Genomic DNA, 144,179 nt, shown 5'->3' with positions numbered 1-144,179 from the left:
CAACGAGTATGCGAAAAATGCGAAAGTATGAGCCGGATGATTGCAAATACCAGACCTAACCCTGACCTAACCGGTGTTACCCTGTTATATGTAGATCGAATCCAGGATTATTCCACTGCTTCAGTGTGGTACCACATTACTACGTGATCCAAACCAGAAAATGCCCAGGATCTGGCCAACAAGTATGCGAAAAATGCGAAAGCATGAGCCAGATGATGGCAAATACCAGAGCAAACCCTGACCTAACCGGTGTTATCCTCTAAAATATAGACTGTATCCAGGTTTGGCACACTGTTGCAGTGTAGCACCACATTACTACGTGATCCAAACCAGAAAACGCCCAGGATCTGGCCAACAAGTATGCGAAAAATGCGAAAGTATGAGCCGGATGATTGCAAATACCAGACCTAATCCATACCTAACCGGTGTTACCCTCTAATATATAGATTGAATCCAGGTTTAACCCACTGTTTCAGTGTGGTACCACATTACTACGTCATCCAACCCAGAAAACGCCCAGGATCTGGCCAACAAGTAGGTGAAAAGGCGAAAGAATTAGCCAGATGATGGCAAATACCAGAGCAAACCCTGACCTAACCGGTGTTATCCTCTAAAATATAGATCGAATCCAGGATTAACTCACTGTTTCCGTGCGGTACCACATAACTACGTGATCCAGACCAGAAGACGCCCAGTATGTGGCCAACAAGTATGCGAAAAATGCGAAAGTATCAGCCTGATGATGGCAAATACCAGAGCTAACCCTGACCTAACCCGTGTTATCCTCTAAACTAAAGATTGTATCCAGGTTTGGCACACTGTTGCAGAGTGGCACCACATTACTACGTGATCCAAATCAGAAAACGCCCAGGATCTGGCCAACAAGTATGCGAAAAATGCGAAAGTATGAGCCAGATGATGGCAAATACCAGACCTAACCCAAACCTAACCGGTGTTACCCTCTAATATATAGATCGAATTCAGGATTACTTCACTGTTTCAGTGCGGTACCACACTACTACCTGATCCAACCCAGAAAACGCCCAGGATCTGGCCAACAAGTATGCGAAAAATGCGAAAGTATGAGCCAGATGATGGCAGATACCAGACCTAACCCTGATCTAACCGGTGTTATTCTCTAAAATATAGATTGAATCCAGGTTTAACTCATGTGGCTGTGTGGTACCACATTACTACGTGATCCAAAACTGAAAATGCGCCGTATCTGGCCAACAAGTATGCGAAAAATGCGAAAGTATGAGCCAGATGATGGCAAATACCAGACCTAACCCAAACGTAACCGGTGTTACCGTCTAATATATAGGTCGAATCCAGGATTAGCTCACTGTTTCAGTGTGGTACCACATTACTACGTGATCCAAACCAGAACACGCCCAGGATCTGGCCAAAAAGTATGCGAAAAATACGAAAGTATGAGCCAGATGATGGCAAATACTAGACCTAACCCTGACCTAGACGGTGTTATCCTCTAAAATATAGATTGTACTCATGTTTAACTCACTGATGCAGTGTGGAACCACATTACTACGTGATCCAAACCAGAAAACGCCCAGGATCTGGCCAACAAGTATGCGAAAAATGCGAAAGTATGAGCCGGATGATTGCAAATACCAGACCTAACCCTGACCTAACCGGTGTTATCCTCTAAAATATAGATCGAATCCAGGATTAACTCACTGTTTCCGTGCGGTACCACATAACTACGTGATCCAGACCAGAAAACGCCCAGTATGTGGCCAACAAGTATGCGAAAAATGCGAAAGTATCAGCCTGATCCGGGAGATGGGCGCGAAAGCGCGGGCACGGGGAGGATACCGGAAGAATGCTTCGAGCGATTCCCGGTATCCTCCCAAAGCGTGCCGAAGGGTCACCGTGGGGTTTTTAGTGGGTAGGTCCCGCGCCTGTCGTTGTACGGGCGCGGGGAACCCCACACAACCCTCCCACCTCTCCCCAAGGAGGTAGGAGGGAGTCTTTCGAAGATTTTCCCCACGACAAAAAAAAAAAAAAAAAAAAAAGTATCAGCCTGATGATGGCAAATACCAGAGCTAACCCTGACCTAACCCGTGTTATCCTCTAAACTATAGATTGTATCCAGGTTTGGCACACTGTTGCAAAGTGGCACCACATTACTACGTGATCCAAATCAGAAAACGCCCAGGATCTGGCCAACAAGTATGCGAAAAATGCGAAAGTATGTGCCAGATGATGGCAAATACCAGACCTAACCCAAACCTAACCGGTGTTACCCTCTAATATATAGATCGAATTCAGGATTACTTCACGGTTTCAGTGCGGTACCACACTACTACCTGATCCAACCCAGAAAACGCCCAGGATCTGGGCAACAAGTATGCGAAAAATGCGAAAGTATGAGCCAGATGATGGCAAATACCAGACCTAACCCAAACGTAACCGGTGTTACCGTCTAATATATAGGTTGAATCCAGGATTAGCTCACTGTTTCAGTGTGGTACCACATTACTACGTGATCCAAACCAGGAAACGCCCAGGATCTGGCCAAAAAGTATGCGAAAAATACGAAAGTATGAGCCAGATGATGGCAAATAGTAGACCTAACCCTGACCTAGACGGTGTTATCCTCTAAAATATAGATTGTACTCATGTTTAACTCACTGATGCAGTGTGGAACCACATTACTACGTGATCCAAACAAGAAAGCGCCCAGGATCTGGCCAACAAGTATGCGAAAAATGCGAAAGTATGAGCCAGATGATGGCAAATACCAGACCTAACCCTAACCTAACCGGTGTTACCCTGTAATATATAGATCGAATCCAGGATTATTCCACTGCTTCAGTGTGGTACCACATTACTACGTGATCCAACCCAGAAAACGCCCAGGATCTGGCCAACAAGTATGCGAAAAATGCGAAAGTATGATCCAGATGATGGCAAATACCAGAGCAAACCCTGACCTAACCGGTGTTATCCTCTAAAATATAGACTGTATCCAGGTTTGGCACACTGTTGCAGTGTAGCACCACATTACTACGTGATCCAAACCAGAAAACGCCCAGGATCTGGCCGAGAAGTATGCGAAAAATGCGAAAGTATGAGCCAGATGATGGCAAATACCAGACCTAACCCTAACCTAACCGGTGTTACCCTGTAATATATAGGTCGAATCCAGGATTAGCTCACTGTTTCAGTGTGGTACCACATTACTACGTGATCCAAACCAGAACACGCCCAGGATCTGGCCAAAAAGTATGCGAAAAATACGAAAGTATGAGCCAGATGATGGCAAATACTAGACCTAACCCTGACCTAGACGGTGTTATCCTCTAAAATATAGATTGTACTCATGTTTAACTCACTGATGCAGTGTGGAACCACATTACTACGTGATCCAAACCAGAAAACGCCCAGGATCTGGCCAACAAGTATGCGAAAAATGCGAAAGTATGAGCCGGATGATTGCAAATACCAGACCTAACCCTGACCTAACCGGTGTTATCCTCTAAAATATAGATCGAATCCAGGATTAACTCACTGTTTCCGTGCGGTACCACATAACTACGTGATCCAGACCAGAAAACGCCCAGTATGTGGCCAACAAGTATGCGAATAATGCGAAAGTATCAGCCTGATCCGGGAGATGGGCGCGAAAGCGCGGGCACGGGGAGGATACCGGAAGAATGCTTCGAGCGATTCCCGGTATCCTCCCAAAGCGTGCCGAAGGGTCACCGTGGGGTTTTTAGTGGGTAGGTCCCGCGCCTGTCGTTGTACGGGCGCGGGGAACCCCACACAACCCTCCCACCTCTCCCCAAGGAGGTAGGAGGGAGTCTTTCGAAGATTTTCCCCACGACAAAAAAAAAAAAAAAAAAAAAAGTATCAGCCTGATGATGGCAAATACCAGAGCTAACCCTGACCTAACCCGTGTTATCCTCTAAACTATAGATTGTATCCAGGTTTGGCACACTGTTGCAAAGTGGCACCACATTACTACGTGATCCAAATCAGAAAACGCCCAGGATCTGGCCAACAAGTATGCGAAAAATGCGAAAGTATGTGCCAGATGATGGCAAATACCAGACCTAACCCAAACCTAACCGGTGTTACCCTCTAATATATAGATCGAATTCAGGATTACTTCACGGTTTCAGTGCGGTACCACACTACTACCTGATCCAACCCAGAAAACGCCCAGGATCTGGGCAACAAGTATGCGAAAAATGCGAAAGTATGAGCCAGATGATGGCAAATACCAGACCTAACCCAAACGTAACCGGTGTTACCGTCTAATATATAGGTCGAATCCAGGATTAGCTCACTGTTTCAGTGTGGTACCACATTACTACGTGATCCAAACCAGGAAACGCCCAGGATCTGGCCAAAAAGTATGCGAAAAATACGAAAGTATGAGCCAGATGATGGCAAATAGTAGACCTAACCCTGACCTAGACGGTGTTATCCTCTAAAATATAGATTGTACTCATGTTTAACTCACTGATGCAGTGTGGAACCACATTACTACGTGATCCAAACAAGAAAGCGCCCAGGATCTGGCCAACAAGTATGCGAAAAATGCGAAAGTATGAGCCAGATGATGGCAGATACCAGACCTAACCCTGATCTAACCGGTGTTACCCTCTAATATATAGATTGAATCCAGGTTTAACCCACTGTTTCAGTGTGGTACCACATTACTACGTCATCCAACCCAGAAAACGCCCAGGATCTGGCCAACAAGTAGGTGAAAAGGCGAAAGAATTAGCCAGATGATGGCAAATACCAGAGCAAACCCTGACCTAACCGGTGTTATCCTCTAAAATATAGATCGAATCCAGGATTAACTCACTGTTTCCGTGCGGTACCACATAACTACGTGATCCAGACCAGAAGACGCCCAGTATGTGGCCAACAAGTATGCGAAAAATGCGAAAGTATCAGCCTGATGATGGCAAATACCAGAGCTAACCCTGACCTAACCCGTGTTATCCTCTAAACTAAAGATTGTATCCAGGTTTGGCACACTGTTGCAGAGTGGCACCACATTACTACGTGATCCAAATCAGAAAACGCCCAGGATCTGGCCAACAAGTATGCGAAAAATGCGAAAGTATGAGCCAGATGATGGCAAATACCAGACCTAACCCAAACCTAACCGGTGTTACCCTCTAATATATAGATCGAATTCAGGATTACTTCACTGTTTCAGTGCGGTACCACACTACTACCTGATCCAACCCAGAAAACGCCCAGGATCTGGCCAACAAGTATGCGAAAAATGCGAAAGTATGAGCCAGATGATGGCAAATACCAGACCTAACCCAAACGTAACCGGTGTTACCGTCTAATATATAGGTCGAATCCAGGATTAGCTCACTGTTTCAGTGTGGTACCACATTACTACGTGATCCAAACCAGAACACGCCCAGGATCTGGCCAAAAAGTATGCGAAAAATACGAAAGTATGAGCCAGATGATGGCAAATACTAGACCTAACCCTGACCTAGACGGTGTTATCCTCTAAAATATAGATTGTACTCATGTTTAACTCACTGATGCAGTGTGGAACCACATTACTACGTGATCCAAACCAGAAAACGCCCAGGATCTGGCCAACAAGTATGCGAAAAATGCGAAAGTATGAGCCGGATGATTGCAAATACCAGACCTAACCCTGACCTAACCGGTGTTATCCTCTAAAATATAGATCGAATCCAGGATTAACTCACTGTTTCCGTGCGGTACCACATAACTACGTGATCCAGACCAGAAAACGCCCAGTATGTGGCCAACAAGTAAGCGAAAAATGCGAAAGTATCAGCCTGATCCGGGAGATGGGCGCGAAAGCGCGGGCACGGGGAGGATACCGGAAGAATGCTTCGAGCGATTCCCGGTATCCTCCCAAAGCGTGCCGAAGGGTCACCGTGGGGTTTTTAGTGGGTAGGTCCCGCGCCTGTCGTTGTACGGGCGCGGGGAACCCCACACAACCCTCCCACCTCTCCCCAAGGAGGTAGGAGGGAGTCTTTCGAAGATTTTCCCCACGACAAAAAAAAAAAAAAAAAAAAAAGTATCAGCCTGATGATGGCAAATACCAGAGCTAACCCTGACCTAACCCGTGTTATCCTCTAAACTATAGATTGTATCCAGGTTTGGCACACTGTTGCAAAGTGGCACCACATTACTACGTGATCCAAATCAGAAAACGCCCAGGATCTGGCCAACAAGTATGCGAAAAATGCGAAAGTATGTGCCAGATGATGGCAAATACCAGACCTAACCCAAACCTAACCGGTGTTACCCTCTAATATATAGATCGAATTCAGGATTACTTCACGGTTTCAGTGCGGTACCACACTACTACCTGATCCAACCCAGAAAACGCCCAGGATCTGGGCAACAAGTATGCGAAAAATGCGAAAGTATGAGCCAGATGATGGCAAATACCAGACCTAACCCAAACGTAACCGGTGTTACCGTCTAATATATAGGTCGAATCCAGGATTAGCTCACTGTTTCAGTGTGGTACCACATTACTACGTGATCCAAACCAGGAAACGCCCAGGATCTGGCCAAAAAGTATGCGAAAAATACGAAAGTATGAGCCAGATGATGGCAAATAGTAGACCTAACCCTGACCTAGACGGTGTTATCCTCTAAAATATAGATTGTACTCATGTTTAACTCACTGATGCAGTGTGGAACCACATTACTACGTGATCCAAACAAGAAAGCGCCCAGGATCTGGCCAACAAGTATGCGAAAAATGCGAAAGTATGAGCCAGATGATGGCAAATACCAGACCTAACCCTAACCTAACCGGTGTTACCCTGTAATATATAGATCGAATCCAGGATTATTCCACTGCTTCAGTGTGGTACCACATTACTACGTGATCCAACCCAGAAAACGCCCAGGATCTGGCCAACAAGTATGCGAAAAATGCGAAAGTATGATCCAGATGATGGCAAATACCAGAGCAAACCCTGACCTAACCGGTGTTATCCTCTAAAATATAGACTGTATCCAGGTTTGGCACACTGTTGCAGTGTAGCACCACATTACTACGTGATCCAAACCAGAAAACGCCCAGGATCTGGCCAAGAAGTATGCGAAAAATGCGAAAGTATGAGCCAGATGATGGCAAATACCAGACCTAACCCTAACCTAACCGGTGTTACCCTGTAATATATAGATCGAATTCAGGATTACTTCACTGTTTCAGTGCGGTACCACACTACTACCTGATCCAACCCAGAAAACGCCCAGGATCTGGCCAACAAGTATGCGAAAAATGCGAAAGTATGAGCCAGATGATGGCAGATACCAGACCTAACCCTGATCTAACCGGTGTTATTCTCTAAAATATAGATTGAATCCAGGTTTAACTCATGTGGCTGTGTGGTACCACATTACTACGTGATCCAAAACTGAAAATGCGCCGTATCTGGCCAACAAGTATGCGAAAAATGCGAAAGTATGAGCCAGATGATGGCAAATACCAGACCTAACCCAAACGTAACCGGTGTTACCGTCTAATATATAGGTCGAATCCAGGATTAGCTCACTGTTTCAGTGTGGTACCACATTACTACGTGATCCAAACCAGAACACGCCCAGGATCTGGCCAAAAAGTATGCGAAAAATACGAAAGTATGAGCCAGATGATGGCAAATACTAGACCTAACCCTGACCTAGACGGTGTTATCCTCTAAAATATAGATTGTAGTCATGTTTAACTCACTGATGCAGTGTGGAACCACATTACTACGTGATCCAAACCAGAAAACGCCCAGGATCTGGCCAACAAGTATGCGAAAAATGCGAAAGTATGAGCCGGATGATTGCAAATACCAGACCTAACCCTGACCTAACCGGTGTTATCCTCTAAAATATAGATCGAATCCAGGATTAACTCACTGTTTCCGTGCGGTACCACATAACTACGTGATCCAGACCAGAAAACGCCCAGTATGTGGCCAACAAGTATGCGAAAAATGCGAAAGTATCAGCCTGATCCGGGAGATGGGCGCGAAAGCGCGGGCACGGGGAGGATACCGGAAGAATGCTTCGAGCGATTCCCGGTATCCTCCCAAAGCGTGCCGAAGGGTCACCGTGGGGTTTTTAGTGGGTAGGTCCCGCGCCTGTCGTTGTACGGGCGCGGGGAACCCCACACAACCCTCCCACCTCTCCCCAAGGAGGTAGGAGGGAGTCTTTCGAAGATTTTCCCCACGACAAAAAAAAAAAAAAAAAAAAAAGTATCAGCCTGATGATGGCAAATACCAGAGCTAACCCTGACCTAACCCGTGTTATCCTCTAAACTATAGATTGTATCCAGGTTTGGCACACTGTTGCAAAGTGGCACCACATTACTACGTGATCCAAATCAGAAAACGCCCAGGATCTGGCCAACAAGTATGCGAAAAATGCGAAAGTATGTGCCAGATGATGGCAAATACCAGACCTAACCCAAACCTAACCGGTGTTACCCTCTAATATATAGATCGAATTCAGGATTACTTCACGGTTTCAGTGCGGTACCACACTACTACCTGATCCAACCCAGAAAACGCCCAGGATCTGGGCAACAAGTATGCGAAAAATGCGAAAGTATGAGCCAGATGATGGCAAATACCAGACCTAACCCAAACGTAACCGGTGTTACCGTCTAATATATAGGTCGAATCCAGGATTAGCTCACTGTTTCAGTGTGGTACCACATTACTACGTGATCCAAACCAGGAAACGCCCAGGATCTGGCCAAAAAGTATGCGAAAAATACGAAAGTATGAGCCAGATGATGGCAAATAGTAGACCTAACCCTGACCTAGACGGTGTTATCCTCTAAAATATAGATTGTACTCATGTTTAACTCACTGATGCAGTGTGGAACCACATTACTACGTGATCCAAACAAGAAAGCGCCCAGGATCTGGCCAACAAGTATGCGAAAAATGCGAAAGTATGAGCCAGATGATGGCAGATACCAGACCTAACCCTGATCTAACCGGTGTTATTCTCTAAAATATAGATTGAATCCAGGTTTAACTCATGTGGCTGTGTGGTACCACATTACTACGTGATCCAAAACTGAAAATGCGCCGTATCTGGCCAACAAGTATGCGAAAAATGCGAAAGTATGAGCCAGATGATGGCAAATACCAGACCTAACCCAAACGTAACCGGTGTTACCGTCTAATATATAGGTCGAATCCAGGATTAGCTCACTGTTTCAGTGTGGTACCACATTACTACGTGATCCAAACCAGAACACGCCCAGGATCTGGCCAAAAAGTATGCGAAAAATACGAAAGTATGAGCCAGATGATGGCAAATACTAGACCTAACCCTGACCTAGACGGTGTTATCCTCTAAAATATAGATTGTACTCATGTTTAACTCACTGATGCAGTGTGGAACCACATTACTACGTGATCCAAACCAGAAAACGCCCAGGATCTGGCCAACAAGTATGCGAAAAATGCGAAAGTATGAGCCGGATGATTGCAAATACCAGACCTAACCCTGACCTAACCGGTGTTATCCTCTAAAATATAGATCGAATCCAGGATTAACTCACTGTTTCCGTGCGGTACCACATAACTACGTGATCCAGACCAGAAAACGCCCAGTATGTGGCCAACAAGTATGCGAAAAATGCGAAAGTATCAGCCTGATCCGGGAGATGGGCGCGAAAGCGCGGGCACGGGGAGGATACCGGAAGAATGCTTCGAGCGATTCCCGGTATCCTCCCAAAGCGTGCCGAAGGGTCACCGTGGGGTTTTTAGTGGGTAGGTCCCGCGCCTGTCGTTGTACGGGCGCGGGGAACCCCACACAACCCTCCCACCTCTCCCCAAGGAGGTAGGAGGGAGTCTTTCGAAGATTTTCCCCACGACAAAAAAAAAAAAAAAAAAAAAAGTATCAGCCTGATGATGGCAAATACCAGAGCTAACCCTGACCTAACCCGTGTTATCCTCTAAACTATAGATTGTATCCAGGTTTGGCACACTGTTGCAAAGTGGCACCACATTACTACGTGATCCAAATCAGAAAACGCCCAGGATCTGGCCAACAAGTATGCGAAAAATGCGAAAGTATGTGCCAGATGATGGCAAATACCAGACCTAACCCAAACCTAACCGGTGTTACCCTCTAATATATAGATCGAATTCAGGATTACTTCACGGTTTCAGTGCGGTACCACACTACTACCTGATCCAACCCAGAAAACGCCCAGGATCTGGGCAACAAGTATGCGAAAAATGCGAAAGTATGAGCCAGATGATGGCAAATACCAGACCTAACCCAAACGTAACCGGTGTTACCGTCTAATATATAGGTCGAATCCAGGATTAGCTCACTGTTTCAGTGTGGTACCACATTACTACGTGATCCAAACCAGGAAACGCCCAGGATCTGGCCAAAAAGTATGCGAAAAATACGAAAGTATGAGCCAGATGATGGCAAATAGTAGACCTAACCCTGACCTAGACGGTGTTATCCTCTAAAATATAGATTGTACTCATGTTTAACTCACTGATGCAGTGTGGAACCACATTACTACGTGATCCAAACAAGAAAGCGCCCAGGATCTGGCCAACAAGTATGCGAAAAATGCGAAAGTATGAGCCAGATGATGGCAAATACCAGACCTAACCCTAACCTAACCGGTGTTACCCTGTAATATATAGATCGAATCCAGGATTATTCCACTGCTTCAGTGTGGTACCACATTACTACGTGATCCAACCCAGAAAACGCCCAGGATCTGGCCAACAAGTATGCGAAAAATGCGAAAGTATGATCCAGATGATGGCAAATACCAGAGCAAACCCTGACCTAACCGGTGTTATCCTCTAAAATATAGACTGTATCCAGGTTTGGCACACTGTTGCAGTGTAGCACCACATTACTACGTGATCCAAACCAGAAAACGCCCAGGATCTGGCCAAGAAGTATGCGAAAAATGCGAAAGTATGAGCCGGATGATTGCAAATACCAGACCTAACCCTGACCTAACCGGTGTTATCCTATAAAAAATAGATTGAATCTAAGATAAGCTCACAGTTTCAGTGTGGTACCACATTACTGCGTGTTCCAAACCACAAAACGCCTAGGATCTGGCCAATAAGTATGCGAATAATGCGAAACTATGAGCCAGATGATGCCAAATGCCAGACCTAACCCTGACCTAACCTGTGTTACCCTCTATTATATAGATCGAATCCAGGATTACTTCTCTGTTTCAGTGCGGTACCACACTACTACCTGATACAACCCAGAAAACGCCCAGGATCTGGCCAACACGTATGCGAAAAACGCGAAAGTATGTGCCAGATGGTGGAAAATACCTGATCTAACCCTGACCTAACCGGTGTTATCCACTAAAATATAGATGGAATCCAGGTTTGACTCACAGTTTCTGTGCGGTACCACACTACTCCGTGATCCAAACCAGAATACGCCCAGGATCTGGCCAACAAGTATGCGAAAAACGCGAATGTATGAACCAGATGGTGGCAAATACCAGACCTAACCCCGACCTAACCGGTGTTATCCTCTAATATATAGATCGAATCCAGTATTGCTTCACTCTTTCAGTGCGGTACCACACTACTGCCTGATCCAACCCAGAAAACGCCCAGGATCTGGGCAACAAGTATGCGAAAAATGCGAAAGTATGAGCCAGATGATGGCAAATACCAGACCTAACCCTGACCTAACCGGTGTTAACCCCTAAAATATAGATTGTATCTAGGCTTAACTCACTGTTGCAGTGTGGATCCACATTACTACGTGATGCAAACCAGAAAACGCCTAGGATCTGGCCAATAAGTATGCGAATAATGCGAAACTATGAGCCAGATGATGCCAAATACCAGACCTAACCCTGACCTAACCGGTGTTATCCTCTACAATATAGGTTGTATCCAGGCTTAACTCACTGCTGCAGTGTGGAACCACATTACTACGTGATCCAAACCAGAAAACGCCTAGGATCTGGCCAATAAGTATGCGAATAATGCGAAACTATGAGGCAGATGATGGCAAATACCAGACCTAACCCTGACCTAACCTGTGTTACCCTCTAATATATAGATCGAATCCAGGATTACTTCTCTGTTTCAGTGCGGTACCACACTACTACCTGATCCAACCCAGAAAACGCCCAGGATCTGGCCAACACGTATGCGAAAAACGCGAAAGTATGTGCCAGATGGTGGAAAATACCTGATCTAACCCTGACCTAACCGGTGTTATCCTCTAAAATATAGATTGAATCCAGGTTCAACTCACTGTTGCAGTGCGGTACCACACTACTACCTGATCCAACCCAGAAAACGCCCAGGATCTGGCAAATAAGTATGCGAATAATGCGAAACTATGAGCCAGATGATGGCAAATACCAGACCTAACCCTGACCTAGCCGGTGTTATCCTCCAAAATACAGATTGAATCCAGGTTTAACTCACTGTTTGGGTGTGGTGCGCATTACTACGTGATCCAACCCAGAAACGCCCAGTATCTGGCCAACAAGTAGGTGAAAAATGCGAAAGAATAAGCCAGATGATGGCAAATACCAGACCTAACCCTGACCTAACCTGTGTTATCCTCTAAAATATAGATTGAATCCAGGTTTAACTCACTGTTGCAGTGTGGTACCACACTACTACCTGATCCAACCCAGAAAACGCCCAGGTTCTGGCCAAGAAGTATGCGAAAAATGCGAAAGTATGAGCCAGATGATGGCAAATACCAGACCTAACCCAAACCTAACCGGTGTTACTCCCTAATATATAGATCGAGTCCAGGATTGCTTCACTGTTTCAGTGCGGTACCACACTACTACCAGATCCAACTCAGAAAACGCCCAGGATCTGGCCAACAAGTATGCGAAAAATGCGAAAGTATAAGCCAGATGATGGCAAATACCAGACCTAACCCTGACCTAACCAGTGTTATCCTCTAAAATATAGATCGAATCTAAGATAAACTCACTGTTTCAGTGTGGTACCACATTACTGCGTGTTCCAAACCACAAAACGCCCAGGTTCTGGCCAACAAGTATGCGAAAAATGCGAAAGCATGAGCCAGATGATGGCAAATGCCAGACCTAACCCAAACCTAACCGGTGTTACCCTCTAATATATTGATCGAATCCAGGATTGCTTCACTGTTTCAGTGCGGTACCACGCTACTACCTGATCCAACCCTGATAACGCCCAGGATCTGGCCAACAAGTATGCGAAAAATGCGAAACTATGAGCCAGATGATGCCAAATACCAGACCTATCCCTGACCTAACCGGTGTTATCCCCTAAAATATAGATTGTATCCAGGCTTAACTCACTGTTGCAGTGTGGATCCACATTACTACGTGATCCAAACCAGTAAACGCCTAGGATCTGGCCAATAAGTATGCGAATAATGCGAAACTATGAGCCAGATGATGCCAAATACCAGACCTAACCCTGACCTAACCGGTGTTATCCTCTAAAATTTAGATTGTATCCAGGCTTAACTCACTGCTGCAGTGTGGAACCACATTACTACGTGATCCAAACCAGAAAATGCCCAGGATCTGGCCAACAAGTATGCGAAAAATGCGAAAGTATGAGCCAGATGATGGCAAATACCAGAGCAAACCCTGACCTAACCGGTGTTATCCTCTAAAATATAGATTGTGTCCAGGTTTGGCACACTGTTGCAGTGTGGCACCACATTACTACGTGATCCAAACCAGAAAACGCCCAGGATCTGGCCAACGAGTATGCGAAAAATGCGAAAGTATGAGCCGGATTATTGCAAATACCAGACCTAACCCTGACCTAACCGGTGTTGTCCTCTAATATATAGATCGAATACAGGATTACTTCACTGTTTCAGTGCGGTACCACACTACTACCTGATCCAACCCAGAAAACGCCCAGGATCTGGCCAACAAGTATGCGAAAAATGCGAAAGTATGATCCAGATGATGGCAAATACCAGAGCAAACCCTGACCTAACCGGTGTTATCCTCTAAAATATAGACTGTATCCAGGATTGGCACACTGTTGCAGTGTAGCACCACATTACTACGTGATCCAAACCAGAAAACGCCCAGGATCTGGCCAACAAGTATGCGAAAAATGCGAAAGTATGAGCCGGATGATTGCAAATACCAGACCTAACCCTGACCTAACCGGTGTTACCCTGTTATATGAAGATCGAATCCAGGATTATTCCACTGCTTCAGTGTGGTACCACATTACTACGTGATCCAAACCAGAAAATGCCCAGGATCTGGCCAACAAGTATGCGAAAAATGCGAAAGCATGAGCCAGATGATGGCAAATACCAGAGCAAACCCTGACCTAACCGGTGTTATCCTCTAAAATATAGACTGTATCCAGGTTTGGCACACTGTTGCAGTGTAGCACCACATTACTACGTGATCCAAACCAGAAAACGCCCAGGATCTGGCCAACAAGTATGCGAAAAATGCGAAAGTATGAGCCGGATGATTGCAAATACCAGACCTAATCCATACCTAACCGGTGTTACCCTCTAATATATAGATTGAATCCAGGTTTAACCCACTGTTTCAGTGTGGTACCACATTACTACGTCATCCAACCCAGAAAACGCCCAGGATCTGGCCAACAAGTAGGTGAAAAGGCGAAAGTATTAGCCAGATGATGGCAAATACCAGAGCAAACTCTGACCTAACCGGTGTTATCATCTAAAATATAGATCGAATCCAGGATTAACTCACTGTTTCCGTGCGGTACCACATAACTACGTGATCCAGACCAGAAGACGCCCAGTATGTGGCCAACAAGTATGCGAAAAATGCGAAAGTATCAGCCTGATGATGGCAAATACCAGAGCTAACCCTGACCTAACCCGTGTTATCCTCTAAACTAAAGATTGTATCCAGGTTTGGCACACTGTTGCAGAGTGGCACCACATTACTACGTGATCCAAATCAGAAAACGCCCAGGATCTGGCCAACAAGTATGCGAAAAGGCGAAAGTATGAGCCAGATGATGGCAAAAACCAGAGCAAACCCTGACCTAACCCGTGTTATCCTCTAAAGTATAGATTGAATCCAGGATTAACTCACTGTTTCCGTGCGGTACCACATAACTACGTGGTCCAGACCAGAAAACGCCCAGGATGTGGCCAACAAGTATGCGAAAAATGCGAAAGTATGAGCCTGATGTTGGCAAATACCAGAGCTAACCCTGACCTAACCGGTGTTATCCTCTAAACTATAGATTGTATCCAGGTTTGGCACACTGTTGCAGAGTGGCACCAAATTACTACGTGATCCAAACCAGAAAACGCCCAGGATCTGGCCAACAAGTATGCGAAAAATGCGAAAGTATGAGCCAGATGATGGCAAATACCAGACCTAACCCAAACCTAACCGGTGTCATCCTCTAACATATAGATCGAATACAGGATTACTTCACTGTTTCAGTGCGGTACCACACTACTACCTGATCCAACCCAGAAAACGCCCAGGATCTGGCCAACAAGTATACGAAAAATGCGAAAGTATGAGCCGGATGATTGCAAATACCAGACCTAACCCTGACCAAACCGGTGTTATCCTCTAAAATATAGATTGAATCCAGGATTAACTCACTGTTTCCGTGCGGTACCACATAACTACGTGATCCAGACCAGAAAACGCCCAGTATGTGGCCAACAAGTATGCGAAAAATGCGAAAGTATCAGCCTGATCCGGGGGATGGGCGCGAAAGCGCGGGCACGGGGAGGATACCGGAAGAATGCTTCGAGCGATTCCCGGTATCCTCCCAAAGCGTGCCGAAGGGTCACCGTGGTGTTTTTAGTGGGTAGGTCCCGCGCCTGTCGTTGTACGGGCGCGGGGAACCCCACACAACCCTCCCACCTCTCCCCAAGGAGGTAGGGGGGAGTCTTTCGAAGATTTTCCCCACGACAAAAAAAAAAAAAAAAAAAAAAGTATCAGCCTGATGATGGCAAATACCAGAGCTAACCCTGACCTAACCCGTGTTATCCTCTAAACTATAGATTGTATCCAGGTTTGGCACACTGTTGCAGAGTGGCACCACATTACTACGTGATCCAAATCAGAAAACGCCCAGGATCTGGCCAACAAGTATGCGAAAAATGCGAAAGTATGAGCCAGATGATGGCAAATACCAGACCTAACCCAAACCTAACCGGTGTTACCCTCTAATATATAGATCGAATTCAGGATTACTTCACTGTTTCAGTGCGGTACCACACTACTACCTGATCCAACCCAGAAAACGCCCAGGATCTGGCCAACAAGTATGCGAAAAATGCGAAAGTATGAGCCAGATGATGGCAGATACCAGACCTAACCCTGATCTAACCGGTGTTATCCTCTAAAATATAGATTGAATCCAGGTTTAACTCATGTGGCTGTGTGGTACCACATTACTACGTGATCCAAAACTGAAAATGCCCCGTATCTGGCCAACAAGTATGCGAAAAATGCGAAAGTATGAGCCAGACGATGGCAAATACCAGAGCTAACACTGACCTAACCGGTGTTATCCTCTAAACTATAGATTGTATCCAGGTTTAACTCACAGTTTCAGTGTGGTACCACATTACTACGTGATCCAAACCAGGAAACGCCCAGGATCTGGCCAACGAGTATGCGAAAATTGCGAAAGTATGAGGCAGATGATGGCAAATACCAGAGCTAACCCTGACCTAACCGGTGTTATCCTCTAAAATATAGATTGTACTCATGTTTAACTCACTGATGCAGTGTGGAACCACATTACTACGTGATCCAAACAAGAAAGCGCCCAGGATCTGGCCAACAAGTATGCGAAAAATGCGAAAGTATGAGCCAGATGATGGCAAATACCAGACCTAACCCTAACCTAACCGGTGTTACCCTGTAATATATAGATCGAATCCAGGATTATTCCACTGCTTCAGTGTGGTACCACATTACTACGTGATCCAACCCAGAAAACGCCCAGGATCTGGCCAACAAGTATGCGAAAAATGCGAAAGTATGATCCAGATGATGGCAAATACCAGAGCAAACCCTGACCTAACCGGTGTTATCCTCTAAACTATAGATTGTATCCAGGTTTGGCACACTGTTGCAGAGTGGCACCACATTACTACGTGATCCAAACCAGAAAACGCCCAAGATCTGGCCAACAAATATGCGAAAAATGCGAAAGTATGAGCCAGAGGATGGCAAATACCAGACCTAACCCAAACCTAACCGGTGTTATCCTCTAATATATAGATCGAATACAGGATTACTTCACTGTTTCAGTGCGGTACCACACTACTACCTGATCCAACCCAGAAAACGCCCAGGATCTGGCCAACAAGTATGCGAAAAATGCGAAAGTATGATCCAGATGATGGCAAATACCAGAGCAAACCCAGACCTAACCGGTGTTATCCTCTAAAATATAGACTGTATCCAGGTTTGGCACACTGTTGCAGTGTAGCACCACATTACTACGTGATCCAAACCAGAAAACGCCCAGGATCTGGCCAAGAAGTATGCGAAAAATGCGAAAGTATGAGCCGGATGATTGCAAATACCAGACCTAACCCTGACCTAACCGGTGTTATCCTATAAAAAATAGATTGAATCTAAGATAAGCTCACTGTTTCAGTGTGGTACCACATTACTGCGTGATCCAAACCACAAAACGCCCAGGTTCTGGCCAACAAGTATGCGAAAAATGCGAAAGTATGTGCCAGAAGGTGGAAAATACCTGATCTAACCCTGACCTAACCGGTGTTATCCACTAAAATATAGATGGAATCCAGGTTTGACTCACAGTTTCTGTGCGGTACCACACTACTCCGTGATCCAAACCAGAATACGCCCAGGATCTGGCCAACAAGTATGCGAAAAACGCGAATGTATGAGCCAGATGATGGCAAATACTAGACCTAACCCAGACCTAACCGGTGTTAACCCCTAAAATATAGATTGTATCCAGGCTTAACTCACTGTTGCAGTGTGGAACCACATTACTACTTGATCCAAACAAGAAAGCGCCCAGGATCTGGCCAACAAGTATGCGAATAATGCGAAACTATGAGCCAGATGATGCCAAATGCCAGACCTAACCCTGACCTAACCTGTGTTACCCTCTATTATATAGATCGAATCCAGGATTACTTCTCTGTTTCAGTGCGGTACCACACTACTACCTGATACAACCCAGAAAACGCCCAGGATCTGGCCAACACGTATGCGAGAAACGCGAAAGTATGTGCCAGATGGTGGAAAATACCTGATCTAACCCTGACCTAACCGGTGTTATCCTATAAAAAATAGATTGAATCTAAGATAAGCTCACTGTTTCAGTGTGGTACCACATTACTGCGTGATCCAAACCACAAAACGCCCAGGTTCTGGCCAACAAGTATGCGAAAAATGCGAAAGTATGATCCAGATGATGGCAAATACCAGAGCAAACCCTGACCTAACCGGTGTTATCCTCTAAGCTATAGATTGTATCCAGGTTTGGCACACTGTTGCAGAGTGGCACCACATTACTACGTGATCCAAACCAGAAAACGCCCAGGATCTGGCCAAAAAGTATGCGAAAAATACGAAAGTATGAGCCAGATGATGGCAAATACTAGACCTAACCCTGACCTAGACGGTGTTATCCTCTAAAATATAGATTGTACTCATGTTTAACTCACTGATGCAGTGTGGAACCACATTACTACTTGATCCAAACAAGAAAGCGCCCAGGATCTGGCCAACAAGTATGCGAATAATGCGAAACTATGAGCCAGATGATGCCAAATGCCAGACCTAACCCTGACCTAACCTGTGTTACCCTCTATTATATAGATCGAATCCAGGATTACTTCTCTGTTTCAGTGCGGTACCACACTACTTCCTGATCCAACCCAGAAAACGCCCAGGATCTGGCCAACACGTATGCGAAAAACGCGAAAGTATGTGCCAGAAGGTGGAAAATACCTGATCTAACCCTGACCTAACCGGTGTTATCCACTAAAATATAGATGGAATCCAGGTTTGACTCACAGTTTCTGTGCGGTACCACACTACTCCGTGATCCAAACCAGAATACGCCCAGGATCTGGCCAACAAGTATGCGAAAAACGCGAATGTATGAGCCAGATGGTGGCAAATACCAGACCTAACCCCGACCTAACCGGTGATATCCACTAATATATAGATCGAATCCAGTATTGCTTCACACTTTCAGTGCGGTACCACACTACTGCCTGATCCAACCCAGAAAACGCGCAGGATCTGGGCAACAAGTATGCGAAAAATGCGAAAGTATGAGCCAGATGATGGCAAATACCAGACCTAACCCTGACCTAACCGGTGTTAACCCCTAAAATATAGATTGTATCCAGGCTTAACTCACTGTTGCAGTGTGGATCCACATTACTACGTGATCCAAACCAGAAAACGCCTAGGATCTGGCCAATAAGTATGCGAATAATGCGAAACTATGAGCCAGATGATGCCAAATACCAGACCTAACACTGACCTAACCGGTGTTATCCTCTATAATATAGATTGTATCCAGGCTTAACTCACTGCTGCAGTGTGGAACCACATTACTACGTGATCCAAACCAGAAAACGCCTAGGATCTGGCCAATAAGTATGCGAATAATGCGAAACTATGAGGCAGATGATGGCAAATACCAGACCTAACCCTGACCTAACCTGTGTTACCCTCTATTATATAGATCGAATCCAGGATTACTTCTCTGTTTCAGTGCGGTACCACACTACTACCTGATCCAACCCAGAAAACGCCCAGGATCTGGCCAACACGTATGCGAAAAACGCGAAAGTATGTGCCAGATGGTGGAAAATACCTGATCTAACCCTGACCTAACCGGTGTTATCCTCTAAAATATAGATTGAATCCAGGTTCAACTCACTGTTGCAGTGCGGTACCACACTACTACCTGATCCAACCCAGAAAACGCCCAGGATCTGGCAAATAAGTATGCGAATAATGCGAAGCTATGAGCCAGATGATGGCAAATACCAGACCTAACCCTGACCTAGCCGGTGTTATCCTCCAAAATACAGATTGAATCCAGGTTTAACTCACTGTTTGGGTGTGGTGCGCATTACTACGTGATCCAACCCAGAAACGCCCAGTATCTGGCCAACAAGTAGGTGAAAAATGCGAAAGTATGAGCCAGATGCTGGCAAATACCAGACCTAACCCTGACCTAGCCGGTGTTATCCTCTAAAATATAGATCGAATCCAGGATTACTTCACTGTTTCAGTGCGATACCACACTACTACCTGATCCAACCCAGAATACGCCCAGGATCTGCCCAACAAGTATGCGAGAAATGCGAAAGAATAAGCCAGATGATGGCAAATACCAGACCTAACCCTGACCTAACCGGTGTTATCCTCTAAAATATAGATTGAATCCAGGTTGAACTCACTGTTGCAGTGTGGTACCACACTACTACCTGATCCAACCCAGAAAACGTCCAGGTTCTGGCCAAGAAGTATGCGAAAAATGCGAAAGTATGAGCCAGATGATGGCAAATACCAGACCTAACCCAAACCTAACCGGTGTTACTCTCTAATATATAGATCGAGTCCAGGATTGCTTCACTGTTTCAGTGCGGTACCACACTACTACCAGATCCAACTCAGAAAACGCCCAGGATCTGGCCAACAAGTATGCGAAAAATGCGAAAGTATAAGCCAGATGATGGCAAATACCAGACCTAACCCTGACCTAACCAGTGTTATCCTCTAAAATATAGTTCGAATCTAAGATGAACTCACTGTTTCAGTGTGGTACCACATTACTGCGTGTTCCAAACCACAAAACGCCCAGGTTCTGGCCAACAAGTATGCGAAAAATGCGAAAGCATGAGCCAGATGATGGGAAATGCCAGACCTAACCCAAACCTAACCGGTGTTACCCTCTAATATATTGATCGAATCCAGGATTGCTTCACTGTTTCAGTGCGGTACCACACTACTACCTGATCCAACCCTGATAACGGCCCGGATCTGGCCAACAAGTATGCGCAAAATGCGAAACTATGAGCCAGATGATGCCAAATACCAGAGCTAACCCTGACCTAACCGGTGTTATCCCCTAAAATATAGATTGTATCCAGGCTTAACTCACTGTTGCAGTGTGGATCCACATTACTACGTGATCCAAACCAGTAAACGCCTAGGATGTGGCCAATAAGTATGCGAATAATGCGAAACTATGAGCCAGATGATGCCAAATACCAGACCTAACCCTGACCTAACCGGTGTTATCCTCTAAAATATAGATTGTATCCAGGCTTAACTCACTGCTGCAGTGTGGAACCACATTACTACGTGATCCAAACCAGAAAACGCCTAGGATCTGGCCAATAAGTATGCGAATAATGCGAAACTATGAGGCAGATGATGGCAAATACCAGACCTAACCCTGACCTAACGTGTGTTACCCTCTATTATATAGATCGAATCCAGGATTACTTCTCTGTTTCAGTGCGGTACCACACTACTACCTGATCCAACCCAGAAAACGCCCAGGATCTGGCCATCAAGTATGCGAAAAACGCGAAAGTATGTGCCAGATGGTGGAAAATACCTGATCTAACCCTGACCTAACCGGTGTTATCCTCTAAAATATAGATGGAATCCAGGTTTGACTCACAGTTTCAGTGCGGTACCACACTACTCCGTGATCCAAACCAGAATACGCCCAGGATCTGGCCAACAAGTATGCGAAAAACGCGAAAGTATGAGCCAGATGGTGGCATATACCAGACCTAACCCCGACCTAACCGGCGTTATCCTCTAATATATAGATGGAATCCAGGTTTGACTCACAGTTTCAGTGCGGTACCACACTACTCCGTGATCCAAACCAGAATACACCCAGGATCTGGCCAACAAGTATGCGAAAAACGCGAAAGTATGAGCCAGATGGTGGCATATACCAGACCTAACCCCGACCTAACCGGCGTTATCCTCTAATATATAGATCGAATCCAGTATTGCTTCACTCTTTCTGTGCGGTACCACACTACTGCCTGATCCAACCCAGAAAACGCCCAGGATCTGGCCATCAAGTATGCGAAAAATGCGAAGGTATGAGCCAGATGATGGCAAATACCAGACCTAACCCTGACCTAACCGGTGTTATCCTCTAAAATATAGATTGAATCCAGGTTCAACTCACTGTTGCAGTGCGGTACCACACTACTACCTGATCCAACCCAGAAAGCGCCCAGGAACTGGCCAACAAGTATGCGGAAAATGCGAAAGTATGAGCCAGATGATGGCAAATACTAGACCTAACCCTGACCTAACCGGTGTTATCCTCTAAAATATAGATTGAATCCAGGTTTAACTCACCGTTGCAGTGTGGTACCACATTACTACGTGACCCCAACCCAGAAAACGCCCAGGATCTGGGCAACAAGTATGCGAAAAATGCGAATGTATGAGCCAGATGATGGCAAATACCAGACCTAACCCTGACCTAACCGGTGTTATCCTCTAAAATATACATCGAATCCAGGATTACTTCACTGTTTCAGTGCGGTACCACACTACTACCTGATCCAACCCAGAATACGCCCAGGATCTGCCCAACAAGTATGCGAGAAATGCGAAGGTATAAGCCAGATGATGGCAAATACCAGACCTAACCCTGACCTAACCGGTGTTACCCTCTGAAATATAGATTGAATCCAGGTTTAACTCACTGTTGCAGTGCGGTACCACACTACTACCTCATCCAACCCAGAAAACGCCCAGGTTCTGGCCAACAAGTATGCGAAAAATGCGAAAGTATGAGCCAGATGATGGCAAATACCAAACCTAACCCAAACCTAACCGGTGTTACCCCCTAATATATAGATCGAGTCCAGGATTGCTTCACTGTTTCAGTGCGGTACCACACTACTACCAGATCCAATTCAGAAAACGCCCAGTATCTGGCCAACAAGTATGCGAAAAATGCGAAAGTATAAGCCAGATGATGGCAAATACCAGACCTAAATCTGACCTAACCAGTGTTACCCTCTAAAATATAGATTGAATCCAGGTTTAACTCACTGTTGCAGTGCGGTACCACACTACTACCAGATCCAATTCAGAAAACGCCCAGGATCTGGCCAGCAAGTGTGCGAAAAATGCGAAAGTATGAGCCAGATGATGGCAAATACCAGACCTAACCCCGACCTAACCGTTGTTATCCTCTAAAATATAGATGGAATCCAGGTTTAACTCACAGTTTCTGTGCGGAACCACACTACTCCGTGATCCAAACCAGAAAACGCCCAGGTTCTGGCCAAAAAGTATGCGAAAAATGAGAAAGCATGAGCCAGATGATGGCAAATACCAGACCTAACCCTGACCTAACCGGTGTTATCCTCTAAAATATAGATTGAATCCAGGTTTAACTCACTGTTGCAGTGCGGTACCACACTACTACCTGATCCAACCCAGAAAACGCCCAGGATCTGTCCAATAAGTATGCGAATAATGCGAAACTATGAGCCAGATGATGGCAAATACCAGACCTAACCCTGACCTAGCCGGTGTTATCCGCTAAAATATAGTTTGAATCCGGGTTTAACTCACTGTTGCAGTGCGGTACCACACTACTACCTGATCCAACCCAGGAGACGCCCAGGATCTGGCCAACAAGTACGCGAAAAATGCGAAAGTATGAGCCAGATGATGGCAAACACCAGACCTAACCCTGACCTAACCTGTGTTATCCTCTAAAATATAGATTGAATCCAGGTTTAACTCACAGTTTCAGTGCGGTACCACACTACTCCGTGATCCAAACTAGAAAACGCCCAGGATCTGGCCAACAAGTATGCGAAAAATGCGAAAGTATAAGCCAGATGATGGCAAATACCAGACCTAACCCTGACCTAGCCAGTGTTATCCTCTAAAATATAGATCGAATCTAAGATAAACTCACTGTTTCAGTGTGGTACCACATTACTGCGTGATCCAAACGAGAAAACGCCCAGGTTCTGGCCAACGAGTATGCGAAAAATGCGAAAGCAAGAGCCAGATGATGGCAAATACCAGACCTAACCCAAACCTAACCGGTGTTACCCCCTAATATATAGATCGAGTCCAGGATTGCTTCACTGTTTCAGTGCGGTACCACACTACTACCAGATCCAATTCAGAAAACGCCCAGGATCTGGCCAGCAAGTATGCGAAAAATGCGAAAGTATGAGCCAGATGATGGCAAATACCAGACCTAACCCTGACCTAAACGTTGTTATCCTCTAAAATATAGATGGAATCCAGGTTTAACTCACAGTTTCTGTGCGGTACCACACTACTCCGTGATCCAAACCAGAAAACGCCCAGGATCTGCCCAACAAGTATGCGAAAAATGCGAAAGTATAAGCCAGATGATGGCAAATACCAGACCTAACCCTGACCTAACCGGTGTTATCCTCTAATATATAGATTGAATCTAAGATAAACTCACTGTTTCAGTGTGGTACCACATTACTGCGTGATCCAAACCAGAAAACGCCCAGGTCCTGGCCAACAAGTATGCGAAAAATGCGAAAGCATGAGCCAGATGATGGCAAATACCAGACCTAACCCAAACCTAACCGGTGTTACCCCCTAATATATAGATCGAGTCCAGGATTACTTCACTGTTTCAGTGCGGTACCACACTACTACCAGATCCAACTCAGAAAACGCCCAGGATCTGGCCAGCAAGTATGCGAAAAATGCGAGAGTATGAGCCAGATGATGGCAAATACCAGACCTAACCATGATCTAACCGGTGTTCTCCTCTAAAATATAGATGGAATCCAAGTTTCACTCACAGTTTCTGTGCGGTACCACACTACTCCGTGATCCAAACCAGAAAACGCCCAGGATCTGGCCAACAAGTATGCGAAAAATGCGAAAGTATAAGCCAGATGATGGCAAATACCAGACCTAACCCTGACCTAACCGGTGTTATCCTCTAAAATATAGATCGAATCCAGGATTACTTCACTGTTTCAGTGCGGTACCACACTACTACCTGATCCAACCCAGAAGACGCACAGGATCTGGCCAACAGGTATGCCAAAAATGCGGAAGTATGAGACAGATGATGGCAAATACCAGACCAAACCCAAATCTAACAGGTGTTACCCTCTAATATATAGATCGAATCCAGGATTCACTCTCTGTTTCAGTGTGGTACCACATTACTACATGATCCAAACCAGAGAACGTCCAGGATCTGGCCAACAAGTATGTGAAAAATGCGAAAGTATGTGCCAGATGATGGCAAATACCAGACCTAACCCAAACCTTACCGGTGTTACCCCCTAATATATAGATCGAATCCAGGATTGCTTCACTGTTTCAGTGCGGTACCACACTACTACCTGATCCAACCCAGAAGACGTCCAGGATCTGGCCAACAAGTATGCGAAAAATGCGAAAGTATGAGCCAGATGATGGCAAATACCAGACCTAACCCTGACCTAGCCGGTGTTATCCTCTAAAATATAGATCGAATCCAGGATTACTTCACTTTTCAGTGCGGTACCACACTACTACCTGATCCAACCCAGAAAACGCCCAGGATCTGGCCAACAAGCTTGCGAAAAATGCGAAAGTATGAGCCAGATGATGGCAAATACCAGACCTAACCCTGACCTACCCGGTGTTATCCTCTATAATATAGATTGAATCCGGGTTTAACTCACTGTTGCAGTGCGGTACCACACTACTACCTGATCCAACCCAGAAGACGCCCAGGATCTGGCCAGCAAGTATGCGAAAAATGCGGATGTATGAGCCAGATGATGGCAAATACGAGACCTAACCCTGACCTAACCGGTGTTATCCTCTAAAATATACATCGAATCCAGGATTACTTCACTGTTTCAGTGCGGTACCACACTACTACCTGATCCAACCCAGAATTCGCCCAGGATCTGCCCAACAAGTATGCGAGAAATGCGAAGGTATAAGCCAGATGATGGCAAATACCAGACCTAACCCTGACCTAACCGGTGTTACCCTCTGAAATATAGATTGAATCCAGGTTTAACTCACTGTTGCAGTGCGGTACCACACTACTACCTGATCCAACCCAGAAAACGCCCAGGTTCTGGCCAACAAGTATGCGAAAAATGCGAAAGTATGAGCCAGATGATGGCAAATACCAGACCTAACCCAAACCTAACCGGTGTTACCCCCTAATATATAGAACGAGTCCAGGATTGCTTCACTGTTTCAGTGCGGTACCACAATACTACCAGATCCAACTCAGAAAACGCCCAGGATCTGGCCAGCAAGTATGCGAAAAATGCGAGAGTATGAGCCAGATGATGGCAAATACCAGACCTAACCATGATCTAACCGGTGTTCTCCTCTAAAATATAGATGGAATCCAAGTTTCACTCACAGTTTCTGTGCGGTACCACACTACTCCGTGATCCAAACCAGAAAACGCCCAGGATCTGGCCAACAAGTATGCGAAAAATGCGAAAGTATAAGCCAGATGATGGCAAATACCAGACCTAACCCTGACCTAACCGGTGTTATCCTCTAAAATATAGATCGAATCCAGGATTACTTCACTGTTTCAGTGCGGTACCACACTACTACCTGATCCAACCCAGAAGACGCACAGGATCTGGCCAACAGGTATGCCAAAAATGCGGAAGTATGAGACAGATGATGGCAAATACCAGACCAAACCCAAACCTAACAGGTGTTACCCTCTAATATATAGATCGAATCCAGGATTCACTCTCTGTTTCAGTGTGGTACCACATTACTACATGATCCAAACCAGAGAACGTCCAGGATCTGGCCAACAAGTATGTGAAAAATGCGAAAGTATGAGCCAGATGACGGCAAATACCAGACCTAACCCAAACCTTACCGGTGTTACCCCCTAATATATAGATCGAATCCAGGATTGCTTCACTGTTTCAGTGCGGTACCACACTACTACCTGATCCAACCCAGAAGACGTCCAGGATCTGGCCAACAAGTATGCGAAAAATGCGAAAGTATGAGCCAGATGATGGCAAATACCAGACCTAACCCTGACCTAGCCGGTGTTATCCTCTAAAATATAGATCGAATCCAGTATTACTTCACTTTTCAGTGCGGTACCACACTACTACCTGATCCAACCCAGAAAACGCCCAGGATCTGGCCAACAAGCTTGCGAAAAATGCGAATGTATGAGCCAGATGATGGCAAATACCAGACCTAACCCTGACCTACCCGGTGTTATCCTCTATAATATAGATTGAATCCGGGTTTAACTCACTGTTGCAGTGCGGTACCACACTACTACCTGATCCAACCCAGAAGACGCCCAGGATCTGGCCAGCAAGTATGCGAAAAATGCGAATGTATGAGCCAGATGATGGCAAATACGAGACCTAACCCTGACCTAACCGGTGTTATCCTCTAAAATATACATCGAATCCAGGATTACTTCACTGTTTCAGTGCGGTACCACACTACTACCACATCCAATTCAGAAAACGCCCAGGATCTGGCCAACAAGTATGCGAAAAATGCGAAAGTATAAGCCAGATGATGGCAAATACCAGACCTAAACCTGACCTAACCAGTGTTACCCTCTAAAATATAGATTGAATCCAGGTTTAACTCACTGTTGCAGTGCGGTACCACACTACAACCAGATCCAATTCAGAAAACGCCCAGAATCTGGCCAGCAAGTATGCGAAAAATGCGAAAGTATGAGCCAGATGATGGCAAATACCAGACCTAACCCTGACCTAACCGTTGTTATCCTCTAAAATATAGAGGGAATCCAGGTTTAACTCACAGTTTCTGTGCGGAACCACACTACTCCGTGATCCAAACCAGAAAACGCCCAGGTTCTGGCCAAAAAGTATGCGAAAAATGAGAAAGCATGAGCCAGATGATGGCAAATACCAGACCTAAGCCAAACCTAACCGGTGTTACCCTCTAAAATATAGATTGTATCCAGGTTTAACTCTCTGTTTCAGTGTGGTACCACATTGCTACGTGTTCCAAACCAGAAAACGCTCAGGATCTGGCCATCAACTATGCGAAAAATTCCAAAGCATGAGCCAGATGATGGCAAATACCAGACCTACCCTGACCTAACCGTTGTTATCCTCTAAAATATAGATGGAATCCAGGTTTAACTCACAGTTTCTGTGCGGAACCACACAACTCCGTGATCCAAACCAGAAAACGCCCAGGTTCTGGCCAAAAAGTATGCGAAAAATGAGAAAGCATGAGCCAGATGATGGCAAATACCAGACCTAAGCCAAACCTAACCGGTGTTACCCTCTAAAATATAGATTGAATCCAGGTTTAACTCACTGTTGCAGTGCGGTACCACACTACTACCTGATCCAACCCAGAAAACGCCCAGGATCTGTCCAATAAGTATGCGAATAATGCGAAACTATGAGCCAGATGATGGCAAATACCAGACCTAACCCTGACCTAGCCGGTGTTATCCGCTAAAATATAGTTTGAATCCGGGTTTAACTCACTGTTGCAGTGCGGTACCACACTACTACCTGATCCAACCCAGGAGACGCCCAGGATCTGGCCAACAAGTACGCGAAAAATGCGAAAGTATGAGCCAGATGATGGCAAACACCAGACCTAACCCTGACCTAACCTGTGTTATCCTCTAAAATATAGATTGAATCCAGGTTTAACTCACAGTTTCAGTGCGGTACCACACTACTCCGTGATCCAAACCAGAAAACGCCCAGGATCTGGCCAACAAGTATGCGAAAAATGCGAAAGTATAAGCCAGATGATGGCAAATACCAGACCTAACCCTGACCTAACCAGTGTTATCCTCTAAAATATAGATCGAATCTAAGATAAACTCATTGTTTCAGTGTGGTACCACATTACTGCGTGATCCAAACGAGAAAACGCCCAGGTTCTGGCCAACGAGTATGCGAAAAATGCGAAAGCAAGAGCCAGGTGATGGCAAATACCAGACCTAACCCAAACCTAACCGGTGTTACCCCCTAATATATAGATCGAGTCCAGGATTGCTTCACTGTTTCAGTGCGGTACCACACTACTACCAGATCCAATTCAGAAAACGCCCAGGATCTGGCCATCAAGTATGCGAAAAATGCGAAAGTATGAGCCAGATGATGGCAAATACCAGACCTAACCCTGACCTAAACGTTGTTATCCTCTAAAATATAGATGGAATCCAGGTTTAACTCACAGTTTCTGTGCGGTACCACACTACTCCGTGATCCAAACCAGAAAACGCCCAGTATCTGCCCAACAAGTATGCGAAAAATGCGAAAGTATAAGCCAGATGATGGCAAATACCAGACCTAACCCTGACCTAACCGGTGTTATCCTCTAAAATATAGATTGAATCTAAGATAAACTCACTGTTTCAGTGTGGTACCACATTACTGCGTGATCCAAACCAGAAAACGCCCAGGTTCTGGCCACCAAGTATGCGAAAAATGCGAAAGCATGAGCCAGATGATGGCAAATACCAGACCTAACCCAAACCTAACCGGTGTTACCCCCTAATATATAGATCGAGTCCAGGATTACTTCACTGTTTCAGTGCGGTACCACACTACTACCAGATCCAACTCAGAAAACGCCCAGGATCTGGCCAGCAAGTATGCGAAAAATGCGAGAGTATGAGCCAGATGATGGCAAATACCAGACCTAACCATGATCTAACCTGTGTTCTCCTCTAAAATATAGATGGAATCCAAGTTTCACTCACAGTTTCTGTGCGGTACCACACTACTCCGTGATCCAAACCAGAAAACGCCCAGGATCTGGCCAACAAGTATGCGAAAAATGCGAAATTATAAGCCAGATGATGGCAAATACCAGACCTAACCCTGACCTAACCGGTGTTATCCTCTAAAATATAGATCGAATCCAAGATTACTTCACTGTTTCAGTGCGGTACCACACTACTACCTGATCCAACCCAGAAGACGCACAGGATCTGGCCAACAGGTATGCCAAAAATGCGGAAGTATGAGACAGATGATGGCAAATACCAGACCAAACCCAAACCTAACAGGTGTTACCCTCTAATATATAGATCGAATCCAGGATTCACTCTCTGTTTCAGTGTGGTACCACATTACTACATGATCCAAACCAGAGAACGTCCAGGATCTGGCCAACAAGTATGTGAAAAATGCGAAAGTATGAGCCAGATGATGGCAAATACCAGACCTAACCCAAACCTTACCGGTGTTACCCCCTAATATATAGATCGAATCCAGGATTGCTTCACTTTTTCAGTGCGGTACCACACTACTACCTGATCCAACCCAGAAAACGCCCAGGATCTGGCCAACAAGCTTGCGAAAAATGCGAAAGTATGAGCCAGATGATGGCAAATACCAGACCTAACCCTGACCTACCCGGTGTTATCCTCTATAATATAGATTGAATCCGGGTTTAACTCACTGTTGCAGTGCGGTACCACACTACTACCTGATCCAACCCAGAAGACGCCCAGGATCTGGCCAGCAAGTATGCGAAAAATGCGAAAGCATGAGCCAGATGATGGCAAATACCAGACCTAAGCCAAACCTAACCGGTGTTACCCTCAAAAATATAGATTGTACCCAGGATTAACTCACTGATGCAGTGTGGAACCACATTACTACGTGATCCAAACCAGAAAACGCCCAGGATCTGGCCAACAAGTATGCGAAATATGCGAAACTATGAGCCAGATGATGGCAAATACCAGACCTAACCCGGACCTAACCGGTGTTATTCTCTAAAATATAGATTGTATCCAGGTTTAACTCACTGTTGCAGCGTGCAACCACATTACTACGTGATCCAAACCAGAAAACGCCCAGGATCTGGCCAATTAGTATGCGAATAATGCGAAACTATGAGCCACATGATGGCAAATACTAGACCTAACCCTGACCTAGCCGGTGTTATCCTCTAATATATAGATTGAATTCGTGTTTAACTCACTGTCGCAGTGTGGTGCCACATTACTACGTGTTCCAAACCAGAAAACGCCCAGGATCTGGCCATGAAGTATGCGAGAATTGCGAAAGAATGGGCCAGATGATGGCAAATACCAGACCTAACCCTGACCTAACCGGTGTTATCCTCTAAAATATAGATTGAATCTAAGATAAACTCACTGTTTCAGTGTGGTACAACATTACTGCGTGATGCAAACCAGAAAACGCCCAGGTTCTGGCCAAAAAGTGTGCGAAAAATGCGAAAGCATGAGCCAGATGATGGCAAATACCAGACCTAAGCCAAACCTAACCGGTGTTACCCTCTAAAATATAGATTGTATCCAGGTTTAACTCTCTGTTGCAGTGTTGAACCACATTACTACGTGATCGAAACCAGAAAACGCCCAGGATCTGGCAAATAAGTATGCGAATAATGCGAAAGTATGAGCCGGATGATGGCAAATACCAGACCTAACCCTGACCTAACCGGTGTTATCCTCTATAGTATAGATTGAATACGGGTTTAACTCACTGTTGCAGTGTGGAACCCCATTACCACGTGATCCAAACCAGAAAACGCCGAGTGTCTGGCCAACAAGTATGCGAAAAATGCGAATGTATGAGCCAGATGATGGCAAATACCAGACCTAACCCTGACCTAACCGGTGTAATCCTCTAATATATAGATCGTATCCAGGATTACTTCACTTTTTCAGTGCTGTACCACACTACTACCTGATCCAACCCAGAAAACGCCCAGGATCTGGCCAACAAGTATGCGAAAAATGCGAAAGTATGAGCCGGATGATGGCAAATACCAGACCTAACCCTGACCTAACCGGTGTTATCCTCTAAAATACAGATTGAATCCAGGTTTGACTCACTGTTGCAGTGTGGAACCACATTACTACGTGATCCAAACCAGAAAACGCCCAGGATCTGGGTAACAAGTATGCGAAAAATGCGTATGTATGAGCCAGATGATGGCAAATACCAGACCTAATCCTGACCTAACCGGTGTTATCCTCTATAATATAGATTGAATCCGGGTTTAACTCACTGTTGCAGTGCGGTACCACACTACTACCTGATCCAACCCAGAAGACGCCCAGGATCTGGCCAGCAAGTATGCGAAAAATGCGAAAGCATGAGCCAGATGATGGCAAATACCAGACCTAAGCCAAACCTAACCGGTGTTACCCTCAAAAATATAGATTGTACCCAGGATTAACTCACTGATGCAGTGTGGAACCACATTACTACGTGATCCAAACCAGAAAACGCCCAGGATCTGGCCAACAAGTATGCGAAATATGCGAAACTATGAGCCAGATGATGGCAAATACCAGACCTAACCCGGACCTAACCGGTGTTATTCTCTAAAATATAGATTGTATCCAGGTTTAACTCACTGTTGCAGCGTGCAACCACATTACTACGTGATCCAAACCAGAAAACGCCCAGGATCTGGCCAATTAGTATGCGAATAATGCGAAACTATGAGCCACATGATGGCAAATACTAGACCTAACCCTGACCTAGCCGGTGTTATCCTCTAATATATAGATTGAATTCGTGTTTAACTCACTGTCGCAGTGTGGTGCCACATTACTACGTGTTCCAAACCAGAAAACGCCCAGGATCTGGCCATGAAGTATGCGAGAATTGCGAAAGAATGGGCCAGATGATGGCAAATACCAGACCTAACCCTGACCTAACCGGTGTTATCCTCTAAAATATAGATTGAATCTAAGATAAACTCACTGTTTCAGTGTGGTACAACATTACTGCGTGATGCAAACCAGAAAACGCCCAGGTTCTGGCCAAAAAGTGTGCGAAAAATGCGAAAGCATGAGCCAGATGATGGCAAATACCAGACCTAAGCCAAACCTAACCGGTGTTACCCTCTAAAATATAGATTGTATCCAGGTTTAACTCTCTGTTGCAGTGTTGAACCACATTACTACGTGATCGAAACCAGAAAACGCCCAGGATCTGGCAAATAAGTATGCGAATAATGCGAAAGTATGAGCCGGATGATGGCAAATACCAGACCTAACCCTGACCTAACCGGTGTTATCCTCTATAATATAGATTGAATACGGGTTTAACTCACTGTTGCAGTGTGGAACCCCATTACCACGTGATCCAAACCAGAAAACGCCGAGTGTCTGGCCAACAAGTATGCGAAAAATGCGAATGTATGAGCCAGATGATGGCAAATACCAGACCTAACCCTGACCTAACCGGTGTAATCCTCTAATATATAGATCGTATCCAGGATTACTTCACTTTTTCAGTGCTGTACCACACTACTACCTGATCCAACCCAGAAAACGCCCAGGATCTGGCCAACAAGTATGCGAAAAATGCGAAAGTATGAGCCGGATGATGGCAAATACCAGACCTAACCCTGACCTAACCGGTGTTATCCTCTAAAATACAGATTGAATCCAGGTTTGACTCACTGTTGCAGTGTGGAACCACATTACTACGTGATCCAAACCAGAAAACGCCCAGGATCTGGGTAACAAGTATGCGAAAAATGCGTATGTATGAGCCAGATGATGGCAAATACCAGACCTAACCCTGACCTAACCGGTGTTATCCTCTATAATATAGATTGAATCCGGGTTTAACTCACTGTTGCAGTGCGGTACCACACTACTACCTGATCCAACCCAGAAGACGCCCAGGATCTGGCCAGCAAGTATGCGAAAAATGCGAAAGCATGAGCCAGATGATGGCAAATACCAGACCTAAGCCAAACCTAACCGGTGTTACCCTCAAAAATATAGATTGTACCCAGGATTAACTCACTGATGCAGTGTGGAACCACATTACTACGTGATCCAAACCAGAAAACGCCCAGGATCTGGCCAACAAGTATGCGAAATATGCGAAACTATGAGCCAGATGATGGCAAATACCAGACCTAACCCGGACCTAACCGGTGTTATTCTCTAAAATATAGATTGTATCCAGGTTTAACTCACTGTTGCAGCGTGCAACCACATTACTACGTGATCCAAACCAGAAAACGCCCAGGATCTGGCCAATTAGTATGCGAATAATGCGAAACTATGAGCCACATGATGGCAAATACTAGACCTAACCCTGACCTAGCCGGTGTTATCCTCTAATATATAGATTGAATTCGTGTTTAACTCACTGTCGCAGTGTGGTGCCACATTACTACGTGTTCCAAACCAGAAAACGCCCAGGATCTGGCCATGAAGTATGCGAGAATTGCGAAAGAATGGGCCAGATGATGGCAAATACCAGACCTAACCCTGACCTAACCGGTGTTATCCTCTAAAATATAGATTGAATCTAAGATAAACTCACTGTTTCAGTGTGGTACAACATTACTGCGTGATGCAAACCAGAAAACGCCCAGGTTCTGGCCAAAAAGTGTGCGAAAAATGCGAAAGCATGAGCCAGATGATGGCAAATACCAGACCTAAGCCAAACCTAACCGGTGTTACCCTCTAAAATATAGATTGTATCCAGGTTTAACTCTCTGTTGCAGTGTTGAACCACATTACTACGTGATCGAAACCAGAAAACGCCCAGGATCTGGCAAATAAGTATGCGAATAATGCGAAAGTATGAGCCGGATGATGGCAAATACCAGACCTAACCCTGACCTAACCGGTGTTATCCTCTATAATATAGATTGAATACGGGTTTAACTCACTGTTGCAGTGTGGAACCCCATTACCACGTGATCCAAACCAGAAAACGCCGAGTGTCTGGCCAACAAGTATGCGAAAAATGCGAATGTATGAGCCAGATGATGGCAAATACCAGACCTAACCCTGACCTAACCGGTGTAATCCTCTAATATATAGATCGTATCCAGGATTACTTCACTTTTTCAGTGCTGTACCACACTACTACCTGATCCAACCCAGAAAACGCCCAGGATCTGGCCAACAAGTATGCGAAAAATGCAAAAGTATGGGCCAGATGATGGCAAATACCAGACCTAACCCTGACCTAACCGGTGTTATCCTCTATAATATAGATTGAATCCGGGATTAACTCACTGTTGCAGTGTGGAACCCCATTAACACGTGATCCAAACCAGAAAACGCCGAGTGTCTGGCCAACAAGTATGCGAAAAATGCGAATGTATGAGCCAGATGATGGCAAATACCAGACCTAACCCTGACCTAACCGGTGTAATCCTCTAATATATAGATCGTATCCAGGATTACTTCACTTTTTCAGTGCTGTACCACACTACTACCTGATCCAACCCAGAAAACGCCCAGGATCTGGCCAACAAGTATGCGAAAAATGCGAATGTATGAGCCAGATGATGGCAAATACCAGACCTAACCCTGACCTAACCGGTGTTATCCTCTAAAATATAGATTGAATCTAAGATAAACTCACTGTTTCAGTGTGGTACAACATTACTGCGTGATGCAAACCAGAAAACGCCCAGGTTCTGGCCAAAAAGTGTGCGAAAAATGCGAAAGCATGAGCCAGATGATGGCAAATACCAGACCTAAGCCAAACCTAACCGGTGTTACCCTCTAAAATATAGATTGTATCCAGGTTTAACTCTCTGTTGCAGTGTTGAACCACATTACTACGTGATCGAAACCAGAAAACGCCCAGGATCTGGCAAATAAGTATGCGAATAATGCGAAAGTATGAGCCAGATGATGGCAAATACCAGACCTAACCCTGACCTAACCGGTGTTATCCTCTAAAATATAGATTGAATCTAAGATAAACTCACTGTTTCAGTGTGGTACAACATTACTGCGTGATGCAAACCAGAAAACGCCCAGGTTCTGGCCAAAGTGTGCGAAAAATGCGAAAGCATGAGCCAGATGATGGCAAATACCAGACCTAAGCCAAACCTAACCGGTGTTACCCTCTAAAATATAGATTGTATCCAGGTTTAACTCTCTGTTGCAGTGTTGAACCACATTACTACGTGATCGAAACCAGAAAACGCCCAGGATCTGGCAAATAAGTTTGCGAATAATGCGAAAGTATGAGCCGGATGATGGCAAATACCAGACCTAACCCTGACCTAACCGGTGTTATCCTCTAAAATACAGATTGAATGCAGGTTTGACTCACTGTTGCAGTGTGGAACCACATTACTACGTGATCCAAACCAGAAAACGCCCAGGATCTGGGTAACAAGTATGCGAAAAATGCGAATGTATGAGCCAGATGATGGCAAATACCAGACCTAACCCTGACCTAACCGGTGTTATCCTCTATAATATAGATTGAATCCGGGTTTAACTCACTGTTGCAGTGCGGTACCACACTACTACCTGATCCAACCCAGAAGACGCCCAGGATCTGGCCAGCAAGTATGCGAAAAATGCGAAAGCATGAGCCAGATGATGGCAAATACCAGACCTAAGCCAAACCTAACCGGTGTTACCCTCAAAAATATAGATTGTACCCAGGATTAACTCACTGATGCAGTGTGGAACCACATTACTACGTGATCCAAACCAGAAAACGCCCAGGATCTGGCCAACAAGTATGCGAAATATGCGAAACTATGAGCCAGATGATGGCAAATACCAGACCTAACCCGGGCCTAACCGGTGTTATTCTCTAAAATATAGATTGTATCCAGGTTTAACTCACTGTTGCAGCGTGCAACCACATTACTACGTGATCCAAACCAGAAAACGCCCAGGATCTGGCCAATTAGTATGCGAATAATGCGAAACTATGAGCCAGATGATGGCAAATACTAGACCTAACCCTGACCTAGCCGGTGTTATCCTCTAATATATAGATTGAATTCGGGTTTAACTCACTGTCGCAGTGTGGTGCCACATTACTACGTGTTCCAAACCAGAAAACGCCCAGGATCTGGCCAATTAGTATGCGAATAATGCGAAACTATGAGCCAGATGATGGCAAATACCAGACCTAACCCTGACCTAGCCGGTGTTATCCTCTAAAATATAGATCGAATCCAGGATTACTTCACTTTTCAGTGCGGTACCACACTACTACCTGATCCAACCCAGAAAACGCCCAGGATCTGGCCAACAAGCTTGCGAAAAATGCGAAAGTATGAGCCAGATGATGGCAAATACCAGACCTAACCCTGACCTACCCGGTGTTATCCTCTATAATATAGATTGAATCCGGGTTTAACTCACTGTTGCAGTGCGGTACCACACTACTACCTGATCCAACCCAGAAGACGCCCAGGATCTGGCCAGCAAGTATGCGAAAAATGCGAATGTATGAGCCAGATGATGGCAAATACGAGACCTAACCCTGACCTAACCGGTGTTATCCTCTAAAATATACATCGAATCCAGGATTACTTCACTGTTTCAGTGCGGTACCACACTACTACCTGATCCAACCCAGAATTCGCCCAGGATCTGCCCAACAAGTATGCGAGAAATGCGAAGGTATAAGCCAGATGATGGCAAATACCAGACCTAACCCTGACCTAACCGGTGTTACCCTCTGAAATATAGATTGAATCCAGGTTTAACTCACTGTTGCAGTGCGGTACCACACTACTACCTGATCCAACCCAGAAAACGCCCAGGTTCTGGCCAACAAGTATGCGAAAAATGCGAAAGTATGAGCCAGATGATGGCAAATACCAGACCTAACCCAAACCTAACCGGTGTTACCCCCTAATATATAGATCGAGTCCAGGATTGCTTCACTGTTTCAGTGCGGTACCACAATACTACCAGATCCAACTCAGAAAACGCCCAGGATCTGGCCAGCAAGTATGCGAAAAATGCGAGAGTATGAGCCAGATGATGGCAAATACCAGACCTAACCATGATCTAACCGGTGTTCTCCTCTAAAATATAGATGGAATCCAAGTTTCACTCACAGTTTCTGTGCGGTACCACACTACTCCGTGATCCAAACCAGAAAACGCCCAGGATCTGGCCAACAAGTATGCGAAAAATGCGAAAGTATAAGCCAGATGATGGCAAATACCAGACCTAACCCTGACCTAACCGGTGTTATCCTCTAAAATATAGATCGAATCCAGGATTACTTCACTGTTTCAGTGCGGTACCACACTACTACCTGATCCAACCCAGAAGACGCACAGGATCTGGCCAACAGGTATGCCAAAAATGCGGAAGTATGAGACAGATGATGGCAAATACCAGACCAAACCCAAACCTAACAGGTGTTACCCTCTAATATATAGATCGAATCCAGGATTCACTCTCTGTTTCAGTGTGGTACCACATTACTACATGATCCAAACCAGAGAACGTCCAGGATCTGGCCAACAAGTATGTGAAAAATGCGAAAGTATGAGCCAGATGACGGCAAATACCAGACCTAACCCAAACCTTACCGGTGTTACCCCCTAATATATAGATCGAATCCAGGATTGCTTCACTGTTTCAGTGCGGTACCACACTACTACCTGATCCAACCCAGAAGACGTCCAGGATCTGGCCAACAAGTATGCGAAAAATGCGAAAGTATGAGCCAGATGATGGCAAATACCAGACCTAACCCTGACCTAGCCGGTGTTATCCTCTAAAATATAGATCGAATCCAGTATTACTTCACTTTTCAGTGCGGTACCACACTACTACCTGATCCAACCCAGAAAACGCCCAGGATCTGGCCAACAAGCTTGCGAAAAATGCGAATGTATGAGCCAGATGATGGCAAATACCAGACCTAACCCTGACCTACCCGGTGTTATCCTCTATAATATAGATTGAATCCGGGTTTAACTCACTGTTGCAGTGCGGTACCACACTACTACCTGATCCAACCCAGAAGACGCCCAGGATCTGGCCAGCAAGTATGCGAAAAATGCGAATGTATGAGCCAGATGATGGCAAATACGAGACCTAACCCTGACCTAACCGGTGTTATCCTCTAAAATATACATCGAATCCAGGATTACTTCACTGTTTCAGTGCGGTACCACACTACTACCACATCCAATTCAGAAAACGCCCAGGATCTGGCCAACAAGTATGCGAAAAATGCGAAAGTATAAGCCAGATGATGGCAAATACCAGACCTAAACCTGACCTAACCAGTGTTACCCTCTAAAATATAGATTGAATCCAGGTTTAACTCACTGTTGCAGTGCGGTACCACACTACAACCAGATCCAATTCAGAAAACGCCCAGAATCTGGCCAGCAAGTATGCGAAAAATGCGAAAGTATGAGCCAGATGATGGCAAATACCAGACCTAACCCTGACCTAACCGTTGTTATCCTCTAAAATATAGAGGGAATCCAGGTTTAACTCACAGTTTCTGTGCGGAACCACACTACTCCGTGATCCAAACCAGAAAACGCCCAGGTTCTGGCCAAAAAGTATGCGAAAAATGAGAAAGCATGAGCCAGATGATGGCAAATACCAGACCTAAGCCAAACCTAACCGGTGTTACCCTCTAAAATATAGATTGTATCCAGGTTTAACTCTCTGTTTCAGTGTGGTACCACATTGCTACGTGTTCCAAACCAGAAAACGCTCAGGATCTGGCCATCAACTATGCGAAAAATTCCAAAGCATGAGCCAGATGATGGCAAATACCAGACCTACCCTGACCTAACCGTTGTTATCCTCTAAAATATAGATGGAATCCAGGTTTAACTCACAGTTTCTGTGCGGAACCACACAACTCCGTGATCCAAACCAGAAAACGCCCAGGTTCTGGCCAAAAAGTATGCGAAAAATGAGAAAGCATGAGCCAGATGATGGCAAATACCAGACCTAAGCCAAACCTAACCGGTGTTACCCTCTAAAATATAGATTGAATCCAGGTTTAACTCACTGTTGCAGTGCGGTACCACACTACTACCTGATCCAACCCAGAAAACGCCCAGGATCTGTCCAATAAGTATGCGAATAATGCGAAACTATGAGCCAGATGATGGCAAATACCAGACCTAACCCTGACCTAGCCGGTGTTATCCGCTAAAATATAGTTTGAATCCGGGTTTAACTCACTGTTGCAGTGCGGTACCACACTACTACCTGATCCAACCCAGGAGACGCCCAGGATCTGGCCAACAAGTACGCGAAAAATGCGAAAGTATGAGCCAGATGATGGCAAACACCAGACCTAACCCTGACCTAACCTGTGTTATCCTCTAAAATATAGATTGAATCCAGGTTTAACTCACAGTTTCAGTGCGGTACCACACTACTCCGTGATCCAAACCAGAAAACGCCCAGGATCTGGCCAACAAGTATGCGAAAAATGCGAAAGTATAAGCCAGATGATGGCAAATACCAGACCTAACCCTGACCTAACCAGTGTTATCCTCTAAAATATAGATCGAATCTAAGATAAACTCATTGTTTCAGTGTGGTACCACATTACTGCGTGATCCAAACGAGAAAACGCCCAGGTTCTGGCCAACGAGTATGCGAAAAATGCGAAAGCAAGAGCCAGGTGATGGCAAATACCAGACCTAACCCAAACCTAACCGGTGTTACCCCCTAATATATAGATCGAGTCCAGGATTGCTTCACTGTTTCAGTGCGGTACCACACTACTACCAGATCCAATTCAGAAAACGCCCAGGATCTGCCCAACAAGTATGCGAAAAATGCGAAAGTATAAGCCAGATGATGGCAAATACCAGACCTAACCCTGACCTAACCGGTGTTATCCTCTAAAATATAGATTGAATCTAAGATAAACTCACTGTTTCAGTGTGGTACCACATTACTGCGTGATCCAAACCAGAAAACGCCCAGGTTCTGGCCACCAAGTATGCGAAAAATGCGAAAGCATGAGCCAGATGATGGCAAATACCAGACCTAACCCAAACCTAACCGGTGTTACCCCCTAATATATAGATCGAGTCCAGGATTACTTCACTGTTTCAGTGCGGTACCACACTACTACCAGATCCAACTCAGAAAACGCCCAGGATCTGGCCAGCAAGTATGCGAAAAATGCGAGAGTATGAGCCAGATGATGGCAAATACCAGACCTAACCATGATCTAACCTGTGTTCTCCTCTAAAATATAGATGGAATCCAAGTTTCACTCACAGTTTCTGTGCGGTACCACACTACTCCGTGATCCAAACCAGAAAACGCCCAGGATCTGGCCAACAAGTATGCGAAAAATGCGAAATTATAAGCCAGATGATGGCAAATACCAGACCTAACCCTGACCTAACCGGTGTTATCCTCTAAAATATAGATCGAATCCAAGATTACTTCACTGTTTCAGTGCGGTACCACACTACTACCTGATCCAACCCAGAAGACGCACAGGATCTGGCCAACAGGTATGCCAAAAATGCGAAAGTATGAGCCAGATGATGGCAAATACCAGACCTAACCCAAACCTTACCGGTGTTACCCCCTAATATATAGATCGAATCCAGGATTGCTTCACTTTTTCAGTGCGGTACCACACTACTACCTGATCCAACCCAGAAAACGCCCAGGATCTGGCCAACAAGCTTGCGAAAAATGCGAAAGTATGAGCCAGATGATGGCAAATACCAGACCTAACCCTGACCTACCCGGTGTTATCCTCTATAATATAGATTGAATCCGGGTTTAACTCACTGTTGCAGTGCGGTACCACACTACTACCTGATCCAACCCAGAAGACGCCCAGGATCTGGCCAGCAAGTATGCGAAAAATGCGAATGTATGAGCCAGATGATGACAAATACGAGACCTGACCCTGACATAACCGGTGTTATCCTCTAAAATATAGATTGAATCCAGGTTTAACTCACTGTTGCAGTGTGGAACCACATTACTACGTGATCCAAACCAGAAAACGTCCAGGATCTGGCCAACAAGTATGCGAAAAATGCGAAAGTATGAGCCGGATGATGGCAAATACCAGACCTAACCCTGACCTAACCGGTGTTATCCTCTAAAATACAGATTGAATCCAGGTTTGACTCACTGTTGCAGTGTGGAACCACATTACTACGTGATCCAAACCAGAAAACGCCCAGGATCTGGGTAACAAGTATGCGAAAAATGCGTATGTATGAGCCAGATGATGGCAAATACCAGACCTAACCCTGACCTAACCGGTGTTATCCTCTATAATATAGATTGAATCCGGGTTTAACTCACTGTTGCAGTGCGGTACCACACTACTACCTGATCCAACCCAGAAGACGCCCAGGATCTGGCCAGCAAGTATGCGAAAAATGCGAAAGCATGAGCCAGATGATGGCAAATACCAGACCTAAGCCAAACCTAACCGGTGTTACCCTCAAAAATATAGATTGTACCCAGGATTAACTCACTGATGCAGTGTGGAACCACATTACTACGTGATCCAAACCAGAAAACGCCCAGGATCTGGCCAACAAGTATGCGAAATATGCGAAACTATGAGCCAGATGATGGCAAATACCAGACCTAACCCGGACCTAACCGGTGTTATTCTCTAAAATATAGATTGTATCCAGGTTTAACTCACTGTTGCAGCGTGCAACCACATTACTACGTGATCCAAACCAGAAAACGCCCAGGATCTGGCCAATTAGTATGCGAATAATGCGAAACTATGAGCCACATGATGGCAAATACTAGACCTAACCCTGACCTAGCCGGTGTTATCCTCTAATATATAGATTGAATTCGTGTTTAACTCACTGTCGCAGTGTGGTGCCACATTACTACGTGTTCCAAACCAGAAAACGCCCAGGATCTGGCCATGAAGTATGCGAGAATTGCGAAAGAATGGGCCAGATGATGGCAAATACCAGACCTAACCCTGACCTAACCGGTGTTATCCTCTAAAATATAGATTGAATCTAAGATAAACTCACTGTTTCAGTGTGGTACAACATTACTGCGTGATGCAAACCAGAAAACGCCCAGGTTCTGGCCAAAAAGTGTGCGAAAAATGCGAAAGCATGAGCCAGATGATGGCAAATACCAGACCTAAGCCAAACCTAACCGGTGTTACCCTCTAAAATATAGATTGTATCCAGGTTTAACTCTCTGTTGCAGTGTTGAACCACATTACTACGTGATCGAAACCAGAAAACGCCCAGGATCTGGCAAATAAGTATGCGAATAATGCGAAAGTATGAGCCGGATGATGGCAAATACCAGACCTAACCCTGACCTAACCGGTGTTATCCTCTATAATATAGATTGAATACGGGTTTAACTCACTGTTGCAGTGTGGAACCCCATTACCACGTGATCCAAACCAGAAAACGCCGAGTGTCTGGCCAACAAGTATGCGAAAAATGCGAATGTATGAGCCAGATGATGGCAAATACCAGACCTAACCCTGACCTAACCGGTGTAATCCTCTAATATATAGATCGTATCCAGGATTACTTCACTTTTTCAGTGCTGTACCACACTACTACCTGATCCAACCCAGAAAACGCCCAGGATCTGGCCAACAAGTATGCGAAAAATGCAAAAGTATGGGCCAGATGATGGCAAATACCAGACCTAACCCTGACCTAACCGGTGTTATCCTCTATAATATAGATTGAATCCGGGATTAACTCACTGTTGCAGTGTGGAACCCCATTACCACGTGATCCAAACCAGAAAACGCCGAGTGTCTGGCCAACAAGTATGCGAAAAATGCGAATGTATGAGCCAGATGATGGCAAATACCAGACCTAACCCTGACCTAACCGGTGTAATCCTCTAATATATAGATCGTATCCAGGATTACTTCACTTTTTCAGTGCTGTACCACACTACTACCTGATCCAACCCAGAAAACGCCCAGGATCTGGCCAACAAGTATGCGAAAAATGCGAATGTATGAGCCAGATGATGGCAAATACCAGACCTAACCCTGACCTAACCGGTGTTATCCTCTAAAATATAGATTGAATCTAAGATAAACTCACTGTTTCAGTGTGGTACAACATTACTGCGTGATGCAAACCAGAAAACGCCCAGGTTCTGGCCAAAAAGTGTGCGAAAAATGCGAAAGCATGAGCCAGATGATGGCAAATACCAGACCTAAGCCAAACCTAACCGGTGTTACCCTCTAAAATATAGATTGTATCCAGGTTTAACTCTCTGTTGCAGTGTTGAACCACATTACTACGTGATCGAAACCAGAAAACGCCCAGGATCTGGCAAATAAGTATGCGAATAATGCGAAAGTATGAGCCAGATGATGGCAAATACCAGACCTAACCCTGACCTAACCGGTGTTATCCTCTAAAATATAGATTGAATCTAAGATAAACTCACTGTTTCAGTGTGGTACAACATTACTGCGTGATGCAAACCAGAAAACGCCCAGGTTCTGGCCAAAGTGTGCGAAAAATGCGAAAGCATGAGCCAGATGATGGCAAATACCAGACCTAAGCCAAACCTAACCGGTGTTACCCTCTAAAATATAGATTGTATCCAGGTTTAACTCTCTGTTGCAGTGTTGAACCACATTACTACGTGATCGAAACCAGAAAACGCCCAGGATCTGGCAAATAAGTTTGCGAATAATGCGAAAGTATGAGCCGGATGATGGCAAATACCAGACCTAACCCTGACCTAACCGGTGTTATCCTCTAAAATACAGATTGAATGCAGGTTTGACTCACTGTTGCAGTGTGGAACCACATTACTACGTGATCCAAACCAGAAAACGCCCAGGATCTGGGTAACAAGTATGCGAAAAATGCGAATGTATGAGCCAGATGATGGCAAATACCAGACCTAACCCTGACCTAACCGGTGTTATCCTCTATAATATAGATTGAATCCGGGTTTAACTCACTGTTGCAGTGCGGTACCACACTACTACCTGATCCAACCCAGAAGACGCCCAGGATCTGGCCAGCAAGTATGCGAAAAATGCGAAAGCATGAGCCAGATGATGGCAAATACCAGACCTAAGCCAAACCTAACCGGTGTTACCCTCAAAAATATAGATTGTACCCAGGATTAACTCACTGATGCAGTGTGGAACCACATTACTACGTGATCCAAACCAGAAAACGCCCAGGATCTGGCCAACAAGTATGCGAAATATGCGAAACTATGAGCCAGATGATGGCAAATACCAGACCTAACCCGGACCTAACCGGTGTTATTCTCTAAAATATAGATTGTATCCAGGTTTAACTCACTGTTGCAGCGTGCAACCACATTACTACGTGATCCAAACCAGAAAACGCCCAGGATCTGGCCAATTAGTATGCGAATAATGCGAAACTATGAGCCAGATGATGGCAAATACTAGACCTAACCCTGACCTAGCCGGTGTTATCCTCTAATATATAGATTGAATTCGGGTTTAACTCACTGTCGCAGTGTGGTGCCACATTACTACGTGTTCCAAACCAGAAAATGCCCAGGATCTGGCCATCAAGTATGCGAGAATTGCGAAAGTATGGGCCAGATGATGGCAAATACCAGACCTAACCCTGACCTAACCGGTGTAATCCTCTAATATATAGATCGTATCCAGGATTACTTCACTTTTTCAGTGCTGTACCACACTACTACCTGATCCAACCCAGAAAACGCCCAGGATCTGGCCATCTAGTATGTGAAAAATGCGAAAGTATGAGCCAGATGATGGCAAATACCAGACCTAACCCGAACCTAACTGGTGTTACCCTCTAATATATAGATCGAATCCAGGATTACTTCACTTTTTCAGTGCGGTACCACACTACTACCTGATCCAACCCAGAAAACGCCCAGGATCTGGCCAACAAGCTTGCGAAAAATGCGAAAGTATGAGCCAGATGATGGCAAATACCAGACCTAACCCTGACCTACCCGGTGTTATCCTCTATAATATAGATTGAATCCGGGTTTAACTCACTGTTGCAGTGCGGTACCACACTACTACCTGATCCAACCCAGAAGACGCACAGGATCTGGCCAGCAAGTATGCGAAAAATGCGAATGTATGAGCCAGATGATGGCAAATACGAGACCTGACCCTGACATAACCGGTGTTATCCTCTAAAATATAGATTGAATCCAGGTTTAACTCACTGTTGCAGTGTGGAACCTCATTACTACGTGATCCAAACCAGAAAACGCCCAGGATCTGGGTAACAAGTATGCGAAAAATGCGAATGTATGAGCCAGATGATGGCAAATACCAGACCTAACCCTGACCTAACCGGTGTTATCCTCTATAATATAGATTGAATCCGGGTTTAACTCACTGTTGCAGTGCGGTACCACACTACTACCTGATCCAACCCAGAAGACGCCCAGGATCTGGCCAGCAAGTATGCGAAAAATGCGAAAGCATGAGCCAGATGATGGCAAATACCAGACCTAACCCAAACCTAACCGCTGTTACCCTCAAAAATATAGATTGTACCCAGGATTAACTCACTGATGCAGTGTGGAACCACATTACTACGAGATCCAAACCAGAAAACGCCCAGGATCTGGCCAACAAGTATGCGAAATATGCGAAACTATGAGCCAGATGATGGCAAATACCAGACCTAACCCGGACCTAACCGGTGTTATTCTATAAAATATAGATTGTATCCAGGTTTAACTCACTGTTGCAGCGTGCAACCACATTACTACGTGATCCCAACCAGAAAACGCCCAGGATCTGGCCAATTAGTATGCGAATAATGCGAAACTATGAGCCAGATGATGGCAAATACTAGACCTAACCCTGACCTAGCCGGTGTTATCCTCTAATATATAGATTGAATTCGGGTTTAACTCACTGTCGCAGTGTGGTGCCACATTACTACGTGTTCCAAACCAGAAAACGCCCAGGATCTGGGTAACAAGTATGCGAAAAATGCGAATGTATGAGCCAGATGATGGCAAATACCAGACCTAACCCTGACCTAACCGGTGTTATCCTCTATAATATAGATTGAATCCGGGTTTAACTCACTGTTGCAGTGCGGTACCACACTACTACCTGATCCAACCCAGAAAACGCCCAGGACCTGGCCAACAAGTATGCGAAAAATGCGAATGTATGAGCCAGATGATGGCAAATACCAGACCTAACCCTGACCTAACCGGTGTATTCCTCTAATATATAGATCGTATCCAGGATAACTTCACTTTTTCAGTGCTGTACCACACTACTACCTGATCCAACCCAGAAAACGCCCAGGATCTGGCCAACAAGTATGCGAAAAATGCGAATGTATGAGCCAGATGATGGCAATTACCAGACCTAACCTTGACCTAACCGCTGTTATCCTCTAAAATATAGATTGAATCTAAGATAAACTCACTGTTTCAGTGTGGTACAACATTACTGCGTGATGCAAACCAGAAAACGCCCAGGTTCTGGCCAAAAAGTATGCGAAAAATGCGAAAGCATGAGCCAGATGATGGCAAATACCAGACCTAAGCCAAACCTAACCGGTGTTACCCTCTAAAATATAGATTGTATCCAGGTTTAACTCTCTGTTGCAGTGTTGAACCACATTACTACGTGATCGAAACCAGAAAACGCCCAGGATCTGGCAAATAAGTATGCGAATAATGCGAAAGTATGAGCCAGCTGATGGCAAATACCAGACCTAACCCAAACCGAACCGGTGTTACCCCCTAATATATAGATCGAATCCAGGATTGCTTCACTGTTTCAGTGCGGTACCACACTACTACATGATCCAACCCAGAAAACGCGCAGAATCTGGCGAACAAGAATGCGAAAAACGCGAAAGTATGAGCCAGATGGTCGCAAATACCAGACCTAACCCTGACCTAACCGGTGTTATCCTCTAAAATATAGATGGAATCCAGGTTTAACTCACAGTTTCTGTGCGGTACCACACTACTCCGTGATCCAAACCAGAGAACGCCCAGGATCTGCCCAACAAGTATGCGAGAAATGCGAAAGTATAAGCCAGATGATGGCAAATACCAGACCTAACCCTGACCTAACCGGTGTTATCCTCTAAAATATAGATTGAATCCAGGATTAATTCACTGTTTCAGTGTGGTACCACATTACTACATGTTCCAAACCAGAGAACGCCCAGGATATGGCCATCAACTATGCGAAAAATGCCAAAGCATGAGCCAGATGATGGCAAGTACCAGACCTAACCCTGACCTAACCGGTGTTATCCTCTAAAATATACATTGAATCCAGGTTTAACTCACTGTTGCAGTGCGGTACCACACAACTACCTGATCCAACCCAGAAAACGCCCAGGTTCTGGCCAAAAAGTATGCGAAAAATGCGAAAGTATAAGCCAGATGATGGCAAATACCAGACCTAATCCTGACCAAACCTGTGTTATCCTCTAAAATATAGATTGAATCCAGGTTTAACTCACAGTTTCTGTGCGGTACCACACCACTCCGTGATCCTAACCAGAAAACGCCCAGGATCTGGCCAACAAGTATGCGAAAAATGTGAAAGTATAAGCCAGATGATGGCAAATACCAGACGTACCCCTGACCTAACCGGTGTTATCCTCTAAAATATAGATTGAATCTAAGATAAACTCACTGTTTCAGTGTGGTACCACATTACTGCGTGATCCAAACCGGAAAACGCCCAGGTTCCGGCCAACAAGTATGCGAAAAATGCGGAAGCATGAGCCAGATGATGGCAAATACCAGACCTAAGCCAAACCTAACCGGTGTTACCGTCTAAAATATAGATTGTATCCAGGTTTAACTCTCTGTTGCAGTGTGGAACCACATTACTACGTGATCCAAACCAGAAAACGCGCAGGATCTGGGCAACAAGTATGCGAAAAATGCGAAAGTATGAGCCAGATGATGGCAAATACCAGACCTAACCCTGACCTAACCGGTGTTATCCTCTAAAATATAGATGGAATCCAGGTTTAACTCACAGTTTCTGTGCGGTACCACACTACTCCTTGATCCAAAACAGAAAACGCCCAGGATCTGGCCAACAAGTATGCGAAAAATGCGAAAGTATAAGTCAGATGATGTCAAATACCAGACGTAACCCTGAACTAACCGGTGTTATCCTCTAAAATATAGATCGAATCCAGGATTACTTCACTGTTACAGTGCGGTACCACACTACTACCTGATTCAACCCAGAAAACGCCCAGGATCTGGTCATCAACTATGCGAAAAATGCGAAAGTATGAGCCAGATGATGGCAAATACCAGACCTAACCCTGACCTAGCCGGTGTTATCCTCTAAAATATAGATTGAATCCAGGTTTAACTCTCTGTTGCAGTGTGGAACCACATTACTACGTGATCCAAACCAGAAAACGCGCAGGATCTGGGCAACAAGTATGCGAAAAATGCGGAAGCATGAGCCAGATGATGGCAAATACCAGACCTAAGCCAAACCTAACCGGTGTTACCGTCTAAAATATAGATTGTATCCAGGTTTAACTCTCTGTTGCAGTGTGGAACCACATTACTACGTGATCCAAACCAGAAAACGCCCACGATCTGGCCAACAAGTATGCGAAAAATGCGAAAGTATAAGTCAGATGAAGGCAAATACCAGACCTAACCCTGACCTAACCGGTGTTATCCTCTAAAATATAGATCGAATCCAGGATTGCTTCACTGTTTCAGTGCGGTACCACACTACTACCTGATCCAACCCAGAAGACGTCTAGGATCTGGCCAACAAGTATGCGAAAAATGCGAAAGTATGAGCCAGATGATGGCAAATACCAGACCTAACCCTGACCTAGCCGGTGTTATCCTCTAAAATATAGATTGAATCCAGGTTTAACCCACTGTCGCAGTGTGGTGCCACATTACTATGTGTTCCAAACCAGAAAACGCCCAGGATCTGGCCATCAAGTATGCGGAATTTGCGAAAGAAGGGGCCATATGATGGCAAATACCAGACCTAACCCGAACCTAACCGGTGTTACCCTCTAATATATAGATCGAATCCAGGATTACTTCACTTTTTCAGTGCGGTACCACACTACTACCTGATCCAACCCAGAAGACGTCCAGGATCTGGCCAACAAGTATGCGAAAAATGCGAAAGTATGAGCCAGATGATGGCAAATACCAGACCTAACCCTGACCTACCCGGTGTTATCCTCTATAATATAGATTGAATCCAGGTTTAACTCAGTGTTGCAGTGTGGAACCACATTACTACGTGATCCAAACCAGAAAACGTCCAGGATCTGGCCAACAAGTATGCGAAAAATGCGAAAGCATGAGCCAGATGATGGCAAATACCAGACCTAACCCTGACCTAACCGGAGTTATCCTCTAAAATATAGATGGAATCCAGGTTTAACTCACTGTTTCAGAGTGGTTCTACATTACTACGTGATCCAAACCAGAAAACGCCCAGGATCTGGCCAATAAATATGCGAAAAATGCGAAAGTATGAGCCGGATGATGGCAAACACCAGACCTAACCCTGACCTAACCGGTGTTATCCTCTAATATATAGATTGAATCTAAGATAAACTCACTGTTTCAGTGTGGTACAACATTACTGCGTGATGCAAACCAGAAAATGCCCAGGTTCTGTCCAAAAAGTATGCGAAAAATGCGAAAGCATGAGCCAGATGATGGCAAATACCAGACCTAAGCCAAACCTAACCGGTGTTACCCTCAAAAATATAGATTGTACCCAGGATTAACTCACTGATGCAGTGTGGAACCACATTACTACGTGATCCAAACCAGAAAACGCCCAGGATCTGGCCAACAAGTATGCGAGAATTGCGAAAGAATGGGCCAGATGATGGCAAATACCAGACCTAACCAAAACCGAACCGGTGCTACCCTCTAATATATAGATCGAATCAAGGATTACTTCACTTTTTCAGTGCTGTACCACACTACTACCTGATCCAACCCAGAGAACGCCCAGGATCTGGCCAACAAGTATGCGAAGCATGCGAAAGTATGGGGCAGATGATGGCAAATACCAGACCTAACCCTGACCTAACCGGTGTTATCCTCTAAAATACAGATTGAATCCAGGTTTAACTCAATGTTGCAGTGTGGAACCACATTACTACGTGATCCAAACCAGAAAACGCCCAGGATCTGGGTAACAAGTAAGCGAAAAATGCGAATGTATGAGCCAGATGATGGCAAATACCAGACCTGACCCTGACCAAACCGGTGTTATCCTCTAATATATAGATTGAATCCAGGTTAGACCTACTGTTTCAGAGTGGTTCTTCATTACTACGAGATCCAAACCAGAAAACGCCCAGGATCTGGCCAACAAGTATGCGAATAATGCGAAACTATGAGCCAGATGATGGCAAATACCAGACCTAACCCTGACCTAGCCGGTGTTATCCTCTAAAATATAGATTGAATCCAGGTTTAACTCACTGTTTGGGTGTGGTGCGCATTACTACGTGATCCAAACCAGAAAGCGCCCAGGATCTGGGTAACAAGTATGCGAAAAATGCGAAAGCATGAGCCAGATGATGGCAAATACCAGACCTGAGCCAAACCTAACCGGTGTTACCCTCAAAAATATAGATTCTATCCAGGTTTAACTCTCTGTTGCAGTGTGGAACCACATTACTACGTGATCGAAACCAGAAAACGCCCAGGATCTGGGTTACAAGTAAGCGAAAAATGCGAATGTATGAGCCAGATGATGGCAAATACCAGACCTGACCCTGACCAAACCGGTGTTATCCTCTAATATATAGATTGAATCCAGGTTAGACCTACTGTTTCAGAGTGGTTCTTCATTACTACGAGATCCAAACCAGAAAACGCCCAGGATCTGGCCAACAAGTATGCGAATAATGCGAAACTATGAGCCAGATGATGGCAAATACCAGACCTAACCCTGACCTAACCGGTGTTATCCTCTAAAATATAGATTGAATCTAAGATAAACTCACTGTTTCAGTGTGGTACAACATTACTGCGTGATGCAAACCAGAAAACGCCCAGGTTCTGGCCAAAAAGTATGCGAAAAATGCGAAAGCATGAGCCACATGATGGCAAATACCAGACCTGAGCCAAACCTAACCGGTGTTACCCTCAAAAATATAGATTCTATCCAGGTTTAACTCTCTGTTGCAGTGTGGAACCACATTACTACGTGATCGAAACCAGAAAACGCCCAGGATCTGGCAAATAAGTATGCGAATAATGCGAAAGTATGAGCCAGATGATGGCAAATACCAGACCTAACCCAAACCGAACCGGTGTTACCCCCTAATATATAGATCGAATCCAGGATTGCTTCACTGTTTCAGTGGGGTACCACACTACTACCTGATCCAACCCAGAAAACGCCCAAGATCTGGTCAACAAGTATGCGAAAAATGCGAAAATGTGAGCCAGATTATGGCAAATACCAGACCTAACCCCGTCCTAACCGGCGTTATCCTCTAAAATACAGATTGAATACAGGTTTAACTCACTGTTGCAGTGTGGAACCACACTACTACCTGATGCAACCCAGAAAACGCCCAGGATCTGGCCATCAAGTATGCGAAAAGTGCGAAAGCATGATCCAGATGATGGCAAATACCAGACCTAACCCTGACCTAACCGGTGTTATCCTCTAAAATATAGATTGAACCCAGGTTTCACTCACTGTTGCAGTGCGGTACCACACTACTACCTGATCCAACCCAGAAAACGCCCAGGATCTGGCCATCAAGTATGCGAAAAATGCGAAAGTATGAGCCAGATGATGGCAAATACCAGACCTAACCCTGACCTAACCGGTGTTATCATCTAAAATATAGATTGAATCCAGGTTTAACTCACTGTTGCAGTGTGGTACCACACTACTACGAGACCCAAACCAGAAAACGCCCAGGATCTGGCCAACAAGTATGCGAAAAATGCGAAAGTATGAGCCAGATGATGGCAAATACCAAACCTAACCCTGACCTAACCGGTGTTATCCTCTAAAATATAGATTGAATCTAACATAAACTCACTGTTTCAGTGTGGTACCACATTACTGCGTGATCCAAACCAGAAAACGCCCAGGTTCTGGCCAACAAGTATGCGAAAAATGCGAAAGCATGAGCCAGATGATGGCAAATACCAGAAGTAACCCAAACCTAACTGGTGTTACCCGCTAATATATAGATCGAATCCGGGATTGCTTCTCTGTTTCAGTGCGGTACCACACTACTACCTGATCCAACCCAGAAAACGCCCAGGGTATGGCCAACAAGTATGCGAAAAATGCGAAATTATGGGCCAGTTGGTGGCAAATACCAGGCCTAACCCTGACCTAGCCGGTGTTATCCTCTAAAATATAGATTGAATCCAGGTTTAACCCACTGCTTGAGTGTGGTGCCACATTACTACGTGATCCAATCCAGAAAACGCCCAGTATCTGGCCAACAAGTAGGTGAAAAATGCGAAAGTATGTGCCAGATGATGGCAAATACGAGACCTACCCCAAACCGAACCGGTGTTACCCTGTATTGTATAGATCGAATCCAGGATTGCTTCTCTGTTTCAGTGCGGTACCACACTACTACCTGATCCAACCCAGAAAACGCCCAAGATCTGGTCAACAAGTATGCGAAAAATGCGAATGTATGAGCCAGATTATGGCAAATACCAGACCTAACCCTGACCTAACCGGCGTTATCCTCTAAAATACAGATTGAATCCAGGTCTAACTCACTGTTGCAGTGTGGAACCACACTAATACCTGATCCAACCCAGAATACGCCCAGGATCTGGCCAACAAGTATGCGAAAAATGCGAAAGTATGAGCCAGGATATGGCAAGTACGAGACCTGACCCTGATCTAACCGGTGTTATCCTCTACAATATAGATTGAATCCAGGTTTGACTCACTGTTTCAGAGTGGTTCTACATTACTACGAGATCCAAAACTGAAAACGCCCAAGATCTGGTCAACAAGTATGCGAAAAATGCGAATGTATGAGCCAGATTATGGCAAATACCAGACCTAACCCTGACCTAACCGGCGTTATCCTCTAAAATACAGATTGAATCCAGGTCTAACTCACTGTTGCAGTGTGTAACCACACTAATACCTGATCCAACCCAGAATACGCCCAGGATCTGGCCAACAAGTATGCGAAAAATGCGAAAGTATGAGCCAGGAGATGGCAAGTACGAGACCTGTCCCTGACCTAACCGGTGTTATCCTCTAAAATATAGATTGAATCCAGGTTTGACTCACTGTTGCAGTGTGGAACCACACTAATACCTGATCCAACCCAGAAAACGCCCAAGATCTGGCCAACAAGTATGCGAAAAATGCGAAAGCATGAGCCAGATGATTGCATATACCAGGCCTAAACCAAACCTTACCGGTGTTACCCTCTAGTATATAGATCGAATCCAGGATTACTTCATTGTTTCAGTGCGGTACTACACTACTACCTGATCCAACCCAGAAAACGCCACGGAACTGGCCAACAAGTATGCGAAAAATGCGAAAGTATGAGCCAGATGATGACAAATACCAGACCTACCCCTGACCTAACTGGTGTTATCCTCTAAAATATAGATTGAATCCAGGTTTAACTCACTGTTTGAGTGTGGTGCCACATTACAACGTGCTCCAACCCAGAAAACGCCCAGTATCTGGCCAACAAGTATGCGAAAAATGCGAAAGTATGAGCCAGATTATGGCAAATACCAGACCTAACCCTGACCTAACCGGCGTTATCCTCTAAAATACAGATTGAATCCAGGTTTAACTCACTGTTGCAGTGTGGAACCACACTACTACCTGATGCAACCCAGAAAACGCCCAGGATCTGGCCATCAAGTATGCGAAAAGTGCGAAAGCATGATCCAGATGATGGCAAATACCAGACCTAACCCTGACCTAACCGGTGTTATCCTCTAAAATATAGATTGAACCCAGGTTTAACTCACTGTTGCAGTGCGGTACCACACTACTACCTGATCCAACCCAGAAAACGCCCAGGATCTGGCCATCAAGTATGCGAAAAATGCGAAAGTATGAGCCAGATGATGGCAAATACCAGACCTAACCCTGACCTAACCGGTGTTATCATCTGAAATATAGATTGAATCCAGGTTTAACTCACTGTTGCAGTGCGGTACCACACTACTACATGATCCAACTCAGAAAACGCCCAGGATCTGGCTAACAAGTATGCGAAAAATGTGAAAATATGAGCCGGATTATGGCAAATACCAGACCTGGCCCTGACCTAACCGGAGTTATCCTCTAAAATATAGGTTGAATCCAGGTTTTACTCACTGTTTCAGAGTGGTTCTACATTTCTACGAGATCGAAACCAGAAAACGCCCAGGATCTGGCCAACAAGTATGCGAAAAATGCGAAAGCATAAGCCAGATGATGACAAATACCAGACCTAACCCAAACCTAACCGGTGTTACCCTCTAATATATAGATCGAATCCAGGATTACTTCACTGTTTCAATGCGGTACCACACTACTACCTCATCCAACCCAGAAAACGCTGATGATCTGGCCAACAAGTATGCGAAAAATGCGAAAATGTGAGCCGGATTATGGCAAATACCAGACCTGACCCTGTCATAACCGGTGTAACCCTCTAAAATATAGATTTTATCCAGGTTTAACTCACTGTTGCAGTGTGGAACCACAATACTACGTGATCCAAACCAGAAAACGCTCAGGATCTGGCTAACAAGTATGCGAAAAATGTGAAAATATGAGCCGGATTATGGCAAATACCAGACCTGACCCTGACATAACCGGTGTTATCCTCTAAAATATAGTTTGAATCCAGGTTTAACTCACTGTTGCAGTGTGGAACTACATTACTACGTGATCCAAACCAGAAAACGCCCAAAATCTGGCCAACAAGTATGCGAAAAATGCGAAAGCATGAGCCGGATGATGGCAAATACCAGACCTAACCCTGACCTAACCGGTGTTATCCTCTAAAATATAGATCGAATCCAGGATCAGCTCACTGTTTCAGTGTGGTACCACATTACTACGTTTTCCAAACCAGAAAACGCCCAGGATCTGCCCATCAAGTATGCGAAAAATGCCAAAGCATGAGCCAGATGATGGCAAATACCAGACCTAACCCTGACCTAACCGGCGTTATCCTCTAAAGTATAGATTGAATCCTGGCCTAACTCGCTGTTGCAGTGCGGTACCACACTACTACCTGATCCAACCCAGAAAACGCCCACGATCTGGCCATCAAGTATGCGAAAAAAGCGAAAGCATTGGCCAGGTGAAGGCAAATACCAGACCTAACCCTAACCTAACCGGTGTTATCCTCTAAAATATGGACTGAATCCAGGTTTAACTCGCAGTTTCAGTGCGGTACCACACTACTCCGTGTTCCAAACCGGAAAACGCCCAGGATCTGGCCAACAAGTATGCGAAAAATGCGAAAGTATGAGCCAGATGATGGCAAATACCAGACATAACCCTGACCTAACCGGTGTTATCATCTAAAATATAGATTGAATCCAGGTTTAACTCACTGTTGCAGTGTGGTACCACACTACTACGCGACCCAAACCAGAAAACGCCCAGGATCTGGCCAACAAGTATGCGAAAAATGCGAAAGTATGAGCCAGATGATGGCAAATACCAGACCTAACCCAGACCTAACCGATGTTATCCTCTAAAATATAGATTGAATCTAACATAAACTCACTGCTTCAGTGTGGTACCACATAACTGCGTGATCCAAACCAGAAAACGCCCAGGTTCTGGCCAACAAGTATGCGAAAAGTGCGAAAGAATGAGCCAGATGATGGCAAATACCAGACCTGACCCTGTCATAACCGGTGTAACCCTCTAAAATATAGATTTTATCCAGGTTTAACTCACTGTTGCAGTGTAGAACCACAATACTACGTGATCCAAACCAGAAAACGCTCAGGATCTGGCTAACAAGTATGCGAAAAATGTGAAAATATGAGCCGGATTATGGCAAATACCAGACCTGACCCTGACATAACCGGTGTTATCCTCTAAAATATAGTTTGAATCCAGGTTTAACTCACTGTTGCAGTGCGGTACCACACTACTACCTGATCCAACCGAGAAAACGCCCACGATCTGGCCAACAAGTATGCGAAAAACGCGAAAGTATGAGCCAGATGGTGGCAAATACCAGACCTAACCGGTGTTATCCTCTAAAGTATAGATTGAATCCAGGTTTAACTCACTGTTGCAGTGCGGTACCACACTACTACCTGATCCAACCCAGAAAACGCCCAGGATCTGGCCAACAAGTATGCGAAAAATGCGAAAGTATGGGCCAGATTATGGCAAATGCCAGACCTAACCCTGACCTAACCAGTGTTATCCTCTAAAATATAGATCGAATCCAGGATTAGCTCACTGTTTCAGTGTGGTACCACATTACTACGTGATCCAAACCAGAAAACGCCCAGGATCTGGCCAACAAGTATGCGAAAAATGCGAAAGTATGAGCCAGATGTTGGCAAATACCAGACATAACCCTGACCTAACCGGTGTTATCCTCTAAAGTATAGATTGAATCCTGGCTTAACTCACTGTTGCAGTGCGGTACCACACTACTACCTGATCCAACCCAGAAAACGCCCACGATCTGGCCATCAAGTATGCGAAAATTGCGAAAGCATTGGCCAGGTGAAGGCAAATACCAGACCTAACCCTGACCTAACCGGTGTTATCCTCTAAAGTATAGATTGAATCCAGGATTAACTCACTGTTTCAGTATGGTACCACATTTCTACGTGTTCCAACCCAGAAAACGCCCAGGATCTGGCCAACAAGTATGCGAAAAATGCGAAAGCATGAGCCAGATGATGGCAAATACCAGACCTAACCCTGACCTAACCGGTGTTATCCTCTAAAGTATAGATTGAATCCAGGTTTAACTCACTATTGCAGTGTGAAACGACACTACTACCTGATCCAACCGAGAAAACGCCTACGATCTGACCAACAAGTATGCGAAAAACGCGAAAGTATGAGCCAGATGGTGGCAAATACCAGACCTAACCCTGACCTAACCGTTGTTATCCTGTAAAATATAGATGGAATCCAGGTTTAACTCACAGTTTCTGTGCGGTACCACACTACTCCGTGATCCAAACCAGAAGACTCCCAGGATCTGGCCAACAAGTATGCGAAAAATGCGAAAGTATAAGTCAGATGATGGCAAATATCAGACCAAACCCAAACCTAACAGGTGTTACCCTCTAAAATATAGATCGAATCCAGGATGAGCTCACTGTTGCAGTGTGGTACCACATTACTACGTGACCCCAACCCAGAAAACGTCCAGGATCTGGCCAACAAGTATGTGAAAATTACGAAAGTATGAGCCAGATGATGGCAAATACCAGACCTAAGCCAAACCTAACCGGTATTATCCTCTAAAATATAGATCGAATCCAGGATTAACTCACTGTTTCAGTGTGGTACCACATTACTACGTGATCCAAACCAGAAAACGCCCAGGATCTGGCCAACAAGTATGCGAAAAATGCGAAAATGTGAGCCGGATGATGGCAAATACCAGACCTAACCCTGACCTGACCGGTGTTATCATCAAAACTATAGATTGTATCCAGGTTTAACTCACTGTTGCAGTGTGGAACCATATTACTACGTGATCCAAACCAGAAAACGGCCAGGATCTGGCCAATAAGTATGCGAATAATGCGAAACTATGAGCCATATGATGGCAAATACCTGACCTAACCCTGACCTAGCCGGTGTTATCCTCCAAAATATAGATTGAATCCAGGTTTAACTCACTGTTTGGGTGTGGTGCGCATTACTACATGTTCCAACCCAGAAAACGCCCAGTATCTGGCCAAGAAGTAGGTGAAAAATGCGGAAGTATGAGCCAGATGGTGGCAAATACCAGACCTAACCATGACCTAACCGGTGTTATCCTCTAAAATATAGATTGAATCCAGGTTTAACTCACTGTTTGGGTGTGGTGCGCATTACTACGTGTCCCAACACAGAAAACGCCCAGTATCTGGCCAACAAGTAGGTGAAAAATGCGAAAGTATGAGCCAGATGATGGCCAATACCAGACCTAACCCTGACCTAACCGGTGTTATCCTCTAAAATATAGATTGAATCTAAGATAAACTCACTGTTTCAGTGTGGTACAACATTACTGCGTGATGGATACCAGAAAACGCCCAGGTTCTGGCCGAAAAGTATGCGAAAAATGCGAAAGCATGAGCCAGATGATGGCAAATACCAGACCTAAGCCAAACCTAACCGGTGTTACCCTCTAAAATATAGATTGTATCCAGGTTTACCTCTCTGTTGCAGTGTGGAACCACATTACTACGTGATCCAAACCAGAAAACGCCCAGGATCTGGCAAATAAGTATGCGAATAATGCGAAAGTATGAGCCAGATGATGGCAAATACCAGACCTAGCCCAAACCTAACCGGTGTTACCCCCTAATATATAGATCGAATCCAGGATTGCTTCACTGTTTCTGTGCGGTACCACACTACTACCTGATCCAACCCAGAAAACGCCCAGGATCTGGCCAACAAGTACGCGAAAAATGCGAAAGTATGAGCCAGATGATGGCAAATACCAGACCTAACCCTGACCTAACCGGTGTTATCCTGTAAAATATAGATGGAATCCAGGTTTAACTCACTGTTGCAGTGTGGTACCACACTACTACGCGACACAAACCAGAGAACGACCAGGATCTGGCCAACAAGTATGCGAAAAATGCGAAAGTATGAGCCAGATGATGGCAAATACCAGACCTAACCCAGACCTAACCGATGTTATCCTCTAAAATATAGATTGAATCTAACATAAACTCACTGTTTCAGTGTGGTACCACATTACTGCGTGATCCAAACCAGAAAACGCCCACGATCTGGCCAACAAGTATGCTAAAAACGCGAAAGTATGAGCCAGATGGTGGCAAATACCAGACCTAACCCTGACCTAACCGGTGTTATCCTCTAAAATATAGATTGAATCCAGGTTTAACTCACTGTTTGGGTGTGGTGCGCATTACTACGTTTTCCAACCCAGAAAACGCCCAGGATCTGCCCATCAAGTATGCGAAAAATGCCAAAGCATGAGCCAGATGATGGCCAATACCAGACCTAACCTTGACCAAACCTGTGTTATCCTCTAAAATATAGATTGAATCTAAGATAAACTCACTGTTTCAGTGTGGTACAACATTACAGCGTGATGCAAACCAGAAAACGCCCAGGTTCTGGCCAAAAAGTATGCGAATAATGCGAAAGAGTGAGCCAGATGATGGCAAATACCAGACCTAAGCCAAACCTAACCGGTGTTACCCTCTAAAATATAGATTGTACCCAGGTTTACCACTCTGTTGCAGTGTGGAACCACATTACTACGTGATCCAAACCAGAAAACGCCCACGATCTGGCAAATAAGTATGCGAATAATGCGAAAGTATGAGCCGGATGATGGCAAATACCAGACCTAACCCAAACCTAACCGGTGTTACCCCCTAATATATAGATCGAATCCAGGATTGCTTCACTGTTTCAGTGCGGTACCACACTACCACCTGATCCAACCCAGAAAACGCCCAGGATCTGGGCAACAAGTATGCGAAAAATGCGAAAGTATGAGCCAGATGATGGCAAATACCAGACCTAACCCTGACCTAACCGGTGTTATCCTCTAAAATATAGATTGAATCCAGGTTTAACTCACTGTTTGGGTGTGGTGCGCATTACTACGTGTTCCAACCCAGAAAACGCCCAGGATCTGGCCAACAAGTATGCGAAAAATGCGAAAGTATGAGCCAGATGATGGCAAATACCAGACCTAACCCTGACCTAACCGGTGTTATCCTCTAAAATATAGATTGAAACCAGGTTTAACTCACTGTTGCAGTGTGGTACCACATTGCTACGTGACCCCAACCCAGAAAACGCCCAGGATCTGGCCAACAGGTATGCGAAAAATGCGAAAGTATGAGCCAGATGATGGCAAATACCAGACCTAACCCTGACCTAACCGGTGTTATCCTCTAAAATATAGATTGAATCCAGGTTTACCTCTCTGTTGCAGTGTGGAACCACATTACTACGTGATCCAAACCAGAAAACGCCCAGGATCTGGCAAATAAGTATGCGAATAATGCGAAAGTATGAGCCAGATGATGGCTAATACCAGACCTAACCCAAACGTAACCGGTGTTGCCCTCTAATATATAGATCGAATCCAGGATTAGCTCACTGTTTCAGTGTGGTACCACATTACTACGTGATCCTACCCAGAAAACGCCCAGTATCTGGCCAAGAAGTAGGTGAAAAATGCGGAAGTATGAGCCAGATGGTGGCAAATACCAGACCTAACCATGACCTAACCGGTGTTATCCTCTAAAATATAGATTGAATCCAGGTTTAACTCACTGTTTGGGTGTGGTGCGCATTACTACGTGTCCCAACACAGAAAACGCCCAGTATCTGGCCAACAAGTAGGTGAAAAATGCGAAAGTATGAGCCAGATGATGGCCAATACCAGACCTAACCCTGACCTAACCGGTGTTATCCTCTAAAATATAGATTGAATCTAAGATAAACTCACTGTTTCAGTGTGGTACAACATTACTGCGTGATGCATACCAGAAAACGCCCAGGTTCAGGCCAAAAAGTATGCGAAAAATGCGAAAGCATGAGCCAGATGATGGCAAATACCAGACCTAAGCCAAACCTAACCGGTGTTACCCTCTAAAATATAGATTGTATCCAGGTTTACCTCTCTGTTGCAGTGTGGAACCACATTACTACGTGATCCAAACCAGAAAACGCCCAGGATCTGGCAAATAAGTATGCGAATAATGCGAAAGTATGAGCCAGATGATGGCAAATACCAGACCTAGCCCAAACCTAACCGGTGTTACCCCCTAATATATAGATCGAATCCAGGATTGCTTCACTGTTTCTGTGCGGTACCACACTACTACCTGATCCAACCCAGAAAACGCCCAGGATCTGGCCAACAAGTACGCGAAAAATGCGAAAGTATGAGCCAGATGATGGCAAATACCAGACCTAACCCTGACCTAACCGGTGTTATCCTGTAAAATATAGATGGAATCCAGGTTTAACTCACTGTTGCAGTGTGGTACCACACTACTACGCGACACAAACCAGAGAACGACCAGGATCTGGCCAACAAGTATGCGAAAAATGCGAAAGTATGAGCCAGATGATGGCAAATACCAGACCTAACCCAGACCTAACCGATGTTATCCTCTAAAATATAGATTGAATCTAACATAAACTCACTGTTTCAGTGTGGTACCACATTACTGCGTGATCCAAACCAGAAAACGCCCACGATCTGGCCAACAAGTATGCTAAAAACGCGAAAGTATGAGCCAGATGGTGGCAAATACCAGACCTAACCCTGACCTAACCGGTGTTATCCTCTATAATATAGATTGAATCCAGGTTTAACTCACTGTTTGGGTGTGGTGCGCATTACTACGTTTTCCAACTCAGAAAACGCCCAGGATCTGCCCATCAAGTATGCGAAAAATGCCAAAGCATGAGCCAGATGATGGCCAATACCAGACCTAACCCTGACCAAACCTGTGTTATCCTCTAAAATATAGATTGAATCTAAGATAAACTCACTGTTTCAGTGTGGTACAACATTACAGCGTGATGCAAACCAGAAAACGCCCAGGTTCTGGCCAAAAAGTATGCGAATAATGCGAAAGAGTGAGCCAGATGATGGCAAATACCAGACCTAAGCCAAACCTAACCGGTGTTACCCTCTAAAATATAGATTGTACCCAGGTTTACCACTCTGTTGCAGTGTGGAACCACATTACTACGTGATCCAAACCAGAAAACGCCCACGATCTGGCAAATAAGTATGCGAATAATGCGAAAGTATGAGCCGGATGATGGCAAATACCAGACCTAACCCAAACCTAACCGGTGTTACCCCCTAATATATAGATCGAATCCAGGATTGCTTCACTGTTTCAGTGCGGTACCACACTACCACCTGATCCAACCCAGAAAACGCCCAGGATCTGGGCAACAAGTATGCGAAAAATGCGAAAGTATGAGCCAGATGATGGCAAATACCAGACCTAACCCTGACCTAACCGGTGTTATCCTCTAAAATATAGATTGAATCCAGGTTTAACTCACTGTTTGGGTGTGGTGCGCATTACTACGTGTTCCAACCCAGAAAACGCCCAGGATCTGGCCAACAAGTATGCGAAAAATGCGAAAGTATGAGCCAGATGATGGCAAATACCAGACCTAACCCTGACCTAACCGGTGTTATCCTCTAAAATATAGATTGAAACCAGGTTTAACTCACTGTTGCAGTGTGGTACCACATTGCTACGTGACCCCAACCCAGAAAACGCCCAGGATCTGGCCAACAGGTATGCGAAAAATGCGAAAGTATGAGCCAGATGATGGCAAATACCAGACCTAACCCTGACCTAACCGGTGTTATCCTCTAAAATATAGATTGAATCCAGGTTTACCTCTCTGTTGCAGTGTGGAACCACATTACTACGTGATCCAAACCAGAAAACGCCCAGGATCTGGCAAATAAGTATGCGAATAATGCGAAAGTATGAGCCAGATGATGGCAAGTACCAGACCTAACCCAAACCTAACCGGTGTTATTTTCTAAAATATAGATTGAATCCAGATTTAACTCACTCTTGCACTGCGGTACCACACTACTACCTGATTCAACCCAGAAATCGCCCAGGACCTGGCCAAAAAGTATGCGAAAGATGCGAAAGTATGAGCCAGATGATGGCAAATACCAGACCTAACCCTGACCTAGCCGGTGTTATCCTCTAAAATATAGATCGAATCCAGGACCAACTCACTGTTTTAGTGTGGTACCACATTACTACGTTTTCCAAACCAGAAAACGTCCAGGATCCGCCCATCAAGTATGCGAAAAATGCCAAAGCATGAGCCAGATGATTGCAAATACCAGACCTAACCCTGACCTAACCGGTGTTAGCCTCTAAAATATAGATTGAATCCAGGTTTAACTCACTGTTGCAGTGCGGTACCACACTAGTACCTGATCCAACCCAGAAAACGCCCAGGATCTGGCCAACAAGTATGCGAAAAATGCGAAAGTATGAGCCAGATGATGGCAAATACCAGACCTAACCCTGACCTAACCGGTGTTATCATCTAAAATATAGATTGAATCCAGGTTTAACTCACTCTTGCAGTGCGGTACCACACTACTACCTGATTCAACCCAGAAATCGCCCAGGATCTGGCCAACAAGTATTTGAAAAATGCGAAAGTATGAGCCTGATGATGGCAAATACCAGATCTGACCCTGACCTAACCGGTGTTATCCTCTAAAATATAGATTTTATCCAGGTTTAACTCACTGTTGCAGTGTGGAACCACAATACTGCGTGATCCAAACCAGAAAACGCTCAGGATCTGGCTAACAAGTATGCGAAAAATGCGAATGTGTGAGCCAGATGATGGCAAATACCAGACCTAACCCTGACCTAACCGGTGTTATCATCTAAAATATAGATCGAATCCAGGATCAGCTCACTGTTTCAGTGTGGTACCACATTACTACGTTTTCCAAACCAGAAAACGCCCAGGATCTGCCCATCAAGTATGCGAAAAATGCCAAAGCATGAGCCAGATGATGGCAAATACCAGACCTAACCCTAACCTAACCGGTGTTATCCTCTAAAATATGGATTGAATCCAGGTTTAACTCACTGATTGGGTGTGGTGCGCATTACTACGTGTTCCAACACAGAAAACGCCCAGGATCTGGCCAACAAGTAGGTGAAAAATGCGAAAGTATAAGCCAGATGATGGCCAATACCAGACCTAACCCTGACCTAACCGGTGTTATCCTGTAAAATATAGATTGAATCTAAGATAAACTCACTGTTTCAGTGTGGTACAACATTACTGCGTGATGCAAACCAGAAAACGCCCAGGATCTGGCCAACAAGTATGCGAAAAATGCGAAAGTATGAGCCAGATGATGGCAAATACCAGACCTAACCCTGACCTAACCGGTGTTATCATCTAAAATATAGATTGAATCCAGGTTTAACTCACTCTTGCAGTGCGGTACCACACTACTACCTGATCCAACCCAGAAAACGCCCAGGATCTGGCCAACAAGTATGCGAAAAATGCGAAAGTATGAGCCAGATGATGGCAAATACCAGACCTAACCCTGACCTAACCGGTGTTATCATCTAAAATATAGATTGAATCCAGGTTTAACTCACTCTTGCAGTGCGGTACCACACTACTACCTGATTCAACCCAGAAATCGCCCAGGATCTGGCCAACAAGTATGCGAAAAATGCGAAAGTATGAGCCAGTTGATGGCAAATACCAGACCTGACCCTGGCCTAACCGGTGTTATCCTCTAAAATATAGATTGAATCCAGGTTTAACTCACTGTTTGGGTGTGGTGCGCATTTCTACGTGTTCCAACACGGAAAACGCCCAGTATCTGGCTAACAAGTAGGTGAAAAATGCGAAAGTATGAGCCAGATGATGGCCAATACCAGACCTAACCCTGACCTAGCCGGTGTTATCCTCTAAAATATAGATTGAATCCAGGTTTAACTCACTGTTTGGGTGTGGTGCGCATTACTACGTGTTCCAACCCAGAAAACGCCCAGTATCTGGCCAACAAGTAGGTGAAAAATGCGAAAGTATGAGCCAGATGATGGCCAATACCAGACCTAACCCTGACCTAACCGGTGTTATCCTCTAAAATATAGATTGAATCCAGGTTTACCTCTCTGTTGCAGTGTGGAACCACATTACTACGTGATCCAAACCAGAAAACGCCCAGGATCTGGCAAATAAGTATGCGAATAATGCGAAAGTATGAGCCAGATGATGGCTAATACCAGACCTAACCCAAACGTAACCGGTCTTGCCCTCTAATATATAGATCGAATCCAGGATTAGGTCACTGTTTCAGTGTGGTACCACATTACTACGTGATCCAAACCAGAAAACGCCCAGGATCTGGCCAACAAGTATGCGAAAAATGCGAAAGCATGAGCCAGATGATGGCAAATACCAGACATAACCCTGACCTAGACGGTGTTATCCTCTAAAATATAGATTGAATCCAGGTTTACCTCTCTGTTGCAGTGTGGAACCACATTACTACGTGATCCAAACCAGAAAACGCCCAGGATCTGGCAAATAAGTATGCGAATAATGCGAAAGTATGAGCCAGATGATGGCAAGTACCAGACCTAACCCAAACCTAACCGGTGTTATCATCTAAAATATAGATTGAATCCAGATTTAACTCACTCTTGCACTGCGGTACCACACTACTACCTGATTCAACCCAGAAATCGCCCAGGATCTGGCCAAAAAGTATGCGAAAGATGCGAAAGTATGAGCCAGATGATGGCAAATACCAGACCTAACCCTGACCTAACCGGTGTTATCCTCTAAAATATAGATCGAATCCAGGACCAACTCACTGTTTTAGTGTGGTACCACATTACTACGTTTTCCAAACCAGAAAACGCCCAGGATCTGCCCATCAAGTATGCGAAAAATGCCAAAGCAAGAGCCAGATGATTGCAAATACCAGACCTAACCCTGACCTAACCGGTGTTAGCCTCTAAAATATAGATTGAATCCAGGTTTAACTCACTGTTGCAGTGCGGTACCACACTACTACCTGATCCAACCCAGAAAACGCCCAGGATCTGGCTAACAAGTATGCGAAAAATGCGAAAGTATGAGCCAGATGATGGCAAATACCAGACCTAACCCTGACCTAACCGGTGTTATCATCTAAAATATAGATTGAATCCAGGTTTAACTCACTCTTGCAGTGCGGCACCACACTACTACCTGATTCAACCCAGAAATCGCCCAGGATCTGGCCAACAAGTATGCGAAAAATGCGAAAGTATGAGCCAGATGATGCCAAATACCAGACCTGACCCTGACCTAACCGGTGTTATCCTCTAAAATATAGATTGAATCCAGGTTTAACTCACTGTTTGGGTGTGGTGCGCATTACTACGTGTTCCAACACAGAAAACGCCCAGTATCTGGCCAACAAGTAGGTGAAAAATGCGAAAGTATGAGCCAGATGATGGCCAATACCGGACCTAACCCTGACCTAACCGGTGTTATCCTCTAAAATATAGATTGAATCCAGGTTTAACTCACTGTTTGGGTGTGGTGCGCATTACTACGTGTTCCAACACGGAAAACGCCCGGTATCTGGCCAACAAGTAGGGGAAAAATGCGAAAGTATGAGCCAGATGATGGCCAATACCAGACCTAACCCTGACCTAACCAGTGTTATCATCTAAAATAAAGATTGAATCTAAGATAAACTCACTGTTTCAGTGTGGTACAACATTAGTGCGTGATGCAAACCAGAAAACGCCCAGGTTCTGGCCAACAAGTATGCGAATAATGCGAAACTATGAGCCATATGATGGCAAATACCAGACCTAACGCTGACCTAGCCGGTGTTATCCTCCAAAATATAGATTGAATCCAGGTTTAACTCACTGTTTGGGTGTGGTGCGCACTACTACGTGTTCCAACCCAGAAAACGCCCAGTATCTGGCCAAGAAGTAGGTGAAAAATGCGAAAGTATGAGCCAGATGATGGCAAATACCAGACCTGACCCTGTCCTAACCGGTGTTATCCTCTAAAATATGGATTGAATCCGGGTTTAACTCACAGTTTCAGTGCGGTAACACAATACTCCATGATCCAAACCAGAAAACGCCCAGGATCTGGCCAACAAGTATGCGAAAAATGCGAAAGTATGAGCCAGATGATGGCAAATACCAGACCTGACCCTGACCTAACCGGTGTTATCCTCTAAAATATAGATTGAATCCAGGATTAACTCACTGTTGCAGTGTGGTACCACATTACTGTGTGATCCAAACCAGAAAACGCCCAGGGTCTGGCCAACAAGTATGCGAAAAATGCGAATGTGTGTGCCAGATGATGGCAAATACCAGACCTGACCCTGACATAACCGGTGTTATCCTCTAAAATATAGTTTGAATCCAGGTTTAACTCACTGTTGCAGTGTGGAACCACATTACTACGTGATCCAATCCAGAAAACGCCTAGGATCTGGCCAACAAGTATGCGAAAAATGCGAAAGTATGAGCCAGATGATGGCAAATACCAGACCTAACCCTGACCTAACCGGTGTTATCATCTAAAATATAGATTGAATCCAGGATTAACTCACTGTTGCAGTGTGGTACCACATTACTGTGTGATCCAAACCAGAAAACGCCCAGGGTCTGGCCAACAAGTATGCGAAAAAAGCGAATGTGTGAGCCAGATGATGGCAAATACCAGACCTAACCCTGACCTAACCGGTGTTATCCTCTAAAATATAGATTGAATCCAGGATCAGCTCACTGTTTCAGTGTGGTACCACATTACTACGTTTTCCAAACCAGAAAACGCCCAGGATCTGCCCATCAAGTATGCGAAAAATGCCAAAGCATGAGCCAGATGATGGCAAATACCAGACCTAATCCTGACCTAACCGGTGTTATCCTCTAAGGTATAGATTGAATCCTGGTTTAACTCACTGTTGCAGTGCGGCACCACACTACTACCTGATCCAACCCATAAAACGCCCATGATCTGGCCATCAAGTATGCGAAAAATGCGAAAGCATTGGCCAGGTGAAGGCAAATACCAGACCTAAGCCAAACCTAACCGGTGTTACCCTCTAAAATATAGTTTGTATCCAGGTTTACCTCTCTGTTCCAGTGTGGAACCACATTACTACGTGATCCAAACCAGAAAACGCCCAGGATCTGGCAAATAAGTATGCGAATAATGCGAAAGTATGAGCCAGATGATGGCAAATACCAGACCTAACCCAAACCTAACCGGTGTTACCCCCTAATATATAGATCGAATCCATGATTGCTTCACTGTTTCAGTGCGGTACCACACTACTACCTGATCCAACCCAGAAAACGCCCAGGATATGGGCAACAAGTATGCGAAAAATGCGAAAGTATGAGCCAGATGATGCCAAATACCAGGCCTAACCCTGACCTAACCGGTGTTATCCTCTGAAATATAGATTGAATCCAGGTTTAACTCACTGTTTGGGTGTGGTGCGCATTACTACGTGATCCAAACCAGAAAACGCCTAGGATCTGGCCAACAAGTATGCGAAAAATGCGAAAGTATGAGCCAGATGATGGCCAATACCAGACCTAACCCTGACCTAACCGGTGTTATCCTCTAAAATATAGATTGAATCTAAGATAAACTCACTGTTTCAGTGTGGTACAACATTACTGCGTGATGCAAACCAGAAAACGCCCAGGTTCTGGCCAAAAAGTATGCGAAAAATGCGAAAGCATGAGCCAGATGATGGCAAATACCAGACCTAAGCCAAACCAAACCGGTGTTACCCTCTAAAATATAGATTGTATCCAGGTTTACCTCTCTGTTCCAGTGTGGAACCACATTACTACGTGATCCAAACCAGAAAACGCCCAGGATCTGGCAAATAAGTATGCGAATAATGCGAAAGTATGAGCCAGATGATGGCAAATACCAGACCTAACCCAAACCTAACCGGTGTTACCCCCTAATATATAGATCGAATCCAGGATTGCTTCACTGTTTCAGTGCGGTACCACACTACTACCTGATCCAACCCAGAAAACGCCCAGAATCTGGGCAACAAGTATGCGAAAAATGCGAAAGTATGAGCCAGCTGATGCCAATTACCAGACCTAACCCTGACCTAACCGGTGTTATCCTCTGAAATATAGATTGAATCCAGGTTTAACTCACTGTTTGGGTGTGGTGCGCATTACTACGTGTTCCAACCCAGAAAACGCCCAGTATCTGGCCAAGAAGTAGGTGAAAAATGCGTAAGTATGAGCCAGATGATGGCAAATACCAGACGTGACCTTGACCTAACCGGTGTTACCCACTAATATATAGATCGAATCCGGTATCCACTCACTGTTTCAGTGTGGTACCACATTACTGCGTGATCCAAACCAGAAAACGCCCAGGATCAGGCCAACAAGTATGCGAAAAATGCGAAAGCATGAGCCAGATGATGGCAAATACCAGACCTGACCCTGACATAACCAGTGTTACCCTCTAAAATATAGATTATATCCAGGTTTAACTCACTGTTGCAGTGTGGAACCACAATACTACGTGATCCAAACCAGAAAACGCTCAGGATCTGGCCAACAAGTATGCGAAAAATGCGAAAGCATGAGCCAGATGATGGCAAATACCAGACCTAACCCTGACCTAACCGGTGTTATCATCTAAAATATAGATTCAATCCGGGTTTAACTCACTGTTGCAGTGTGGTACCACACTACTACGCGACCCAAACCAGAAAACGCCCAGGATCTGGCCAACAAGTATGCAAAAAATGCGAAAGTATGAGCCAGATGATGGCAAATGCCAGACCTAACCCTGACCTAACCGGTGTTATCCTCTAGAATATGGATTGAATCCAGGTTTAACTCACAGTTTCAGTGCGGTACCATACTACTCCGTGATCCAAACCAGAAAACGCCCAGGATCTGGCCAACAAGTATGCGAAAAATGCGAAAGTATGAGCCAGATGATGGCAAATACCAGACATAACCCTGACCTAACCGGTGTTATCATCTAAAATATAGATTGAATCCAGGTTTAACTCACAGTTTCAGTGCGGTACCACACTACTCCGTGATCCAAACCAGAAAACGCCCAGGATCTGGCCAACAAGTATGCGAAAAGTGCGAAAGTATGAGCCAGATGATGGCAAATACCAGACCTGACCCTGACCTAACCGGTGTTACCCACTAATATATAGATCGAATCCGGTATCCACTCACTGTTTCAGTGTGGTACCACATTACTGCGTGATCCAAACCAGAAAACGCCCAGGATCAGGCCAACAAGTTTGCGAAAAATGCGAAAGCATGAGCCAGATGATGGCAAATACCAGACCTGACCCTGACATAACCGGTGTTACCCTCTAAAATATAGATTTTATCCAGGTTTAACTCACTGTTGCAGTGTGGAACCACAATACTACGTGATCCAAACCAGAAAACGCTCAGGATCTGACCAACAAGTATGCGAAAAATGCGAAAATATGAGCCGGATTATGGCAAATACCAGACCTGACCCTGACATAATCGGTGTTATCCTCTAAAATATAGATTGAATCCTGGTTTAACTCACTGTTGCAGTGTGGGACCACATTACTACGTGATCCAAACCAGGAAACGCCCAGGATCTGCCCGTCAAGTATGCGAAAAATGCCAAAGCATGAGCCAGATGATGGCAAATACCAGACCTAACCCTGACCTAACCGGTGTTATCCTCTAAAGTATAGATTGAATCCAGCTTTAACTCACTATTGCCGTGCGGTACCACACTACTACCTGATGCAACCCAGAAAACGCCCAGGATCTGGCTAACAAGTATGCGAAAAATACGAAAGTATGAGCCAGATGATGGCAAATACCAGACATAACCCTGACCTAACCGGTGTTATCATCTAAAATATAAATTGAATCCGGGTTTAACTCACTGTTGCAGTGTGGTACCACACTACTACGCGACCCAAACCAGAAAACGCCCAGGATCTGGCCAACAAGTATGCAAAAAATGCGAAAGTATGAGCCAGATGATGGCAAATACCAGACCTAACCCTGACCTAACCGGTGTTATCCTCTAGAATATGGATTGGATCCAGGTTTAACTCACAGTTTCAGTGCGGTACCACACTACTCCGTGATCCAAACCAGAAAACGCCCAGGATCTGGCCAACAAGTATGCGAAAAATGCGAAAGTATGAGCCAGATGATGGCAAATACCAGACATAACCCTGACAAAACCGGTGTTATCATCTAAAATATAGATTGAATCCAGGTTTAACTCACTGTTGCAGTGTGGCACCACACTACTACGCGACCCAAACCAGAAAACGCCCAGGATCTGGCCAACAAGTATGCGAAAAATGCGAAAGTATGAGCCAGATGATGGCAAATAACAGACATAACCCTGACCAAACCGGTGTTATCATCTAAAATATAGATTGAATCCAGGTTTAACTCACTGTTGCAGTGTGGTACCACACTACTACGCGACCCGAACCAAAACGCCCAGGATCTGGCCAACAAGTATGCGAAAAATGCGAAAGTATGAGCCAGATGATGGCAAATACCAGACCTAACCCTGACCTAACGGGTGTTATCCTCTAAAATATAGATTGAATACAGGTTTAGCTCACTCTTGCACTGCGGTACCACACTACTACCTGATTCAACCCAGAAAACGCCCAGGATCTGGCCAACATGTACGCGAAAAATGCGAAAGTATGAGCCAGATGATGGCAAATACCAGACCTAACCCTGACCTAACCGGTGTTATCATCTAAAATATAGATTGAATCCAGGTTTAACTCACTGTTGCAGTGTGGTACCACATTACTGCGTGATCCAAACCAGAAAACGCCCAGGGCCTGGCCAACAAGTATGCGAAAAATGCGAAAGTATGAGCCAGATGATGGCAAATACCAGACCTAACCCTGACCTAACCGGTGTTATCCTCTAAAATATAGATCGAATCCAGGATCAGCTCACTGTTTCAGTGTGGTACCACATTACTACGTTTTCCAAACCAGAAAACGCCCAGGATCTGCCCATCAAGTATGCGAAAGATGCCAAAGCATGAGCCAGATGATGGCAAATACCAGACCTAACCCTGACCTAACCGGTGTTATCCTCTAAAGTATAGATTGAATCCTGGTTTAACTCACTGTTGCAGTGCGGTAGCACACTACTACGCGACCCAAACCAGAAAACGCCCAGGATCTGGCCAACATGTACGCGAAAAATGCGAAAGTATGAGCCAGATGATGGCAAATACCAGACCTAACCCAGGCCTAACCGATGTTATCCTCTAAAATATAGATTGAATCCAGGATTAACTCACTGTTTCAGTGCGGTACCACATTACTGCGTGATCCAAACCAGAAAACGCCCACGATCTGGCCAATAAGTATGCGAATAATGCGAAACTATGAGCCATATGATGGCAAATACCAGATCTAACCCTGACCTAACCGGTGTTATCCTCTAAAATATAGATTGAATCTAAGATAAACTCACTGTTTCAGTGTGGTACAACATTACTGCGTGATGGAATCCAGAAAACGCCCAGGTTCTGGCCAAAAAGTATGCGAATAATGCGAAAGCATGAGCCAGATGATGGCAAACACCAGACCTAACCCTGACCTGACCGGTGTTATCATCTAAACTATAGATTGTATCCAGGTTTAACTCACTGTTGCAGTGTCGAACCACATTACTACGTGATCCAAACCAGAAAACGCCCAGGATCTGGCCAATAAGTATGCGAATAATGCGAAACTATGAGCCATATGATGGCAAATACCAGACCTAACCCTGACCTAGCCGGTGTTATCCTCCAAAATATAGATTGAATCCAGGTTTAACTCACTGTTTGGGTGTGGTGCGCATTTCTACGTGTTCCAACCCAGAAAACGCCCAGTATCTGGCCAAGAAGTAGGTGAAAAATGCGAAAGTATGAGCCAGATGGTGGCAAATACCAGACCTAACCCTGACCTAACCGGTGTTATCCTCTAAAATATAGATTGAATCCAGGTTTAACTCACTGTTTCGGTGTGGTGCGCATTACTACGTGTTCCAACCCAGAAAACGCCCAGTATCTGGCCAAGAAGTAGGTGAAAAATGCGAAAGTATGAGCCAGATGGTGGCAAATACCAGACCTAACCCTGACCTAACCGGTGTTATCCTCTAAAATATAGATTGAATCTAAGATAAACTCACTGTTTCAGTGTGGTACAACATTACTGCGTGATGGAATCCAGAAAACGCCCAGGTTCTGGCCAAAAAGTATGCGAATAATGCGAAAGCATGAGCCAGATGATGGCAAATACCAGACCTAAGCCAAACCTAACCGGTGTTACCCTCTAAAATATAGATTGTACCCAGGTTTAACTCACTCTTGCAGTGCGGTACCACACTACTACATGATTCAACCCAGAAAACGCCCAGTATCTGGCCAAGAAGTAGGTGAAAAATGCGAAAGTATGAGCCAGATGGTGGGAAATACCAGACCTAACCCTGACCTAACCGGTGTTATCCTCTAAAGTATAGACTGAACCCAGGATTAACTCACTGTTGCAGTGCGGTACCACACTACTACCTGATCCAACCCAGAAAACGCCCAGGATCTGGCCTACAAGTATGCGAAAAATGCGAACGTATGAGCCAGATGATGGCAAATACCAGATCTAACCCTGACCTAACCGGTGTTATCCTCTAAAATATAGATTGAATCCAGGTTTAACTCACTGTAGCAGTGTGGTTCCACATTACTACGTGACCCCAACCCAGAAAACGCCCAGGATCTGGCCAATAAGTATGCGAATAATGCGAAACTATGAGCCAGATGATGGCAAATACCAGACCTAACCCTGACCTAGCCGGTGTTATCCTCCAAAATATAGATTGAATCCAGGTTTAACTGACTGTTTGGGTGTGGTGCGCATTACTACGTGTTCCAACCCTGAAAACGCCCAGTATCTGGCCAAGAAGTAGGTGAAAAATGCGAAAGTATGAGCCAGATGGTGGCAAATACCAGACCTAACCCTGACCTAACCGGTGTTATACTCTAAAATATAGATTGATTCCAGGTTTAACTCACTGTTTGGGTGTGGTGCGCATTACTACGTGTTCCAACCCAGAAAACGCCCAGTATCTGGCCAACAAGTAGGTGAAAAATGCGAAAGTATGAGCCAGATGATGGCCAATACCAGACCTAACCCTGACCAAGCCGGTGTTATCCTCTAAAATATAGATTGAATCTAATATAAACTCACTGTTTCAGTGTGGTACAACATTACTGCGTGATGCAAACCAGAAAACGCCCAGGATCTGGCAAATAAGTATGCGAATAATGCGAAAGTATGAGCCGGATGATGGCAAATACCAGACCTAACCCAAACCTAACCGGTGTTACCCCCTAATATATAGATCGAATCCAGGATTGCTTCACTGTTTCAGTGCGGTACCACACTACCACCTGATCCAACCCAGAAAACGCCCAGGATCTCGGCAACAAGTATGCGAAAAATGCGAAAGTATGAGCCAGATGATGGCAAATACCAGACCTAACCCAGGCCTAACCGGTGTTATCCTCTAAAATATAGATTGAATCCAGGTTTAACTCACTCTTGCAGTGCGGTACCACACTACTACATGATTCAACCCAGAAAACGCCCAGGATCTGGCCAACAGGTATGCGAAAAATGCGAAAGTATAAGCCAGATGATGGCAAATGCCAGACCTAACCCTAACCTAACCGGTGTTATCCTCCAAAATATGGATTGACTCCAGGTTTAACTCACAGTTTCAGTGCGGTACCACACTACTCCGTGATCCAAACCAGAAAACGCCCAGGATCTGGCCATCAAGTATGCGAAAAATGCGAAAGCATTGGCCAGGTGAAGGCAAATACCAGACCTAACCCTAACCTAACCGGTGTTACCCCCTAATATATAAATCGAATCCAGGTTTACCTCTCTGTTGCAGTGTGGCACCACATTACTACGTGATCCAAGCCAGAAAACGCCCAGGATCTGGCAAATAAGTATGCGAATAATGCGAAAGTATGAGCCAGATGATGGCAAATACCAGACCTAACCCAAACCTAACCGGTGTTACCCCCTAATATATAAATCGAATCCAGGATTGCTTCACCGTTTCAGTGCGGTACCACACTACTACCTGATCCAACCCAGAAAACGCCCAGGATCTGGGCAACAAGTATGCGAAAAATGCGAAAGTATGAGCCAGATGATAGCTAATACCAGACCTAACCCAAACGTAACCGGTGTTGCCCTCTAATATATAGATCGAATCCAGGATTAGCTCACTGTTTCAGTGTGGTACCACATTACTACGTGATCCAAACCAGAAAACGCCCAGGATCTGGCCAACAAGTATGCGAAAAATGCGAAAGCATGAGCCAGATGATGGCAAATACCAGACATAACCCTGACCTAGACGGTGTTATCCTCTAAAATATAGATTGAATCCAGGTTTACCTCTCTGTTGCAGTGTGGAACCACATTACTACGTGATTCAACCCAGAAAACGCCCAGGATCTGGCCAACAAGTATGCGAAAAATGCGAAAGTATGAGCCAGATGATGGCAAATACCAGACCTAACCCTGACCTAACCGGTGTTATCCTCTAAAATATAGATCGAATCCAGGACCAACTCACTGTTTTAGTGTGGTACCACATTACTACGTTTTCCAAACCAGAAAACGCCCAGGATCTGCCCATCAAGTATGCGAAAAATGCCAAAGCATGAGCCAGATGATGGCAAATACCAGACCTAACCCTGACCTAACCCGTGTTATCCTCTAAAGTATAGATTGAATCCAGGTTTAACTCACTATTGCAGTGCGGTACCACACTACTACCTGATGCAACCCAGAAAACGCCCAGGATCTGGCCATCAAGTATGCGAAAAATGCGAAAGTATGAGCCAGATGATGGCAAATACCAGACCTAACCCAGGCCTAACCGGTGTTAGCCTCTAAAATATAGATTGAATCCAGGTTTAACTCACTCTTGCAGTGCGGTACCACACTACTACCTGATTCAACCCAGAAATCGCCCAGGAACTGGCCAACAAGTATGCGAAAAATGCGTAAGTATGAGCCAGATGATGGCAAATACCAGACATAACCCAAACGTAACCGGTGTTGCCCTCTAATATATAGATCGAATCCAGGATTAGCTCACTGTTTCAGTGTGGTACCACATTACTACGTGATCCAAACCAGAAAACGCCCAGGATCTGGCCAACAAGTATGCGAAAAATGCGAAAGTGAGAGCCGGATGATGGCAAATACCAGACCTAACCCTGACCTAACCGGTGTTATCCTCTGAAATATAGATTGAATCCAGGTTTGACTCACTGTTTCAGAGTGGTTCTACATTACTACGTGATCCAAACCAGAAAACGCCCAGGATCTGGCCATCAAGTATGCGAAAAATGCGAAAGCATAAGCCAGATGAAGGCAAATACCACACCTAACCCTGACCTAACCGGTGTTAGCCTCTAAAATATAGATTGAATCCAGGTTTAACTCACTGTTGCAGTGCGGTACCACACTACTACCTGATCCAACCCAGAAAACGCCCAGGATCTGGCCAACAAGTATGCGAAAAATGCGAAAGTATGAGCCAGATGATGGCAAATACCAGACCTAACCCTGACCTAACCGGTGTTATCCTCTAAAATATAGATTGAATCCAGGTTTATCTCACTGTTTGGGTGTGGTGCGCATTACTACGTGTTCCAACCCAGAAAACGGTAAGTATCTGGCCAACAAGTAGGTGAAAAATGCGAAAGTATGAGCCAGATGATGGCAAACACCAGACCTAACCCTGACCTAACCGGTGTTATCCTCTAAAATATAGATTGAATCCAGGTTTAACTCACTCTTGCACTCAGGTACCACACTACTACCTGATCCAACCCAGAAAACGCTCACGATCTGGCCAACAGGTATGCGAAAAATGCGAAAGTATAAGCCAGATGATGGCAAATGCCAGACCTAACCCTAACCTAACCGGTGTTATCCTCCAAAATATGGATTGACTCCAGGTTTAACTCACAGTTTCAGTGCGGTACCACACTACTCCGTGATCCAAACCAGAAAACGCCCAGGATCTGGCCATCAAGTATGCGAAAAATGCGAAAGCATTGGTCAGGTGAAGGCAAATACCAGACCTAACCCTAACCTAACCGGTGTTACCCCCTAATATATAAATCGAATCCAGGTTTACCTCTCTGTTGCAGTGTGGCACCACATTACTACGTGATCCAAGCCAGAAAACGCCCAGGATCTGGCAAATAAGTATGCGAATAATGCGAAAGTATGAGCCAGATGATGGCAAATACCAGACCTAACCCAAACCTAACCGGTGTTACCCCCTAATATATAAATCGAATCCAGGATTGCTTCACCGTTTCAGTGCGGTACCACACTACTACCTGATCCAACCCAGAAAACGCCCAGGATCTGGGCAACAAGTATGCGAAAAATGCGAAAGTATGAGCCAGATGATAGCTAATACCAGACCTAACCCAAACGTAACCGGTGTTGCCCTCTAATATATAGATCGAATCCAGGATTAGCTCACTGTTTCAGTGTGGTACCACATTAATACGTGATCCAAACCAGAAAACGCCCAGGATCTGGCCAACAAGTATGCGAAAAATGCGAAAGCATGAGCCAGATGATGGCAAATACCAGACATAACCCTGACCTAGACGGTGTTATCCTCTAAAATATAGATTGAATCCAGGTTTACCTCTCTGTTGCAGTGTGGAACCACATTACTACGTGATCCAAACCAGAAAACGCCCAGGATCTGGCAAATAAGAATGCGAATAATGCGAAAGTATGAGCCAGATGATGGCAAATACCAGACCTAACCCAAACCTAACCGGTGTTATCATCTAAAATATAGATTGAATCCAGATTTAACTCACTCTTGCACTCAGGTACCACACTACTACCTGATTCAACCCAGAAATCGCCCAGGATCTGGCCAACAAGTATGCGAAAAATGCGAAAGTATGAGCCAGATGATGGCAAATACCAGACCTAACCCTGACCTAACCGGTGTTATCCTCTAAAATATAGATCGAATCCAGGACCAACTCACTGTTTTAGTGTGGTACCACATTACTACGTTTTCCAAACCAGAAAACGCCCAGGATCTGCCCATCAAGTATGCGAAAAATGCCAAAGCATGAGCCAGATGATGGCAAATACCAGACCTAACCCTGACCTAACCCGTGTTATCCTCTAAAGTATAGATTGAATCCAGGTTTAACTCACTATTGCAGTGCGGTACCACACTACTACCTGATGCAACCCAGAAAACGCCCAGGATCTGGCCAACAAGTATGCGAAAAATGCGAAAGTATGAGCCAGATGATGGCAAATACCAGACCTAACCCTGACCTAACCGGTGTTATCCTCTAAAATATAGATCGAATCCAGGACCAACTCACTGTTTTAGTGTGGTACCACATTACTACGTTTTCCAAACCAGAAAACGCCCAGGATCTGCCCATCAAGTATGCGAAAAATGCCAAAGCATGAGCCAGATGATGGCAAATACCAGACCTAACCCTGACCTAACCCGTGTTATCCTCTAAAGTATAGATTGAATCCAGGTTTAACTCACTATTGCAGTGCGGTACCACACTACTACCTGATGCAACCCAGAAAACGCCCAGGACCTGGCCATCAAGTATGCGAAAAATGCGAAAGCATAAGCCAGATGAAGGCAAATACCACACCTAACCCTGACCTAACCGGTGTTAGCCTCTAAAATATAGATTGAATCCAGGTTTAACTCACTCTTGCAGTGCGGTACCACACTACTACCTGATTCAACCCAGAAATCGCCCGGGATCTGGCCAACAAGTATGCGAAAAATGCGTAAGTATGAGCCAGATGATGGCAAATACCAGACATAACCCAAACGTAACCGGTGTTGCCCTCTAATATAGAGATCGAATCCAGGATTAGCTCACTGTTTCAGTGTGGTACCACATTACTACGTGATCCAAACCAGAAAACGCCCAGGATCTGGCCAACAAGTATGCGAAAAATGCGAAAGCATGAGCCAGATGATGGCAAATACCAGACATATCCCTGACGTAGACGGTGTTATCCTCTAAAATATAGATTGTATCCATGTTTAACTCACTGATGCAGTGTGGAACCACATTACTACGTGATCCAAACCAGTGAACGCCCAGGATCTGGCCAATAAGTATGCGAATAATGCGAAAGTATGAGCCGGATGATGGCAAATACCAGACCTAACCCTGACCTAACCGGTGTTATCCTCTGAAATATAGATTGAATCCAGGTTTGACTCACTGTTTCAGAGTGGTTCTACATTACTACGTGATCCAAACCAGAAAACGCCCAGGATCTGGCCATCAAGTATGCGAAAAATGCGAAAGCATAAGCCAGATGAAGGCAAATACCACACCTAACCCTGACCTAACCGGTGTTAGCCTCTAAAATATAGATTGAATCCAGGTTTAACTCACTGTTGCAGTGCGGTACCACACTACTACCTGATCCAACCCAGAAAACGCCCAGGATCTGGCCAACAAGTATGCGAAAAATGCGAAAGTATGAGCCAGATGATGGCAAATACCAGACCTAACCCTGACCTAACCGGTGTTATCATCTAAAATATAGATTGAATCCAGGTTTAACTCACTGTTGCAGTGTGGTACCACACTACTACGCGACCCAAACCAGAAAACGCCCAGGATCTGGCCAACAAGTATGCGAAAAATGCGAAAGTATGAGCCAGATGATGGCAAATACCAGACCTAACCCTGACCTAACCGGTGTTATCATCTAAAATATAGATTGAATCCAGGTTTAACTCACTGTTGCAGTGTGGTACCACACTACTACGCGACCCAAACCAGAAAACGCCCAGGATCTGGCCAACAAGTATGCGAAAAATGCGAAAGTATGAGCCAGATGATGGCAAATACCAGACCTAACCCTGACCTAACCGGTGTTATCATCTAAAATATAGATTGAATCCAGGTTTAACTCACTGTTGCAGTGTGGTACCACATTACTGCGTGATCCAAACCAGAAAACGCCCAGGGTCTGGCCAACAAGTATGCAATAAATGCGAAAGTATGAGCCAGATGATGGCAAATACCAGACCTAACCCTGACCTAACCGGTGTTATCCTCTAAAATATAGATCGAATCCAGGATCAGCTCACTGTTTCAGTGTGGTACCACATTACTACGTTTTCCAAACCAGAAAACGCCCAGGATCTGCCCATCAAGTATGCGAAAAATGCCAAAGCATGAGCCAGATGATGGCAAATACCAGACCTAACCCTGACCTAACCGGTGTTATCCTCTAAAGTATAGATTGAATCCTGGTTCAACTCACTGTTTCAGTGCGGTACCACACTACTCCGTGATCCAAACCAGAAAACGCCCAGGATCTGGCCAACAAGTATGCGAAAAATGCGAAAGTATGAGCCAGATGATGGCAAATACCAGACCTAACCCAGGCCTAACCGTTGTTACCCCCTAATATATAGATCGAATCCAGGATTGCTTCACTGTTTCAGTGCGGTACCACACTACCACCTGATCCAACCCAGAAAACGCTCACGATCTGGCCAACAGGTATGCGAAAAATGCGAAAGGATAAGCCAGATGATGGCAAATGCCAGACCTAACCCTAACCTAACCGGTGTTATCCTCCAAAATATGGATTGACTCCAGGTTTAACTCACAGTTTCAGTGCGGTACCACACTACTCCGTGATCCAAACCAGAAAACGCCCAGGATCTGGCCAACAAGTATGCGAAAAATGCGAAAGTATGAGCCAGATGATGGCAAATACCAGACCTAACCCTGACCTGACCGGTGTTATCATCTAAACTATAGATTGTATCCAGGTTTAACTCACTGTTGCAGTGTCGAACCACATTACTACGTGATCCAAACCAGAAAACGCCCAGGATCTGGCCAAAAAGTATGCGAATAATGCGAAAGCATGAGCCAGATGATGGCAAATACCAGACCTAAGCCAAACCTAACCGGTGTTACCCTCTAAAATATAGATTGTACCCAGGTTTACCACTCTGTTGCAGTGTGGAACCACATTACTACGTGATCCAAACCAGAAAACGCCCAGGATCTGGCAAATAAGTATACGAATAATGCGAAAGTATGAGCCGGATGATGGCAAATACCAGACCTAACCCAAACCTAACCGGTGTTACCCCCTAATATATAGATCGAATCCAGGATTGCTTCACTGTTTCAGTGCGGTACCACACTACCACCTGATCCAACCCAGAAAACGCCCAGGATCTGGGCAACAAGTATGCGAAAAATGCGAAAGTATGAGCCAGATGATGGCAAATACCAGACCTAACCCTGACCGAACCGGTGTTATCCTCTAAAATATAGATTGAATCCAGGTTTATCTCACTCTTGCAGTGCGGTACCACACTACTACATGATTCAACCCAGAAAACGCCCAGGATCTGGCCAACTGGTATGCGAAAAATGCGAAAGTATAAGCCAGATGATGGCAAATACCAGTCCTAACCCTAACCTAACCGGTGTTATCCTCCAAAATATGGATTGAATCCAGGTTTAACTCACAGTTTCAGTGCGGTACCACACTACTCCGTGATCCAAACCAGAAAACGCCCAGGATCTGGCCATCAAGTATGCGAAAAATGCGAAAGCATTGGCCAGGTGAAGGCAAATACCAGACCTAACCCTAACCTAACCGGTGTTATCCTCCAAAATATGGATTGAATCCAGGTTTAACTCACAGTTTCAGTGCGGTACCACATTACTGCGTGATCCAAACCAGAAAACGCCCACGATCTGGCCAACAAGTATGCGAAAAACGCGAAAGTATGAGCCAGATGGTGGCAAATACCAGACCTAACCCTGACCTAACCGGTGTTATCCTGTAAAATATAGATGGAATCCAGGTTTAACTGACAGTTTCTGTGCGGTACCACACTACTCCGTGATCCAAACCAGAAAACTCCCAGGATCTGGCCAACAAGTATGCGAAAAATGCGAAAGTATAAGCCAGATGATGGCAAATACCAGACCTAACCCTGACCAAACCGATGTTATCCTCTAAAATATAGATTGAATCCAGGATTAACTCACTGTATCAGTGTGGTACCATATTACTACGTGTTCCAAACCAGAGAATGCCCAGGACCTGGCCATCAACTATGCGAAAAATGCCAAAGCATGAGCCAGATGATGGCAAATACCAGACCTAACCCTGACCTAACCGATGTTATCCTCTAAAGTATAGACTGAACCCAGGTTTAACTCACTGTTGCAGTGCGGTACCACACTACTACCTGATCCAACCCAGAAAACGCCCAGGATCTGGCCTACAAGTATGCGAAAAATGCGAACGTATGAGCCAGATGATGGCAAATACCAGACCTAACCCTGACCTAACCGGTGTTATCCTCTAAACTATAGATTGAATCCAGGTTTAACTCACTGTAGCAGTGTGGTTCCACATTACTACGTGACCCCAACCCAGAAAACGCCCAGGATCTGGCCAATAAGTATGCGAATAATGCGAAAGTATGAGCCGGGTGATGGCAAATACCAGACCTAACCCAAACCTAACCGGTGTTACCCCCTAATATATAGATCGAATCCAGGATTGCTTCACTGTTTCAGTGCGGTACCACACTACCACCTGTTCCAACCCAGAAAACGCCCAGGATCTCGGCAACAAGTATGCGAAAAATGCGAAAGTATGAGCCAGATGATGGCAAATACCAGACCTAACCCTGACCTAACCGATGTTATCCTCTAAAGTATAGACTGAACCCAGGTTTAACTCACTGTTGCAGTGCGGTACCACACTACTACCTGATCCAACCCAGAAAACGCCCAGGATCTGGCCTACAAGTATGCGAAAAATGCGAACGTATGAGCCAGATGATGGCAAATACCAGACCTAACCCTGACCTAACCGGTGTTATCCTCTAAACTATAGATTGAATCCAGGTTTAACTCACTGTAGCAGTGTGGTTCCACATTACTACGTGACCCCAACCCAGAAAACGCCCAGGATCTGGCCAATAAGTATGCGAATAATGCGAAACTATGAGCCAGATGATGGCAAATACCAGACCTAACCCTGACCTAGCCGGTGTTATCCTCCAAAATATAGATTGAATCCAGGTTTAACTGACTGTTTGGGTGTGGTGCGCATTACTACGTGTTCCAACCCTGAAAACGCCCAGTATCTGGCCAAGAAGTAGGTGAAAAATGCGAAAGTATGAGCCAGATGGTGGCAAATACCAGACCTAACCCTGACCTAACCGGTGTTATACTCTAAAATATAGATTGATTCCAGGTTTAACTCACTGTTTGGGTGTGGTGCGCATTACTACGTGTTCCAACCCAGAAAACGCCCAGTATCTGGCCAACAAGTAGGTGGAAAATGCGAAAGTATGAGCCAGATGATGGCCAATACCAGACCTAACCCTGACCAAGCCGGTGTTATCCTCTAAAATATAGATTGAATCTAAGATAAACTCACTGTTTCAGTGTGGTACAACATTACTGCGTGATGCAAACCAGAAAACGCCCAGGATCTGGCAAATAAGTATGCGAAAAATGCGAAAGTATGAGCCAGATGATAGCTAATACCAGACCTAACCCAAACGTAACCGGTGTTGCCCTCTAATATATAGATCGAATCCAGGATTAGCTCACTGTTTCAGTGTGGTACCACATTACTACGTGATCCAAACCAGAAAACGCCCAGGATCTGGCCAACAAGTATGCGAAAAATGCGAAAGTATGAGCCAGATGATGGCAAATACCAGACCTAACCCTGACCTAACCGGTGTTATCCTCTAAAATATAGATCGAATCCAGGACCAACTCACTGTTTTAGTGTGGTACCACATTACTACGTTTTCCAAACCAGAAAACGCCCAGGATCTGCCCATCAAGTATGCGAAAAATGCCAAAGCATGAGCCAGATGATGGCAAATACCAGACCTAACCCAAACCTAACCGGTGTTATCATCTAAAATATAGATTGAATCCAGATTTAACTCACTCTTGCACTCAGGTACCACACTACTACCTGATTCAACCCAGAAATCGCCCAGGATCTGGCCAACAAGTATGCGAAAAATGCGAAAGTATGAGCCAGATGATGGCAAATACCAGACCTAACCCTGACCTAACCGGTGTTATCCTCTAAAATATAGATCGAATCCAGGACCAACTCACTGTTTTAGTGTGGTACCACATTACTACGTTTTCCAAACCAGAAAACGCCCAGGATCTGCCCATCAAGTATGCGAAAAATGCCAAAGCATGAGCCAGATGATGGCAAATACCAGACCTAACCCTGACCTAACCCGTGTTATCCTCTAAAGTATAGATTGAATCCAGGTTTAACTCACTATTGCAGTGCGGTACCACACTACTACCTGATGCAACCCAGAAAACGCCCAGGATCTGGCCAACAAGTATGCGAAAAATGCGAAAGTATGAGCCAGATGATGGCAAATACCAGACCTAACCCTGACCTAACCGGTGTTATCCTCTAAAATATAGATCGAATCCAGGACCAACTCACTGTTTTAGTGTGGTACCACATTACTACGTTTTCCAAACCAGAAAACGCCCAGGATCTGCCCATCAAGTATGCGAAAAATGCCAAAGCATGAGCCAGATGATGGCAAATACCAGACCTAACCCTGACCTAACCCGTGTTATCCTCTAAAGTATAGATTGAATCCAGGTTTAACTCACTATTGCAGTGCGGTACCACACTACTACCTGATTCAACCCAGAAATCGCCCGGGATCTGGCCAACAAGTATGCGAAAAATGCGTAAGTATGAGCCAGATGATGGCAAATACCAGACATAACCCAAACGTAACCGGTGTTGCCCTCTAATATAGAGATCGAATCCAGGATTATCTCACTGTTTCAGTGTGGTACCACATTACTACGTGATCCAAACCAGAAAACGCCCAGGATCTGGCCAACAAGTATGCGAAAAATGCGAAAGCATGAGCCAGATGATGGCAAATACCAGACATAACCCTGACGTAGACGGTGTTATCCTCTAAAATATAGATTGTATCCATGTTTAACTCACTGATGCAGTGTGGAACCACATTACTACGTGATCCAAACCAGTGAACGCCCAGGATCTGGCCAATAAGTATGCGAATAATGCGAAAGTATGAGCCGGATGGTGGCAAATACCAGACCTAACCCTGACCTAACCGGTGTTATCCTCTGAAATATAGATTGAATCCAGGTTTGACTCACTGTTTCAGAGTGGTTCTACATTACTACGTGATCCAAACCAGAAAACGCCCAGGATCTGGCCATCAAGTATGCGAAAAATGCGAAAGCATAAGCCAGATGAAGGCAAATACCACACCAAACCCTGACCTAACCGGTGTTAGCCTCTAAAATATAGATTGAATCCAGGTTTAACTCACTGTTGCAGTGCGGTACCACACTACTACCTGATCCAACCCAGAAAACGCCCAGGATCTGGCCAACAAGTATGCGAAAAATGCGAAAGTATGAGCCAGATGATGGCAAATACCAGACCTAACCCTGACCTAACCGGTGTTATCATCTAAAATATAGATTGAATCCAGGTTTAACTCACTGTTGCAGTGTGGTACCACACTACTACGCGACCCAAACCAGAAAACGCCCAGGATCTGGCCAACAAGTATGCGAAAAATGCGAAAGTATGAGCCAGATGATGGCAAATACCAGACCTAACCCTGACCTAACCGGTGTTATCATCTAAAATATAGATTGAATCCAGGTTTAACTCACTGTTGCAGTGTGGTACCACACTACTACGCGACCCAAACCAGAAAACGCCCAGGATCTGGCCAACAAGTATGCGAAAAATGCGAAAGTATGAGCCAGATGATGGCAAATACCAGACCTAACCCTGACCTAACCGGTGTTATCATCTAAAATATAGATTGAATCCAGGTTTAACTCACTGTTGCAGTGTGGTACCACATTACTGCGTGATCCAAACCAGAAAACGCCCAGGGTCTGGCCAACAAGTATGCAATAAATGCGAAAGTATGAGCCAGATGATGGCAAATACCAGACCTAACCCTGACCTAACCGGTGTTATCCTCTAAAATATAGATCGAATCCAGGATCAGCTCACTGTTTCAGTGTGGTACCACATTACTACGTTTTCCAAACCAGAAAACGCCCAGGATCTGCCCATCAAGTATGCGAAAAATGCCAAAGCATGAGCCAGATGATGGCAAATACCAGACCTAACCCTGACCTAACCGGTGTTATCCTCTAAAGTATAGATTGAATCCTGGTTCAACTCACTGTTTCAGTGCGGTACCACACTACTCCGTGATCCAAACCAGAAAACGCCCAGGATCTGGCCAACAAGTATGCGAAAAATGCGAAAGTATGAGCCAGATGATGGCAAATACCAGACCTAACCCAGGCCTAACCGTTGTTACCCCCTAATATATAGATCGAATCCAGGATTGCTTCACTGTTTCAGTGCGGTACCACACTACCACCTGATCCAACCCAGAAAACGCTCACGATCTGGCCAACAGGTATGCGAAAAATGCGAAAGTATAAGCCAGATGATGGCAAATGCCAGACCTAACCCTAACCTAACCGGTGTTATCCTCCAAAATATGGATTGACTCCAGGTTTAACTCACAGTTTCAGTGCGGTACCACACTACTCCGTGATCCAAACCAGAAAACGCCCAGGATCTGGCCATCAAGTATGCGAAAAATGCGAAAGCATTGGTCAGGTGAAGGCAAATACCAGACCTAACCCTAACCTAACCGGTGTTACCCCCTAATATATAAATCGAATCCAGGTTTACCTCTCTGTTGCAGTGTGGCACCACATTACTACGTGATCCAAGCCAGAAAACGCCCAGGATCTGGCAAATAAGTATGCGAATAATGCGAAAGTATGAGCCAGATGATGGCAAATACCAGACCTAACCCAAACCTAACCGGTGTTACCCCCTAATATATAAATCGAATCCAGGATTGCTTCACCGTTTCAGTGCGGTACCACACTACTACCTGATCCAACCCAGAAAACGCCCAGGATCTGGGCAACAAGTATGCGAAAAATGCGAAAGTATGAGCCAGATGATAGCTAATACCAGACCTAACCCAAACGTAACCGGTGTTGCCCTCTAATATATAGATCGAATCCATGATTAGCTCACTGTTTCAGTGTGGTACCACATTACTACGTGATCCAAACCAGAAAACGCCCAGGATCTGGCCAACAAGTATGCGAAAAATGCGAAAGCATGAGCCAGATGATGGCAAATACCAGACATAACCCTGACCTAGACGGTGTTATCCTCTAAAATATAGATTGAATCCAGGTTTACCTCTCTGTTGCAGTGTGGAACCACATTACTACGTGATCCAAACCAGAAAACGCCCAGGATCTGGCAAATAAGTATGCGAATAATGCGAAAGTATGAGCCAGATGATGGCAAATACCAGACCTAACCCAAACCTAACCGGTGTTATCATCTAAAATATAGATTGAATCCAGATTTAACTCACTCTTGCACTCAGGTACCACACTACTACCTGATTCAACCCAGAAATCGCCCAGGATCTGGCCAACAAGTATGCGAAAAATGCGAAAGTATGAGCCAGATGATGGCAAATACCAGACCTAACCCTGACCTAACCGGTGTTATCCTCTAAAATATAGATCGAATCCAGGACCAACTCACTGTTTTAGTGTGGTACCACATTACTACGTTTTCCAAACCAGAAAACGCCCAGGATCTGCCCATCAAGTATGCGAAAAATGCCAAAGCATGAGCCAGATGATGGCAAATACCAGACCTAACCCTGACCTAACCCGTGTTATCCTCTAAAGTATAGATTGAATCCAGGTTTAACTCACTATTGCAGTGCGGTACCACACTACTACGTGATGCAACCCAGAAAACGCCCAGGATCTGGCCATCAAGTATGCGAAAAATGCGAAAGCATAAGCCAGATGAAGGCAAATACCACACCTAACCCTGACCTAACCGGTGTTAGCCTCTAAAATATAGATTGAATCCAGGTTTAACTCACTCTTGCAGTGCGGTACCACACTACTACCTGATTCAACCCAGAAATCGCCCAGGATCTGGCCAACAAGTATGCGAAAAATGCGTAAGTATGAGCCAGATGATGGCAAATACCAGACATAACCCAAACGTAACCGGTGTTGCCCTCTAATATATAGATCGAATCCAGGATTAGCTCACTGTTTCAGTGTGGTACCACATTACTACGTGATCCAAACCAGAAAACGCCCAGGATCTGGCCAACAAGTATGCGAAAAATGCGAAAGCATGAGCCAGATTATGGCAAATACCAGACATAACCCTGACGTAGACGGTGTTATCCTCTAAAATATAGATTGTATCCATGTTTAACTCACTGATGCAGTGTGGAACCACATTACTACGTGATCCAAACCAGTGAACGCCCAGGATCTGGCCAATAAGTATGCGAAAAATGCGAAAGTATGAGCCGGATGATGGCAAATACCAGACCTAACCCTGACCTAACCGGTGTTATCCTCTGAAATATAGATTGAATCCAGGTTTGACTCACTGTTTCAGAGTGGTTCTACATTACTACGTGATCCAAACCAGAAAACGCCCAGGATCTGGCCATCAAGTATGCGAAAAATGCGAAAGCATAAGCCAGATGAAGGCAAATACCAGACCTAACCCTGACCTAACCGGTGTTAGCCTCTAAAATATAGATTGAATCCAGGTTTAACTCACTGTTGCAGTGCGGTACCACACTACTACCTGATCCAACCCAGAAAACGCCCAGGATCTGGCCAACAAGTATGCGAAAAATGCGAAAGTATGAGCCAGATGATGGCAAATACCAGACCTAACCCTGACCTAACCGGTGTTATCCTCTAAAATATAGATTGAATCCAGGTTTATCTCACTGTTTGGGTGTGGTGCGCATTACTACGTGTTCCAACCCAGAAAACGCTAAGTATCTGGCCAACAAGTAGGTGAAAAATGCGAAAGTATGAGCCAGATGATGGCAAACACCAGACCTAACCCTGACCTAACCGGTGTTATCCTCTAAAATATAGATTGAATCCAGGTTTAACTCACTCTTGCACTCAGGTACCACACTACTACCTGATCCAACCCAGAAAACGCTCACGATCTGGCCAACAGGTATGCGAAAAATGCGAAAGTATAAGCCAGATGATGGCAAATGCCAGACCTAACCCTAACCTAACCGGTGTTATCCTCCAAAATATGGATTGACCCCAGGTTTAACTCACAGTTTCAGTGCGGTACCACACTACTCCGTGATCCAAACCAGAAAACGCCCAGGATCTGGCCATCAAGTATGCGAAAAATGCGAAAGCATTGGTCAGGTGAAGGCAAATACCAGACCTAACCCTAACCTAACCGGTGTTACCCCCTAATATATAAATCGAATCCAGGTTTACCTCTCTGTTGCAGTGTGGCACCACATTACTACGTGATCCAAGCCAGAAAACGCCCAGGATCTGGCAAATAAGTATGCGAATAATGCGAAAGTATGAGCCAGATGATGGCAAATACCAGACCTAACCCAAACCTAACCGGTGTTACCCCCTAATATATAAATCGAATCCAGGATTGCTTCACCGTTTCAGTGCGGTACCACACTACTACCTGATCCAACCCAGAAAACGCCCAGGATCTGGGCAACAAGTATGCGAAAAATGCGAAAGTATGAGCCAGATGATAGCTAATACCAGACCTAACCCAAACGTAACCGGTGTTGCCCTCTAATATATAGATCGAATCCAGGATTAGCTCACTGTTTCAGTGTGGTACCACATTAATACGTGATCCAAACCAGAAAACGCCCAGGATCTGGCCAACAAGTATGCGAAAAATGCGAAAGGATGAGCCAGATGATGGCAAATACCAGACATAACCCTGACCTAGACGGTGTTATCCTCTAAAATATAGATTGAATCCAGGTTTACCACTCTGTTGCAGTGTGGAACCACATTACTACGTGATCCAAACCAGAAAACGCCCAGGATCTGGCAAATAAGTATGCGAATAATTCGAAAGTATGAGCCAGATGATGGCAAATACCAGACCTAACCCAAACCTAACCGGTGTTATCATCTAAAATATAGATTGAATCCAGATTTAACTCACTCTTGCACTCAGGTACCACACTACTACCTGATTCAACCCAGAAATCGCCCAGGATCTGGCCAACAAGTATGCGAAAAATGCGAAAGTATGAGCCAGATGATGGCAAATACCAGACCTAACCCTGACCTAACCGGTGTTATCCTCTAAAATATAGATCGAATCCAGGACCAACTCACTGTTTTAGTGTGGTACCACATTACTACGTTTTCCAAACCAGAAAACGCCCAGGATCTGCCCATCAAGTATGCGAAAAATGCCAAAGCATGAGCCAGATGATGGCAAATACCAGACCTAACCCTGACCTAACCCGTGTTATCCTCTAAAGTATAGATTGAATCCAGGTTTAACTCACTATTGCAGTGCGGTACCACACTACTACCTGATGCAACCCAGAAAACGCCCAGGATCTGGCCAACAAGTATGCGAAAAATGCGAAAGTATGAGCCAGATGATGGCAAATACCAGACCTAACCCTGACCTAACCGGTGTTATCCTCTAAAATATAGATCGAATCCAGGACCAACTCACTGTTTTAGTGTGGTACCACATTACTACGTTTTCCAAACCAGAAAACGCCCAGGATCTGCCCATCAAGTATGCGAAAAATGCCAAAGCATGAGCCAGATGATGGCAAATACCAGACCTAACCCTGACCTAACCCGTGTTATCCTCTAAAGTATAGATTGAATCCAGGTTTAACTCACTATTGCAGTGCGGTACCACACTACTACCTGATTCAACCCAGAAATCGCCCGGGATCTGGCCAACAAGTATGCGAAAAATGCGTAAGTATGAGCCAGATGATGGCAAATACCAGACATAACCCAAACGTAACCGGTGTTGCCCTCTAATATAGAGATCGAATCCAGGATTATCTCACTGTTTCAGTGTGGTACCACATTACTACGTGATCCAAACCAGAAAACGCCCAGGATCTGGCCAACAAGTATGCGAAAAATGCGAAAGCATGAGCCAGATGATGGCAAATACCAGACATAACCCTGACGTAGACGGTGTTATCCTCTAAAATATAGATTGTATCCATGTTTAACTCACTGATGCAGTGTGGAACCACATTACTACGTGATCCAAACCAGTGAACGCCCAGGATCTGGCCAATAAGTATGCGAATAATGCGAAAGTATGAGCCGGATGATGGCAAATACCAGACCTAACCCTGACCTAACCGGTGTTATCCTCTGAAATATAGATTGAATCCAGGTTTGACTCACTGTTTCAGAGTGGTTCTACATTACTACGTGATCCAAACCAGAAAACGCCCAGGATCTGGCCATCAAGTATGCGAAAAATGCGAAAGCATAAGCCAGATGAAGGCAAATACCACACCAAACCCTGACCTAACCGGTGTTAGCCTCTAAAATATAGATTGAATCCAGGTTTAACTCACTGTTGCAGTGCGGTACCACACTACTACCTGATCCAACCCAGAAAACGCGCAGGATCTGGCCAACAAGTATGCGAAAAATGCGAAAGTATGAGCCAGATGATGGCAAATACCAGACCTAACCCTGACCTAACCGGTGTTATCATCTAAAATATAGATTGAATCCAGGTTTAACTCACTGTTGCAGTGTGGTACCACACTACTACGCGACCCAAACCAGAAAACGCCCAGGATCTGGCCAACAAGTATGCGAAAAATGCGAAAGTATGAGCCAGATGATGGCAAATACCAGACCTAACCCTGACCTAACCGGTGTTATCATCTAAAATATAGATTGAATCCAGGTTTAACTCACTGTTGCAGTGTGGTACCACACTACTACGCGACCCAAACCAGAAAACGCCCAGGATCTGGCCAACAAGTATGCGAAAAATGCGAAAGTATGAGCCAGATGATGGCAAATACCAGACCTAACCCTGACCTAACCGGTGTTATCATCTAAAATATAGATTGAATCCAGGTTTAACTCACTGTTGCAGTGTGGTACCACATTACTGCGTGATCCAAACCAGAAAACGCCCAGGGTCTGGCCAACAAGTATGCAATAAATGCGAAAGTATGAGCCAGATGATGGCAAATACCAGACCTAACCCTGACCTAACCGGTGTTATCCTCTAAAATATAGATCGAATCCAGGATCAGCTCACTGTTTCAGTGTGGTACCACATTACTACGTTTTCCAAACCAGAAAACGCCCAGGATCTGCCCATCAAGTATGCGAAAAATGCCAAAGCATGAGCCAGATGATGGCAAATACCAGACCTAACCCTGACCTAACCGGTGTTATCCTCTAAAGTATAGATTGAATCCTGGTTCAACTCACTGTTTCAGTGCGGTACCACACTACTCCGTGATCCAAACCAGAAAACGCCCAGGATCTGGCCAACAAGTATGCGAAAAATGCGAAAGTATGAGCCAGATGATGGCAAATACCAGACCTAACCCAGGCCTAACCGTTGTTACCCCCTAATATATAGATCGAATCCAGGATTGCTTCACTGTTTCAGTGCGGTACCACACTACCACCTGATCCAACCCAGAAAACGCTCACGATCTGGCCAACAGGTATGCGAAAAATGCGAAAGTATAAGCCAGATGATGGCAAATGCCAGACCTAACCCTAACCTAACCGGTGTTATCCTCCAAAATATGGATTGACTCCAGGTTTAACTCACAGTTTCAGTGCGGTACCACACTACTCCGTGATCCAAACCAGAAAACGCCCAGGATCTGGCCATCAAGTATGCGAAAAATGCGAAAGCATTGGTCAGGTGAAGGCAAATACCAGACCTAACCCTAACCTAACCGGTGTTACCCCCTAATATATAAATCGAATCCAGGTTTACCTCTCTGTTGCAGTGTGGCACCACATTACTACGTGATCCAAGCCAGAAAACGCCCAGGATCTGGCAAATAAGTATGCGAATAATGCGAAAGTATGAGCCAGATGATGGCAAATACCAGACCTAACCCAAACCTAACCGGTGTTACCCCCTAATATATAAATCGAATCCAGGATTGCTTCACCGTTTCAGTGCGGTACCACACTACTACCTGATCCAACCCAGAAAACGCCCAGGATCTGGGCAACAAGTATGCGAAAAATGCGAAAGTATGAGCCAGATGATAGCTAATACCAGACCTAACCCAAACGTAACCGGTGTTGCCCTCTAATATATAGATCGAATCCATGATTAGCTCACTGTTTCAGTGTGGTACCACATTACTACGTGATCCAAACCAGAAAACGCCCAGGATCTGGCCAACAAGTATGCGAAAAATGCGAAAGCATGAGCCAGATGATGGCAAATACCAGACATAACCCTGACCTAGACGGTGTTATCCTCTAAAATATAGATTGAATCCAGGTTTACCTCTCTGTTGCAGTGTGGAACCACATTACTACGTGATCCAAACCAGAAAACGCCCAGGATCTGGCAAATAAGTATGCGAATAATGCGAAAGTATGAGCCAGATGATGGCAAATACCAGACCTAACCCAAACCTAACCGGTGTTATCATCTAAAATATAGATTGAATCCAGATTTAACTCACTCTTGCACTCAGGTACCACACTACTACCTGATTCAACCCAGAAATCGCCCAGGATCTGGCCAACAAGTATGCGAAAAATGCGAAAGTATGAGCCAGATGCGCCGGGTCGGACCGGTTGGGGGTAGGAGTGCCTCCCCCTACCGGTCCGACGCAAGGGGAGGCACCCTCGGCGGTCTGGTGCGGCCATGAACGCCCGGCTGCCGAGGGGTGGAAACGGGGTCGCGGGCGGTTGCGAGTTGGGGCTCGCAGCCGCCACTAAACGCGGCCCCGGGACGGATAGCGGCGGGATGGAGTGGCCCTGTCCCGCCGCTATGAGGCAGTGTGTCTACTGGGGGGACCGATTGTCCCCCCGGGGGATGGGCGCGAAAGCGCGGGCACGGGGAGGATACCGGAAGAATGCTTCGAGCGATTCCCGGTATCCTCCCAAAGCGTGCCGAAGTGTCACCGTGGGGTTTTTAGTGGGTAGGTCCCGCGCCTGTCGTTGTACGGGCGCGGGGAATCCCACACACCCCTCCCAACTCTCCCCAAGGAGGTGGGAGGGAGTCTTTCGAAGATTTTCCCCACGACAAAAAAAAAAAAAAAAAAAAAAAAAGTATGAGCCAGATGATGGCAAATACCAGACCTAACCCTGACCTAACCGGTGTTATCCTCTAACATATAGATCGAATCCAGGACCAACTCACTGTTTTAGTGTGGTACCACATTACTACGTTTTCCAAACCAGAAAACGCCCAGGATCTGCCCATCAAGTATGCGAAAAATGCCAAAGCATGAGCCAGATGATGGCAAATACCAGACCTAACGGTGACCTAACCCGTGTTATCCTCTAAAGTATAGATTGAATCCAGGTTTAACTCACTATTGCAGTGCGGTACCACACTACTACCTGATGCAACCCAGAAAACGCCCAGGATCTGGCCAACAAGTATGCGAAAAATGCGAAAGTATGAGCCAGATGATGGCAGATACCAGACCTAACCCTGACCTAACCGGTGTTATCCTCTAAAATATAGATCGAATCCAGGACCAACTCACTGTTTTAGTGTGGTACCACATTACTACGTTTTCCAAACCAGAAAACGCCCAGGATCTGCCCATCAAGTATGCGAAAAATGCCAAAGCATGAGCCAGATGATGGCAAATACCAGACCTAACCCTGACCTAACCCGTGTTATCCTCTAAAGTATAGATTGAATCCAGGTTTAACTCACTATTGCAGTGCGGTACCACACTACTACCTGATGCAACCCAGAAAACGCCCAGGACCTGGCCATCAAGTATGCGAAAAATGCGAAAGCATAAGCCAGATGAAGGCAAATACCACACCTAACCCTGACCTAACCGGTGTTAGCCTCTAAAATATAGATTGAATCCAGGTTTAACTCACTCTTGCAGTGCGGTACCACACTACTACCTGATTCAACCCAGAAATCGCCCGGGATCTGGCCAACAAGTATGCGAAAAATGCGTAAGTATGAGCCAGATGATGGCAAATACCAGACATAACCCAAACGTAACCGGTGTTGCCCTCTAATATATAGATCGAATCCAGGATTAGCTCACTGTTTCAGTGTGGTACCACATTACTACGTGATCCAAACCAGAAAACGCCCAGGATCTGGCCAACAAGTATGCGAAAAATGCGATAGCATGAGCCAGATGATGGCAAATACCAGACATAACCCTGACGTAGACGGAGTTATCCTCTAAAATATAGATTGTATCCATGTTTAACTCACTGATGCAGTGTGGAACCACATTACTACGTGATCCAAACCAGTGAACGCCCAGGATCTGGCCAATAAGTATGCGAATAATGCGAAAGTATGAGCCGGATGATGGCAAATACCAGACCTAACCCTGACCTAACCGGTGTTATCCTCTGAAATATAGATTGAATCCAGGTTTAACTCACTATTGCAGTGCGGTACCACACTACTACCTGATGCAACCCAGAAAACGCCCAGGACCTGGCCATCAAGTATGCGAAAAATGCGAAAGCATAAGCCAGATGAAGGCAAATACCACACCTAACCCTGACCTAACCGGTGTTAGCCTCTAAAATATAGATTGAATCCAGGTTTAACTCACTCTTGCAGTGCGGTACCACACTACTACCTGATTCAACCCAGAAATCGCCCGGGATCTGGCCAACAAGTATGCGAAAAATGCGTAAGTATGAGCCAGATGATGGCAAATACCAGACATAACCCAAACGTAACCGGTGTTGCCCTCTAATATATAGATCGAATCCAGGATTAGCTCACTGTTTCAGTGTGGTACCACATTACTACGTGATCCAAACCAGAAAACGCCCAGGATCTGGCCAACAAGTATGCGAAAAATGCGATAGCATGAGCCAGATGATGGCAAATACCAGACATAACCCTGACGTAGACGGTGTTATCCTCTAAAATATAGATTGTATCCATGTTTAACTCACTGATGCAGTGTGGTACCACATTACTACGTGATCCAAACCAGAAAACGCCCAGGATCTGGCCAACAAGTATGCGAAAAATGCGATAGCATGAGCCAGATGATGGCAAATACCAGACATAACCCTGACGTAGACGGTGTTATCCTCTAAAATATAGATTGTATCCATGTTTAACTCACTGATGCAGTGTGGAACCACATTACTACGCGACCCAAACCAGAAAACGCCCAGGATCTGGCCAACAAGTATGCGAAAAATGCGAAAGTATGAGCCAGATGATGGCAAATACCAGACCTAACCCTGACCTAACCGGTGTTATCATCTAAAATATAGATTGAATCCAGGTTTAACTCACTGTTGCAGTGTGGTACCACACTACTACGCGACCCAAACCAGAAAACGCCCAGGATCTGGCCAACAAGTATGCGAAAAATGCGAAAGTATGAGCCAGATGATGGCAAATACCAGACCTAACCCTGACCTAACCGGTGTTATCATCTAAAATATAGATTGAATCCAGGTTTAACTCACTGTTGCAGTGTGGTACCACATTACTGCGTGATCCAAACCAGAAAACGCCCAGGGTCTGGCCAACAAGTATGCAATAAATGCGAAAGTATGAGCCAGATGATGGCAAATACCAGACCTAACCCTGACCTAACCGGTGTTATCCTCTAAAATATAGATCGAATCCAGGATCAGCTCACTGTTTCAGTGTGGTACCACATTACTACGTTTTCCAAACCAGAAAACGCCCAGGATCTACCCATCAAGTATGCGAAAAATGCCAAAGCATGAGCCAGATGATGGCAAATACCAGACCTAACCCTGACCTAACCGGTGTTATCCTCTAAAGTATAGATTGAATCCTGGTTCAACTCACTGTTTCAGTGCGGTACCACACTACTCCGTGATCCAAACCAGAAAACGCCCAGGATCTGGCCAACAAGTATGCGAAAAATGCGAAAGTATGAGCCAGATGATGGCAAATACCAGACCTAACCCAGGCCTAACCGTTGTTATCCTCTAAAATATAGATTGAATCCAGGATTAACTCACTGTTTCAGTGCGGTACCACATTACTGCGTGATCCAAACCAGAAAACGCCCACGATCTGGCCAACAAGTATGCGAAAAATGCGAAAGTATGAGCCAGATGGTGGCAAATACCAGACCTAACCCTGACCTAACCGGTGTTATCCTGTAAAATATAGATGGACACCAGGTTTAACTCACAGTTTCTGTGCGGTACCACACTACTCCGTGATCCAAACCAGAAAACGCCCAGGATCTGGCCAACAAGTATGCGAAAAATGCGAAAATATGAGCCAGATGATGGCAAATACCAGACCTAACCCTGACCTGACCGGTGTTATCATCTAAACTATAGATTGTATCCAGGTTTAACTCACTGTTGCAGTGTCGAACCACATTACTACGTGATCCAAACCAGAATACGCCCAGGATCTGGCCAATAAGTATGCGAATAATGCGAAACTATGAGCCATATGATGGCAAATACCAGACCTAACCCTGACCTAGCCGGTGTTATCCTCCAAAATATAGATTGAATCCAGGTTTAACTCACTGTTTGGGTGTTGTGCGCATTTCTACGTGTTCCAACCCAGAAAACGCCCAGTATCTGGCCAAGAAGTAGGTGAAAAATGCGAAAGTATGAGCCAGATGGTGGCAAATACCAGACCTAACCCTGACCTAACCGGTGATATCCTCTAAAATATAGATTGAATCCAGGTTTAACTCACTGTTTGGGTGTGGTGCGCATTACTACGTGTTCCAACCCAGAAAACGCCCAGTAACTGGCCAAGAAGTAGGTGAAAAATGCGAAAGTATGAGCCAGATGGTGGCAAATACCAGACCTAACCCTGACCTAACCGGTGTTATCCTCTAAAATATAGATTGAATCTAAGATAAACTCACTGTTTCAGTGTGGTACAACATTACTGCGTGAAGCAAACCAGAAAACGCCCAGGTTCTGGCCAAAAAGTATGCGAATAATGCGAAAGCATGAGCCAGATGATGGCAAATACCAGACCTAAGCCAAACCTAACCGGTGTTACCCTCTAAAATATAGATTGTACCCAGGTTTACCACTCTGTTGCAGTGTGGAACCACATTACTACGTGATCCAAACCAGAAAACGCCCAGGATCTGGCAAATAAGTATGCGAATAATGCGAAAGTATGAGCCAGATGGTGGCAAATACCAGACCTAACCCTGACCTAACCGGTGTTATCCTCTAAAATATAGATTGAATCCAGGTTTAACTCACTGTTTGGGTGTGGTGCGCATTTCTACGTGTTCCAACCCAGAAAACGCCCAGTATCTGGCCAAGAAGTAGGTGAAAAATGCGAAAGTATGAGCCGGATGATGGCAAATACCATACCTAACCCAAACCTAACCGGTGTTACCCCCTAATATATAGATCGAATCCAGGATTGCTTCACTGTTTCAGTGCGGTACCACACTACCACCTGATCCAACCCAGAAGACGCCCAGGATCTGGGCAACAAGTATGCGAAAAATGCGAAAGTATGAGCCAGATGATGGCAAATACCAGACCTAACCCTGACCGAACCGGTGTTATCCTCTAAAATATAGATTGAATCCAGGTTTATCTCACTCTTGCAGTGCGGTACCACACTACTACATGATTCAACCCAGAAAACGCCCAGGATCTGGCCAACAAGTATGCGAAGAATGCAAAAGTATGAGCCAAATGATGGCAAATACCAGACCTAACCCTGACCTAACCGGTGTTATCCTCTAAAATATGGATTGAATCCAGGTTTAGCTCACAGTTTCAGTGCGGTACCACACTACTCCGTGATCCAAACCAGAAAATGCCCAGGATCTGGCCAACAAGTATGCGAAAAGTGCGAAAGTATGAGCCAGATGATGGCAAATACCAGACCTGACCCTGACCTAACCGGTGTTACCCACTAATATATAGATCGAATCCGGTATCCACTCACTGTTTCAGTGTGGTACCACATTACTGCGTGATCCAAACCAGAAAACGCCCAGGATCAGGCCAACAAGTTTGCGAAAAATGCGAAAGCATGAGCCAGATGATGGCAAATACCAGACCTGACCCTGACATAACCGGTGTTACCCTCTAAAATATAGATTTTATCCAGGTTTAACTCACTGTTGCAGTGTGGAACCACAATACTACGTGATCCAAACCAGAAAACGCTCAGGATCTGGCCAACAAGTATGCGAAAAATGCGAAAATATAAGCCGGATTATGGCAAATACCAGACCTGACCCTGACATAACCGGTGTTATCCTCTAAAATATAGATTGAATCCTGGTTTAACTCACTGTTGCAGTGTGGGACCACATTACTACGTGATCCAAACCAGGAAACGCCCAGGATCTGCCCGTCAAGTATGCGAAAAATGCCAAAGCATGAGCCAGATGATGGCAAATACCAGACATAACCCTGACCTAACCGGTGTTATCATCTAAAATATAGATTGAATCCAGGTTTAACTCACTGTTGCAGTGTGGTACCACACTACTACGCGACCCAAACCAGAAAACGCCCGGATCTGGCCAACAAGTATGCAAAAAATGCGAAAGTATGAGCCAGATGATGGCAAATACCAGACATAACCCTGACCTAACCGGTGTTATCATCTAAAATATAGATTGAATCCAGGTTTAACTCACTGTTGCAGTGTGGTACCACACTACTACGCGACCCAAACCAGAAAACGCCCAGGATCTGGCCAACAAGTATGCGAAAAATGCGAAAGTATGAGCCAGATGATGGCAAATACCAGACCTAACCCTGACCTAACCGGTGTTATCATCTAAAATATAGATTGAATCCAGGTTTAACTCACTGTTGCAGTGTGGTACCACATTACTGCGTGATCCAAACCAGAAAACGCCCAGGGTCTGGCCAACAAGTATGCGAAAAATGCGAAAGTATGAGCCAGATGATGGCAAATACCAGACCTAACCCTGACCTAACCGGTGTTATCCTCTAAAATATAGATCGAATCCAGGATCAGCTCACTGTTTCAGTGTGGTACTACATTACTACGTTTTCCAAACCAGAAAACGCCCAGGATCTGCCTATCAAGTATGCGAAAAATGCCAAAGCATGAGCCAGATGATGGCAAATACCAGACCTAACCCTGACCTAACCGGTGTTATCCTCTAAAGTATAGATTGTATCCAGGTTAAACTCACTGTTGCAGTGTCGAACCACATTACTACGTGATCCAAACCAGAAAACGCCCAGGATCTGGCCAATAAGTATGCGAATAATGCGAAACTATGAGCCATATGATGGCAAATACCAGACCTAACCCTGACCTAGCCGGTGTTATCCTCCAAAATATAGATTGAATCCAGGTTTAACTCACTGTTTGGGTGTGGTGCGCATTTCTACGTGTTCCAACCCAGAAAACGCCCAGTATCTGGCCAAGAAGTAGGTGAAAAATGCGAAAGTATGAGCCAGATGGTGGCAAATACCAGACCTAACCCTGACCTAACCGGTGTTATCCTCTAAAATATAGATTGAATCTAAGATAAACTCACTGTTTCAGTGTGGTACAACATTACTGCGTGATGCAAACCAGAAAACGCCCAGGTTCTGGCCAAAAAGTATGCGAATAATGCGAAAGCATGAGCCAGATGATGGCAAATACCAGACCTAAGCCAAACCTAACCGGTGTTACCCTCTAAAATATAGATTGTACCCAGGTTTACCACTCTGTTGCAGTGTGGAACCACATTACTACGTGATCCAAACCAGAAAACGCCCAGGATCTGGCAAATAAGTATGCGAATAATGCGAAAGTATGAGCCGGATGATGGCAAATACCAGACCTAACCCAAACCTAACCGGTGTTACCCCCTAATATATAGATCGAATCCAGGTTTATCTCACTCTTGCAGTGCGGTACCACACTACTACATGATTCAACCCAGAAAACGCCCAGGATCTGGCCAACAAGTATGCAAAAAATGCGAAAGTATGAGCCAGATGATGGCAAATACCAGACCTAACCCTGACCTAACCGGTGTTATCCTCTAAAATATAGATTGAATCCAGGTTTAACTCACTGTTGCAGTGTGGTACCACACTACTACCTGATCCAACCCAGAAAACGCTCACGATCTGGCCAACTGGTATGCGAAAAATGCGAAAGTATAAGCCAGATGATGGCAAATACCAGTCCTAACCCTAACCTAACCGGTGTTATCCTCCAAAATATGGATTGAATCCAGGTTTAACTCACAGTTTCAGTGCGGTACCACACTACTCCGTGATCCAAACCAGAAAACGCCCAGGATCTGGCCATCAAGTATGCGAAAAATGCGAAAGCATTGGCCAGGTGAAGGCAAATACCAGACCTAACCCTAACCTAACCGGTGTTATCCTACAAAATATGGATTGAATCCAGGTTTAACTCACAGTTTCAGTGCGGTACCACATTACTGCGTGATCCAAACCAGAAAACGCCCACGATCTGGCCAACAAGTATGCGAAAAACGCGAAAGTATGAGCCAGATGGTGGCAAATACCAGACCTAACCCTGACCTAACCGGTGTTATCCTGTAAAATATAGATGGAATCCAGGTTTAACTGTCTGTTTCTGTGCGGTACCACAATACTCCGTGATCCAAATCAGAAAACTCCCAGGATCTGGCCAACAAGTATGCGAAAAATGCGAAAGTATAAGCCAGATGATGGCAAATACCAGACCTAACCCTGACCAAACCGATGTTATCCTCTAAAATATAGATTGAATCCAGGATTAACTCACTGTTTCAGTGTGGTACCATATTACTACGTGTTCCAAACCAGAAAATGCCCAGGACCTGGCCAACAAGTATGCGAAAAACGCGAAAGTATGAGCCAGATGGTGGCAAATACCAGACCTAACCCTGACCTAACCGGTGTTATCCTGTAAAATATAGATGGAATCCAGGTTTAACTGTCAGTTTCTGCGCGGTACCACAATACTCCGTGATCCAAATCAGAAAACTCCCAGGATCTGGCCAACAAGTATGCGAAAAATGCCAAAGCATGAGCCAGATGATGGCAAATACCAGACCTAACCCTGACCTAACCGGTGTTATCCTCTAAAGTATAGACTGAACCCAGGTTTAACTCACTGTTGCAGTGCGGTACCACACTACTACCTGATCCAACCCAGAAAACGCCCAGGATCTGGCCTACAAGTATGCGAAAAATGCGAAAGTATGAGCCAGATGATGGCAAATACCAGACCTAACCCTGACCTAACCGGTGTTATCCTCTAAAATATAGATTGAATCCAGGTTTAACTCACTGTAGCAGTGTGGTTCCACATTACTACGTGACCCCAACCCAGAAAACGCCCAGGATCTGGCCAATAAGTATGCGAATAATGCGAAACTATGAGCCAGATGATGGCAAATACCAGACCTAACCCTGACCTAGCCGGTGTTATCCTCCAAAATATAGATTGAATCCAGGTTTAACTGACTGTTTGGGTGTGGTGCGCATTACTACGTGTTCCAACCCTGAAAACGCCCAGTATCTGGCCAAGAAGTAGGTGAAAAATGCGAAAGTATGAGCCAGATGGTGGCAAACACCAGACCTAACCCTGACCTAACCGGTGCTATCCTCTAAAATATAGATTGAATCCAGGTTTAACTCACTGTTTGGGTGTGGTGCGCATTACTACGTGTTCCAACCCAGAAAACGCCCAGTATCTGGCCAACAAGTAGGTGAAAAATGCGAAAGTATGAGCCAGATGATGGCAAATACCAGACCTAAGCCAAACCTAACCGGTGTTACCCTCTAAAATATAGATTGTACCCAGGTTTACCACTCTGTTGCAGTGTGGAACCACATTACTACGTGATCCAAACAAGAAATCGCCCAGGATCTGGCAAATAAGTATGCGAATAATGCGAAAGTATGAGCCGGATGATGGCAAATACCAGACCTAACCCAAACCTAACCGGTGTTACCCCCTAATATATAGATCGAATCCAGGATTGCTTCACAGTTTCAGTGCGGTACCACACTACCACCTGATCCAACCCAGAAAACGCCCAGTATCTGGGCAACAAGTATGCGAAAAATGCGAAAGTATGAGCCAGATGATGGCAAATACCAGACCTAACCCTGACCTAACAGGTGTTATCCTCTAAAATATAGATTGAATCCAGGTTTAACTCACTCTTGCAGTGCGGTACCACACTACTACATGATTCAACCAAGAAAACGCCCAGGATCTGGCCAACAAGTATGCGAAAAAAGCGAAAGTATGAGCCAGATGATGGCAAATACCAGACCTAACCCTGACCTAACCGGTGTTATCCTCTAAAATATAGATTGAATCCAGGTTTAACTCACTGTTGCAGTGTGGTACCACACTACTACCTGACCCTACCCAGAAAACGCTCACGATCTGGCCAACAGGTATGCGAAAAATGCGAAAGTATAAGCCAGATGATGGCAAATGCCAGACCTAACCCTAACCTAACCGGTGTTATCCTCCAAAATATGGATTGACTCCAGGTTTAACTCACAGTTTCAGTGCGGTACCACACTACTCCGTAATCCAAACCAGAAAACGCCCAGGATCTGGCCATCAAGTATGCGAAAAATGCGAAAGCATTGGCCAGGTGAAGGCAAATACCAGACCTAACCCTAACCTAACCGGTGTTACCCCCTAATATATAAATCGAATCCAGGATTGCTTCACTGTTTCAGTGCGGTACCACACTACTACCTGATCCAACCCAGAAAACGCCCAGGATCTGGGCAACAAGTATGCGAAAAATGCGAAAGTATGAGCCAGATGATGGCAAATACCAGACCTAACCCTGACCTAACGGGTGTTATCCTCTAAGATATAGATTGAATCCAGGTTTACCTCTCTGTTGCAGTGTGGCACCACATTACTACGTGATCCAAACCAGAAAACGCCCAGGATCTGGCAAATAAGTATGCGAATAATGCGAAAGTATGAGCCAGATGATGGCAAATACCAGACCTAACCCAAACCTAACCGGTGTTACCCCCTAATATATAAATCGAATCCAGGACCAACTCACTGTTTTAGTGTGGTACCACATCACTACGTTTTCCAAACCAGAAAACGCCCAGGATCTGCCCATCAAGTATGCGAAAAATGCCAAAGCATGAGCCAGATGATGGCAAATACCAGACCTAACCCTGACCTAACCCGTGTTATCCTGTAAAGTATAGATTGAATCCAGGTTTAACTCACTATTGCAGTGCGGTACCACACTACTACATGATTCAACCCAGAAAACGCCCAGGATCTGGCCAACAAGTATGCGAAAAATGCGAAAGTATGAGCCAGATGATGGCAAATACCAGACCTAACCCTGACCTAACGGGTGTTATCCTCTAAGATATAGATTGAATCCAGGTTTACCTCTCTGTTGCAGTGTGGCACCACATTACTACGTGATCCAAACCAGAAAACGCCCAGGATCTGGCAAATAAGTATGCGAATAATGCGAAAGTATGAGCCAGATGATGGCAAATACCAGACCTAACCCTGACCTAACCCGTGTTATCCTGTAAAGTATAGATCGAATCCAGGACCAACTCACTGTTTTAGTGTGGTACCACATTACTACGTTTTCCAAACCAGAAAACGCCCAGGATCTGCCCATCAAGTATGCGAAAAATGCCAAAGCATGAGCCAGATGATGGCAAATACCAGACCTAACCCTGACCTAACCCGTGTTATCCTGTAAAGTATAGATTGAATCCAGGTTTAACTCACTATTGCAGTGCGGTACCACACTACTACATGATTCAACCCAGAAAACGCCCAGGATCTGGCCAACAAGTATGCGAAAAATGCGAAAGTATGAGCCAGATGATGGCAAATACCAGACCTAACCCTGACCTAACGGGTGTTATCCTCTAAGATATAGATTGAACCCAGGTTTACCTCTCTGTTGCAGTGTGGCACCACATTACTACGTGATCCAAACCAGAAAACGCCCAGGATCTGGCAAATAAGTATGCGAATAATGCGAAAGTATGAGCCAGATGATGGCAAATACCAGACCTAACCCAAACCTAACCGGTGTTACCCCCTAATATATAAATCGAATCCAGGATTGCTTCACCGTTTCAGTGCGGTACCACACTACTACCTGATCCAACCCAGAAAACGCCCAGGATCTGGGCAACAAGTATGCGAAAAATGCGAAAGTATGAGCCAGATGATGGCAAATACCAGACCTAACCCTGACCTAACAGGTGTTATCCTCTAAAATATAGATTGAATCCAGGTTTAACTCACTCTTGCAGTGCGGTACCACACTACTACCTGATGCAACCCAGAAAACGCCCAGGATCTGGGCAACAAGCATGCGAAAAATGCGAAAGTATGAGCCAGATGATGGCAAATACCAGACCTAACCCTGACCTAACTGGTGTTATCCTCTAAAATATAGATTGAATCCAGGTTTACCTCTCTGTTGCAGTGTGGCACCACATTACTACGTGATCCAAACCAGAAAACGCCCAGGATCTGGCAAATAAGTATGCGAATAATGCGAAAGTATGAGCCAGATGATGGCAAATACCAGACCTAACCCAAACCTAACCGGTGTTACCCCCTAATATATAAATCGAATCCAGGATTGCTTCACCATTTCAGTGCGGTACCACACTACTACCTGATCCAACCCAGAAAACGCCCAGGATCTGGGCAACAAGTATGCGAAAAATGCGAAAGTATGAGCCAGATGATGGCAAATACCAGACCTAACCCTGACCTAACAGGTGTTATCCTCTAAAATATAGATTGAATCCAGGTTTAACTCACTCTTGCAGTGCGGTACCACACTACTACCTGATGCAACCCAGAAAACGCCCAGGATCTGGGCAACAAGCATGCGAAAAATGCGAAAGTATGAGCCAGATGATGGCAAATACCAGACCTAACCCTGACCTAACTGGTGTTATCCTCTAAAATATAGATTGAATCCAGTTTTACCTCTCTGTTGCAGTGTGGCACCACATTACTACGTGATCCAAACCAGAAAACGCCCAGGATCTGGCAAATAAGTATGCGAATAATGCGAAAGTATGAGCCAGATGATGGCAAATACCAGACCTAACCCAAACCTAACCGGTGTTACCCCCTAATATATAAATCGAATCCAGGATTGCTTCACCGTTTCAGTGCGGTACCACACTACTACCTGATCCAACCCAGAAAACGCCCAGGATCTGGGCAACATGTATGCGAAAAATGCGAAAGTATGAGCCAGATGATGGCTAATACCAGACCTAACCCAAACCTAACCGGTGTTATCATCTAAAATATAGATTGAATCCAGATTTAACTCACTCTTGCACTCAGGTACCACACTACTACCTGATCCAACCCAGAAATCGCCCAGGATCTGGCCAACAAGTATGCGAAAAATGCGAAAGTATGAGCCAGATGATGGCAAATACCAGACCTAACCCTGACCTAACCGGTGTTATCCTCTAAAATATAGATCGAATCCAGGACCAACTCACTGTTTTAGTGTGGTACCACATTACTACGTTTTCCAAACCAGAAAACGCCCAGGATCTGCCCATCAAGTATGCGAAAAATGCCAAAGCATGAGCCAGATGATGGCAAATACCAGACCTAACCCTGACCTAACCCGTGTTATCCTGTAAAGTATAGATTGAATCCAGGTTTAACTCACTATTGCAGTGCGGTACCACACTACTACCTGATGCAACCGAGAAAACGCCCAGGATCTGGCCATCAAGTATGCGAAAAATGCGAAAGCATAAGCCAGATGAAGGCAAATACCACACCTAACCCTGACCTAACCGGTGTTAGCCTCTAAAATATAGATTGAATCCAGGTTTAACTCACTCTTGCAGTGCGGTACCACACTACTACCTGATTCAACCCAGAAAACGCCCAGGATCTGGCCAACAAGTATGCGAAAAATGCGTAAGTATGAGCCAGATGATGGCAAATACCAGACATAACCCAAACGTAACCGGTGTTGACCTCTAATATATAGATCGAATCCAGGATTAGCTCACTGTTTCAGTGTGGTACCACATTACTACGTGATCCAAACCAGAAAACGCCCAGGATCTGGCCAACAAGTATGCGAAAAATGCGAAAGCATGAGCCAGATGATGGCAAATACCAGACATAACCCTGACGTAGACGGTGTTATCCTCTAAAATGTAGATTGTATCCATGTTTAACTCACTGATGCAGTGTGGAACCACATTACTACGTGATCCAAACCAGTGAACGCCCAGGATCTGGCCAATAAGTATGCGAAAAATGCGAAAGTATGAGCCGGATGATGGCAAATACCAGACCTAACCCTGACCTAACCGGTGTTATCCTCTGAAATATAGATTGAATCCAGGTTTGACTCACTGTTTCAGAGTGGTTCTACATTACTACGTGATCCAAACCAGAAAACGCCCAGGATCTGGCCATCAAGTATGCGAAAAATGCGAAAGCATAAGCCAGATGAAGGCAAATACCACACCTAACCCTGACCTAACCGGTGTTAGCCTCTAAAATATAGATTGAATCCAGGTTTAACTCACTGTTGCAGTGCGGTACCACACTACTACCTGATCCAACCCAGAAAACGCCCAGGATCTGGCCAACAAGTATGCGAAAAATGCGAAAGTATGAGCCAGATGATGGCAAATACCAGACCTAACCCTGACCTAACCGGTGTTATCCTCTAAAATATAGATTGAATCCAGGTTTCTCTCACTGTTTGGGTGTGGTGCGCATTACTACGTGTTCCAACCCAGAAAACGCTAAGTATCTGGCCAACAAGTAGGTGAAAAATGCGAAAGTATGAGCCAGATGATGGCAAATACCAGACCTAACCCTGACCTAACCGGTGTTAGCCTCTAAAATATAGATTGAATCCAGGTTTAACTCACTGTTGCAGTGCGGTACCACACTACTACCTGATCCAACCCAGAAAACGCCCAGGTTCTGGCCAAAAAGTATGCGAAAAATGCGAAAGCTTGAGCCAGATGATGGCAAATACCAGACCTAAGCCAAACCTAACCGGTGTTACCCTCTAAAATATAGATTGTATCCAGGTTTACCTCTCTGTTGCAGTGTGGAACCACATTACTACGTGATCCAAACCAGAAAACGCCCAGGATCTGGCAAATAAGTATGCGAATAATGCGAAAGTATGAGCCAGATGATGGCAAATACCAGACTTATCCCAAACCTAACCGGTGTTACCCCCTAATATATAGATCGAATCCAGGATTACTTCACTGTTTCAATGCGGTACCACTCTACTACCTCATCCAACCCAGAAAACGCTGAGGATCTGGCGAACAAGTATGCGAAAAATGCGAAAATATGGGCCGGATTATGGCAAATACCAGACCTGACCCTGACATAACCGGTGTTACCCTCTAAATATAGATTTTATCCAGGTTTAACTTACTGTTGCAGTGTGGAACCACAATACTACGTGATCCAAACCAGAAAACGCTCAGGATCAGGGCAACAAGTATGCGAAAAATGCGAAAATATGAGCCGGATTATGGCAAATACCAGACCTGACCCTGACATAACCGGCGTTATCCTCTAAAATATAGATTGAATCCTGGTTTAACTCACTGTTGCAGTGTGGAACCACATTACTGCGTGATCCAAACCAGAAAACGCCCAGGATCTGGCCAACAAGTACGCGAAAAATGCGAAAGCATGAGCCAGATGATGGCAAATACCAGACCTAACCCTGACCTAACCGGAGTTATCCTCTAAAATATAGGTTGAATGCAGGATTAACTCACTGTTTCAGTGTGGTACCACATTACTACGTGTTCCAAACCAGAAACTGCCCAGGATCTGGCCAACAAGTATGCGAAAAATGCGAAAATATGAGCCGGATTATGGCAAATACCAGACCTGACCATGACATTACCGGTGTTACCCTCTAAAATAGAGATTTTATCCAGGTTTAACTCACTGTTGCAGTGTGGAACCACAATACTACGTGATCCAAACCAGAAAACGCCCAGGATCTGGCCAACAAGTATGCGAAAAATGCGAAAGTATGAGCCGGGTTATGGCTAATACCAGAGCTGACGCTGACATAACCGGTGTTATCCTCTAAAATATAGGTCGAATCCAGGATTACTTCACTGTTTCAGTGCGGCACAAAACTACTATCTGATCCAACTATGAAAACGCCCAGGATCTGGCCAACAAGTATGCGAAAAATGCGAAAATATAAGCCAGATGATGGCAAATACCAGACCAAACCCAAACCTAACCGGTGTTACCCACTAATATATAGATCGAATCCGGGATCCACTCACTGTTTCAGTGTGGTACCACATTACTTCGTGATCCAAACGAGAAAACGCCCAGGATCTGGCCAACAAGTATGCGAAAAATGCGAAAGCATTGGCCAGGTGAAGGCAAATACCAGACCTAACCCTGACCTAACCGGTGTTATCCTCTAAGGTATAGATTGAATCCAGGTTTAACTCACTGTTGCACTGCGGTACCACACTACTACCTGATCCAAACCAGAAAACGCCCAGGATCTGGCCAACAAGTATGCGAAAAATGCGAAAGCTTGAGCCAGATGATGGCAAATACCAGACCTAAGCCAAACCTAACCGGTGTTACCCTCTAAAATATAGATTGTATCCAGGTTTACCTCTCTGTTGCAGTGTGGAACCACATTACTACGTGATCCAAACCAGAAAACGCTCAGGATCTGGCCAAGAAGTATGCGAAAAATGCGAAAATATGAGCCAGATGATGGCCAATACCAGACCTAACCCAAACCTAACCGGTGTTACCCTCTAATATATAGATCGCATCCAGGTTTAACTCACTATTGCAGTGCGGTACCACACTACTACCTGATGCAACCCAGAAAACGCCCAGGATCTGGCCATCAAGTATGCGAAAAATGCGAAGCATAAGCCAGATGAAGGCAAATACCACACCTAACCCTGACCTAACCGGTGTTAGCCTCTAAAATATTGATTGAATCCAGGTTTAACTCACTGTTGCAGTGCGGTACCACACTCCTACCTGATCCAACCCATAAAACGCCCAGGATCTGGCCAACAAGTATGCGAAAAATGCGAAAGTATGAGCCAGATGATGGCAAATACCAGACCTAACCCTGACCTAACCGGTGTTATCATCTAAAATATAGATTGAATCCAGGTTTAACTCACTGTTGCAGTGTGGTACCACACTACTACGAGACACAAACCAGAAAACGCCCAGGATCTGGCCAACAAGTATGCGAAAAATGCGAAAGCATGAGCCAGATGATGGCAAATACCAGACCTAACCCTGACCTAACCGGTGTTATCCTCTAAAATATAGATCGAATCCAGGACCAACTCACTGTTTTAGTGTGGTACCACATTACTACGTTTTCCAAACCAGAAAACGCCCAGGATCTGCCCATCAAGTATGCGAAAAATGCCAAAGCATGAGCCAGATGATGGCAAATACCAGACCTAACCCTGACCTAACCGGTGTTATCCTCTAAAGTATAGATTGAATCCAGGTTTAACTCACTATTGCAGTGCGGTACCACACTACTACCTGATGCAACCCAGAAAACGCCCAGGATCTGGCCATCAAGTATGCGAAAAATGCGAAGCATAAGCCAGATGAAGGCAAATACCACACCTAACCCTGACCTAACCGGTGTTAGCCTCTAAAATATTGATTGAATCCAGGTTTAACTCACTGTTGCAGTGCGGTACCACACTCCTACCTGATCCAACCCATAAAACGCCCAGGATCTGGCCAACAAGTATGCGAAAAATGCGAAAGTATGAGCCAGATGATGGGAAATACCAGACCTAACCCTGACCTAACCGGTGTTATCATCTAAAATATAGATTGAATCCAGGTTTAACTCACTGTTGCAGTGTGGTACCACACTACTACGCGACACAAACCAGAAAACGCCCAGGATCTGGCCAACAAGTATGCGAAAAATGCGAAAGCATGAGCCAGATGATGGCAAATACCAGACCTAACCCAAACCTAACCGGTGTTACCCTCTAATATATAGATCGGATCCAGGATTACTTCACTGTTTCAATGCGGTACCACACTACTACCTCATCCAACCCAGAAAACGCTGAGGATCTGGCCAACAAGTATGCGAGAAATGCGAAAATATGAGCCGGATTATGGCAAATACCAGACCTGACCCTGACATAACCGGTGTTACCCTCTAAAATATAGATTTTATCCAGGTTTAACTCACTGTTTCAGTGCGGTACAAAACTACTACCTGATCCAACCCAGAAAACGCTCAGGATCTGGCCAACAAGTATGCGAAAAAGGGGAAAGTATGAGCCAGATGATGGCAAATACCAGACCTAACCCTGACCTAACCGGAGTTATCCTCTAAAATATAGGTTGAATCCAGGTTTAACTCACTGTTTCAGTGTGGTACCACATTACTGCGTTATCCAAACCAGAAAACGCCCAGGTTCTGGCCAAAAAGTATGCGAAAAAGGGGAAAGTATGAGCCAGATGATGGCAAATACCAGACCTAACCCTGACCTAACCGGAGTTATCCTCTAAAATATAGGTTGAATCCAGGTTTAACTCACTGTTTCAGAGTGGTTTTACATTACTACGTGATCCAATCCAGAAAACGCCCAGGTTCTGGCCAACAGGTATGCGAAAAATGCGAAAATATGAGCCGGATTATGGCAAATACCAGACCTGACCTTGACATAACCGGTGTTTTACCCTCTAAAATATAAGATTTTATCCAGGTTTAACTCACTGTTGCAGTGTGGAACCACAATACTACGTGATCCAAACCAGAAAACGCTCAGGTTCTGGCCAACAAGTATGCGAAAAATGCGAAAATATGAGCCGGATTATGGCAAATACCAGACCTGACCCTGACATAACCGGTGTTATCCTGTAAAATATAGATTGTATCCTGGTTTAACTCACTGTTGCAGTGTGGAACCACATTACTACGTGATCCAAACCAGAAAACGCCCAGGATCTGGCCAACAAGTATGCAAAAAATGCGAAAGCATGAGCCAGATGATGGCAAATACCAGACCTAACCCTGACCTAACCGGCGTTATCCTCTAAAATATAGGTTGAATCCAGGTTTAACTCACTGTTTCAGAGTGGTTCTACATTACTACGTGATCCAATCCAGAAAACGCCCAGGTTCTGGCCAACAAGTATGCGAAAAACGGGAAAGCATGAGCCAGATGATGGCCAATACCAGACCTAACCCAAACCTAACCGGTGTTACCCTCTAATATATAGATCGAATCCAGGATTTCTGCACTGTTTCAGTGCGGTAAAAAACTACTACCTGATCCAACTCTGAAAACGCCCAGGATCTGGCCAACAAGTATGCGAAAAATGCAAAAGTATGAGCCAGATGATGGCAAATACCAGACCAAACCCAAACCTAACCGGTGTTACCCATTAATATATAAATCGAATTCGGGATCCACTCACTGTTTCAGTGTGGTACCACATTACTGCGTGATCCAAACCAGAAAACGCCCAGGATCTGCCCATCAAGTATGCGAAAAATGCCAAAGCATGAGCCAGATGATGGCAAATACCAGACCTAACCCTGACCTAACCGGTGTTATCCTCTAAAGTATAGATTGAATCCAGGTTTAACTCACTATTGCAGTGCGGTACCACACTACTACCTGATGCAACCAAGAAAACGCCCAGGATCTGGCCATCAAGTATGCGAAAAATGCGAAAGCATAAGCCAGATGAAGGCAAATACCACACCTAACCCTGACCTAACCGGTGTTATCCTCTAAAATATAGATTGAATCTAACCTAAACTCACAGATTCAGGGCGGTACCACACTACTCCGTGATCCAAACCAGAAAACGCCTCGGATCTGGCCAAAAAGTATGCGAAAAATGCGAAAGTATGAGCCAGATGATGGCAAATACCAGACCTAACCCAAACCTAACCGGTGTTACCCCCTAATATATAGATCGAATCCAGGATTGCTTCACAGTTTCAGTGCGGTACCACACTACCACCTGATCCAACCCAGAAAACGCCCAGTATCTGGGCAACAAGTATGCGAAAAACGCCAAAGCATGAGCCAGATTATGGCAAATACCAGACCTAACCCTGACCTAACCGGTGTTATCCTCTAAAATATAGATTGAATCCAGGCTTAACTCACTGTTGCAGTGCGGTACCACACTACTACCAGATCCAAACCAGAAAACGCCCAGGATCTGGCCAACAAGTATGCGAATAATGCGAAAGTATGAGCCAGATGATGGCAAATACCAGACCTAACCCTGACCTAACCGGTGTTATCCTCTAAAATATAGATTGAATCTAACCTAAACTCACAGATTCAGTGCGGTACCACACTACTCCGTGATCCAAACCAGAAAACGCCCAGGATCTGGCCAACAAGTGTGCGAAAAATGCAAAAGTATGATCCAGACGATGGCAAATACCAGACCTAACCCTGACCGAACCGGTGTTATCCTCTAAAATATAGATTGAATCTAACTTAAACTCACTGATTCAGTGCGGTACCACACTACTCCGTGATCCAAACCAGAAAACGCCTCGGATCTGGCCAACAAGTATGCGAAAAATGCGAAAGCATGAGCCAGATGATGGCAAATACCAGATCTTACCTTAACCTAACCGCTGTTACCCTCTAATATATAGATCGAATCCAGGATTGCTTCACTGTTTCAATGCGGTACCACACTACTACCTCATCCAACCCAGAAAACGCTGAGGATCTGGCCAACAAGTAGGCGAAAAATGCAAAAATATGAGCCGGATTATGGCAAATACCAGACCTGACCCTGACATAACCGGTGTTACCCTCTAAAATATAGATTTTATCCAGGTTTAACTCACTGATGCAGTGTGGAACCACAATACTACGTGAGCCAAACCAGAAAACGCCCAGGATCTGGCCAAGAAGTAGGTGAAAAATGCGAAGGTATGAGCCAGATGGAGGCAAATACCAGACCTAACCCTGACCTAACCGGTGTTATCCTCTAAAATATAGACTGAATCCAGGTTTACCTCTCTGTTGCAGTCTGGAACCACATTACTACGTGATCCAAGCCAGAAAACGCCCAGGATCTGGCAAATAAGTATGCGAATAATGCGAAAGTATGAGCCAGATGATGGCAAATACCAGATCTTACCTTAACCTAACCGCTGTTACCCTCTAATATATAGATCGAATCCAGGATTACTTCACTGTTTCAATGCGGTACCACATTACTGCGTGATCCAATCCAGAAAACGCCCAGGATCTGGCCAACAAGTATGCGAAAAATGCGAAAGCATTGTCCAGGTGAAGGCAAATACCAGACCTAACCCTGACCTAACCGGTGTTATCATCTAAACTATAGATTGTATCCAGGTTTAACTCACTGTTGCAGTATGGAACCACATTACTACGTGATCCAAACCAGAAAACGCCCAGGATCTGTCCAAGAAGTAGGTGAAAAATGCGAAGGTATGAGCCAGATGGAGGCAAATACCAGACCTAACCCTGACCTAACCGGTGTTATCCTCTAAAATATAGATTGAATCCAGGTTTACCTCTCTGTTGCAGTCTGGAACCACATTACTACGTGATCCAAAGCAGAAAACGCCCAGGATCTGGAAAATAAGTATGCGAATAATGCGAAAGTATGAGCCAGATGATGGCAAATACCAGACCTAACCCAAACCTAACCGGTGTTACCACCTAATATATAGATCGAATCCAGGATTGGTTCACTGTTTCAGTGCGGTACCACACTACTACCTGATCCAACCCAGAAAACGCCCAGGATCTGGGCAACAAGTATGCGAAGAATGCGAAAGTATGAGCCAGATGATGGCAAATACCAGACCTAAGCCAAACCTAACCGGTGTTACCCTCTAAAATATAGATTGTATCCAGGTTTACCTCTCTGTTGCAGTGTGGAACCACATTACTACGTGATCCAAATCAGTGAACGCCCAGGATCTGGCCAACATGTATGCGGAAAATGCGAAAGTATGAGCCAGATGATGGCAAATACCAGACCTAACCCTGACCTAGCCGGTGTTGTCCTCCAAAATATAGATTGAATCCAGGTTTAACTCACTGTTTGGGTGTGGTGCGCATTACTACGTGTTCCAACCCAGAAAACGCCCAGTATCTGGCCAAGAAGTAGGTGAAAAATGCGAAAGTATGAGCCAGATGATGGCAAATACCAGACCTAACCCAAACGTAACCGGTGTTGCCCTCTAATACATAGATCGAATCCTGGATTAGCTCACTGTTTCAGTGTGGTACCACATTACTACGTGATCCAAACCAGAGAACGCGCAGGATCTGGCCAACAAGTATGCGAAAAATGCGAAAGTATGAGCCAGATGATGGCAAAAACCAGACCTAACCCGGACCTAACCGGTGTTATCCTCTAAAATATAGATTGTATCCAGGTTTAACTCACTGTTGCAGGGTGGAACCACAATACTACGTGTTCCAAACCAGAAAACGCTTCAGGATCTGGCCAATAAGTATGCGAATTATGCGAAAGTATGAGACAGATGATGGCAAATACCAGACCTAACCCTGACATAACCGGTGTTATCCTCTAAAATATAGATCGAATACAGGATTACTTCACTGCTTCAGTGCGGTACCACACTACTACCTGATCCAACCCAGAAGACGCCCAGGATCTGGCCAACAAGTATGCGAAAAATGCGAAAGTATGAGCCAGATGATTGCAAATACCAGACCTAACCCTGACCTAACCGGTGTTATCCTCTAAAATATTGATTGAATCTAAGATAAACTCACTCTTTCAGTGTGGTACCACATTACTGCGAGATCCAAACCAGAAAACGCCCGGGTTCTGGCCAACAAGTATGCGAAAAATGCGAAAGCATGAGCCAGATGATGGCAAATACCAGACCTAACCCAAACCTAACCGATGTTGCCCTCTAAAATATAGATTTTATCCAGGTTTAACTCACTGTTGCAGTGTGGAACCACAATACTACCTGATCCAAACCAGAAAACGCCCAGGATCTGGCCAACAAGTATGCGAAAAATGCGAGAGTATGAGCCAGACGATGGCAAATACCAGACCTAACCCTGACCTAGACTGTGTTATCCTCTAAAATATAGATTGTATCCAGGTTTAACTCACTGATGCAGTGTGGAACCACATTACTACGTGACCCAAACCAGTGAACGCCCAGGATCTGGCCAACAAGTACGCGAAAAATGCGAAAGTATGAGCCAGATGATGGTAAATACCAGAACTGACCCTGTCCTAACCGGTGTTATCCTCTAAAATATACATTGAATCCAGGTTTACTCACTGTTTCAGAGTGGTTCTACATTACTACGAGATCCAAACCAGAAAACGCCCAGGATCTGGCCAACAAGTATGCGAAAAATGCGAAAGCATGAGCCAGATGATGGCAAATACCTGACCTAACCCAAACCTAACCGGTGTTACCCTCTAATATATAGGTCGAATCCAGGATTACTTCACTGTTTCTAAGCGGTACCACACTACTACCAGATCCAACCCAGAAATCGCTCAGGATCTGGCCAACAAGTATGCGAAAAATGCGAAAGTATGAGCCAGATGATGGCAAATACCAGACCTAACCCTGACCTAACAGGTGTTATCCTCTAAAATATAGATTGTATCCAGGTTTAACTCACTGTTGCAGCGTGGAACCACATTACTACGTGTTCCAAACCAGAAAACGCCCAGGATCTGGCCAACAAGTACGCGAAAAATGCGAAAGTATGAGCCAGATGATGGTAAATACCAGAACTGACCCTGTCCTAACCGGTGTTATCCTCTAAAATATACATTGAATCCAGGTTTACTCACTGTTTCAGAGTGGTTCTACATTACTACGAGATCCAAACCAGAAAACGCCCAGGATCTGGCCAACAAGTATGCGAAAAATGCGAAAGCATGAGCCAGATGATGGCAAATACCTGACCTAACCCAAACCTAACCGGTGTTACCCTCTAATATATAGGTCGAATCCAGGATTACTTCACTGTTTCTAAGCGGTACCACACTACTACCAGATCCAACCCAGAAATCGCTCAGGATCTGGCCAACAAGTATGCGAAAAATGCGAAAGTATGAGCCAGATGATGGCAAATACCAGACCTAACCCAAACCTAACCGTTGTTACCCTCTAAAATATAGATTTTATCCAGGTTTAACTCACAGTTGCAGTGTGGAAACACAACACTACGTGATCCAAACCAGAAAACGCCCAGGATCTGGCAAATAAGTATGCGAATAATGCGAAAGTATGAGCCGGATTATGGCAAATACCAGACCTGACCCTGACCTAACCGGTGTTACCCACTAATATATAGATCGAATCCAGGTTTAGCTCACTGTTGCAGTGTGGAACCACATTACTACGTGATCCAAACCAGAAAACGCCCAGGATCTGGGTAACAAGTATGCGAAAAATGCGAATGTATGAGCCAGATGATGGCAAATACCAGACCTAACCCTGACATAACCGGTGTTATCCTCTAAAATATAGATTGAATCCAGGATTAACTCACAGCTGCAATGCGGTACCACACTACTACCTGATCTAACCCAGAAAACGCCCAGGATCTGGCCAACAAGTATGCGAAAAATGCGAAAGTATGAGCCAGATGATGGCAAATACCAGACCTAACCCTGACCTAACCGGTGTTATCCTCTAAAATATAGATGTGAATCCAGGATTAGCTCACTGTTTCAGTATGGTACCACATTACTACGTGATCCAAACCAGAAAACGCCCTGGATCTGGCCAATAAGTATGCGAAAAATGCGAAAGTATAAGCCAGATGATGGCAAATACCAGACCTAACACTGACCTAACCGGTGTTATCCTCTAAAATATAGATTGAATCCAGGTTTAACTCACAGTTGCAGTGGGGTACCACACTACTACCTGATCCAACCCAGAAAACGCCCAGGATCTGGCCAACAAGTATGCGAAAAATGCGAAAGCATGAGCCAGATGATGGCAAATGCCAGACCTAACCCAAACCTAACCGGTGTAACCCTCTAATATATACATCGAATCCAGGATTACTTCACTGTTTCTAAGCTGTACCACACTACTACCGGATCCAACCCAGAAAACGCTCAGGATCTGGCCAACAAGTATGCGAAAAATGCGAAAATATGAGCCGGATTATGGCAAATACCATACCTGACCCTGACCTAACCGGTGTTACCCACTAAAATATAGATTTTATTCAGGTTTAACTCACTGTTGCAGTGTGGAACCACAATACTACGTGATCCAAACCAGGAAACGCCCAGGATCTGGCCAACAAGTATGCGAAAAATGCGAAAATATGAGCCGGATTATGGCAAATACCAGACCTGACCCTGACCTAACCGGTGTTACCCACTAATATATAGATCGAATCCAGGTTTAGCTCACTGTTGCAGTGTGGAACCACATTACTGCGTGATCCAAACCAGAAAACGCCCAGGATCTGGGTAACAAGTATGCGAAAAATGCGAATGTATGAGCCAGATGATGGCAAATACCAGACCTAACCCTGACATAACCGGTGTTATCCTCTAAAATATAGATTGAATCCAGGATTAACTCACAGCTGCAATGCGGTACCACACTACTACCTGATCTAACCCAGAAAACGCCCAGGATCTGGCCAACAAGTATGCGAAAAATGCGAAAGTATGAGCCAGATGATGGCAAATACCAGACCTAACCCTGACCTAACCGGTGTTATCCTCTAAAATATAGATTGAATCCAGGTTTAACTCACTGTTTCAGTGTGGTACCACATTACTACGTGACCCCAACCCCGAAAACGCCCAAGATCTGGCCAACAAGTATACGAAAAATACGAAAGTATGGGCCAGGTGATGGCAAATACCTGACCTAACCCTGACCTAACCAGTGTTATCCTCTAAAATATAGATGTGAATCCAGGATTAGCTCACTGTTTCAGTATGGTACCACATTACTACGTGATCCAAACCAGAAAACGCCCTGGATCTGGCCAATAAGTATGCGAAAAATGCGAAAGTATAAGCCAGATGATGGCAAATACCAGACCTAACACTGACCTAACCGGTGTTATCCTCTAAAATATAGATTGAATCCAGGTTTAACTCACAGTTGCAGTGGGGTACCACACTACTACCTGATCCAATCCAGAAAACGCCCAGGATCTGGCCAACAAGTATGCGAAAAATGCGAAAGTATGAGCCAGATGATGGCAAATACCGGACCAAACCTTGACCTAACCGGTGTTATCCTCTAAAATATAGATTGAATCCAGGTTTAACTCACTGTTGCAGTGTGGTACCACATTACTACGTGACCCCAACCCAGAAAACGCCCAGGATCTGGCCAACAAGTATGCGAAAAATGCGAAAGTATGGGCCAGATGATGGCAAATACCAGACCTAACCCTGACCTTACCAGTGTTATCCTCTAAAATATAGATCGAATCCGGGTTTAACTCACTGTTGCAGTGTGGAACCACATTACTACATGACCCAACCCAGAAAACGCCCAGGATCTGGCCAACAAGTATGCGAAAAATGCAAAAGTATGAGCCAGATGATGGCAAATACCTGACCTAACCCAAACCTAACCGGTGTTACCCTCTAATATATAGGTCGAATCCAGGATTACTTTACTGTTTCTAAGCGGTACCACACTACTACCAGATCCAACCCAGAAATCGCTCAGGATCTGGCCAACAAGTATGCGAAAAATGCGAAAGTATGAGCCAGATGATGGCAAATACCAGACCTAACCCTGACCTAACAGGTGTTATCCTCTAAAATATTGATTGAATCTAAGATAAACTCACTGTTTCAGTGTGGTACCACATTACTGCGAGATCCAAACCAGAAAACGCCCAGGTTCTGGCCAACAAGTATGCGAAAAATGCGAAAGCATGAGCCAGATGATGGCAAATACCAGACCTAACCCAAACCTAACCGTTGTTACCCTCTAAAATGTAGATTTTATCCAGGTTTAACTCACTGTTGCAGTGTGGGAACACAACACTACGTGATCCAAACCAGAAAACGCCCAGGATCTGGCAAATAAGTATGCGAATAATGCGAAAGTATGAGGCAGATGACGGCAAATACCAGACCTAACCCAAACCTAACCGGTGTAACCCTCTAATATATAGATCGAATCCAGGATTACTTCACTGTTTCTAAGCGGTACCACACTACTACCAGATCCAACCCAGAAAACGCTCAGGATCTGGCCTACAAGTATGCGAAAAATGCAAAAGTATGAGCCAGATGATGGCAAATACCAGACCAAACCCGAACCTAACCGGTGTTACCCACTAATATATAGATCGAATCCGGGATCCACTCACTGTTTCAGTGTGGTACCACACTACTGCGTGATCCAAACCAGAAAACGCCCAGGATCTGGCCAACAAGTATGCGAAAAATGCGAAAGTATAAGCCGGATTATGGCAAATACCAGACCTGACCCTGACATAACCGGTGTTACCCACTAAAATATAGATTTTATCCAGGTTTAACTCACTGTTGCAGTGTGGAACCACAATACTACGTGATCCAAACCAGGAAACGCCCAGGATCTGGCCAACAAGTATGCGAAAAATGCGAAAATATGAGCCGGATTATGGCAAATACCAGACCTGACCCTGACATAACCGGTGTTATCCTCTAAAATATAGATCGAATCCAGGATTACTTCACTGTTTCAGTGCGGTACAAAACTACTACGTGATCCAACCCAGAAAACGCCCAGGATCTGGCCAACAAGTATGCGAAAAATGCAAAAGTATGAGCCAGATGATGGCAAATACCAGACCAAACCCGAACCTAACCGGTGTTACCCACTAATATATAGATCGAATCCGGGATCCACTCACTGTTTCAGTGTGGTACCACACTACTGCGTGATCCAAACCAGAAAACGCCCAGGATCTGGCCAACAAGTATGCGAAAAATGCGAAAGTATAAGCCAGATGATGGCAAATACCAGACCTAACCCTGACCTAACCGGTGTTATCCTCTAAAATATAGATTGAATCCAGGATTAACTCACTGTTTCAGTGTGGTACCACATTACTACGTGTTCCAAACCAGAAACTGCCCAGGATCTGGCATATAAGTATGCGAATAATGCGAAAATATGAGGCAGATGTTGGCAAATACCAGACCTAACCCAAACCTAACCGGTGTAACCCTCTAATATATAGATCGAATCCAGGATTACTTCACTGTTTCAGTGCGGTACAAAACTACTACGTGATCCAAACCAGAAAACGTCCAGGATCTGGCCAACAAGTATGCGAAAAATGCAAAAGTATGAGCCAGATGATGGCAAATACCAGACCAAACCCGAACCTAACCGGTGTTACCCACTAATATATAGATCGAATCCGGGATCCACTCACCGTTTCAGTGTGGTACCACACTACTGCGTGATCCAAACCAGAAAACGCCCAGGATCTGGCCAACAAGTATGCGAAAAATGCGAAAGTATGAGCCAGATGATGGCAAATACCAGACCTAACCCTGACCTAACCGGTGTTATCCTCTAAAATATAGATGTGAATCCAGGATTAGCTCACTGTTTCAGTATGGTACCACATTACTACGTGATCCAAACCAGAAAACGCCCTGGATCTGGCCAATAAGTATGCGAAAAATGCGAAAGTATAAGCCAGATGATGGCAAATACCAGACCTAACCCTGACCTAACCGGTGTTATCCTCTAAAATATAGATTGAATCCAGGATTAACTCACTGTTTCAGTGTGATACCACATTACTACGTGTTCCAAACCAGAAACTGCCCAGGATCTGGCCAACAAGTATGCGAAAAATGCGAAAATATGAGCCGGATCATGGCAAATACCAGACCTGACTCTGACCTAACCGGTGTTATCCTCTAAAATATAGATCGAAACCAGGATTAGCTCACTGTTGCAGTGTGGTACCACATTACTACGTGACCCCAACCCAGAAAACGCCCAGGATCTGGCCAACAAGTATGCGAAAAATGCGAAAGTATGAGCCAGATGATGGCAAATACCAGACCTAACCCTAACCTAACCGGTGTTATCCTCTAAAATATAGATTGAATCCAGGTTTAACTCACTGTTGCAGTGCGGTACCACACTACTACCTGATCCAACCCAGAAAACGCCCAGGATCTGGCCAACAAGTATGCGAAAAATGCGAAAGTATGAGCCAGATGATGGCAAATACCAGACCTAACCCTGACCTAACCGGTGTTATCCTCTAAAATATACATCGAAACCAGGATTAGCTCACTGTTGCAGTGTGGTACCACATTACTACGTGACCCCAACCCAGAAAACGCCCAGGATCTGGCCAACAAGTATTTGAAAAATGCGAAAGTATGAGCCAGATGATGGCAAGTACCAGACCTAACCCTGACCTAACCGGTGTTATCGTCTAAACTATACATTGTATCCAGGTTTAACTCACTGTTGCAGTGTGGAACCACATTACTACGTGATCCAAACCAGAAAACGCCCAGGATCTGGCCAATAAGTATGCGAATAATGCGAAACTATGAGCCAGATGATGGCAAATACCAGACCTAACCCTGACCTAACCGGTGTTATCCTCTAAAATATAGATTGAATCCAGGTTTAACTCACTGTTGCAGTGCGGTACCACACTACTACCTGATCCAACCCAGAAAACGCCCAGGATCTGGCCAACAAGTATGCGAAAAATGCGAAAGTATGAGCCAGATGATGGCAAATACCAGACCTAACCCTGACCTAGCCGGTGTTATCCTCTAAAATATAGATCGAATCCAGGATTACTTCACTGTTTCAGTGCGGTACCACACTACTACCTGATCCAACCCAGAAAACGCCCAGGATCTGGCCAACAAGTATGCGAAAAATGCGGAAGTATGAGCCAGATGATGGCAAATACCAGACCTAACCCAAACCTAACCGGTGTTACCCCCTAATATATAGATCGAATCCAGGATTGCTTCACTGTTTCAGTGCGGTACCACACTACTACCTGATCCAACCCAGAAAACGCCCAGTTTCTGGGCAACTAGTATGCGAAAAATGCGAAAGTATGAGCCAGATGATGGCAAATACCAGACCTAACCCTGACCTAGCCGGTGTTATCCTCTAAAATGTAGATTGAATCCGGGTTTAACTCACTGTTGCAGTGCGGTACCACACTACTACCTGATCCAACCCAGAAGTCGCCCAGGACCTGGCCAACAAGTACGCGAAAAATGCGAAAGTATGAGCCAGATGATGGCAAATACCAGACCTGACCCTGACCTAACCGGTGTTATCCTCTAAAATATAGATTGAATCCAGGTTTGATTCACTGTTTCAGAGTGGTTCTACATTACTACGAGATCCAAACCAGAAAACGCCCAGGATCTGGCCAACAAGTATGCGAAAAATGCGAATGCATGAGCCAGATGATGGCAAATACCTGACCTAATCCAAGCCTAACCGGTGTTACCTTCTAATATATAGATCGAATCCAGGATTACTTCACTGTTTCAGTGCGGTACCACACTACTCCCTGATCCAACCCAGAAAACGCCCAGGATCTGGCAAACAAGTATGCGAAAAATGCGAAAGTATGAGCCAGATGATGGCAAATCCCAGACCTAACCCTGACCTAACCGGTGTTATCCTCTAAAATATTGGTCGAATTCAGGTTTAACCCGCTGTTTCAGAGTGGTACCACATTACTGCGAGATCCAAACCAGAAAGCGCCCAGGTTCTGGCCAACAAGTATGCGAAAAATGCGAAAGCATGAGCCAGATGATGGCAAATACCAGACATAACCCAAACCTAACCGGTGTTATCCTTTAATATATAGATCGAATCCAGGATTACTTCACTGTTTCAATGCGGTACCACACTACTACCTTATCCAACCCAGATAACGCTCAGGATCTGGCAAACAAGTATGCGAAAAATGCGAAAATATGAGCCGGATTATGGCAAATACCACACCTGACCCTGACATAACCGGTGTTACCCACTAATATATATATCGAATCCGGGATCCACTCACTGTTTCAGTGTGGTACCACATTACTGCGTGATCCAAACCAGAAAACGCCCAGGATCTGGCCAACAAGTATGCGGATAATGCGAAAGTATGAGCCAGATGATGGCAAATACCAGACCTAACCCTGACCTAACTGGTGTTAACCTCTAAAATATAGACCGAATCCAGGATCAACTCACTGTTTCAGTGTGGTACCACATTACTACGCTTTCCAAACCAGAAAACGCCCAGGATCTGCCCATCAAGTATGCGAAAAAAGCCAAAGCATGAGCCGGATTATGGCAAATACCAGACCTGAACCTGACATAACCGGTGTTATCCTCTAAAATATAGATCGAATCCAGGATTACATCACTGTTTCAGTGCGGTACCACACTACTACCTGATCCAACCCAGAAAACGCCCAGGATCTGGCCAACAAGTATGTGAAAAATGCGCAAGTATGAGCCAGATGATGGCAAATACCAGACCTAACCATGACCTAACCGGTGTTATCCACTAAAATATTGATTGAATCTAAGATAAACTCACTGTTTCAGTGTGGTACCACATTACTGCGAGATCCAAACCAGAAAACGCCCAGGTTCTGGCCAACAAGTATGCGAAAAATGCGAAAGCACGAGCCAGATGATGGCAAATACCAGACCTAACCCAAACCTAATCGTTGTTACCCTCTAAAATATAGATTTTATCCAGGTTTAACTCACTGTTGCAGTGTGGAACCACAATACTACGTGATCCAAACCAGAAAACGCCCAGGATCTGGCAAACAAGTATGCGAAAAATGCGAAAGTATGAGCCAGATGATGGCAAATACCAGACCTAACCGGTGTTATCCTCTAAAATATAGATTGAATCCAGGATTAACTCACTGTTTCAGTGTGGTACCACATTACTACGTGTTCCAAACCAGAAAATGCCCAGGATCTGGCCATCAACTATGCGAAAAAAGCCAAAGCATGAGCCAGATGATGGCAAATACCAGACCTCACCCCGACCTAACCGGTGTTATCCTTTAAAATATAGATCGGGCCCAGGTTTAACTCACTGTTGCTGTGTGGAACGACACTACTACCTGATCCAACCCAGAAAACGCCCAGGATCTGGGCAACAAGTATGCGAAAAATGCGAAAGCATGAGCCAGATGATGGCAAATACCAGACCTAACCCAAACCTAACCGTTGTTACCCTCTAAAATATAGATTGAATCCAGGTTTAACTCACAGTTGCTGTGCGGTACCACACTACTCCGTGATCCAAACCAGAAAACGCCCAGGATCTGGCCAACAAGTATGCGAAAAATGCGAAAGTATAAGCCAGACGATGGGAAATACCAGACCTAACCCTGACATAACCGGTGTTATCCTCTAAAATATAGATTGAATCTATGATAAACTCACTGTTTCAGGGTGGTACAACATTACTGCGTGATGCAAACCAGAAAACGCCCAGGATCTGGCCAACAAGTATGCGAAAAATGCGGAAGTATGAGCCAGATGATGGGAAATACCAGACCTCACCCCGACCTAACCGGTGTTATCCTTTAAAATATAGATCGGGCCCAGGTTTAACTCACTGTTGCAGTGTGGAACGACACTACTACCTGATCCAACCCAGAAAACGCCCAGGATCTGGCCAACAAGTATGCGAGAAATGCGAAAGTATGAGCCAGATGATGGCAAATACCAGACCTAACCCTGACCTAACCGGTGTTATCCTCTAAAATATAGATTGAATCCAGGTTTAACTCACTGTTGCAGTGTGGTACCACATTACTACGTAACCCCAACCCAGGAAACGCCCAGGATCTGGCCAACAAGTATGCCAAAAATGCGAAAGTATGGGCCAGATGATGGCAAATACCAGACCTAACCCTGACCTAACCAGTGTTATCCTCTAAAATATATGTTGAATCCAGGTTTAACTCACTGTTGCAGTGTGGAAGCACATTACTATATGATCCAAACCAGAAAACGCCCAGGATCTGGCCAACAAGTATGCGAAAAATGCCAAAGCATGAGCCAGATGATGGCAAATACCAGACCTAACGTTGACCTAACCGGTGTTATCCTCTAAAATATAGATTGAATCCAGGCTTAACTCACTGTAGCAGTGCGGTACCGCGCTACTACCTGATCCAACCCAGAAAACGCCCTGGATCTGGCCAACAAGTATGCGAAAAATGCGAAAGTATGAGCCAGATGAGGGCAAATACCAGACCTAACGTTGACCTAACCGGTGTTATGCTCTAAAATATAGATTGAATCCAGGTTTAACTCACTGTTGCAGTGCGGTACCGCACTACTACCTGATCCAACCCAGAAAACGCCCAGGATCTGGCCAACAAGTATGCGAGAAATGCGAAAGTATGAGCCAGATGATGGCAAATACCAGACCTAACCCAAACCTAACCGGTGTTATCCTCTAAAATATAGATTGAATCTAAGATAAACCCGCTGTTTCAGTGCGGTACCACATTACTGCGAGATCCAAACCAGAAAACGCCCAGGTTCTGGCCAACAAGTATGCGAAAAATGCGAAAGTATGAGACAGATGATGGCAAATACCAGAACTGACCCTGACCTAACCGGTGTTATCCTCTAAAATATTGATTGAATCCAGGTTTAACTCACTGCTTCAGATTGGTACCACATTACTGCGAGATCCAAACCAGAAAACGCCCAGGTTCTGGCCAACAAGTATGCAAAAAATGCGAAAGCATGAGCCAGATGATGGCAAATACCAGACCTAACCCAAACCTAACCGTTGTTACCCTCTAAAATATAGATCGAATCCAGGATTACTTCACTGGTTCAGTGCGGTACCACACTACTACCTGATCCAACCCAGAAAACGCCCAGTTTCTGGCCAACAAGTATGCGAAAAATGCGAAAGAATGAGCCAGATGATGGCAAAGACCAGACCTAACCCTGACCTAACCGGTGTTATCCTCTAATATATAGATCGAATCCAGGATTGCTTCTCTGTGTCAGTGCGGTACCACACTACTACCTGATCCAACCCAGAAATCGCCCAGGATCTGGCCAAAAAGTTTGTGAGAAATGCAAATACCAGACCTAACACTGACCTAGCCAGTGTTATCCTCTTAAATATAGATTGAATCCACGTTTAACTCACTGTTTCAGAGTGGTACCACATTACTACGAGACCCAAACCAGAAAGCGCCCAGGATCTGGCCAACAAGTATGCGAAAAATGCGAAAGAATGAGCCAGATGATGGCAAAGACCAGACCTAGCCCTGACCTAACCGGTGTTATCCTCTAATATATAGATCGAATCCGGGATTGCTTCTCTGTTTCAGTGCGGTACCAGACTACTGCCTGATCCAACCCAAAAAACGCCCAGGATATGGCCCACAAGTATGCGAAAAATGCGAAAGTATGGGCCAGATGATGGCAAAGACCAGACCTAACCCAAACCTAACCGGTGTTACCCTCTAATATATAGATCGAATCCGGGATTGCTTCTCTGTTTCAGTGCGGTACCACATTACTACGAGACCCAAACCAGAAAACGCCCAGGATCTGGCCAACAAGTATGCGAAAAATGCGAAAGTATGGGCCACATGATGGCAAATACCAGACCTAGCACTGACCTAACCAGAGTTATCCTCTAAAATATAGATCGAATCCAGGATCAACTCACTGTATCAGTGTGGTACCACATTACTACGTGATCCAAACCAGAAAACGCCCAGGATCTGGCCAACAAGTATGCGAAAAATGCGAAAGTATGAGCCAGATGATGGCAAATACCAGACCTAATCCAAACCTAACCGGTGTTACCCTCTAATATATAGATCGAATCCAGGATTGCTTCTCTGTGTCAGTGCGGTACCACACTACTACCTGATCCAACCCAGAAATCGCCCAGGATCTGGCCAAAAAGTTTGTGAGAAATGCGATAGTATGAGGCAGACGATGGCAAATACCAAACCTAACCCTGACCTAACCGGTGTTATCCACTAGAATAGAGATTGAGTCCAGGATCAACTCACTGTTTCAGTGTGGTACCACATTACTGCGTGATCCAAACCAGAAAACGCCCAGGATCTGGCCAACAAGTATGCGAAAAATGCGAAAGTATGGGCCAGATGATGGCAAATACCAGACCTAACTCTGACCTAACCGGTGTTACCCTCTAATATATAGATCGAATCCAGGATTGCTTCTCTGTGTCAGTGCGGTACCACACTACTACCTGATCCAACCCAGAAATCGCCCAGGATCCGGCCAAAAAGTTTGCGAAAAATGCGATAGTATGAGGCAGACGATGGCAAATACCAAACCTAACCCTGACCTAACCGGTGTTATCCACTGGAATATAGATTGAATCCAGGTTTAACTCACTGTTTGAGTGTGGTGCCACATTACTACGTGATCCAAACCAGAAAACGCCCAGGATCTGGCCAAGAAGTATGCGAAAAATGGGAAAGATGATGGCAAATACCAGACCTAACGCTGACCTAACCGGTGTTATCCTCTAAAATAAAGATCGAATCCAGGATCAACTCACTGTTTCAGAGTGGTTCTACATTACTACGTGATCCAAACCAGAAAACGCCCAGGATCTGGCCAACAAGTATGCGAAAAATGCGAAAGTATGAGCCAGATGATGGCAAATACCAGACCTAACCCTGACCTAACCGGTGTTATCCTCTAAGATATAGATTCAATCCAGGTTTAACTCACTCTTGCAGTGTGGTACCACATTACTACGAGACCCAAACCAGAAAACGACCAGGATCTGGCCAACAAATATGCGAAAAATGCGAAAGTATGGGCCAGATGATGGCAAATACTAGACCTAACACTGACCTAGCCAGTGTTATCCTCTAATATATAGATGGAATCCAGGATCAACTCACAGTTTCAGAGTGGTTCTACATTACTACGTGATCCAAACCAGAAAACGCCCAGGATCTGGCCAACATTTATACGAAATATGCGAAAGTATGGGCCAGATAATATCAAATACCAGACCTAACCCAAACCTAACCGGTGTTACCCTCTAATATATAGATAGAATCCAGGATTAATTCACTGTTTCAGTGTGGCATCACACTACTACGTGATCCAACCCAGAAATCGCCCAGGATCAGGCCAACAAGTATGCGAAAAATGCGAAAGTATGGGCCAGATGATGGCAAATACCAGACCTCACCCCGACCTAACCGGTGTTATCCTTTGAAATATAGATCTGACCCAGGTTTAACTCACTGTTTCAGTGTGGTACCACATTACTATGTGATCCATAACAGAAAACCCCCTGGATCTGGCCAACAAGTGGGCGAATAATGCGAAAGTATGGGCCAGATGATGGCAAATACCACACCTAACCAAGACCTAACCGGTGTAATCCTCTAAAGAATTGATCAGACCCCGGTTTAACCCGCTGTTTCATTGTGGTACCACATTACTACGTGATCCATACCAGATAAAGCCCAGTATCTGGCCAACATTTATACGAAATATACGAAAGTATGAGCCAGATAATATCAAATACCAGACCTAACCCAAACCTAACCGGTGTTACCCTCTAATATATAGATCGAATCCAGGATTAATACACTGTTTCAGTGTGGCAACACACTACTACGTGATCCAACCCAGAAATCGCCCAGGATCTGGCCAAAAAGTATGCGAAAAATGCGAAAGAATGGGCCAGATGATGGCAAATACCAGACCTAACCCTGACCTAACCAGTGTTATCCTCTAAAATATAGATTGAATCCAGGTTTAACTCACTGTTTCGGAGTGGTTCTACATTACTACGTGATCCAAACCAGAAAACGCCCAGGATCTGGCCAACAAGTATTCGAAAAATGCGAAAGTATGAGCCAGTTGATTGCAAATACCAGACCTTACCCTGACCTAACCGGTGTTATCCTCTAAAATATAGATTGAATCCTGGTTTGACCAACTGTTTCAGTGCGTTACCACATTACTACGTGATCCAACCCAGAAAACGCCTAGGATCTGGCCAAGAAGTATGCGAAAAATGCGAAAGTATGGGCCAGATGATGGCAAATACCAGACCTAACCCTGACCTAACCAGTGTTACCCTCTAATATATAGATAGAATCCAGGATTAATTCACTGTTTCAGTGTGGCATCACACTACTACGTGATCCAACCCAGAAATCGCCCAGGATCAGGCCAAAAAGTATGCGAAAAATGCGATAGTATGAGGCAGACGATGGCAAATACCAGACCTAACCCAGACCTAACCGGTGTTATCCTCTAAAATATAGATCGAATCCAGGATCATCTCACTGTTTCGGTGCGGTACCACACTACTACCTGATCCAACCCAGAAAACGCCCAGGATCTGTCCACCAAGTATGCGAAAAATGCGAAAGCATGAGCCAGCTGATGGCAAATACCAGACCTAACCCTGACCTAACTGGTGTTATCCTGTAAAATATAAATTGAATCCAGGTTTAACTCACAGTTTCAGTGCGGTACCACGCAACTCCGTGATCCAAACCAGAAAACGCCCAGGATCTGGCCAACAAGTATGCGAAAAATGCGAAATTATGAGCCAGATGATGGCAAATACCACACCTAACCCTGACCTAACCGGTGTTATCCTCTAAAATATAGATTGAATCTAACATAAACGCACTGTTTCAGTGTGGTACCACATTACTGTGTGATCCAAACCAGAAAACGCCCAGGTTCTGGCCAACAAGTATTCGAAAAATGCGAAAGTATGGGCCAGATGATGGCAAATACCAGACCTTACCCTGACCTAACCGGTGTTATCCTCTAAAATATAGATTGAATCCTGGTTTAACCAACTGTTTCAGTGCGTTACCGCATTACTACGTGATCCAACCCAGAAAACGCCCAGGATAGGGCAACAAGTAGGTGCAAAATGCGAAAGTATGAGCCAGATGATATCAAACACCTCACCTAATCCAAACCTAACCGGTGTTACCCTCTAATATATAGATCGAATCCAGGATTAATTCACTGTTTCAGTGTGGCATCACACTACTACGTGATCCAACCCAGAAATCGCCCAGGATCTGGCCAAAAAGTATGCGTAGAATGTGATAGTATGAGCCAGATGATGGCAAATAACAGACCTAACCCTGACCTAACCGGTGTTATCCTCTGAAATATAGATGGAATCCAGGTTTAACTCACTGTTGCAGTGTGGTACCACAGTAATACGTGACCCAATCCAGAAAACGCCCAGGATCTGGCCAACAACTATGCGAAAAATGCGAAAGAATGGGCCAGATGATGGCAAATACCAGACCTAACCCTGACCTAACCAGTGTTATCCTCTAAAATATAGATTGAATCCAGGTTTAACTCACTTTTTCAGTGTGCAACCACGTTACTACGTGATCCAAACCAAAAACCGCCCAGGATCTGGCCAACAAGTATGCGAAAAATGCGAAAGTATGAGCCAGATGATGGCACATACCAAACCTAACCCAAACCTAACCGGTGTTACCCTCTAATATATAGATCGAATCCAGGATTATCTCACTGTTTCAGTGTGGTACCACATTACTACGAGATCCGAACAGGAAATCGCCCTGGATCTGGCCATCAAGTATGCGAAAAATGCGAAAGTATGAGGCAGACGATGGCAAATACCAGATCGAACCCTGACCTAACCGGTGTTATCCTCTAAAATGTAGATTGTATCCAGGTTTAACTCACTGCTTCAGAGTGGTTCTACATTGCTGCGTGATCCAAACCAGAAAACGCCCAGGATATGGCCATCAAGTATGCGAAAAATGCCATGCATGAGCCAGATGATGGCAAATACCAGACCTAACCCTGACCTAACCGGTGTTATCCTCTAAAATATAGATTGAATCTAAGATAAACTCACTGTTTCAGTGTGGTACCACATTACTACGTGATCCAACCCAGAAAAAGCCAGCATTTGGCCTACAATTATGCGAAAAAAGTGAAAGTATGTGCGAGATGTTGGCGAATCCCAGACCTAACCCAAACCTAACGGGTGTTACCCTCTAATATATAGATCGAATACGGGGTTGCTTCTCTGTATCAGTGCGGTACCACACTACTACCTGATCCATACCAGATAAAGCCCAGGATCTGGCCAACATTTATATGAAATATGCGAAAGCATGAGCCAGATAATATCAAATACCAGACCTAATCCAAACCTAACCGGTGTTACCCACTAATATATAGATCGAATCCAGGATTAATTCACTGTTTCAGTGTGGCATCACACTACTACGTGAACCATCCCAGAAATCGCCCAGGATCTGGCCAAAGAGTATGCGAAAAATGCGATAGTATGAGGCAGACGATGGCAAATACCATACCTAACCCTGACCTAACCGGTGTTATCCTCTAAAATATAGATTGAATCCAGGTTTAGCTCACTGTTTGAGTGTGGTGCCACATTACTACGTGATTCAGACCAGAAAACGCCCAGGATCTGGCCAAGAATTATGCGAAAAATGCGGAAGATGATGGCAAATACCAGACCTAACCCTGAGCTAACCTCTGTTATCCTCTAAAATATAGATCGAATCCAGGATCAACTCAAGGTTTCAGTGTGGTACCACATTACTACGTGATCCAAACCAGAAAACGCCCAGGATCTGTCCAACAAGTATGCGAAAAATGCGAAAGTATGGGCCAGATGATGGCAAATACCAGACCTAACCGTGTCCTAACCAGTGTTATCCTCTAAAATATAGATCGAATCCAGGATTAACTCACTGTTTCAGAGTGGTTCTACATTACTACGTGATCCAAACCAGAAAACGCCCAGGATCTGGCTAACAAGTATGCGAAAAATGCGAAAGTATGGGCCAGATGATTTCAAATACCATACCTAACCAAGACCTAACCGGTGTTATCCTCTAAAATATAGATAGAATCCACGTTTAACTCACTGTTTCAGAGTGGTACCACATTACTAGGAGACCCAAACCAGGAAACGCCTAGGATCTGGCCAACAAGTATGCTAAAAATGCAAAAGTATGAGCCAGATGATGGCAAATACCAGACCTAACCCTGATCTAACCGACGTTATCCTTTAAAATATAGATTGAATCTAACATAAACTCACTCGTTCAGTGTGGTACCACATTACTACGTGATCCATAACAGATAAAGCCCAGGATCTGGCCAACATTTATACGAATTATGCGAAAGTATGAGCCAGATAATATCAAATACCAGACCTAATGCAAGCCTAACCGGTGTTACCCTCTAATATATAGATCGAATCCAGGATTAATTCACTGTTTCAGTGTGGCATCACACTACTACGTGATCCAACCCAGAAAACGCCCAGGATCTAGCCAACAAGTATGCGGAAAATGCAAAAGTATGAGCCAGATGATGGCAAATACCAGACCTAACCCTGACCTAACCGGTGTTATCCTCTAAAATATAGATCGAATCCAGGATCAACTCACTGTTTCAGTGTGGTACCACATTACTGCGAGATCCAAACCAGAAAACGCCCAGGTTCAGGCCAACAAGTATGCGAAAAATGCAAAAGTATGAGCCAGATGATGGCAAATACCAGACCTAACCCAAACCTAACCGTTGCTACCCTCTAAAATATAGATTGAATCCAGGTTTAACTCACTGTTTCGGAGTGGTTCTACATTACTACGTGATCCAAACCAGAAAACGCCCAGGATCTGGCCAACAAGTATTCGAAAAATGCGAAAGTATGGGCCAGATGATTGCAAATGCCAGACCTTACCCTGACCTAACCGGTGTTATCCTCTAAAATATAGATTGAATCCTGGTTTAACCAACTGTTTCAGTGCGTTACCGCATTACTACGTGATCCAACCCAGAAAACGCCCAGGATCAGGTCAACAAGTAGGTGCAAAATGCGAAAGTATGAGCCAGATGATATCAAATACCTCACCTAATCCAAACCTAACCGGTGTTATCCTCTAATATATAGATCGAATCCGGGATCGCCTCTCTGTTTCAGTGCGGTACCACACTACTACCTGATCCAACCCAGAAAACGCCCAGGATATGGCCCACAAGTATGCGAAAAATGCGAAAGTATGGGCCAGATGATGGCAAAGACCAGACCTAACCCAAACCTAACCGGTGTTACCCTCTAATATATAGATCGAATCCGGGATTGCTTCTCTGTTTCAGTGCGGTACCAGACTACTACCTCATCCAACCCAGAAAACGCCCAGGATATGGCCAGCAAGTATGCGAAAAATGCGAAAGTATGGGCCAGATGATGGCAAAGACCAGACCTAACCCAAACCTAACCGGTGTTACCCTCTAATATATAGATCGAATCCGGGATTGCTTCTCTGTTTCAGTGCGGTACCAGACTACTACCTGATCCAATCCAGAAAACGCCCAGGATATGGCCCACATGTATGCGAAAAATGCGAAAGTATGGGCCACATGATGGCAAATACCAGACCTAACACTGACCTAACCGGTGTTATCCTCTAAAATATAGATAGAATCCACGTTTAACTCACTGTTTCAGAGTGGTACCACATTACTAGGAGACCCAAACCAGGAAACGCCTAGGATCTGGCCAACAAGTATGCGAAATATGTGATAGTATGAGCCAGATGATGGCAAATGCCAGACCTAACCCTGACATAACCGGTGTTATCCACTAAAATATTGATTGAATCTAAGATAAACTCACTGTTTCAGTGTGGTACCACATTACTGCGAGATCCGAACCAGAAAACGCCCAGGTTCTGGCCAACAAGAATGCGAAAAATGCGAAAGCATGAGCCAGATGATGGCAAATACCAGACCTAAGCCAAACCTAACCCGTGTTACCCTCTAAAATATAGATTGAATCCAGGTTTACCTGTCTGTTGCAGTGTGGAACCACATTACTACGTGATCCAAACCAGAAAACGCCCAGAATCTGGCTAATAAGTATGCGAATAATGCGAAAGTATGAGCCAGATGATGGCAAATACCGGACCTAACCCGGACCTAACCGTTGTTATCCTCTAAAATATACATTGTATCCAGGTTTAACTCACTGTTTGAGTGTGGTGCCACATTACTACGTGATCCAAACCAGAAAACGCCCAGGATCTGGCCACCAAGTATGCGAAAAATGCGAAAGCATGAGCCAGATGATGGCAAATACCTGACCTAATCCAAACCTAACCAGTGTTACCCTCTAATATATACATCGAATCCAGGATTACTTCACTGTTTCAGTGCGGTACCACACTACTCCCTGATCCAACCCAGAAAACGCCCAGGATCTGGCAAACGAGTATGCGAAAAATGCGAGAGCATGAGCCAGATGATGGCAAATACCAGACCTAACCCAAACCTGGCCGCTGTTACCCACTAAAATATAGATTTTATCCGGAATTAACTCACTGTTGCAGTGTGCTACCACAATACTACGTGATCCAATCCAGAAAACGCCCAGGAGCTGGCCAACAAGTATGCGAAAAATGCAGAAGTATGAGCCAGATGATGGCAAATACCAGAGGAACCCCTAACCTAACCGGTGTTACCCACTAATATATAGATCGAATCCGGGATCCACTCACTGTTTCAGTGTGGTACCACATTACTGCGTGATCCAAACCAGAAAACGCCCAGGATCTAGCCAACAAGTATGCGAAAAATGCAAAAGTATGAGCCAGATGATGGCAAATACCAGACCTGACCCTGACATAACCGGTGTTATCCTCTAAAATATAGATCGAATCCAGGATTACTTCACTGTTTCAGTGCGGTACCACACTACTACCTGATCCAACCCAGAAAACGCCCAGGATCTAGCCAACAAGTATGCGAAAAATGCAAAAGTATGAGCCAGATGATGGCAAATACCAGACCTAACCCTGACCTAACCGGTGTTATCCTCTAAAGTATAGATCGAATCCAGGATCAACTCACTGTTTCAGTGTGGTACCACATTACTGCGAGATCCAAACCAGAAAACGCCCAGGTTCAGGCCAACAAGTATGCGAAAAATGCAAAAGTATGAGCCAGATGATGGCAAATACCAGACCTAACCCAAACCTAACCGTTGCTACCCTCTAAAATATAGATTGAATCCAGGTTTAACTCACTGTTTCGGAGTGGTTCTACATTACTGCGTGATCCAAACCAGAAAACGCCCAGGATCTGGCCAACAAGTATTCGAAAAATGCGAAAGTATGGGCCAGATGATTGCAAATACCAGACCTTACCCTGACCTAACCGTTGATATCCTCTAAAATATAGATTGAATCCTGGTTTAACCAACTGTTTCCGTGCGTCACCACATTACTACGTGATCCAACCCAGAAAACGCCCAGGATCAGGCCAAGAAGTAGGTGCAAAATGCGAAAGTATGAGCCAGATGATATCAAATACCGCACCTAATCCAAACCTAACCGGTGTTACCCTCTAATATATTGATAGAATCCAGGATTAATTCACTGTTTCAGTGTGACATCACACTACTACGTGATCCAACCCAGAAATCGCCCAGGATCTGGCCAAAAAGTATGCGTAGAATGTGATAGTATGAGCCAGATGATGGCAAATAACAGACCTAACCCTGACCTAACCGGTGTTATCCTCTAAAATATAGATGGAATCCAGGTTTAACACACTGTTGCAGTGTGGTACCACAGTAATACGTGACCCAATCCAGAAAACGCCCAGGATCTGGCCAACAACTATGCGAAAAATGCGAAAGAATGGGCCAGATGATGGCAAATACCAGACCTAACCCTGACCTAACCAGTGTTATCCTCTAAAATATAGATTGAATCCAGGTTTAACTTACTTTTTCAGTGTGCAACCACGTTACTACGTGATCCAAACCAAAAACCGCCCAGGATCTGGCCAACAAGTATGCGAAAAATGCGAAAGTATGAGCCAGATGATGGCACATACCAGACCTAACCCAAACCTAACCGGTGTTACCCTCTAATATATAGATCGAATCCAGGATTATCTCACTGTTTCAGTGTGGTACCACATTACTACGAGATCCGAACAGGAAATCGCCCTGGATCTGGCCATCAAGTATGCGAAAAATGCGAAAGTATGAGGCAGACGATGGCAAATACCAGATCGAACCCTGACCTAACCGGTGTTATCCTCTAAAATGTAGATTGTATCCAGGTTTAACTCACTGCTTCAGAGTGGTTCTACATTGCTGCGTGATCCAAACCAGAAAACGCCCAGGATATGGCCATCAAGTATGCGAAAAATGCCATGCATGAGCCAGATGATGGCAAATACCAGACCTAACCCTGACCTAACCGGTGTTATCCTCTAAAATATAGATTGAATCTAAGATAAACTCACTGTTTCAGTGTGGTACCACATTACTACGTGATCCAACCCAGAAAAAGCCAGCATTTGGCCTACAATTATGCGAAAAAAGTGAAAGTATGTGCGAGATGTTGGCGAATCCCAGACCTAACCCAAACCTAACGGGTGTTACCCTCTAATATATAGATCGAATACGGGGTTGCTTCTCTGTATCAGTGCGGTACCACACTACTACCTGATCCATACCAGATAAAGCCCAGGTTCTGGCCAACATTTATATGAAATATGCGAAAGCATGAGCCAGATAATATCAAATACCAGACCTAATCCAAACCTAACCGGTGTTACCCACTAATATATAGATCGAATCCAGGATTAATTCACTGTTTCAGTGTGGCATCACACTACTACGTGAACCATTCCAGAAATCGCCCAGGATCTGGCCAAAGAGTATGCGAAAAATGCGATAGTATGAGGCAGACGATGGCAAATACCATACCTAACCCTGACCTAACCGGTGTTATCCTCTAAAATATAGATTGAATCCAGGTTTAGCTCACTGTTTGAGTGTGGTGCCACATTACTACGTGATTCAGACCAGAAAACGCCCAGGATCTGGCCAAGAATTATGCGAAAAATGCGGAAGATGATGGCAAATACCAGACCTAACCCTGAGCTAACCGCTGTTATCCTCTAAAATATAGATCGAATCCAGGATCAACTCAAGGTTTCAGTGTGGTACCACATTACTACGTGATCCAAACCAGAAAACGCCCAGGATCTGTCCAACAAGTATGCGAAAAATGCGAAAGTATGGGCCAGATGATGGCAAATACCAGACCTAACCGTGTCCTAACCAGTGTTATCCTCTAAAATATAGATCGAATCCAGGATTAACTCACTGTTTCAGAGTGGTTCTACATTACTACGTGATCCAAACCAGAAAACGCCCAGGATCTGGCTAACAAGTATGCGAAAAATGCGAAAGTATGGGCCAGGTGATTTCAAATACCATACCTAACCAAGACCTAACCGGTGTTATCCTCTAAAATATAGATAGAATCCACGTTTAACTCACTGTTTCAGAGTGGTACCACATTACTAGGAGACCCAAACCAGGAAACGCCTAGGATCTGGCCAACAAGTATGCTAAAAATGCAAAAGTATGAGCCAGATAATATCAAATACCAGACCTAATGCAAGCCTAACCGGTGTTACCCTCTAATATATAGATCGAATCCAGGATTAATTCACTGTTTCAGTGTGGCATCACACTACTACGTGATCCAACCCAGAAATCGCCCAGGATCTGGCCAAAAAGTATGCGAAATATGTGATAGTATGAGCCAGATGATGGCAAATGCCAGACCTAACCCTGACATAACCGGTGTTATCCACTAAAATATTGATTGAATCTAAGATAAACTCACTGTTTCAGTGTGGTGCCACATTACTACGTGATCCAAACCAGAAAACGCCCAGGATCTGGCCACCAAGTATGCGAAAAATGCGAAAGCATGAGCCAGATGATGGCAAATACCTGACCTAATCCAAACCTAACCAGTGTTACCCTCTAATATATACATCGAATCCAGGATTACTTCACTGTTTCAGTGCGGTACCACACTACTCCCTGATCCAACCCAGAAAACGCCCAGGATCTGGCAAACAAGTATGCGAAAAATGCGAGAGCATGAGCCAGATGATGGCAAATACCAGACCTAACCCAAACCTGACCGCTGTTACCCACTAAAATATAGATTTTATCCGGAATTAACTCACTGTTGCAGTGTGCTACCACAATACTACGTGATCCAAACCAGAAAACGCCCAGGAGCTGGCCAACAAGTATGCGAAAAATGCAGAAGTATGAGCCAGATGATGGCAAATACCAGACGAAACCCAAACCTAACCGGTGTTACCCACTAATATATAGATCGAATCCGGGATCCACTCACTGTTTCAGTGTGGTACCACATTACTGCGTGATCCAAACCAGAAAACGCCCAGGATCTAGCCAACAAGTATGCGAAAAATGCAAAAGTATGAGCCAGATGATGGCAAATACCAGACCTGACCCTGACATAACCGGTGTTATCCTCTAAAATATAGATCGAATCCAGGATTACTTCACTGTTTCAGTGCGGTACCACACTACTACCTGATCCAACCCAGAAAACGCCCAGGATCTAGCCAACAAGTATGCGAAAAATGCAAAAGTATGAGCCAGATGATGGCAAATACCAGACCTAACCCTGACCTAACCGGTGTTATCCTCTAAAATATAGATCGAATCCAGGATCAACTCACTGTTTCAGTGTGGTACCACATTACTGCGAGATCCAAACCAGAAAACGCCCAGGTTCAGGCCAACAAGTATGCGAAAAATGCAAAAGTATGAGCCAGATGATGGCAAATACCAGACCTAACCCAAACCTAACCGTTGCTACCCTCTAAAATATAGATTGAATCCAGGTTTAACTCACTGTTTCGGAGTGGTTCTACATTACTACGTGATCCAAACCAGAAAACGCCCAGGATCTGGCCAACAAGTATTCGAAAAATGCGAAAGTATGGGCCAGATGATTGCAAATACCAGACCTTACCCTGACCTAACCGTTGATATCCTCTAAAATATAGATTGAATCCTGGTGTAACCAACTGTTTCCGTGCGCTACCACATTACTACGTGATCCAACCCAGAAAACGCCCAGGATCAGGCCAAGAAGTAGGTGCAAAATGCGAAAGTATGAGCCAGATGATATCAAATACCAGACCTAACCCAGACCTAACCGGTGTTATCCTCTAAAATATAGATCGAATCCAGGATCATCTCACTGTTTCGGTGCGGTACCACACTACTACCTGATCCAACCCAGAAAACGCCCAGGATCTGTCCACCAAGTATGCGAAAAATGCGAAAGCATGAGCCAGCTGATGGCAAATACCAGACCTAACCCTGACCTAACTGGTGTTATCCTGTAAAATATAAATTGAATCCAGGTTTAACTCACAGTTTCAGTGCGGTACCACGCAACTCCGTGATCCAAACCAGAAAACGCCCAGGATCTGGCCAACAAGTATGCGAAAAATGCGAAATTATGAGCCAGATGATGGCAAATACCACACCTAACCCTGACCTAACCGGTGTTATCCTCTAAAATATAGATTGAATCTAACATAAACGCACTGTTTCAGTGTGGTACCACATTACTGTGTGATCCAAACCAGAAAACGCCCAGGTTCTGGCCAACAAGTATTCGAAAAATGCGAAAGTATGGGCCAGATGATGGCAAATACCAGACCTTACCCTGACCTAACCGGTGTTATCCTCTAAAATATAGATTGAATCCTGGTTTAACCAACTGTTTCAGTGCGTTACCACATTACTACGTGATCCAACCCAGAAAACGCCCAGGATCAGGTCAACAAGTAGGTGCAAAATGCGAAAGTATGAGCCAGATGATATCAAATACCTCACCTAATCCAAACCTAACCGGTGTTACCCTCTAATATATAGATCGAATCCAGGATTAATTCACTGTTTCAGTGTGGCATCACACTACTACGAGATCCGAACAGGAAATCGCCCTGGATCTGGCCATCAAGTATGCGAAAAATGCGAAAGTATGAGGCAGACGATGGCAAATACCAGATCGAACCCTGACCTAACCGGTGTTATCCTCTAAAATGTAGATTGTATCCAGGTTTAACTCACTGCTTCAGAGTGGTTCTACATTGCTGCGTGATCCAAACCAGAAAACGCCCAGGATATGGCCATCAAGTATGCGAAAAATGCCATGCATGAGCCAGATGATGGCAAATACCAGACCTAACCCTGACCTAACCGGTGTTATCCTCTAAAATATAGATTGAATCTAAGATAAACGCACTGTTTCAGTGTGGTACCACATTACTGTGTGATCCAAACCAGAAAACGCCCAGGATCTGGCCAAAAAGTATGCGAAATATGTGATAGCATGAGCCAGATGATGGCAAATGCCAGACCTAACCCTGACATAACCGGTGTTATCCACTAAAATATTGATTGAATCTAAGATAAACTCACTGTTTCAGTGTGGTACCACATTACTGCGAGATCCGAACCAGAAAACGCCCAGGTTCTGGCCAACAAGAATGCGAAAAATGCGAAAGCATGAGCCAGATGATGGCAAATACCAGACCTAAGCCAAACCTAACCCGTGTTACTCTCTAAAATATAGATTGAATCCAGGTATACCTCTCTGTTGCAGTGTGGAACCACATTACTACGTGATCCAAACCAGAAAACGCCCAGAATCTGGCTAATAAGTATGCGAATAATGCGAAAGTATGAGCCAGATGATGGCAAATACCGGACCTAACCCGGACCTAACCGCTGTTATCCTCTAAAATATACATTGTATCCAGGTTTAACTCACTGTTTGAGTGTGGTGCCACATTACTACGTGATCCAAACCAGAAAACGCCCAGGATCTGGCCACCAAGTATGCGAAAAATGCGAAAGCATGAGCCAGATGATGGCAAATACCTGACCTAATCCAAACCTAACCAGTGTTACCCTCTAATATATACATCGAATCCAGGATTACTTCACTGTTTCAGTGCGGTACCACACTACTCCCTGATCCAACCCAGAAAACGCCCAGGATCTGGCAAACAAGTATGCGAAAAATGCGAGAGCATGAGCCAGATGATGGCAAATACCAGACCTAACCCAAACCTGACCGCTGTTACCCACTAAAATATAGATTTTATCCGGAATTAACTCACTGTTGCAGTGTGGTACCACAATACTACGTGATCCAAACCAGAAAACGCCCAGGATCTGGCCAACAAGTATGCGAAAAATGCAGAAGTATGAGCCAGATGATGGCAAATACCAGACGAAACCCAAACCTAACCGGTGTTACCCACTAATATATAGATCGAATCCGGGATCCACTCACTGTTTCAGTGTGGTACCACATTACTGCGTGATCCAAACCAGAAAACGCCCAGGATCTAGCCAACAAGTATGCGAAAAATGCAAATGTATGAGCCAGATGATGGCAAATACCAAACCTAACCCTGACCTAACCGGTGTTATCCTCTAAAATATAGATCGAATCCAGGATCAACTCACTGTTTCAGTGTGGTACCACATTACTACGTTTTCCAAACCAGAAAACGCCCAGGATCAGCCCATCAAGTATGCGAAAAATGCGAAAATATGAGCCGGATTATGGCAAATACCAGACCTAGCCCAGACCTGACCGGTGTTATCCTCTAAAATATAGATCGAATCCAGGATCAACTCACTGTTTCAGTGTGGTACCACATTACTACGTTTTCCAAACCAGAAAACGCCCAGGATCTGCCCATCAAGTATGCGAAAAATGCGAAAATATGAGCCGGATTATGGCAAATACCAGACCTGACCATGACATAACCGGTGTTATCCTCTAAAATATAGATCGAATCCAGGATTACTTCACTGTTTCAGTGCGGTACCACACTACTACCTGATCCAACCCAGAAAACGCCCAGGATCTAGCCAACAAGTATGCGAAAAATGCAAAAGTATGAGCCAGATGATGGCAAATACCAGACCTAACCTTGACCTAACCGGTGTTATCCTCTAAAATATAGATCGAATCCAGGATCAACTCACTGTTTCAGTGCGGTACCACATCACTGCGAGATCCAAACCAGAAAACGCCCAGGTTCAGGCCAACAAGTATGCGAAAAATGCAAAAGTATGAGCCAGATGATGGCAAATACCAGACCTAACCCAAACCTAACCGTTGCTACCCTCTAAAATATAGATTTTATCCAGGTTTAACTCACTGTTGCAGTGTGGATCCACAAAACTACGTGATCCAAACCAGAAAACGCCCAGGTACTGGCCAACAAGTATGCGAAAAATGCGAAAGTATGAGCCAGATGATAGCAAATACCAGACCTAATCCAAACCTA

The sequence above is a fragment of the Colletes latitarsis genome, unplaced genomic scaffold (genome assembly GCF_051014445.1).
Source record: "Colletes latitarsis isolate SP2378_abdomen unplaced genomic scaffold, iyColLati1 scaffold0021, whole genome shotgun sequence".
In the NCBI taxonomy this organism is placed as follows: domain Eukaryota; kingdom Metazoa; phylum Arthropoda; class Insecta; order Hymenoptera; family Colletidae; genus Colletes; species Colletes latitarsis.
This window is presented reverse-complemented; position numbering follows the sequence as displayed.